This window comes from Loxodonta africana, chromosome 10, assembly GCF_030014295.1.
Source record: "Loxodonta africana isolate mLoxAfr1 chromosome 10, mLoxAfr1.hap2, whole genome shotgun sequence".
In the NCBI taxonomy this organism is placed as follows: domain Eukaryota; kingdom Metazoa; phylum Chordata; class Mammalia; order Proboscidea; family Elephantidae; genus Loxodonta; species Loxodonta africana.
The window spans coordinates 38,046,236-38,190,414 of NC_087351.1; the positions used below are offsets into that span (position 1 = coordinate 38,046,236).

The window sequence follows — 144,179 nt, forward strand, 5'->3', positions numbered from 1 at the left end:
CAGAAATTAGAAAAGAATAAGCGGAGAGAAACAACTCCCACAACAGGAGTAACAGGGGAGGAAAACTGCACCTCCCAAGAAGCACTGATTTTCAGGTAGTTTTCCTTCTTTCTGCTTATTTATTTTCAAAGTAGCTTTTTTCTTTTGATGTGAATGAGAAGGGGGAAGGTGCTCTTTTGTTTTTTTTCTTTCCCTTGTTGAGTTCCATCTTTAAGAATTGGCTTCCTCAACTATATTTCTTCAGAAAAATTGGCCACAAAAGCAAACTGATTCCCAAACCTGAAGGATATTTCCAATCAGCATCTGGATAAGACTATCCATGGGACAAGAAGGGAGATTGTAAAGCTGGAATCTCCCTTTTATGAAGCCATCACTTATAACAAAAATGGAAATTGGATTCTCATTGCTCTCTTCTTCTTAATTACTGGAAAACACTTCGGGCAGGGATTCTTTTCCGCAACTAGATTTTTGCCATGTCAGATAATATTCAGAACAGCCTGTTATCATTTGCTTTGCTTCTGTGTTGCAAAATTACCAACGATAGTCACATCCTTCTAAAGAATTACCAAATATCTCACAGAACGTACAGAATTCTTGGAATGATGTTAAAGTGAACTGTAAACCCAGAAAATGTTCCTAAATTGAATAACACCCCTTCACTCCTGTCAATACCATATACATAATTGGACTTTTCAGTAAACGGGGTGTTTCTTCATAAAGGAAGAAAAGGTATAACCCCTTTTGCAAGTGCGTTCTGCTTGTTCTGAACCCTACAGCATTTCACAGGCTCTCCGAGAAATTCGCATGAACTAAAACCTTTCTTAAGGTACTAAGCACTCCACGTGTGTTTGACCTAGGTATTTACCCGGTACTGATGGGTGATTATCTACAGTTCATTTGTAGCCTCTCTATGGTTAAATTAATACTAACTACAAGTTTGAAATGGTACATTATCTTTTCTCCACCATGTCCTCAATACACTTGGAAATCCCACACACTGGAAAGAATTATATATGAGGTTCAGGAGTATAGCTTCAGAAAAAGTATGCGTTCAATTGTCTGAATTATGCCCCAATTCTCTTTACCTCTCCCTAATGTTCTATAAATACAACATTTCTGTGAAAGCAACTTTGTTTTTAAAATCCAACTAAACGGAGTCACGTGAGGGATGGTTTGGATTTGTGTAGTTAACTACAACATTTCTTCTGAGCGTCCTGCATTCTACCATCACAAGCATTTAATCAAAATAAAAGCTTACATCCAAAGTGTCATCAGTAAAGAAACTACTTTAGACCCAAAAAGTGATTTTTATTACCTGTTTTTTAAAAAAAAAAAAAAAAAAAAACTTTGTGAGGTGATGTGGCACAATGGGTTTCTTTATATGGCCTTTCTGGTTCTGGGTTTGTAATTCTCCCAGAATGATTGGTTGGGCAACAATCTGGCAAGTGATGGGTCAGTTTTCTACCCACCGTATAGTTGGACCTAACCAGGATTGGCTGGGGAACCCCTAGTCCAGTCTGACCTTTACCCAGATTGGTTATGGAGACCCTCCCCCTTGTAATTAACAAGTCCATGGGCTAGCTTTAAAAACCCTAGAACACGAGCCTCAGAGGGGGCTTCCTGATTGACTAGAGCAGGAGAAGAACATGTCCTTTGGACACAGGGCCCTTAGCTATGACCCTCCCAGACCCAGTAAAACTGCAGCTACAACACTGATGGAGGCAGCCGCTGGGATAGTAGCAGAAGAAACAGAGACAACTAGCTGACCGAGATGGTGGTACAGAGTGTAAAGACCAAACCCCAGCTGAGAGGTGAGAAGAGCAACCAACAGCTGAGCCCACCAGGTGACGTCATTGAGTTTCCTGTTAAAACTTTCCTGATGGTTGAAAATGACCATTGGTTTTCAGGAAAGGTAAGTAGGTTCCCTGTGAATTGTAAGTAGGTCCTCTTTTAAACAGTGAATCCCCTGTGTTTTGCATCTTTGTTTCTGTTTATATCCTTTGTTTATATTTTTCTGTTATTAAAGTGGAGCCTTGTGGCCCAGTGCTTAAGAGTTCGGCTATTAACCAAAAGGTCAGCAGTTCAAATCCACCAGCAGCTCTTTTGAAACCCTATGGGGCAGTTCCACTCTGTCCTGTAGGATCACTGTTAGTTGGAATCAACTTGGTGGCAACGGGTTTGGTTTTTTGGCTTTTAAAGTTGTTATTGCAGTTGTTTCCAAGAGTTCTCTGTGACCATTCCAATGAATTAATGAACTTCATAGAGAAAGAGTACTATGGGGAGAATGGCTGGTGTCAGAAATGGTGGAAAAGTTGGAGAACAGGGATTTATATTTGACCTCTGCCTCAGAGAAACCAGCTTGGTGCTGTTCTTATAGTCAGTTATTATTTCAAGTGATAAAAAATTGTATATCAAGGCAGAGGGGCAAATTAGCCTTGATTAGAAAGTAAATAATTCATTATCTCTTAAGATTTGATCTTCCATAAGTAAGCATTGATATATAAGTCAACTTTTCTTTCCTTTGAAACAAATAGGGATATAAAATATCTCCTGCTACAGTTATCTTTTTATCCATTGAGCCTATGTTCCAGACTCTGTGTGAGGTACCAACACCAACCCGTTGCTGTCAAGTCAATTCTGATTCATAGTGACCCTGCAGGACAGAGTAGAACTGCCCCCCTAGGGTTTCCAAGGAATGGCTGGTGGATTCAAACTGCAGACCTTTTGGTTAGCAGCTGAACTCTTAACCACTGAATCACCAGGGTTCTGTGTGAGGGCCAGGGGCTACCAAAAATGAACAAGATCCAACCTTTGCCACTGGTGAGTTTACAGAAGAAAATCAGCATCATTATATGGTTTGAAAGGATCCCTGATGGTGCAATCATTAAGCATTTGGCTGCTAACCAAAAGGTTGGTGGTTCAAACCCACCCAGTGGCTCTGTAGAAGAAAGATGATGGTGAGCTACTCCTATAAAGATTACAGCCTAGAAAACTATATGGAGCAGTTCTACTTTGTCACACAGGGCCACAATGAGTCAAAATGGACTTGACTACACCTAACAACAACAAATTATGCTTTGATTAACTCTATGCTAGGGTTCATAGGGTCGCTATGAGTTGAAATCGACTCTACAGCAAAAGGTTTCATTTGGTTTAGTGGTCATAGAGGAGGTACACTCAGTTCAGCCTCAGGATGGCGTGGGTATTGTTTAGGTCATCTGTTATTTAGCACGTATTGAAGGTTCCCTGAAAATGTATTCCTTGAGCACAGCCCAGTAAGATACATAGTAGTTAACAGTGTAGGAGTATAGAGGTTGCAAAGATATGCAAAGGCATGGAAGGAAGAATAGAGCACATCTGGAATACTCTAAAAAGATTAACTTGGCTTGATGTTAAAGTGCTGAGTATGGGAAGGGTCAGTTTATGAATGGCCTTTTATGCCATCCTAAGGATTTTTAAGATCATCCTGAGGAAGAAGGTCCAGATGTGCCAGTTATCAATCTATTGCAGTTCCCAATGTACCCTTAATCACCCTGCTTGTGATACTGGAGCATTTCTCCACTACAAGTTGGCATGATGGTAGTCTCATCAATAGAAGATGCTGGAGGGATCATAGATGAAGAAAGAGCTTTGCTTCCATCTTTTGGTGTAAATTTTTTTGTGACAGACTTTTGAGCATTTTGGAGAATGGCTTTCCAGAAAGTCCTTCCAGTGTGATACCTCAGGTAACTTCTCTGCCATACAGTGGCCCATGTACATAGCTTCCTCAACAATAATTGGGTATCAGCCATGCTGGTGTCGAGGGGACTCTTACAGATTTGTTCCTTCCTTTAATACTCTGCCTCAGCCCTTAGGGTAGTGGCAGCTCCCTATATCTGCTAGTCCAATATTCTTTAGAGTTTTATCTTCCTCCATAACTCCGATCCCCTGTTAAGAGTTGGTAATTCTTTATACTAAACTTTTTCTGTTCAGATTGCTCTGTTGTCGATGTCTCCTAATTAAATTCTGACTGACTCAGAATTGGTACCAGGAGTGCCCCTAGGAGATAGGCCCACAAAATGACATTTGGGTACTGGTTTAGTCATACTTCAGGGCTTCAACTCAGTACTGAGCTCCTTGCCAATGGGAAATAGGATGCTGGTAATCCATGGCATACGGTGTCATCGCAATTAATCAAGCTATCACCTGTGGTTGATTGATGCACCGCCAACTGAAGCACGGGCCTTGGGAACTCAAGTGGCTGCTACGAAAGACCTTTATGACGGTAATCCAAGTGTGACTAGAAGGACCAGGGTATGGAATGGATTATTCTGAATGCACTGGAGTGCTTACAGAAAGAAAATGATGAGCCCAGGTCATTTAATTCTCAGCTTAAGTCAGGGTTTGAGAATTAGGGTTTCTTATTTCTTGAAGCTATAGGCTGATAGTGCTGAAAATCAAATGTAAGATTTAATTGTGCAATTTTCTGATTTACGACAAGAGTTGAATTCACAATCTCATAAGTTTCTTATGTGAATGTTAGGACATTGATTTGGAAAGAATGGAATCGTGAAACTTTGAATGGGTACATCAGTTAGATTCAGATGAAACCGACGTTTTTGAATCCCAAGTCCTCTGAGATTCCCTTGCTCCCAAAAGTAACTTGCTTGCCAATGTCTGAGGAGGCCAGCCTCCTCCTGCTTGAAAACCCTGTAATAACCTCATCTGGAGACAAAAGGATGCTCATTCCCCTCATGACCCCCCAGACTAAGCCATGTTGCCACTAAACCCATAACTAGAATGAAATCTCAGCATGCTGTAGGGGAAGAGGCACATACTACGACCCAGGAGGAAATAGCTGGCACACCTAAAACTTTGTAAGATTTTGCTTATATATATGGGCAGAAATCTGGGGAATATGTATCAGAGTACACATTCAAGGGGCTTTAGACCGAGAAGGATGGGATCTTAACACTACATCAGGCTGAATTCACTGACATACCTGGATTTACGACAGAGTCTGTATTTAATGTATAACTCATGAAGCTGAAGGTAGTGCTAATAGCTTACTTGGGTGGCTGGCTGAAACCTGGACTCAACAATGACCTGCAGTTAATGAACTTGAGATGTCAGAGCTGCTCTGCCATGATGTAGAGGAAGGAATCCAAAGTGAAAGAGAAAGGAGATAGGAGTGTCGAACTGAATTTATTACATAAGGTCATATATGATCAGCACACTCATCATTCAACTACATTCCATAAGAAGTCTCAGAAGACACTATCTTCACCAAGACATTGAGAAATGCATTAGAGAAGAGAGCACCTGCATCCTTGAAAACTCCGGAGTTGCTCTTTATAGCCAGGTATGACCATAGGGGGGAACCTTGACTAATGCAGCAGGTAGATTGATTAATGTCAAGTAAGGGGAAAATATGTAGGATAGAATATAAATGATATGACTAGAAGGATACCAGATAGCAAATTAGAGCTGTAATGCAGATGAAAATTTATTTAAAAAAAGAAAAAAAACTAACCTAAGGCAGGAAAAAAAAAAAAAAACAGGAGAAGTGAGGATAAAAAAGAAGAAATGGATGCAAAAAAATATTTGGTCAGTAGTCTACATGGGAAGAGTCCTGGTGGCACAGTAGTTAAAGCTCTCAGCTGCTAACTGAAAGGGTCAGTGGTTTGAACCCACTAGCCACGCCATGGAAGAAAGATGTAGCAGTCTGCTTCCGTAAAGATTTATAGCCTTGGAAACCTATGGGACAGCTCTACTCTGCCCTATACGGTTGCTGTGAGTCAAAATCAACTGGACAGCAGTGAGTTTGGTTTTTGGAGACTACGTGGTGCTTAAAGCTCCATCTAACAAAAGGCATGAGGGATAAGAAGGAGTCCAAGCTACTCCCAGTTTTCTAGTTTCCATCAGATGGTGATATGAATCATGGTATGACTGGGAATTTGAAGTACAAGAAGCAGTGTATTCCTAAGACTTTAATAAGTTTGTTTTGGGATATGTTGGATTTAAGAATCCAGGTAGAGGTGGGTAATTATATACATAGATCTGGGCCACAAGAGAGAAACCTGAGCTCAAAATAGAGTTTTCAGTACCCTTAATGTATAAGTGGAAGCCTTGGATATAAATAAGGTGTTTGGAAGATTTTGCAGAAACAAAAAAAAGAGGGCAGAAAATTATCATTTAACGGGTGGTTGGAGGAAGAGAAAACCAAGAAATACAGAGGAGTTGTATGCAAGGCGAGGAACATGAGAGGGCTCAACAATGGAGTAACTAACCATAGAAGTGCTGCAGGGAGTTGAAAAACACAAGCTAAAAAGTGTCAATTGGATTTATCCTTGGAAGAGTATCAATGACCTTAACAGGTCACAGAATAGTGGGAGTTAAAAACAGGTTTCAGTGAAGTGAGAAGTTACTGAGAGGAACAGATGTAGAGATGCTATGGCAAACATTATTCGGCCACATTTAAACAACTCTCAACCCCTTTCTCCTTTGTCCATCTCCACCTGTAAACTAAAATGCCAAATACCCCTTCTCTAAATTGCCTTAGCAAATAGGGATCACAACTTATGGGCAGTAAGCTATAAGCAGAAATCCTCTGGGAAAGATATTTTTTTCTCCACATAAGCATTCAATGGAGGGCAGGAGGCTGGGGGGAGAGCACTGGTCATATTCCTCCTTTCATCTGGATTAAGTCGTGATGCTTGATGCTGCAGCAGCTGTCTTGGCACCATGAGGTGAAAAAACTATGGGTGAAAAACTATCATGTTGAGGATGACAAAACAGTAATATGAAAAATGACTATCGATCCTTAATGACTCCATTGACCAATACCCACAAAACTTATCTTCAGTTTTTTTTTTTTTTTTTTCCACATGTAAGTAAAAGAAACTCCTGTTTGCCTGAGTCTTGATTAGTGAAGGTTTAAGTATCTGCAACATGGAGCATTCTAAGAGACTTTGGCAGGGTAACTAGAACAATAACTAGGATACACAGAGTTTAAATTCATGGGAAGGTGATTTGCTTTTTTGATTAGCTTTGCATAGATGGAAAGAAACTTTCCCTTTTCTAGAGGACAGAGATAAATTTGGAAAGAGAGTTGGACAGAAAGGGAGGAGGGAACTGTCACCTGATTACCCTATAGTGTTCTCCAAGCTAGCCGACCTTGCTCTTCAGTCTTGCTCACCTAGCCTAGGAAGTCCCCTCCTCCCTGCCTTAAATCCAAACCAGTTCCAAAAAAAAAAAAAAAAAACCTGAATCACAATTACTCTAGTGATGGATTAATTTCTCTCCTCTCTCCCCTACCCCTAGGCTACTTTGCATTTTAGTGCAGAATTTATTCAAAGAATAAATCTACTGGTTGAATTTCAGACAGGCCTTGGGAGAGGAATTTCAAGGGCCTTCAAACCATGCCTCTAATAGGCAGTGACCTACTTCCCCTCCAGGTAAGACAGATCCTGCCAACAGAGTCAGCCTGTGTTTCTGTACTGTCCAGGAGTTTAGAAAGGTGATATGAGATCCCTGGGCAAAAGATGCAGCATCAGAACAAGTTTAACTTTCATTATTTGTATCTCTGAATTGATTATCTTTGGCTTCAGTGACTTAGTACTTTAAAATGAAATCTTAGTAGAACTGTATCTTTAAAGAAAAAAAAAAAAAAGAACCTGCCTTTTCTTCACAATGGATGTGGGGGCAAAAGTCACCTCAGTTGAGTCACTAAGTTTGCACACTATCTATTGACCTTGAGGCTTAGCATCTGCAAAGCATGATTTGATCAAAGATGGAACAAAGTGTCTTATATTCTGAACTCCAGTAGTCATTTTGCCTCTTTTAGATTATAGCATCCTAGCATCACACAGCTGGCAAGCTCTCCACGGTAATTCTCAGGGGCAGGTTTAGAAACAATGGAAAGCTTTAAGCCTCCCCTTTTGGCTGAGTGAGGAACTTTTCGGGAATTGGAATCACTGCTGCTATCCCACACTCCTATCACTGGAATTGGCTGCAAAGAGCTCTATAGCCTCATACTAGCAAAAACAAAACCAGTTACTGTGGAGTAGATTCCAGCTCATGGCGGTCCCATGGATGTCAGAGTAGGGTTTTCAATGGCTGTGACCTTTCAGAAGTAGATGCCAGGCCTTTCTTCCAAAGTACCTCTGGATGATTTGAACTGCCAATCTGTCAGTTAGTAGCTGAGCTATGTTTAACTGTTTGCACCATCTAGGGACTCCATAGCCTCATATTAAGTAGGGCTTAATGCATAGCACTTACAAGAGGGTTTACACAATCTTATGAATTATTATGCATGGCCAGGCTTCTTTTAAGCCAACACAAGCTGCACACTGTGCTTTCCAGAGCTAAGTGTTCACGCCTTAAAAAGTCTACCTATTCCATTCAATTCTAAGCATAATTCAGTGCTTATAAAGAGGAAAAAAAGAGTGACCATGGCTCTTCATGGCTTTATTGTAGATACCACAAAATAAGGGAGAGTTTAGGCCCTGCTTTAAGGTGAGGAGGATCTGTCAAGTGCTGATTAGTAAGTGAAATTTCTCAGATATAATGCAGGTCTTACCACAACCCACCCCTTTGCAAAAGGAAGGAGAAAGTCAGAAGGCAAGAAATGTGATATGAGAATGCGTCACTGAAAGGAGATGTACTACTAAGTACTTGTGTTTTTTATCTGATCCCTGTGCTCCTGGAAAACAGTCAAGAACCCTTCCCACGGTTTTGTGTTCCAAGAAATAGCTTACTGAGGAGAACCACTCGTCCCATAGGACATAGATAAGACTCTTGTGGATAACCCCCGTGTTTAAGTATGACAAGGCCAGACACATTCCATTGTTTATCTCATATATAATTAGGTCAACTGTTTGTCTCCAGTGAACAATCTGGACAAAATACCCTCTAATTCAACCTGTTCAAACTTTCGTTCCACTTCTCCCCTTCCCAGAGGACCCTGAACTTTAACCCACACTCAGCTTGAGCCGGTATCAGAATCCAAAACAGCCCCTTTGTAACAACCTCTCCTGACCACAAAGATACTCCCTGCTCAACTGTCCAATCACATCATCTATTCAGCCCACTCCCCTACACCTGGCTCTTTCCAGCCTTATTTGGTGGTGTAGCGGTTAAGAGTTCCACTGCTAACCAAAAGGTCTGCAGTTTGAATCCTTTAGGATCTCCTTGGAAACCCTATGGGGCAGTTCTACTCTGTCCTGTAGGGTCTCTGTGAGTTGGAATCAACTTGGCGGCAATGGGTTTTTGTTTTTTTTTTTAATTAAAGAGAAGTCTGTTTCTGCCTGACTCTGAGATGCTTATGGATTTTAGGATCTAAGCATTCTCCCTGTTGCATTAATCTCCTGCCCCCATTGCAATAGCCCCCTCCCCCTTTTGCAATAATCTTTTAAATTAAATCCTCTCCTTACTAGTCCTAATTTGTTATTATTTTACAGCATCTATTAAGCTGCCACTTACACGTCTTTCTTTGTATAGAGCCGGTTCGTCTGCATCCGTATTGCTATTTTATGCTAAACTGCTGCCCAGAAGGCTAAATAATGGCACCAACCATCATTTGCTTCAAAAGTCAAAGAACGTTCCAGTTCTCACTTAATTTGTGACTAAGTTTGTATTGAAAAAGATAGTGCAATATAGCCTGTGCATGTTAGGAAGCTATCACGTTATATAAGAAATGAGGTATTAAGAGATGGTGTTATAAAATGTGGTACCTTGCAGGGCAATGTGACATAGGGAAAACCATCACTGGCCTGGGGGTCAAGCGCCCCACATTCTATTCCCACATCTACTAAATGACCTTTGGAAGATGACTTATTTTCTCTGGGGCCTCCTGTAATTTTATCTGTAAAATGAGGGCATTCAACTTCATGATCTCTAACCTTCCTTCCAGCTCTAGAAGTCTATGATTCTAAAACAATTTAGATAAATCATAAAGATGGACCTCCAGGCAGTCAGATCACCAAAGGTGACTGCAATGAGGGTTACATGGCATTATGGCCAGGGCCGTAATGAGATTTGTAATTAAATATAATAACATGGGGTCATAATCAGATCTCAGGCTTCAGAAACCACATTAATCATGATAGGGATCAGGTGGGTCACTTGAAAAGGAAATCAAAGAGTCCCTTTCTCACTCCAGTGCTGAGCAGTGTGCTTTAGAGGGGATAGGCCTGGGTCCAGAGACTTGAGCTGTAATCTTATGTTGCACTTTAGTTTCCTTCTCAGGAAAATGAAGATCCATGCTCTCAAACTTTTGCAAAGGATCTTTAAGGTAAAGAGGATAGTCTAGGAAGTTCTAAGTCCCTGAAGGCTACCCACTGTATCTTTCAAGTTTTTATTTTCTTAAAAAATGGATTGGATATGTACTTCTATTCTACATTATATCTTACTGTCTCAATTTTAAAATAGTTAAAATAATTTATCATCTTATAAAACTAATGACCCCTAGAGACTGTAGAGTTTGTCTTGCAACTTGAAGATAGTGCCCTGTGGTGGGTGAGTCGAGCGGTCTACAAAGTATGGATGTAGGTGTACCACGGTTGGACTTTTCCAGAATTTATATTTTGTTGTTCTTACACTTAGAAATATCCTTTCTTCTAGAATAATCCTCTACCACATGGTAAACTCTGGTGTGTGTGTGTGTGCATGTGTGTATGTGTGTGTTGGGATAACAGGTGTTGAAGGTAAGAAAGGGGAGAGAACCTGGAAGAGAGAGTGGTGTAAATAGGGCCTTTATAGTGAAAATTTTGACTCTTAGAAGGAAAAGCAGACAGAATGAAGCCTCAGACTCCTTAGGGCTCAGATCAAATGTTGCTGATCCCCCAAGCCTGAGGCAAGCCCTGAGGCATAGAGACAATAAGATGGCACAGCCTAATAAATGCCTCAAACCCTGCTCTGTCTGATTCAAAACTAGCACTTCATACAATGCGATACCGTCTATATTTAAAATGATGTGTTCTAGCCACAGTTAATTCACACATAACTATACCATACCTACACATACCTATAGGGTCGCTATGAGTTAGAATCCACTCGATGACAACGGGTTTTTTTTTTTTTTTAAATACCATTATCAGGGCTACTTAGAGGGCTCAAAATGAGATGAAGCCAAGGTCTAGACCTACAACTACGTAGTTCTGAATCTATGTATTGAAAGACCCCGGACCTTATTTTGTTGTGGTGGTTAGGTGCCATTAAGCCGATTCCAACTCATAGCAACCTCATGTGACAGAGTAGAACTGCTCCATAGGGTTTTCTTGGGTGCAGTCTTTATGGAAGCAGATTGGCAGGACCCTCACAGAGCCACTGGGTGGGTTTGAACTGCCAAACATTGGTTAGCAGCACTTAACCTTTTGTCCCACCAGGGTTCCTTGGATTTTGTTTACAAAACTCTAATTAATATATTATTGAGCTGACTCTTCAAGGTGTAGCCAACCCTTCCCCTATTAAAAACTGTTATACCTTTGACATCCCAAATCAGAAGTTTACATTTCCCTCTAAACCAGAGATCTCTGTAGAGTTTGTAGTGGGGTGAGACTTGGGGGAAGCATGGCACATGGCAAGATGAAGAACAGACAGTGGAGTTCTACCATTGAATGGAAAGCAGGTCTCAACAACTGACTTGGGCTACCACCAGGTAAAGCTCATTCCCAGTTGATCTGATTTTTCATATAGTCCAAATCTTTTGGAAGGCTGAATTTTCTGAAGCCTAAATAAAAAAAGATCAGAGGGGCAAAAATTAGTCTGTATCCAGTTTTTCTCGACCAGTTTCTGAACAATATTCTACATGTACAAGCAGTAAAAGGATTATTTAAAATATTCAACCAAAGAATAACAAATTAATGGTAGACCTTGGTGCTCCTGAGTATCTCTCGATGATGTCTAGTTGGCAATTCAAAGTAAATTCCAGAGTCATAAGGTGCCAGGGTCATCCCAGGAGCTTCAGGATGAATCTAAATTAGCATCCACTTTCTCAGAGGAGCAGGCATCAAGAAAGATCTTGTTTTTGCTCTATTCTGCTGCAGGGCTGAGGCAAGAGTAAAAGGAGTTTATAAACCTACTGAATTGAATCACATTGTAATCAGCTATTTAACTTTTTTAGTTTACTTCAGGACAGGAACTATGACTTGTTCAACTTGATTTCCCAGTCTTGAGGCAGGCCTTGAGCAGTTGAACTCTTAACCACTATGCCACCAGGGTTTGTAATTTGTTGTAGTTGTCATTAAAAAAACTAATATACTAGGCTACATGAGGAAACTCCGGTGGTGTGGTGGTTAAGAGTTCGGCTGCTAACCAAAAGGTCAGCAGTTCAAATCCACCAGGTGTTCCTTGGAAACCCTTTGGGGCAGTTCTACTCTGTTCTAAAGGGTCTTTATGAGTCAGAATCCACTCCACGGCAATGGGTAACCAAATGAGGCAGCCAACAATAGATCAGACAGGGAATAGGGAGTCATGGAGATGGTCGAAGTAGACCCACAGGTGGTTGGAAAGAGTGCCTGAGAGAGAGGAAAGAGTAAAACCAACAACTAGGAAAAAATCATAGTGAGAGAGACCACAAACCACAATAGCCCCTGAGAGAGAGAAACAGGGAACCACAAAGTAGTCAACCGCAGAACAATGGTTGCAAACAAAACCATTCCAGTATGCAGCTGCCTCTGCAGGCATCATGTAATTCTAAGGTTGGCTAACTGGTGTTCGTAAAAATAACCTCGAGTCATCATGTAAAAGTTAAGCTGCATTCTGAATAGACACAGAAGGAAGGAAATTGTATACCATTTAGAAATATTTTGTCTTAACTGTCAGAGTGAAAAATACCCTCACCTATTTAACCTGTGGTTGCTATTCTCAACTTTTTTTTCTTTCTCATAAACTATTACATGCCTAAAGGCCTCTCATTAACAGTAAGTTATTCTTAATATGGCGAGGTACCAGAAAAAAAAAAATGAATCTGAATCATCATGAAGGTAAGGGCATGTATAATTTGAAAGATATCCCTGTGTTTCCATGACATCACTCTCTGAGTTAGCTCTTTCTCACACTGACCATATTTCATTTTCCTTCCCCAGTTTTACCCTACCCATTACATTTTGGCTCTCCCAGTTTGACTATCTTCATCTTTTTTCCTTATTGCTCTTTCCGTATGGTAGGTGAAATCCACCACCAGGTTGGTGACTTTCCTACCCTGTACATGCTCATGTCCTCAAGCCTTATTCCAAGCCAAGAATTCCCTTCTGAGGTCCTGATCTGTATTTCAATCATTTGAATGACCCCATACTCAAAATGCCACAAAATGAAGCTCATAATCTCTAAACTCCTTTACATAAGAATTCTTTCTAGTCCTTTATTCTTCATTCTCTTGAATGGTAAAATCATTTATTCAGTTATGCAAACCAGAAAGTTGGATGTTGTCCTCTCTCTGAGCTCTGCCATCTTGGCACTGGAATTGTAGGTAGAAGTACTTTCCTAGAACTTACACATATTATATTATGACACCTTTATGGTTATTAGTGCTGTATAACAAACCACCCTCCAACTCAGTGACATAAACCAACAATTTTATTATACTCATTTATTCCGTAGGTCAGGAATTTGGACAAAGGACAATAAAGATGGCTTGTCTTTGCCTCTTGATATGTGTGAGCTCATCTAGGAAGATACAAAGGCTGGGAATAACTGGGTGGCAGGGGCTGGCATCTTCTGTAGGTGTCCTCACTCACATTGTTATGGCTATGTTCGGAATGCATAATCTGCCACAAACATCATGTTATTATGAATTTTTTTCTTTCCATATCTGCCTCATTTATCACATTACAATCACTACAGAAATCTTAAAATATCATTTATGCTCATCACAAATTTAAAAGTATCATAGTTATTATACCCTCTACTAGATCTTCTCATTTAATGCATTAATAAAGAAGCACATATATAACTATACTACAAATTTTTTTTAAAAGTTTGATAAATGTAATTTAATAAGTGTTCATTGTAAACCTATCTATTTTTATTTTAAGCATTAAAAAACATTGTTCTGAGAAAAAAGTTCCCCAGATAGCCAACGGGATTTAGCCACAATTAAAAGTTAAGAACTCCTGCATTACTTGAATGAGTGCATAAATATATAAATGGCAGAGATAAAATACTATTGGCATTTAGAAGAACACGAAGGACCCAAGGTGCTTACGAGCCCAAGAGACAGAAAGGGCCACATGAACCAGAGACTACATCATCCAGAGACCAGAAGAACTAGATGGTGCCCAGCTACAACCGATGACTGCCCTGACAGGGAACACAACAGAGAAACCCTGAGGGAGCAGGCGAGCAGTGGGATGCAGACCCCAAATTCTCATAAGACCAGACTTAATGGTCTGACTGAGACTGGAAGAACCCTGGTGGCCATGGCCCCCAGACCTTCTGTTGCCCTAGGACAGGAACCATTCCCAAAGCCAACTCTTCAGACATGGACTGGACTGGACAGTGGGTTGGAGAGGGATGCTGGTGAGGAGTGAGCTTCTTGGATCAGGTGGACACTTGAGACTATGTTGGCATCTCCTGCCTGGAGGGGAGATGAGAGGGTGGAGGGGGTTAGAAGCTGGCAAGATGGACATGAAAAGAGAGAGTGGAGGAGAGAGCAGACTGTCTCATTAGGGGGAGAGAAATTGGGAGTGTGTAGCCAGGTGTATACGGGTTATTGTGTGAGAGACTGACTTGATTTGTAAACTTTCACTTAAAGCACAATAAAAATTATAAGAAAAAATACTATTGGCATTTAAGTTATAAATTCTAGTTATGTAGGATTTTTTTTTTTTTAATATAGATCTCACTTTCAAATAAAAACTAAACAAATATGGTAATACTTTATTAGGGTAAAATATATATTTTATTTGTTTTGATTCACATTTCATTAGTGTTCAAGAAACCTATAAATGTAGTTATATATAATTAAATAAAAACTAAAACAATATATGTGGCTCCTGTATTATAACACTTCAAGTAGGTCTAGATTGCCATAAAACACAAAAACCAAACCTGTTGCCATCCAGTCAATTCTGACTCATAGTGAGCCTATAGGACAGAATAGAACTGCCCCATAGAGTTTCCAAGGAGCGTCTGGTGGATTTGAACTGCCTACCCTTTGGTTAGCAGCCATAGCACTTAACCAGTACACCACCAGGGTTTCCAGATTGCCATAGATAGAGGAAAAACAAACTAGAGAAGGTTTATGTAGTCCTGCATTTCCCACGAGTTCCACAGAACATCGGTTCTACATGACATTGATAGACGAAACAGACAAAGGAAGAAAGCAAGAGTGAGCGAGAAGGGGAAGGAGGGAGGAAGGGTTGGAAGAAAGGAGAAAATAAAAAAATTCAAGGTGTTCTCTACTCAAATTAGATGAGGAAACTCTTGGTTAAACCAAGTATACAAGGTTTCATTGCAATTGGATATTCAGGTACATGGTGGATATGAGAATGGAGAACAGCGCAGGCACTGTTTTTCAAGCCTAGTTTCTTATGAGCATCACTTTCTGTGGAAAGATTGATCCAGTCCAGTTTCCTCACTATGTATCCATAGAAACCGAGGTCAGTCCAAAGATATAAGTGATGTGCCCAAGGCCAACCAGCTGTTGGGGGGAGCAGGGCCAGAAGTGAAACCAATCTCTCTCGGCTCCCAGTCAAGGCCTGTACCCACTCTTTCGCCATTCCAATTAATTGAGAGTGCAGGTACTTATATATAAGACAGGAATTGTGATAAATGAAAAAATCAGTTACAGACAGTTATAAATTGGACTAAGTGATCTGAGTTGACAAGAGTGAAGAGATAAAAGTAACTTTTTGCAGTCCTTCTGCTTAAATAAAAGTTGCTGACAAATTTTCAGGTATCTAACCTTTCCATAAAGAGCCTCGGTAGTTCAGTGGTTAAGTGTCTGCTAACAAAAGGTCAGTGATTCAAATCTATCAGCTGCTCCATGGGGGAATGGTGTGACAGTCTGCTTCCATAAAGATTACGACCTTGGAAACTATGGGGCAGTTCTACTCTGTCCTATAGTGCCACTACAAGTCAGAATCGACTCGAAGGCAGTGGGTTTGGTTTTGGGTTTTTAACCTCTCTGTGAAGTGCATCTTCTTTTCACTTTCCTCTAAACCAGAGATCTCTGTAGGGTTTGTAGTGGGGAGAGACTTGGGGGAAGCATGGCACGCGACAAGGTGAAGAACAGACAGCTGAGTTCTACCGTTGAGTAGAAGGCAGGTCTCAACAACTGGCTTGGACTACCAGTAGGTAAAGCTCATTCCCAGTAGATGTGATTTTTTTTTTTTTTTTTCCATTCACACCTATGGGTTGGAAAGATTTTTCTCCTCTTTTCCTTCTAAAACAGGTACTTTTAACATAATAAGGTACAGAAAAATCCTACAGGATTGTTAACTTGGTTTTTGAAAGGTCTGAAAATTATAGATGCTACATCCTGAGGGCAGCCCACTGGGAATGCCTCATTTCCCCTTCCCTCCTCTACTTTTTTGTTGTTGTTGTTGTTGTTTCTCTTCTACTCCCAGGATCTGAACCCTGCAAATAGCTAGCAGGAGTTTAAGAACAGACCACTAGCTCAAAAAAAGCTGGGCTCCTTGAGATAGGGTGCGAAAGAGAATCAAAGATTCAGAGGCCATAGGGGAGAGGAAAAGAAATAGGTGATCTAAAGGAGAATGACTTCTCCCTGAGACAGAGGGCAATCCTAAAAACAGACTCTACCCAATGTGTAGAGCCCTGGTGGTGCAGTGGTTAAGAGTTCAGCTGCTAATCAAAAGGTTGGCAGTTTGAACCCACGTGCTGCTCTTTGGAAACTTTATGGGGCAGTTCTACTCTGTCCTATGGTGTCACTATGAGTTGGAATCGACTCATTGGCAATGGGTTTTTTTTTTTTGTTTACCCAGTATGTGAAATGGGGTGGAGTGCCAAGGGAGTATGGGGAAGAAGGTGGTGGAAAAGCAAAGATGTGTTAGACCTCATTTTCAGCTTGGTGTGTGTACCTGAACCACTACCAAAATAGACCTTTGGGGTTATGGACTGCATTGCCTCTTCCTTCCAATTATGGAATATAGTCTTGGGATTATGCTACGAGGTAATAAAGTCAGTAAGGGCTGTTTTCAAATACTGAGTAATTTCATTCAATCTGTTCCAATCTTTGTTTCTATTACCGTCAGTTTTCCACAAAATTAAACAATAAAGTGATGTGTGACTTGAATGCAGTTATAATCATTGGACTCTTAGAAATTCCCCTCAAAAATAATACAAAATATCCTACCATGTCTCAAAAGAAATGCTAGTTTTGAAAGTGGTGTGTGGGGAGGTACTTTGAGAAAAAGCTAAATTAACTAAAAAGCCCCCACCCACAAAGAACAGGGGGAAAAAACAAAAACCTCTCCACATCTAAAAAGAACACACCTCCGAATGTGAAAGCCACCAAGCCACATTACTGAGGTGAAGGGGAAACATACTACAAACATCAACAAAGAAAATGTGTCTGAAATGCCGACTATTCCATAGACTAGGCAAAAGCAGTCCAGCTAATAATTAATTCCCTTGAAAAGGAAACAGCAGCCAAATCCTTATTCAGAGATAAGCCAAGTCTCTCCTTTTACAAAATCCTCTTCTCCCCACCTTTTAAGCTGGGCAAGTTGGAATTATCCTACTGGAGAAACTCAGCAAGCTTTCTCATTTTGTCTTTTTACAAACGAAGACAGCTAAGCTCAGAAACTTCACCCTGCAACTAGCAAGGAGGCAAAGGACTCCCGGCGGGAGGGCTCTGCAGCGGCAAGTGGGTGTGCATTTAGTTTGTCCTTCAAAGTCCGGAGAATGATTATTCCATAATTCTCTCACCTGATTAATTCTTAACTATGAACATAATTACACTCTCCAGAAGGTAAATCGGTCTTATAAATCAGCCGTCGCTGACAGTTCACCCTGCGCAGCACAATCGGCTGAGGGTAGGGGTGGGCGGGTAGGGGGATGTGGTCCCTGAAGCACCACCCAACGCCTCCCTGCCACCCGCTGGCCAGTCCCTTCTCCTAGCGGGGACCGCAGCCCCTGCAGCCCGACAATGGGGCGAGCGGGAGGCAGGGCCCGAGGTTTTCCCAGGCTGAGATTTCCTTGTAAAGGAAGGAGAAAGGAGATGGGGAGAAGTAGGCTTAGAGACTACTGTATTAAAGCTGTGCTGAGCTCTAGCCTTCTGGCAAGCTGCTGCAACCAGCCAATTTGAAGTGTGCGAGCTTTAATCTGCTGCTGGCCTGATGGGCTTCGGTGTCCACCGGGAGCTGGGAGGCATCTATCGCGCCGGACCAAGGAGATGGAGCGTCTAGGAAATATGTTAATATTGGAGCCCTCCCCGCCTGCTGCCCCTGCCCTTGCCTTGTCTGACAGCCTTAGAGAAAGTGAAATTTTAGGAGTGTGTCGCTCCCATTAGGGCTCTCCAAATTCAGCTGTATTCGTTTTATTAAACTTTTTTTTTTTTTTTTTTTGAGGGCCCCCATGAGCAATTCATTTGTTAAATATGAGATTTGGTTTGGTTTGTTTTTTTAAGTCCTAGAGGGTGTTTTTTAGGTGTAGAAAAAAACCCATTTAACTTCTTAAGCAATGTAACCCCTAATGAAAGGTTACTTTAAGAAAATAATAATACATGAAATATTAAAGTAATACATTTAAAACTTTAGTTTTCCTTAAGCGTTTAATCACCTAAAATCTTATTTTATGCAGAAGTATAGCAAATTTAGCTACCACTTTTAAGGCAGACTGTGGCTAATTTTGGGTCCCATTTACAAACAGATTTTTAAACATCTTCAAACATTTTGAACTGGATTTATCAATTGAATATATTCTATTTTCTATTTAAGTTCCTTGTCTGTCTGACAAATTTTCTTAGGTACTTTTAGTATGCTGTTGTTGTAGTTGTGTGCCTACGAGTAGATTCCAACTCACAGAATAGGACTGCCCCATAGAGTTTCCAAGGAGTGGCTGGTGGATTTGAACTGCCAACCTTTTAGTTAGCAGCCTTAACTGCTTCACCACCAGGGCTCCAGTACTTTCGTATAGTAACCCCTATAAATAATACTCAAAAAGATGATGAAACTCAAATTCTCTTAAATGTTCAAAACTGAGTATAGATTATGTAAAATGTAAACTAAGAATTACTAGTATGAATCAATTACATATGTGGAATTGGAATTACAAACTGTCCTGTTACTCGGATAAGCCCAATTGCCTTAAATGTTGTAATACTTCCACATATGCACACATTTCTTAATACTAAAATATTAATATTGTGCATTTGATTTTCTCAAATATTTCTAGACTTATTTTTAAATCTTCCTGAAATTAAGTTTCTTATTCCCTAACATATATAAATAATGTCTTAGATATAGCTTGAGGATTGTTTTTCTAAAACAAGGGACCTCTCAGCTTGCTGAGGTTTCTTAAACAACTAAAGGATAGCATTCAAACTGATCTACAATCCCAATAGGGAGCTGTGTTTAGTAGCTATATCAACAATTCCAGAATCTAAAGAAGAAGCTAACATGTAGTCCATGTCCCTTAGTTTTGAATCATATCATCCAATTTTCAAGTCAGTTTAGAGTTTGCAACCACATCTATATTGACTATAATACTCAAGGGGATTTTTCCATAGCATTGACCCCTAAGATGTACGTGTGTCTTCCTGTCTAAATTTAAACTTTTTAAAAGTCACTAGAATTCTATTTATTTTAATCATGGAGAACCTAGCTAATCCTGTCCCATTCTCACACCTAACCACTTCCCCTCCACCTGTGTTACTGTGAAGCAAATCTTGGACATCATATCCTTTTATCTGTAAATATTTAACTCTAAAAGTTAAGAATTATTCCTTAACACAGTCATGTCATCATTATCACACCTAAGGACATTGACAAAGATTCCTTAATACTAACACTTTTCCAGGGTTTCAATTTCCAGTTCTTTCATAAATATAATAAAGTTTGTTGTACAGCTTGTTTGACTCCAGATGTGAACAAAAAAAAAAAAATCCACACCTTGCTATTGCTTGATGTGTTCCTTAAATTTATTTTAAACTGTAAATTCCTCCTCCAAATTTTTTTTTTCCTTGCAGTTGATTTACTGAAGAAAAGAAGGATTTGTCCCGTAGGGTTTCTCTCATTTTAGATTTTGCTGATTGCATCCCTAGTGTGTAGTTTAGGATGATCTTCCATCTCTATTTCCTATAAATTATAGTTAGACCCAGAGGCATTCTTGTTCTCTCTCTCTCTCAAAGAAAAAAACAACACAGAGATAGACAGAAGGAGTTAAGATATTTAGACATGGTATGTTCATCCAACTGAAAGCACATGTCTGTCTCTCCTAATTTTTTGATGTTAGAAGCCATTAGGGTGATATTAATTAATTAGGGTGATACTTTAATTCTAGCTTTCCTTCTTCATTTACTAGCAGGGGTTCTTCTATGAAAAGAAATAGCATAGCTCCTCGTCTACAACCTACGCTGTCCTAGAGGGTTGCTATGAGTCAGAATCAACTTGACGGCAATGGGTTAGTGGTACAGTTCACATAGGAAAGGCAAGACAAGCTTTTAATTTGCTGCCTTATTTACCAGTTTCCAAAATATTGAGTCCATGCAGTTAGATTCTCCAATGATGATCAATTAACTTTGTTTTTGTTTTTATCATTATGTGCACATGGATTTAAAAATAAGAGGTTACAGATACCTGTTTTCAGGTGGCTTGCTTTCCTGTGAAAAGGCATCACTCCCAGCTAGTGCAACCTACCAGCCCCTGCCTCAGAAACCATAATTTTAGGAAACAGTTAACAGAAAAAGTTTAGGAAACAGATCCTTACCAAACTTTAATATCCTATATTTTAGAAAAGGAAAATAGTCCCTCTTTCAGATTGCTCTGCTGGAATAGAAATAACAATGTTATTGGTAATTTTATGATGTTTGAAGCTTTTAATTGTATTCATACATATTAAATAATTTAATGCTTATATTGGCAATACCATTAGCCCCATTTTTACAGAGGAAGATACTGAAGCACAGAATAGTTAAGTAATGTGGCTACTACCATCATCCAATTAATAGTTAGAGAAGCTGAGATTCAGATTCAGAACCTGGGTCCCTAAAAAAACTTGTTTTTCTGTTGAAACTTACTTCAGCATAGGAATTTCTAAAATGAAGTATTTCTGTAATGTACCACTCTTTTCAATATAAAGGAACTTTAAATCTCTGCGTGGCACCAAGAAAACAAGTAAAGCTATCATACAAACCGAGCCCCAGAGCAATCAAAGTTATTATTTCTGGCAAAGGAAAAGGATGATCCTATTTAGAAATATGGAGTTTTCATTTTAGAGCTTATAGGATTAAAGCTTTCAGAACATTCTTGAATTTAAAAGACAGTTGGAAACCAGTATGGTAGAGTGGAAAGTTTAGTTGGAATCAGATATACCTAGATACAAATCTAGCTTCTACCACTTACTAGCAAATATGTCCTTGGGCAGTTATTAACATCTTTGAAACTTGGTTTCCTTCCCTGAAAAATGAGCCAAATAATACTAATCTCACCACTCATTTAGTGAATTTTTTAAATGGCACCCTATAAGCATTCAATAAATGATGGCTTCTTATCCATTTCTTAAGTATTTTAATATTTTCTCTATTTCATATATCCTTCAGTTAACTGTATGTGTGTGTTTTAATTCTTCCATGGAGAATTAAATAAACTTGAATTTGTCCCTGCATATAAGCTTTGCTCTTCTTAATCAAAGGATAAGTATTTTTGTCACCTTAACTTGGGCCAATTCCTTTTATTTCTGCTGAGTCCTCTAGGAATTGGTAGGGGAAAAATACTGGGCAACATAACTTTCATGATATGACAATGTGTAAGATGACGTGACCCTAGGGAATGTTGAGCAAAGAATGAAAATTGGTTATCTAGAGTGGAAAGTGTAATGCAAAGAGAAGGGACTTGTTTTCCATTCCTATATCAAAACAAAGTAGTGATAGGAGGAGAAACCTCCACACAGCTCAAGACAAAGAGGAAAGAAATGGGCAAAGGACACGAACAGACACTTTACTAAAGAAGATAGTCAGATGGCCAACAAATATATGAAGAGATGCTGGAGAACATTAGCCATTAGAAATGTAAATCAAAACAACAATGAGATATCACCTCACCCCAGCAATAATGGCAATGATCAAAAAAATAGAAAACAGCAAAAGCTGGTGAGGGTATGAGGAGATTGGAACTCACATACAATGAGTGTAAAATGATATAACTACTGTGGAAGACAGTGTGGCCTGTTTTCCTGGAGGACATTATGCTGAGTGACATAAGTCAATCACAAAAGAACAAATATTGTATGACACCACTATTATAAAAAGTCAAGAAAATGTTCACACACAGAAGAAAACATTCTTTGACAGTTACCAGGGATGGGAGGAAGAGGGAGGGGAAATCACTAACTAGATAGCAGACACTTATTAACTTGAGCAAAAAGAAAGACAATGCACAATACAGTAGAGGTCAACACAACATGAGCAAGGCAAAGGAAGACACTGAGAGGTACACAAGAGTAAAATGCAACAATGGCAAATACTACTACATACAAGATCCTGCAATAACAGTAATATCAATAATTTACAAGTGGATACATAGGAAGATATATAAGCTGAACAGGAGTGGGATGGCATATGGGAGTACCTCCATGAGTATATGTACGTTTGGCAGAAGATATTTCTACATACTCATTTGTATGTGTGGCAAATGTATCCATGCATATATAGAGCACACATGGGGCACAGCTATGAAAACTTCGTAGCCATAACCAAACACATCAAGGGACAGAGTCACTGGGCTTGAGAGCTTAAGACCATAGTCTCGGGACATCTAGGTCAATTGGCATAACATACTCCATAAAGACGATGTTCTATATCCTATGTTGGTGAGTAGCAACTGGGGTCTTAAAAGCTTGTGAGCATCCACCTAAGATACAACTATTGGTCTCTTCCTGCCCAGAGCAAAGAAGAGTGAAAAAAAATCGAAGTCTTAAGGTAACAATTAGTCCAAAGGACTAATGAACCATAGCATTCACTAGCCTAAGAACAGAAGAACTAGATGGTGCCTGGCTACCAACACCTACCACTCCAATCAGTATCACAATAGAAAGTCCTGGACAGAGTGGGAGAAAAATGTAGAACAAAATTCATATTCATAAAAAAGACCAGATTTACTTATCTCATAGAGACTGGTGGAACCTTTGAGACTATGGCTCTTAGGTACCCTTCAAACTTGGAACTGAGCTCACTGCCAGAGATCACTTTTCAGCCAAATAGTAGGCAGGCCTATAAAGTGAAAAATAACACCCGTGAGGAACATGGTCCTCAGAACAACCAGCCATACCAGACTAAAAGGGCAGGGAAACAAGGTTTAGAAAGTAGGAAGGGGCAGGAAAGATGGGCAAATGGAAATGGGGAACTCAGGGAGGAAAAGGGTAGAGCGTGGTCACATTGAGGGGGTTGCGACTGATGTCAGGAAACAAAATGTATATAAACTGTTGAATAGGAAGCTAATTTGCTCTGTAAGCTTTCACCCAAACCACAATAAAATGTTCAAAATAAATAAATAAAACAGCATTCTGGCTAAAAAAAAAAGGACAGAAATGGATATAGAAGGGTTGACACAGTCATTAACCCAGGCATCAAATTCATTGGCCAGCGGCACACATATACAACTTAAATAGCACATGCATTGAAACTATTCTTTTATAGTTCCCTATCACCTAAATCATGGTTAGTGTTAAAATATTGACTCTTTGCTCCCTGTGTGGGTCCCATGCACTCGATAAGGCCCACTTCCCATACTAGCACCCTGGACAAGTCCTTAATGGCACTTTCAAGTCAAGCTTCCAGGCTATACCAGCACCTGGGCATGAAATAACAGAGTAAGACCAGACTGGTCTCTGTACCCATTTAAGGTGAACTGGTAAGATGTTGCTCTAAAACCTTCAGGTGCAAGAAATACTATCTCTCTCTCTTTTTTTTTTTAACCAAATTTTGTATGACTCTAGGTCCCCAATTGCAAGATGTCTGACACCTGCCAGAGACCTTGGAGAATGCTTCTGTTCTGAGGTCAATGATTTTTACTGAGATTCCAATTGTTCAGGTCATTAGGGTCAGTTTGAACAAAGGAGGCTTTACTTCCTTTTGGTCTAGATTGGGCAGAGAGAATCTTTCATTATTTACTCCTTTAACAAATATTTATGGATCATATACTATGTGACAAGCACTGCCATAGGCCCTGGAGATAGAGTATTGAATAAAACAGACAGAAATCCCTACTCTCATGGAATTTATTTGTCCTTATTGTCTGTTGACTCCATCTCACCCAGTACAGTTTAAGTAAAGAATAATCAGGCTAAGAAGCAATGCAGCAGGGAAAGGGGATACAGGCAATATAAACAGTCAGAGCAAGGGGTTGACATTTCAGATAGAATGGCCAAGGAAGCCCTCTCAGAGACCCATATCCATTGCTGCCGAGTGGATTCTGACTCATAGCGGCCCTATAGACCTCTCAGAGAAGGTGAGTAAAAACCTGAAGGAAGTAAGGGAATCAGCCATGTGACTCTGGGCAGGAGCAGCCACACAGAGGAGACACAAAGCATGAAGGCCATGAGGTGGGAGCAAGTCTGCCTGGTGAAACTCTTGGAGGTTAGTGTGGCTGAAGTGAAGTGAAAGTGATAGAGATGGGATCAGAGTTAACGGGGATGAGAGAAGGCAGGTCCTTGCATGCCATAGTACTCAAAACCCACTGCCATCGAGTCGATTCTGACTCATAGTGACCCTATAAGGGTATCCTAATACTATGGTATGAAAGTGGCATATGTGTCCCTGTCACCCCACCCAAGCTCCACCTACCACAGTCTTGCCCTTCTAGCAGTTCTGCTCGAAGCTCATCTTCTTTCTGTAGGATCAGCTCCTCTACTCAAAGTGGCCCATCCAGGGCAATCAGCCTAGAAAGACAAAAGAAAAGCTCAGTGAAAAGTGCCAGGCCTCTCTGTTATCCGTCTGAAGGGAAAAGGCTTTTTCCTGAGGCAAGAGACAACAAAACTCAGATGTCAGTGGCTCAGCCTTTGAAACCCAACAGGAAAAGAAGGGAAGTAGAATGTTTTCCTTCTACAGAAGTGAGAAAAGAGAAACCAGCATCTCAGCAAATTATCTTTTTCACCCAAGCTACATGACAAGCTTTGAAGAAAGAGCCAAACATTTAGTGTGGCATTTATCGTGCTCCCTGGTAATTACTGATTTACTCTTTATTTCACCATCTTTAAACTGTGAACTCCACGAGCAAAAGACTGGGCCTTATTTAATTTTGCATCTCCAGCTCCTGTGACATAACTTGTCACAAGGTAGATGCTCACTAAGTGATCGTTGAAAAGTAATACATGTACTCTGGGACAGAACTGGTTGCTCATGAAAGCCAAAGCAAAAGACAGGGCCACATGATATCACATAGACCATCTTGAATAGGTGACTCAAATATATCACAGGGGTGTTTTTTCAGAAACTCCTGGTTGCCCTCTTCCTTCAATTTGGCAGGATTTGTTGAGTGAATTAAAAAGCAGTGTCTACTTCCCCCACTCTTCCTACTATGGGCCCTCTGCTAAAGCCTGTGGATCTGTATTGTTGTAACAAATAAAAAGAGAGGTCATACACAATATGATAAACTCAATCAGTGTAGATAGACAGGATAACTGAGTCTTGTAGAATCCATAGCCTAGATATTCTTTCCAATTTAACCTCTCCTCTGTTGACTCACGGACTCTGCCTTAATTGAGGCCTTTATATTGTTCCTTAGTACTATAAAAATAAATTCACTGCCTTGAATCTCAGCTCTCTGCAAGTAAACCACTGAAAGTCAGAATGACCTTTGTTATTGTTGGTGTTAGGTGCCATTGGGTCAGCTCTGACTCATAGCGACCCTATGCACAACAGAAAGAAACATAGCCTGGTCCTGCGCCAACCTCACAATTGTTGATATGCTTGAGCCCATTGTTGCAGACACTATATCAATCCGTTTCATTGAAGGACTTCCTCTTTTTTGCTGACCCCCTACTTTACCAAGCACAATGTCCTTCTCCAGGGATTGATCCCTTCTGATAGCATGTACAAAGTATGTGAGACATAGTCTTGCGATCCTTGCTTCTAAGGAGCATTCTGGTTGTACTTCTTCCAAGACAGATTTGTTTCTCCTTTTGGCAGTCCACGGTATATTCAGTATTCTTCTCCAATACCACAATTCAAAGGCATCGATTCTTCTTCGGTCTTCCTTATTCATTGCTCAGCTTTCACATACGTATGAGGTGATTGAAACACCACGGCTTGGGTCAGGCGCACCTTAGTCTTCAAGGTGACATTTTTGTTTTTCAACACTTTAAAGAGGTCTTTTGCAGCCAATTCGCCCAATGCAATACATCTTGATTTCTTGACTGCTGCTTCCATGTGTGTTGATTGTGGATCCAAGTAAAATGAAATCCTTGACAACCTCAGTCCTTTCTCTGTTCATCATGATGTTGCTCATTGGTCCAGTTGTAAGGATTTTTGTTTTCTTTATGTTGAGGCACAATCCGTACTGAAGGCTGCGGTCTTTGATCTTTATCAGTAAGTGCTTCAGGTCCTCTTCACTTTCAGCAAGCAAGGTTGTGTCATCTGCATAACACAGGTTGTTAATAAGTCTTCCTCCAATCTTCATATAGTCCAGCTTCTTGGATTATTTGCTCAGCATACAGACTGAATAGGTATGGTGTGGTGAATAGGTATAGTGAAAGGATACAACCCTGATGCACACCTTTCCTGACTTGCAGTAACACCTTGTTTTGTTCAAATGACTGCCTCTTGATCCATGTACAGATTCCTCATGAGCACAATTAAGTGTTTTGGAATTCCCATTCTCCACAAAGTTATCCATAATTTGTTACTATCCACACAGTCGAATGCCTTAGCATAGTCAGTAAAACACAGGTAAACATCTTTCTGGTATTCTCTGCTTTCAGTCAGGATCCATCTGACATCAGCAACGATTTCCCTGGTTCCACTTTCTCTTCTAAATCCAGCTTGAATTCCTGGCAGTTCCTTATCAACATACTGTTGCAGCCATTTTTGAATGATCTTCAGCAAAATTTTGCTTGCATGTGATATTAATGATATTGTTCAATAATTTCCACATTCAGTTGGATCACCTTTCTTGGGAATAAGCATAAATATGGATCTCTTTCAGTCAGTTAGCCAGGTAGCTATCTTCCAAATTTCTTGGCATAGATCAACGAGCACTTCCAGCACTGCATCCATTTATTGAGACATCTCAATTGGTATTCTGACAAATCCTGGACTCTGGTGGTATAGTGGTAAACAGCTATCGCTGCTAGCCAAAAGGCTAGCAGTTTGAATCCACCCAGTGCTCCTTGGAAATCATATGGGGAGTTCGACTGTGCCCTATAGGGTTGCTATGAGTAAGAATTGACCATATGTTGCCTCTTGAAATGGTTGAACATCAACCAATTCTTTTTGGTACAGTGACTCTGTGTATTCTTTCTCATCTTCCTGAGTTGGTTAATATTTTCCCCATAAAATCCTTCAGTATTGCAACTTCCTGAGTTGCTTAATATTTTCCCCAGAGAATCCTTCAATATTGCAACTGGAGACTTTAATTTTCTCTTCAGTTCTTTCAGCTTGAGAAATCTGAGCGTGGTCTTCCCTTTTGGTTTTCTATCTCCAGGTCTTTGCACATGTCATCATAATACTTTACTTTGCCTTCTCGAGCCACTCTTTGAAATCTTCTGTTCAACTCTTTTACTGCATCATTTTTTCCTTTTGCTTTAGCTATTTGACATTCAAGAGCAAGTTTCAGAGTCTCTTCTGACATCTATTTAAGTCTTTTCTTTCCTGTCTTTTTAATGACCTCTTGTTTTCTTCATGTATGATTTCCTTAATGTCATCCACAACTCATCTAGCCTTCAGTCATTAGTGTTCAAAGCATCAAATCTATTCTTGAGATGGTCTCTAAATTCAGGTGGGACATACTCAAGGTCATACTTTGGCTCTTATCAACATGTTCTAATTTTCTTCAGTTTCAACTTGAACTTGTGTATGAGTAATTGATTGTCTGATCTGCAGTTGGCCCTTGGCCTTGTTCTAACTGATGATGTTGAGCTTTCCATCGTTTATATCACCAAGGCCACATTTTCCAATTACTAATCCTTCTTTGTTTCCAACTTTCAAATTCCAGTGCATCCTGATTGCGTGGTCTATCAGTTTCAGGCTGCAGAATTTGGTAAAAATCTTCAATTTCATCATCTTTGGCCTTAGTGGTTGGTGTGTAAATCTGAAAAATAGCCATATTAACTGGTTTTCCTTGGAGGCATATGGATATTATCCTGTCACTGACAGCATTGTGCATCAGGATAGATCTTGAAATGTTCTTTTTGACAATGAGTGCAATGCCATTCCTCTTCAAGGTGTCATTCGTAGCATAGTAGACCATATGATTGTCCAATTCAAAATGATCAATACCAATCCATTTCAGCAAATCAGCAGACGAAGGACTTGAAAGCTTGACGCCATCTACATCGTTAAGGTCAACTCCACTTTGAGGAAGCAGCTCTTCACCAGCCATATTTTGAGTGCCTTCTAACCTGAGGGGCTCATCTTCCAGCACTATGTCAGACAATGTTCTGTTGTTATTCATAAGGTTTTCACTGGCTAATTCTTTTCAGAAGTAGACCTCCAGGTCCTTCTTCCTAGTCTGTCTTAGTCTTCAAGCTCAGCTGAAACCTGTCCAGTATGGGTGACCCTGCTGGTATTTGAATACCAGTGGCATAGCTTCTAGCATCACAGCAACATAGATACTCCCACAGTACAACAAACTGACAGATGAGTGGGGGAAATGATTTTTAGAAAGCGGAAACCTGACTATGTCACTAAGCTCCTGAAATATACTTTAAAGATCCCTAATATCTTCAAAATATGATTACAAATAAATCCAAAAATGGAAGTATTTGTGTGATCTGGCCTCTGCCTTCATTGCAGCTTATCTTCTCTCATTGTCCCTTCATCTTCTACCTCACCTAACTAATTCATAAATTCCACGTACTCCTTGTCATCTTCATGTCTTTATGTGGGCTCTCACTGTCTTTAGCAGCATTTCTCCTAATAGGTGTTATGGAAATTTTCTATTCTTTCCCTTTACTGTTTTCTCCGATTTCCCCCAGGATCATTCTTTTACCATATTCCCAGAGCTTCCTCTAGATAACTCTATAATGGTATCTAGATTTAAAACTGCACTATTTGTGTGTGTATATGCTCCACTTCACTAGATTTTTACGTGCCCTTGAAGGCAGGTTCCATGTATCTAACAAAGTATTAGGCACACAGTAGCTACTTAGCAAATGTTAGGCAAATAAATGACTCCTGATCATAAAACTCCCTCCCCTTGTCAAAAATATCTCCTTTTTTTTTTTTTTTTTTTTTTTTTACATTACTACTTTTGGCTTAAAGTGGAAAATTAATTCAATTTTCCCTTTTCACTCAAGTCTGCAAATAAAGTTAGGACACTTCTGGACAGGACGGAAGGTATCTACAAAGGGCCCCTGCCAACACTGATCCACTTAAGCAACCAAGAAGGGTCCTTGCTAGCAAGCAGAGCCATTGCCTTTCCTATTAGAGAAATCAGAAGCAGAACAGAAGGCTGTATACAAGCTCAGAATTCTTACTAATGACTGTTAATAGCACAGTAGAGAAATACAGGCAAAGTTGTCATAGTTACAGGCAAAATAACAAGTTTAATTGCCAAAATTAAACTTCTAATAGCCAAAGCTATATCAAGGTGGCTGAACTCCTGTTAGAGTCAAAGTGACTTGGATAATAGGCACCGCATTTGATGTATTTTAAGGTCTTTCGTTACCATATGTGCTCCACTCACAGTGACAGATGGGTATTGATATTTTTTTCTCAACTGCACAAAAGCTAGCTGAAGCATATGCAAAACTCTTAATGGCATTAAAGTTTTGCCAATTAAAAACATGTTCAAGCATTTGATACAGTACTTGATAACATGTTTCACAAGTTGCATTCTGAAATTTAAATCATGATTTTATTACACTGTTTGTCAAGCTAGTGTGACTTAAACAATTATCACATGGGTCATATTTTCAGCTCCTTTTATCATTTTGACACATATCAAATTTAATGATGAAAAAGTAGCTGAATTATTAGACAGTTATAGATAAAATCTACTTACAAATAGTGTACATGAAAACAGATCAAGTTTTATGTTTGCATTGCATCTCATACATTACTGAAGATGAACAGATTTTGGAGGATAAAAGTAAATTATTAGTAGAAAGGTAACCTCACAACTGATTATTCAAAGGAATTTATTTCTTTTAACTAGTAATGAAGTTTATGGAGTCTCTGTGTGGTACAAATCTTTAACTCATTCAACAGCAAACCAAAACATTGGAGGTTCAAGTCCACCCAGAAATGTCTTAGAAGAAAGGCCTGGCAACCCACTTCTGAAAAATCAGCCATAGAAAACCCTATGGAACACAATTCTACTTTGATACGCACTGGTCACCATGAATAGACATCAACTGGAAGGCAATTAAACAAAACAAAAAAAGCAAAACAACCCATTGCCATTGAGTGGATTCCAACTCATAGCAACTAGTTACTGATTAACCATAAAGTTTAAAGCAATTCCCTTCGAGTGGGATGATTTTAGGAGATAAAATTTTCTTAATTGGCTTAGCTGACCAATTTTTGTTTTACATGTTTTCTTTATATCACTATTTTTGAGGGACTTTTAATTTGCCCCCTGCCCCCTGGGCTGGGCTATAGACCAGGTTGTCCCTCTGGGAGTATGACTGAGATCTTGGGGAAAGCATTTTGCCTTTTGATCATCCTATTTCCCCATTTCCTATGCACATGAATTTAAATGCTAGTGAAAAAAAAACTTTCTCCTAAAAATGATGTCAATTTTCAAATGGGCTCACCTTCATACTTTCATGTGTTTGCTTGTTTTGTGTTAACTACTTTCAGAAACTTCCCTTTACCAAACCACTCCCTCTTTTGCAATGATCTCAAGAAGATATTATGGGAAAGGGGCAGAAAGGAGAGAAGAAATTAAAAAAAAAAATTTCAAAAATGTATTAGCATCTGATTATTTTTAAACTTTCCTGGAGTCAATCACACAAATTTATGAGAGTGATTTTAAAAGCCAATTTAGGTGAGGAAACTTGATACCCAGAGTGGTGAAAACAATTGCCTTGGAATCATTGACAGACCTCCTGGATTAGAGTTCCTATCTCCTGACTCCTACAGTAGAAATGGTTCCCTGTTCACCACACTACAGGGAGCCCTCATGGATCACTGGTTAAGTGATAACGACTGTTAACCAAAAAGTTGGTAATTCAAATCCACCAGCTGCTCCTTGGAAACCTCATGGGGCAGTTCTCCTCTGTCCTATAAGGTCACTATGGATTCAAATGGGTATTCATTACACTACAGCCTGACAGATAATGCTGTCCTGCCTTCTAAGTCTGTATACACTGCCTTTCCAATCCTTAGGTAAGGATAATCCTTGTGATGGGAACCAAAGACACATATAAGGCTAAGAAGATCAACAATAAAAACTATAAGAAAGAACCATGAATATCTCAGTTTAGTAAAGAGATTGAACTTTTTATGACTGAGATGTTATGCTATTCTCTGAAGGGGTACAGTAACGCTTAACATTTATTAGAGGTGGTCAAGTGATTGTCCTCCAAAATCTTTATTTACGGCAATGATTAGACAAGAGCAGTGACAATTCTCTTTAAAGGACAAGCGAGTGGAAAGAAAGAAAGGTCAAGTGTTCTCCAGCCTGGAGACCAGTTCTGCAGACAGCATAGTCTCTGCAGTCTGCTCTCTGCTCCACAATGTGCATCACTAAGTGGGTAAGCTTGTGTTTTCATAGAGACCAACAGAAATTTTCATTCCAGTCTAGCTGTGGAAAAGCCGCCAGAATGTGAAAGCCTGAACTCTGCAGGGGTGAGAATTCTAGGAACGGGAGAACAGTTGTCTCTTGCATCTGAAATAGGTTCTGGCAATGGCAACATATGTAGCTAGGTCATATTTTGCAAAATAGAAGCCATTATCTTTGGCATGTCAACCAGACGAAACTATGTTGTAATTATATGGAGACATCCAAAAGCAAGCTATTTTGTCTTCAGTTAAATTCAAAGACTTGTAATCGAGATTACCAATTTGAAAAGAAGTTTAGACCAGCAATAAATGTGGCTAGAAGAAACATGGATTTAAAAATTTTAAAACCCCCAGTCTGCATTTTAATGACTGGTAAAAAGTATTTCAGAAACCTCAGGTGGAGCCAAGATGGCGGAATAGACAGACACTTCCTGCAAGCCCTCTTACAACAAAGACCCCCCAAAAAACAAGTGAAACAAGTATATTTGTGACAAGCTAGGAGCCCTGAGCATCAAATGCAAGCTTAGAAAATGAACAGAGGGGCAGGGGGAGGAAGAGACAGTTCAGAAGCAGAGAGGAGTTACTGGATCTGAATCGCTGGGAGCCCTCAGGCACCAGTCCCAGAGGAGTGGGGGTGGGCTGGTACTAGTGTTTGGCTGCAGTTTACTCAGGGAGAAGCAGCCAGCCACAGAGCCTACTCACACCTCCAGAACCAGAGAAACGGTGCTCTCAGCAAAAGCTAAGTACTTGCACATATTTTACCTTGCCCCACACCACCAAGCCGGCTTCAGCGGCTGAATTCCGTGGGCCTGAGATAGGCACTATTGAGCACCTAGAGCCATCCTCCCAGCCTTGGAGAAGGAAAAAATTTGCAGTTGGGGGAAAAGATAATTTGCCAGCTCCACTCACCAGGTGAGCTCAGGACAGAAGCGGCTCCTGTCCAGGCATAATCAATCCACAGATTTTAAGCAATTTTCCCTTCTGCATGGACCTGTGTGGGCCTATTTTGGGAGAATAGGCCCTTGTTGGCAGACTCCAACCATTTCAGCTGTGCGGTGGAGAGGTGGGTGTTTGATGTTGGACATTGCTTTGCCTATTAAACAGGGTCCTCACCTACCCACATCAGGGGCCTAAGGACTGGTAACTCCACTCAGGTCACCCAGCCACCCGTAACAGGGATCCAAAGATAACTGGTACTTCCCAGTCCTTATGACCAAAAACATTGGGTGTCCATGGTCCATCTGCAGGACCCACCCACCAGCACGCTCTATGGAATGGGGATACACTTTCCTCAGAGACATTCGGAGGTCAGTTCTCAGCCCCCTTCCTTGTTCAGAGTGTGACCCCCTGCTGCAATCAGATACCGGTATATACACCAATCACCCCTGCCCCTCTAAGACTGTAGGACAGAGCCTGTACCACACACTTGATGATCAGTTACCTAGACACCTGAGCTGAATGGAGCTGAAAAAAAAAAAAAAGTGAATGCACTCCTAGACTGATACACCTGATAACAGCTCTAGCCACCTGGGGACAGGACTTCAGAGCTCCAAAGGTGAAAATGATCAAGCTAGCTCACTCAAACACCCCATTTGGGCATATCAAAACAAAACCAAGCAAGAAGCTACGACACAGTAAGCAAGCATAAACTAATACAATAACTTATAGACGGCTCAGAGACAACAGTCAATATCAAGTCACATAAAGAAACAGACCATGATCACCTCAACAAGCTCTCAAAACAAAGAATCCAGGGATCTTCTAGATGAAAGTGCATTCCTGGAATTAATAGAGGCAGAATACAAAAGATTAATATACAGAACCCTTCAAGACATCAGGGAGGAAATGAGGCAATACGCAGAACAAGCCAAGCAACACACAGATAAAGCAATTGAAGAAATTAAAAAGATTAATCAGGAACATAATGAAAAATTTAATAAGCTGGAAACATCCATAGACAGGCAACAATCAGAAATTCAGAACATTAACAATAAAACTACAGAATTAGACAACTCAATAGAAAGTCAGAGGAGGAGAATTGAGCAAGTAGAAGCCAGAATTTCTGAACTTGAAGTTAAATCACTTGGCACTAACATATTTGAAGAAAAATCAGATAAAAGAATTTCAAAACTGAAGAAACCTTATAAAATATTTATGCACCCAATGACAGGGCTGCAAGATACATAAAACAAACTCTATCAGCATTCAAAAGTGAGATAGACAGCTCCAAAATAATAGTAGGAGACTTCAACACACCACTTTTGGTGAAGGACAGGACATCCAGAAAGAAGCTCAATAAAGACATGGAAGATCTAAATGCCACAATCAACCAAATTGACCTCGTAGACATATACAGAACATTCCACCCAACAGCAACCAAGTATACTTTCTTTTCTAGTGCACATGGAACACTCTCTAGAATAGACCACATATTAGGTCATAAAGCAAGCCTTAACAGAATCCAAAACATTGAAATATTACAAAGCATCTTCTCTGACCATAAGGCCATAAAAGTGGAAATCAATAACACAAAAAGCAGGGAAAAGAAATCAAACACTTGGAAACTGAACAATACCCTGCTCACAAAAGACTGGATTCTAGAAAACATTAAGGATGGAATAAAGAAATTCATAGACTCCAATGAGAATGAAAACACTTCTTATCAGAACATTTGGGATATAGTGAAAGCAGTGCTCAGAGGTCAATTTATATCAATAAATGCACACATACAAAAAGAAGAAAGGGCCAAAATCAAAGAATTATCCCTACAACTTGAACAATAGAAGGCAACAAAAGAAACCCACAGGCACCAGAAGAAAACAATAAAAATTAAAGCAGAATTAAATGAAATAGAAAACAGAAAAACAATCGAAAGAATTAACAAGACCAAAAGCTGGTTCTTTGAAAAAATCAACAAAATTGAGAAACCACCGACCGAATTTACAAAAGAAAAACAGTAGAGGAAGCAAATAACCCAAATAAGGAATGAGATAGGCAATACTACAACAGACCCAACTGAAATTAAAAGAATTGTACCAGATTACCACGAAAATTTGTGCTCTAACCAATTTGAAAACCTAGAAGAAATGGATGAACTCCTAGAAACACACTACCTACCTAAACTAACACAATCACAGGCAGAACAATTATACAGACCCATAAAAAAAGAAGAGATCGAAAAGGTATTCAAAAAACTCCCCGCCCAAAAAAACACCTGGTCTGGAAAGCTTCACTGCAGAGTTCTACCAAACTTTCAGAGTAAACACCACTACTAACCCAACACCCAGTGCCATCAAGTCAACTACTAAAGGTATTTCAGAGCATAGAAAAGGATGGAATACTACTAAACTCTTTCTATGAAGCCACCATATCCCTGATACCAAAACCAGGTAAAGACACCACAAAAAAAGAAAATTACAGATCTATATCCCTCATGAACTTAGATGAAAATATCCTCAACAAAATTCAAGCCAATAGAATTCAACAATATATCAAAAAAATAATCCACCATGACCAAGCGAGATTCATACATGGTATTCAGGGATGGTTCAACATTAGAAAAACAATTAATGTGATCCATCACATAAATAAAACAAAAGACAAGAATCACGTGATTTTATCAATTGATGCAGAAAAGGCATTTGACAAAGTTCAACACTCATTCATGATAAAAACTCTCAGCAAAATAGGAATAGAAGGAAAATTCCTCAACATAATAGAGGGTATTTATACAAAGACAACAGCCAACATCATTCTAAATGGAGAGAGCCTGAAAACATTCCCCTTGAGATAGGGATCCAGACAAGGATGCCCTTTATCACCACTCTTATTCAACATTGTGCTGGAAGTCCTAGCCAGAGCAATTAGGCTAGATAAAGAAATAAAGGACATCCAGATTGGCAAGGAAGAAATAAAATTATCTCTATTTGCAGATGACATGATCCTGTACACAGAAAACCCTAAGGAATCCTCCAGAAAACTACTGAAACTAATAGAAGAGTTCAGCAGAGTATCGGGATACAAGATAAACACACAAAAATCAGTTGGATTCCTCTACACCAACAAAAAGAACATCGAAGAGGAATTCACCAAATCAATGTAATTTACATTAGTACCCAAGGAGATAAAATACTTAGGAATAAATCTTACCAGACATGTAAAAGAATTATACAAAGAAAACTACAATACATATCTGCAAGAAACCAAAACAGGCCTACATAAGTGGAAAAACATACGTTGGTCATGGATAGGAAGACTTAACATTATAAAAATGTCTATTTCACCAAAAGCAATCTATACATTTAATGCAATTCCGATCCAAATTCCAATGACATTCTTTAATGAGATGGAGAAACAAATCACTCACTTCATATGGAAGGGAAAGAGGCCTCGGATAAGTAAAGCATTACTGAAAAAGAAGAACAAAGTGGGAGGCCTTACTCCACCTGATTTTAGAATCTATTGTACCACCACAGCAGTCAAAACAGCCTGGTACTGGTACAACAGATACATAGACCAATGGAACAGAATTGAGAATCCAGACATAAATCCATCCACATATGAGCAGTTGATATCTGACAAAGGCCTCAAAACAGTTAAATGGGGAAAAGACAGTCTTTTTAACAAATGGTGCTGGCATAACTGGATATCCATCTGCAAAAAAATGAAACAAGACCCATATGTCACTCCACTCACAAAAACGAGCTCAAAATGGATCAAAGACCTAAATATAAAATCTAAAACGATAAAGATCATGGCAGAAAAAAATAGGGGCAAGGTTAGGAGTCCTAATGCATGGTATAAACACTATATAATACATTACCAACAATGTAGAAGAAAAACTAGATAGCTGGGAGCTCCTAAAAATCAAACACCTATGCTCATCCAAAGAAGACTTCACCAAAAGAGTAAAAATATTACCTACAGACTGGGAAAAAATTTTTAGCTATAACATTTCCGATCGGCACCTGATCTCTAAAACCTACACGATACTGCAAAAACTCAACTACAAAAAGACAAATAACCCGATTATGAAATGGGCAAAAGATATGAACAGACATTTCACCAAAGAAGACATTCAGGTAGCTAACAGATACATGAGGAAATGTTCATGACTATTAGCCATTAGAGAAATGCAAATCAAAACTACAATGAGATTTCATCTCATCCAACAAGGCTAGAATTAATCCAAGAAAAAACAAAACAATAAATATTGGAGATGCTGTGGAGAGATTGGAACACTTCTACACTGCTGGTGGGAATGTAAAATGGTACAACCACTTTGGAAATCTATTTGGTGCTTCCTTGCTGTTGTTGTTAGGTACACTCGAGTCAGCTCTGACTCATGGCGACCCTATGCACAACAGAATGAAACACTGCCTGGTCCTGAGCCATCCTTACAATCCTTGTTATGCTTGAGCTCATTGTTGCAACCACTGTGTCAATCCACCTCGTTGAGGGTCTTCCTCTTTTCCACTGACCCTGTACTCTGCCAAGCATGATGTCCTTCTCCAGGGACTGACCCTTCTTGACAACACGTCCAAAGTATGTAAGACGCAGTCTCACCATCCTTGCCTCTAAGGAGCACTCTGGCCTCACTTCTTCCGAGACAGACTTGTTCGTTCTTTTGGCAGTTCATGGTATATTCAATATGTTTTGCCATCACCACAATTCAAAGGCGTCAACTTTTCTTCCGTCTTCCTTATTCACTGTCCAGCTTTCACATGCATATGATGCAATTGAAAATACCATGGCTTGGGTCAGGCACACCTTAGTCTTCAGGGTGACATTTTGCTCTTCAACACTTTCAAGAGGTCCTTTGCAGCAGATTTACCCAATGCAATGCGTCTTTTGATTTCTTGACTGCTGCTTCCATGGCTGTTGATTGTGGATCCAAGTAAAATGAAATCCTTGACAACTTCAATCTTTTCTCCATTTATCGTGATGTTGCTCATTGGTCCAGCTGTGAGGAATTTTGCTTTCTTGAGGTTGCGGTGCAGTCCATACTGAAGGCTGTGGTCTTTGACCTTCATCAGTAAGTGCTTCAAGTCCTCTTCACCTTCAGCAAGCAAGGTTGTGTCATCTGCATAACTCAGGTTGTTAATGAATCTTCCTCCAATCCTGATGCCCCGTTCTTCTTCATCTAGTCCACCTTCTCATATTATTTGTTCAGCATACAGATTAAATATGTATGGTGAAAGAATACAACCCTGACGCACACTTTTCCTGACCTTAGACCAATCAGTATCCCCTTGTTCTGTCTGAACAGCTACCTCTTGATTTATGTAAAGGTTCCTCATGAGCACAATTAAGTGTTCTGGAATTCCCATTCTTCGCAGTGTTATCCATAGTTTGTTATGATCCACACAGTCGAATGCCTTTGCATAGTCAATAAAACACAGGTAAACATCCTTCTGGTATTCTCTGCTTTCAGCCAGGATCCATCTGACATCAGCAATGATATCTCTGGTTCCACATCCTCTTCTGAAACCGGCCTGAATTTCTGGCAGTTCCCTGTCGATACACTGCTGCAGCCGTTTTTGAATGATCTTCAGCAAAATTTTGCTTGCGTGTGATATTAATGACATTGTTCTATAATTTCCACATTTGGTTGGATCACCTTTTTGGGAATAGGTATAAATATGGATCTCTTCCAGTCATTTTCTCAGCAAGCTGTCTTCTATATTTCTTGGCATACATGAGTGAGCACCTCCAGTGCTGCATCTGTTTGTTGAGACATCTCAATTGATATTCCATCAATTCCTGGAACCTTGTTTTTCACCAATGCCTTCAGAGCAACTTGAACTTCTTCCTTCAGTACCATCGGTCCCTGATCATTTGCCACCTCTTGAAATGGTTGAATATTGACGAATTCTTTTTGGTATAATGACTCTGTGTATTCCTTAAAATGCTAGAAATAGAACTACCATACCATCCAGCAATCCCACTCCTCAGAATATATCCTAGAGAAATATGAGCCTTTACACGAACAGATATATGCACACCCATGTTTATTGCAGCACTGTTTACAATAGCAAAAAGATGGAAGCAACCAAGATGCCCATCAACAGATGAATGGATAAATAAATTATGGCATGTTCTACTACACATTGATAAAGAATAGTGATGAATCTCTGAAACATTTCATAACATGGAGAAACGTGGAAGGCATTATGCTGAGTGAAAGTCAGTTACAAAAGGACAAATATTGTATAAGATCACTATAAGGACTCAAGGAATAGTTTAAACAGATAAGAAAATATTCTTTGATAGTTACAAGAGGGGGGAGGGAGGGAGGGTAGGAGAGGTGTTCACTAATTAGATAGCAGATGAGAACTACTTTAGGTGAAGGGAAAGATAACACACAATACAGGTGAGGTCAGCACAACTGGACTAACCAAAAGCAAAGCAGTTTCCTGAATAAACTGAATGCTTTGAAGGCCAGTGTAGCAGGAGCGGGGGTTTTGGGACCATGGTTCCAGGGGACATTTAAGTCAATTGGCATAATAAAATCTATTAAGAAAACATTCTGCATCCCACCTTGGAGAGAGGTGTCTAGGGTCTTAAATGGTAGCATGCAGCCATCTAACATGCATCAATTGGTCTCAACCTACCTGCATCAAGGGAAAATGAAGAACACCAAGGACACAAGGTAATTATGAGCCCAAGAGTCAGAAAGGGCCACATAAACCGGAGACTAACTACATCAGCCTGAAACCAGAAGAGCTAGATGGTGCCCGTCTACAACCAATGACTGCCCTGACGGGAAACACAATGGAGAACCCCTGAGGGAGCAGGAGAGCAGTGGGATGCAGACCCCAAATTCTCATGAGACCAGACTTAATGGTCTGACTGAGACTGGAAGGATCCCAGTGGTCATGGTCCCCAGACCTTCTGTTGGCCCAGGACAGGAACCATTCCTAAAACCAACTCTTCAGACATGGATTGGACTGGACAATGGGATGGAGAGGGGTGCTGGTGAGGAGTGAGCTTCATAGATCAGGTGGATGCTTGAGACTATGTCGGCATCTCCTGCCTGGACGGGAGATGAGAGGGTAGAGGGGGTTAGATACTGGCAAAATGGACACGAAAAGAGAGAGTAGAGGGAGGGAGCAGGCTGTCTCCTTAGGGGGAGAGCATATGGGAGTATGTAGCAAGGTATATATAAGTTTTTGTGTGAGAGACTGACTTGATTTGTAAACTTTCACTTAAAGCACCATAAAATTTTTTTTTTTTTTTTCAGAAACCCAAGTAATGTGCTTTATTGAATTTTTCCAGCTCTACATTATGGGAAAGAATTGGGGGATTTTCTGCAAGTTTCACTGATTTAGTAACCAAATTCTTTGATGAACACAGATTTTCATTAGCTTTTTAAAAACTAAGTATGAACGTACTCTAACAGAGTAAAATGTTGTAGGGCACTCACACACTGTTAGAAAATTGCTTACCCCAACAAATAGATTAACGGTATTTCACTCTGCAGTCTCCTTATTTAATATGAGTGTTGGGCATCTGCTGTGGGAGAAAAATATTTTTAGAATACATAAAAATCAGGTCAGTCACTGTAGAGACCTTGAAAGAATAACTTGTATCTATTTAAGATGTTCAAGGGAAAAGGTGAAGAAAATGTCATCCATCAAGCATTTTCCCAATAATCGAATTGTTCCCAAAGGGGATTTATGTGATTTTCTATTTTATGACCACTGTATTAGATTCTAATCAAAGGCATTATCAGCAGTTAACTTTACAAAACTTAGTCTAAAATTTTGACCTACCCAACTTGAAAGTGAACTGCAAATGAGTTTTTTTTTTTTTTTAATTCCACCTCATTCAGCAACCTCTGATGAAGTGGCCATACTGGCCAAGCTAAGGGGGGAATCAGCAATTCCCCTTCAGTTCAGCCCTTTGTCCTCTTTCAGCTCTGAAGATGAACAACCTGGCTCCTTCCCAAGTTGTGTTTCCACAGTGGAATATGATGGCAAAGGCATTATTCTCTTAAAGCTCTCTGAAGTCCTGTTAAGTATGTGTCACCTATATATGTACGTACCTAAGGTAGTCAGGAGACTGAAAAGAATTAAATAACATCTCGAAAACAAAAAAAAAACTTTTTAAATCAGATAACATGAAAAAATACAAAAGGACTTTTAAGTATTGTGTTATTTACTTTACTAACCTTGTCTGTCAGTCTGTCAGTTTGTTGTACTGTGGCAGCTTACATGTTGCTGTGATGTTGGAAGCTATGCCACCAATATTTCAAATACAAGCAGGGTCACATTTGGTGGACAGGTTTCAGTAGAGCTTCCAGACTAAGATAGACTAGGAAAAAGGAACTGGTGGTCTACTTCTGGAAAAAAAAAAAAAAAATTGGCCAGTGAAAACCTTATGATTAGCTCAGGAACATTGTCTGGTATAGTGCTGGAAGATGAGCCCCTCAAGTTGGAAGACACTCAAAATATGACTTGGGAAGAACTGTCACTCTTAACGATGGTGCCATCAGGTATCCCTTCAAAGTAGAAAAAAAAAATTTTTTTTTTCTTTTTTTTTTTGCATAGTGAACTGAACTGGTGTTGGCCATTTTGAATCAGACAATCATATGGCCTACTATGCCAGGAATGACAAATCGAGGAGTAATAGCATCACACTCATTGTCTAAAAGAACATTTCAAGGTCTGTCCTGAAGTACAAAGCTGTCACTGATAATACCATACACCTACAAGGAAGACCAGTTAATATGACAATTTTTCAGATTTATGCACCAATCACTAATGGCAAAGATGAAGATTTTTACCAACTTCTGCAGTCTGAAATTAATCCAACACACAATTAAGATGCACTGATAATTACTGGTGATTGGAATGCAAAAGTCAGAAATAAAGAAGGATCAGTACTTGAAAAATATGGCCTTGGTGATAGAAATGCAGCCAGAGATTGCATGATAGAATTTTGCAAGACCAACAACTTATTCATTGCAAATACCTCTTTCCAACAATATAAATGAGAACTATACGTGTGGTCCTCACCTGAAGGAGAATACGGGGTTCAAATCGACTACATCTGTGGAAAAAGACAACGGAAAACCTCAATATTATCAGCCAGAACAACAGGGGCTGACTGTGGAACAGACCATCAATTGCTCACATGTAAGTTCAAGTTGAAACTGAAGAAATTAAAACAAGTCCACAAGAGCCAAATGACGACTTTGAGTATACCTGTTGCCATCAAGTTGATTCTACTCATAGTGACCCTATCCCTTTCACCTGAATTTAGAGACCATCTCAGAACAGATTTGATGCATTGAATACTAGTGACCCAACACCAGACAAGTTGTGAGATGACATCAAGAACATCATACATAAAGAAAGAAAAAGGTCATTAAAAAGACAGGAAAGAAAGAAAACACTAAAATGAATGACAGAAAAACTCTGAAACTTGCTCTTGCACAGAGAGTAGCTAAAGTAAATGGAAGAAATAATGACATAAATGAGCTGAACAGATTTCCAAGGGCAGCTCAAGAAGACAAAGTAAAGTATTACAATGAAATGTGCAAAGACCTGGAGTTAGAAAACCAAAAGTGAAGAATATGCTCAGCATTTCTCAGTCTGAATGAACTGAAGAAAAAAATTCAAGCCTCGAGCTGCAATTTTGAAGGATTCTACGGAAAATATTGAAAGACTCAGGAAGCATCAAAAGAAGATGGAAGGAATACACAGAATCACTGTACCAAAAAAGAACTGGTCATCATTCAACTATTTCAGGAGGTAGCACATGAACAAATACCAGTGGTATTGAAACAGGAAGCCCAAGCTACACTGAAGACATTGGCGAAAAACAAGGGTCCAGGAACTGACAGAAGGCCAATTGAGATGTTTCAACAAATGGATGCAGCACTGGAAGTGACCAGTCATCTATCCCAAGAAATCTGGAAGACAGCTACCTGGCCAACCAACTGAAAGAGATCCATATTTGTTGCCCATTCCAAAGAAAGGTTATCCAACAGAATGAGGGAATTATTGAACAACATCATTAATATCACACTGTCATAAATTGAATTATATTCCCCCAAAAATGTGTGTATTAACTTGGTTAGGCCATGATTCTCAGTATTCTGTTGTTGTCTTCCATTTTATGATTGTGATTTTATGCTAAAGAGGATTAGGGTGGGATCGTAACACCCTTACCAGGTCACATCCCTGATCCAATGTAAAGGGAGTTTCCTTGGGGTGGGGCCTGCACCATCTTTTATCTCTCAGGAGATAAAAAAGAAAGGGAAGCAAGCAGAGAGTTGAGGACCTCATACCACCAAGGAAGCAGCACCAGGAACGGGGCACGTCCCTTGGACCTGGGGACCCTGCACCTGAGAAGTTCCTTGAACAGGGGAAGATCGATGACAAGGAATCTTCCTCCAGAGCCGACAGAGAGAGAAAGCCGTCCACTGGAGCTGACACTCTGAATTTGGACTTGTAAACTGCTAGACTGTGAGAGAATAAATTTCTCTTTATTAAAGCCATGCACTTGTGGTATCTCTGTTACAGCAGCACTAGATGACTAAGACACACATGCAAGTAAAATTTTGCTGAAGATCATTCAAAAGCAGTTGCAGCAGTACGTTGACAGAATTACCAGAAACTCAAACCAGATTCAGAAGAGGACGTGGAATGAGGGATATCATTGCTGATGTCAGATGGATCTCAGTGAAAGCTGAGAATACCAGAAAGATGTTTGTCTGCATTTTATTGACTATGCAAAGGCATTTGACTGTGTGGATCATAACAAATTACGGATAGCATTGGGAAGAATGGTAATTCCAGAACACTTAATTGTGCTTATGATGAACCTGTACATAGATCAAGAGGCAGTCATTCGAACATAACAAGGGGATGCTGCATTTAAAATCAGAAAAGATGTGTGCCAGGGCTGTATCCTTTCACCATACCTGTTCAATCTGTATGCTGAGCAAATAATTCGAAAAACTGGACTGTATGAAGAAGAACATGGCATCAAGATTGGAGGAAGCCTCGTTAACAACCTGCGTTTTGCATATGATACCACCTTGCCTGCAGAAGGTGAAGAGGACTTGAAGCACTTACTGATGAAGATCAATTGCACCTCAACCTAAAGAAAACAAAAATCCTCACTACTGGACCAATAAGCTACATCAGGATAAATGGAAAAAATATTGAAGTTGTCAAGGATTTCATTTTACTTGGGTCTACAGTCAACACCCATGGAAGCAGCAGTCAAGAAATCAAACAACATATTGCACTGGGCAATCTGTCGCAAAAGATCTCTTTAAAGTGTTTAAAAGCAAAAATGTCACTTTGAGGACTGTCTTAGTTACCTAGTGCTGCTGTAACAGAAATATTACAAGTGGATGGCTTTAAGAAAGAGAAATTTATTCTGTCACAGTCTAGTAGGTTAGAAGTCCAAATTCCAGTGGAAGGCTTTCTTTCTCTGTCAGCTCGAGGGGAAAGACCTTGTCATCAATCTTCCCATGGTCTAGGAGCTTCTCTGCACAGGAATCTCGGGTCCAAAGGATGTGCTTTGCTCCCGGAGCTGCTCTCCTGGTTGCACTTTGCTCCCCTCACTCTCTGCTTGCTTCCTTTCCCCACACCCTGGGGAAACTCCCTTTACATTGGATCAGAGATGTGACCTGAGCAAGGGTTTTACATCCCACCCTACTCCTCTTCATCATGATCCAAACTTGCCTTATTAACCACAGGCAGAGATTAGGATTTACAACATATAGGAAAATTGTATCAATCACAAAATGGAGGACAACCACACAATACTGTGAATTCTGGCCTGACCAAGTTGACATGTATTTTTTGGGGACAGAATTCAATCCATGTCAAGGACTAAGGTCTGCCTGACCCAGTCTATGATATTTTCAATTGCCTCATATGCATGTGAAAGCTAGACAAAGAATAAGGAAAACAGAAGAAGAATTGATGCCTTTGAATTATGGTGATGGCGAAGATGGTGAAGAATATTAAATATATCGTCGACTGCCAGAAGAACAAACAAATCTGCCTTGGAAGAAGTATAGCCAGACTGTTCCTTGCTAGCGAGGATGGCAAAATTTTATCTCACATACTTGGGACATATTATCAGAGACCAGTCCCTATAGAAGGCCATCAAGCTTGGTAAGGTAGTGGGTCATCTAAAAAGAGGAAGGCGTTCACTAAGATGGATTGACACAGTGGCTGCAACAGTGGGCTCAAACTCATAGCAATGATCTTGAGAATGGTGCAGGACCCGGCAGTGTTTCGTTCTGTTGTACATAGGGTTGTTATGAGTCGGAACCAACTCAATAGCACCTAACAACAATAATTTACTTTATGGCTAATGCTAACTTTATATCCACAAGAAGTTGGGGTTTAAACATTTTCATACATAGTTATTTTGGTTTAAATGTCACAAATAAGACAATGGAAAGAATATATTTATTAAACTTGTACTGACAAGTTTTTGCCTAAATCAGGTGTTTTTCAGCACATTCCTTCATTAGTAGTGTCTACCCTTTTTAAAAAAAAAAAAATTTTTTTTTTTTTACCCTTAACATTGAAAAGTGTTTTTGTTTCAATTATACAAACAAGGAATTTAAATATATTATAGGGTCGCTATGAGTCGGAATCAACTTGACGGCCGTGGGTTTGGTTTTGTTTTTTTGTTATCACCTTTAAAAGCCTTCAAAACCAAAGATCAATGTCCCCATTTCTGCCACTTAGGCCACACACAAATATGTACCTGATGATCTCGGCACTGTTTGCATAAATAACTCCAACCTCCCCTTGACAGACGTTTCATAACCCATGTCTTCACCTCTCCAACAATGCATTCCTCAGTTCCCATCTGCCCTCCATAGCAAAACCAAGTTACTTAATGTGGCTAGAAGGCCCTCCATTCATCACCTCTACCAGGTCAGTGCAACAGTCTATGAGAGGGTAACAGTCTATAATGGTCCTTATAAATAAACAGAAAGCTCACATTTCAAAGAGTTAATGCAGCTGCCAAAGTTAGCCACTGCCAAAACAATAAGTAGTGTAGTCAGTAGGAGAAACCTGGATTCAAGAGCAACTTCTAGGTGCAAAGTTTCCTACAGGTACCAGAAAGAAAGAAAATATAATGTATCCACATCAGTTTGCTCAAAAAATCAAAGCCTTGCTGAAAATAAACCAAGCATGTGACTAAAAGCAGCTGGCTTTTTTTTTTTTTTTTTAAAGCCCATCGAATAGCTTAGCTAACAAATGCACCAACTTGTTCTCTGGCCGGAATTTGAGTTACACTTGGCCTTGACAAATACTGTCCAGATGTTGGCTAAATTGTGTCTGCTTTCAACAGAAGGTCAATAAACTGAGAAAACTGGCTTTGTGTTCCCTACAAATTCATTGATCCAAATCCTAGAAATAAAATTAAACCACAGTAGGGATAACTGGAGCTTGAGATGAGGGAAAAGAGCCAAATGTTTCTCTCTTGCCTTCTCCAAGCATAACCATAATTTCTCCACAAATTAATTCACATTATGGAGTGGGCCTGCAGTTAAAGGAGAGGGTAGTGATGGTGGGGACATTATAGACATAAGAGAACAAAAGGAGGAGAGGGTAGAAGGAAAGTTATACATGCTAAATAATGAGTAGCTACATCTACCCTCAAAATAATAGACAGAGAATCCACTCCTTCTCCCTCTCCTGCTTAGCCCATGTACACACTCCTTAAATTGTGGGGCTACACTGATAAAAGTAAAGACCTGTGTGAATGTCCGTGTCCCATTGTCTTAATCCTTAGAGCAATAATCAGATTCTTTTCCAACTTAAGAACCTAGTGCTTAGGAATCTAAAACCAGGTCAATGAACCAGAGACACGCACTATCACAAGACATCTCTTGGAATCGTGAAGTCATCTCTAAAATGTTCTTAATTCTTTAGGATCACGAGGGAGTTATTCAATATAAGCCACCTTCTTATGTCAAATGGCATCATTCAAAGAAAGAAAAATGTACCATGATAGAATAGAATAACTAGTACACCAAGGACATCTGATTTGGCCAGGATTTGGTTTTTAAGAAATTATAAAATATTTATAAAATGAACAAGTATTCAAATTATAATGGTCTTCTTAATGCAAAATATATATTATATAAATTGCATCAGTCTTAAAGAGATGGTATGTGGGGATAAGAAAATAAAAGAATCATCTTATTTTATGTTTTATTTATTAGAAGACAAGTATTCCACGAATTTAATTATCCAGAAACTCAAACCAGATACACATGAATAAAATCTTTCAGCTGGAGTAAAAGAGCCATAAAATGCAAGATTTTACTTATAAGAAAGTCTTGAAGCCAAGGGATTGCATTCGTTTAGAACACTTAGAATGACCTGAAACACATGGCAGCCAATTAGAAGCAGGAAAAAAAAAAAAAAAAGCCAACACACTGACAGCAATGAGAAATGGCTGTTGAAACAAAAGACTGCGAAAAAAGAAAAAGAATAAATATCCCCTGATGTCTTCTTAAAACCAAACAATACTTTAGCTTAACTAGTAAAAAATGTCTGCCTTGATCACTGGGGCTCTTTTAAGAACTATCTCTAAATGATCAAAGTCACAACAGGAACTCATATTAGACAGAAACCTTAGAGGGCAGTGAGTTTATGTTAATGCAGGAGGAAAACCTCAGAAAAGGAGGATGAGAATGGTTGCACAACTCGAAGAATGTAATCAATGTCACTACAATGTACATGAAGAAACTGTTGAATTGGTGTATGTTTTGCTGTGTATATCCTCAACAACAACGAAATAAAAATTAAAAAAATACAAAGAATGAAACTATACTCTGGGGTCCTTGGAGTAGACGGCAATAACCCTAACGGCCTTAACATTTTCTGAAGGCCTTGCCTTGTTGTTTGTTCTTGTTGTTGTTAGGTGCCATCCAGTGAGTTCCCACTCATAGTGATCTTATGTACAACAGAACAAAACAGTGCCCGGCTGTGTGCCGTCCTCACAATAGTTGTTATGCCTGAACTCACTGTTGCGGCCACTGTGTCAATCCATCTCATTTGAGGGTTTTTCTTTTTTTTGCTGACCCTCCACTTTACCAAGCATGATATCCTTCTCCAGGGACTGATCCCACCTGATAACATGTCCAGAGCATATGAGGAGTAGTCTTGCCATCCTTGCTTCTAAGGAGCATTCTGCCTTATTATAAGTAAACAAAACACTTTAGTACATTTTGACAATATTGAAGGATAAAGAAAATGTAACATATTTTTAAAAAAACATTCGTCAAAAACCATTAAAATATACTGTTGGGACATAAATGGATAAAATAGTGAGATAATATGAATGGGTATAAATGAAAAATAGAGGAATAAAAAGAGAAATCACCCAGATGTTATAGGATTATGGAGCACCTGATTAGTTCAGTAAATCCATGAATACTGATATATTTCCTCATTTCTTTTACTGGGGACAGAATATTTTGATGGAGGCAATGTTGGGTACAATGTTATTGTGTGTATGTGTGTATAAGGCATTCATTTAATCCATGGGCAAAGATCTATAGAAGGAAGGTGGATATAGAATGCAACTTTATTCTGATAAGGACAAATTATTGTCCCCTTCACAATAGAAAGGACCTAATATAGTTGGTCCCCCTCACTCTCTGGTTGGGAAAAAGATCAGGCCAATTTGGCTGAGCAGAGAGAAGAATGCAAAGAGAGGTGTGAAATGAAGCTAAAGAGGTAAGTGGAGACAAGACCCTGGGATATCTTGCAGGCATATTAAAGACTTTTAGTCTTGATCTTATAAGCCAAAGGAACCCATCGAAGTGTTTTAAACAGGCAAATGACCTGAATAAATTTATGTTTCAAAAAGGTCACTCTGGCTGGGTGGAATTAGAAGAGATGTAACATTCTGGGGGAAGTCCAGGAAAGAGCCGATGATTGTAGTGGTAGTAATGGTAGTAATATAGGAAGTAGAAGTGAAGGATTAGGGATTAAGGTGGTAAATGATTGCAGACATTAAGATTGTGAACATGGACATGAAATGGAGATCATGAGTTTAGTTTTGGACATGATGAGTTTAAGGAGGCTTTTTAAGACATGCATAAACTAACATAGGCAGCTGGACATAAAAGTCTAAAGCTTAGAGGATGAGCAGCAGGCTAGATATATAAATGTGTTTCAGATTCAGAACCACAGAAATACTGTTTATGGTTTTATTTAAGATGGCTGTTTCCCTTTTACACCATAATTTAAGTATACCCGAATAAGGATTGTGATATTTTAGCAACCTACTTAGAGCTAATGCCAGCTAGTATACAAAACAATGAGAAAATCTTCTAAACTGACATAAGAAGCCCCTGATGAAGCTTTAGGTGAAATTGTAATTGGGCAGGTTTCAGCTTGTGAGTGAATTTGCTTGTAACTTCATAAGGGTCTTCAGCATCTGTTTGCGCACAGTTCGTACACAGCCATCTGTGACAGAAACTGTTGGTTACTAATTCAGCCATCTGCGACAGAAACTGTTGGTTACTGATTCAGCCATTCCTTATTTCTTTGATGGAATAAGCTTCCCCACATGATTCAGAAGACTTCCTTCTCAATTCTTGCTTCTCAATTCTAAGCCAGTGATTGGTTTAAAAGTGTTTCGGGGATGTTTGTTTGTTTCATTTTATGTCTCAATTTTTGCCTCTCAATTCTAAGCCAGTGATTGGTTTAAAAGTGTTTTTTGTTTGTTTCATTTTATCTAGATAAGATTTTTCCACCACAAATAATGAAAAATAAAAATCAGCCAATAATCTTAGCTGTGGTTAGTTGCCGTAGAGTTGATTCTGACTCATGGTGACCCCATGTGTCCAGAGTAGAATTGCTCCATAGGGTTTTCAAGGCTGTGACCTTTCAGAAGATCACTAGACCTGTCTTCCAAGGTGCCCCTGGGTGGGTTTGAACTGCCCTCCTCTCAGTTAGTAGTTCCTTGCTTAACCATTTGCTTCATCCAGTGACTCTTAATAACTCATATTTAATACATATTAATGCCAGAGACTCTATAATCTCAGAGAATAGTATTTGTACTTTGTTCCTATTGTGGAATAAGCGGACAATAAATTTCAAGAGGGGGTAGTACTGGTTAAGTGGTAGAATTCTCTCTTTCCCTGAGGAACACCCAGGTTTGATTTCCAGTCAGTGCACCTTGCGTAGCCACCACCACTCTGTCAGTGGAGGCTTGTGCGCTGCTATGATGTTGGACAGATTTCAGCCTAGCTTCTAGAGTAAGATGGACTAGGCCTAGTGATCTGCTTCCAAAAATCAGCCAATGAAAGCAGTAAGAATCACAATGGTCCAGCTCACGACTGATCATAGGAATGATGCAGGACCAGGCAGCATTTATTTCTGTTGCACATGAGGTCACCATGAGTTGGGAGAACTTGAAAGCAGCTAACAGCAACAGCAACAGCAACCTGCATGAGACCAGGAATGTGCTTGTCTTGGTCAGTGGCACCCAATTGGCACTCAATAATCGCTGCCTGAAAAGATGATGGCTGAGTAGGATTTTCTCCATAAGGCAGGTGGAGCTTGTCATTAACTTCCCAAAGCCATCTGAAAGCTTCTGGAAAATATTTCCTTTCCCTTGAGGAGATTTATCAGTAAAGATTATCTGTTTTTTTTTTTTTTTTTTTGATCTCTGAACAATCCTGTTTACGTGCCACCAAAAACTGCTACATCTACCTACAGGCTGAGATGAAAATGACACGAGAAGGAGGGCAGAGTTGAGAGAACCTCAGAGACTCAGAGCTAGAGTCCCAGCTTGGGGCCCCCACCTAACATTCACAAGTGAGACAGTAAATTTCATGATTGTTTAGGCCAAGTTAATGCATTCTGTTGTTTGTAGCCTTAGGCAACCTAATTAAAAAAAAAAATACCTCTTCCGTAGGCATAGCTAACTTTTTGTATATGTCAGATAACTTCTACTTTATGCAATTTATTCCTAGTTTCCAGAGATAATACCCCAATATACTTCGAACTATTAGAACTAAACTAGCAAGGTATCAGGACTCTGTGTTTTGTCAGAATTATCTTTCATCATTTTTATATATATGAAGACATATGAGGGAACTTTCAATTTTCTGTCCTCTGGGGATTACTGTCACTAGCATCATTATTATAGTAAAACTGTATCATGTACATTAGTAGAGTGAGGTGATCAAGGTCCCTATAAATTAAATTGTGTTGCAGATCCCATTATAGAGTTGACTTCTCCCTGAATAGGACAGTAATGGTATTCATCTGCCCTGCCAAGTGAAGGCAAACTTTTAAGATTGATGGATACAAACAAAAGTCTGTTGGTGAAATCAATAACTAAGTCCCAAACCGAAACAAAAACAAACCTATTGCCGTGAAGTCTACTCCGACTCATACCGACCCTATACAACAGAGTAGAACTGCTCCATAGGGTTTTCAAGGAGTGGCTTGTGGATTTGAAGTGGGGACCTTTTGGTTAGCAGCCGAGTTCTTAACCACTGCACCACCAGGGTTCCAATTCTGTACCAAGTGCCACGATTTTTATTACAGACAGTCCCCGGGTTATGAACATCTAATTTAGGGACAGCTCGTACTTCCCCTTTAATGTTATGTAAAATTTGCCCTCACTTTCAAATGATTGAACCAACCTGTACTCACAACAAATTCTTCATCACAATCACCTTCATTTGCTGCATGTGCAACTTTTATATCATTTGAAACTTTCTTGTACTAAACCAAAAACCAAACCTAGTGCTGTCCAGTCACTTCTGACTCATAGCGACCCTATAGGACAGAGTAGAGCTGTCCCACAGGTTTTCCAGGGAACGACGGGCAGATTCCAATAGCCGGCCTTTTGGTTAGCAGCCATAGCTCTTAGCCACTGCACCATCAGGACTCCTTTCTTGCACCAAAGTAAGGCTAAATAAGAACTGTATGCCTCTGTTCCAACTTACCTACAAATTTGACTTAAAGACTTAAAAGCACACTTAGGAACAGATCTTGTTCGTAACCCAGGGACTCCCTGTAATTTGGAAGTGAAAAAAAAAAATTACTTCTAAAAGAAGAGAAGAATTAAAGTCAACACCCTGATAATTATGTAGTAATCCATGGCTATACCTAGGTACCATCAATCTTTCTATATTGGCCAATATGAAGAATTAAATGGGAAGGTGATAGAAATCACCGTGTATAAAAATTGGTTGTTTTAATGGTCTCGATTCTACACCACTCTGTGTAGTCACACTCTTTGCCATAAAACCAAAAAAACCAAACCCATCCCCATTGAGTTGATTCTGATTCATGGCAACCCTAATAGGCAGAGTAGACTTGCCGCATATGGTTTCCAAGAAGGGGCTGGTAGATTTGAACTGCCAAGCTTTTCATCAGCAGCCAAAAGCTTAACCATTGTGCCACTAAGCCTCCACTCTTTGCCATACGACTTTATAATTCTTACTAAAGAGATATAGTCTATTTTTCTACCCTTTAAATCTAGGATGTTCTTGTGACTTGCTTTGGCTGATAGAATGCAATAGAAGTGATGATGCGCCAGCTTTGAGTGTAGGTCTCAAGACACCTTGTATGTTTCTGCTTGCATGCTCTTTTGGTCCTCTCCAGGAGAACATGCCTGGGCTAGCATACTGGGGGATGAGACATGTGGAGCAGAGCTGAGTGGCACCAGTTATCTCATCCTAGACATCTGAGATCAGTAAACGGTCATGTGCCACCAGATATGTGAGCAAACGTAATCCAAATTAGCAGAGCCATCTAGCTGATGCATAGCTGACCATAAGTGCAGGAGCAATCCCTGCCAAATCAGCTGAGCCCAATCCAGATCAGCTGAGCCATACAGATTTCTGACCTAAGTAAATGATTATTGTTACCTTATATTGAGATTATTGTGGTTATCTATTATCAGCATTATTTAATCAAAGTTTAACTGTTCCACTCTGCCTTTATTTCTCAGGTCTTTTATGTTAGCAGTTAATTTCTACAACTTCCCATTGTTAAACACTTTTTTTTTTTTTTTTAATGTATGGTAGTGTTCTATTAGGAATGGAGATCTCAGACAGCTTTCATTTGAATCTTCTTATCATAATAGCCTTTATCTAAGTGGTTAAGAAGGAGCCCTGGGAACTCAGTGCTTAAGTGCTTGGCTCCTAACTGAAAGGTCAGCTGTTCGAACCCAGCAACCGCTCCATGGAAGAAAGATGTGGTAATCTACTTCCGTAAAGATTACAGCCTTGGAAATCCTATGGGGCAGTTCTACTTTCTCCTATAAGGCCACTCACTATGAGTCGAAATCAAGTGGTTTCATGCTCAGCTGCTAACCCAAATGTCGATGGTTCGAACCCACTGGCCACTCCATGGGAGAAAGATCTGCTTCTGTAAAGATTTATGGCCTTGGAAACGCTATTTGGCAGTTCTACCGTGTCCTACATGGTCACCACAAGTTGTAATTGACTCAACGGCAGTGGGTTTGGTTTTCAACAGGACAGGGAGTCGATGAGGGTTGGGAGGATTCTGGCAGTTGCTATCAACTTCTCCTAAAGTGTAGACCACATAGGTCTACTGCATCCTGGATGTGGTAAAGGCATCTCAAATCAGTATTTGTATAACTAAATTCATAATTTTTCCAGTAACCATGTTTCCTATCCATTATTCCCTGTCTCAGCAAATAGTACTACCAACCTCACACTTGCTCAAGCCCCAAAGTGAGAGTCATCCTGAGTGCTTTCCTCTCCCTTTACCTCCAAATCTAACCGACCACAAAATGGTGTAAATAATACCCTTAAAAACATGAAGAATCTATTATCTTCTTTCTACATTGAGTGCACTCATCTGGTCCGAATAAACTTATTTCACTTGAGCTACACTAACAACCTCCTAACTCACTGATTTAAGCAAATAGATAATTCATTTGAAGGATATGGCATTCCTCCCAAAACCAATGGAAAAAAACTTCAGATACTGGTTCAGAAATGACAAGCCCCGGAGCAGCTCTGGAGATTCGGGCATTGAGCACTAGTGAATAATCTGTGGTTTTGGATCAATTACTTCAATCCTTTTTTTGCCACCTGTCAACTATTCAAAACAGAGAGTATGATTTCCTAAAAGGAAATCAAGAGGCCATTAACAAGAGATCAAGAGACTGAAGGCTGCACAACAAAAACAACAGTGTTGCCAATTCCTTTGGCATATCTGATTCTTCTCAAACCTTTCTATTTTAATTATCAGAATCTCTGTTAATCTGTGTCTATACCTTCGTCATAGAAAACTGGCATTGCTGAGAAACAAATTGGTGTTGCAATTTGACATCTTCCAAGATCATTTTCTGACCTTATCTTTAAGCAGCCTCAGTGTGTTGGCCTCAGAAAGAAGTCTTTCTCCAATAAAGTTACATAATGACTTTATTTCCTTACCCACATCAAACCAGGCATTCTAGAACTAAAATTTCATCATCCCTTCCCTGCTCCCCATACGTTGCTTACTGACCTGCCTTGCCTCTGTATATGAGGGATTGTTGGCTTCCCCTCCTGGAATATGGATAGGGTGTTTCACTGTTCATGGAAACCTGATAATCAGTTCTGATCATCCCCAATGCAGTCTATGGTTTCTGTTATAGGCAAAGAAAATACGTTGGAAGAAATGAAGATGCAATTCAAAACTAGCTCAAGTGAAAATGTAGCAGATGTGTGTGGATGTAGGTGTTAGAGGAAAGGAAATTATTGTAGAGACAGATACAAGATTTCTCATGGATGCTGACTAAACAAATTTCAGAAAGGAAGGTTCAAGGCAGCCCAGTGGCCCCAGCAAGCAGGGAGAATTCATAGACTTTCACTCTTGAACTTCACTATTAATTTATCTCAGAGGCTCCACTTGTATCCTCTAATTTCACCTGCTGCCAAATGAGACAATTCTTGAGTTCCATATAAAGTTCTTGATTAGTCCAGGGTTTTTTGTTTGCCCACACCCCTCTTCTCAGGGTGATGGAAAACCTACTGTACAAATAAATGATTTCAGGTCAGGAGGCTTTATCTGGTTTAGTCAGCAGGGTAGGGGCTGGGGACACAGTCCCTGCATAGAGTTTTGGGTAGGTCCAGCTATAGAATACATTGTTGATTGCCTTCTCAACAGCCCTTATCTTCATTTTATTGCTATCAGGACCCTTATATGTTCATGTATCCAATTGCCATCTGGCCCAGACGGTCAATTTTGATTGAACTAGGTCAATCATGGTGTCTTAATTACCTAGTGTTGCTATAACAGAAATACCACAAGTGGCTGGCTTTAACAAAGAGAAATTAATTTTCTTAGTCTGGTAGACTAGAAGCCCAAATTCAGGGCATCAGCTCCAGGAGCTTTCTCTCTCTTTCAGGTCTGGAGGAAGGTCTTTCTCATCAACCTTCACCTGGAATAAGAGCTTCTCCATGCGGGAACCCTGGGCCCAAAGGACACGCTGTGCTCCCGGTGCTTCTTTCTTCGTGGTGTGAGGTCCCCAATTCTCTGCTTGCTTCCCTTTCCTCTTATCTCTTGTAAAGTAAAAGGTGGCAAACACCACACTCCAGGGAAACTCCCTTTACATTGGATCAGGAATGTGACCTGAGCAAGGGTGTTACATCCCACCCTAACCCTCTTTAACCACAGGTAGATATTATGATTTAAAACCAAAGGAAAATCACAAAATGGAGGGCAACCACACATGACCTAACCAAGCTGACACATATTTTGGGGGGACACAATTCAATCCATTACACATGGTATACTTTGTGAGTAACCAGCTTGGGTATGTATTCTATTCTGCCAAATGAGATATAAGAGACTTTCTGCAGAAAGAATTTTGGGGGATATTTTCTTCTGTGATACAAAAAGAACCTAAGAAAAAAATTATTCCTCTAAATATTTACTAAATATTATCTGGAATTGGCCATCTATCCTATGACCATACAAGGATAATTCTCAGTACTAAATGACAATCTGATTATGTTGGAGAGAGTCTGCGCACCTGGTTAATTGTTGATTTACTGACCTAGTATGGAAATATTCAACCTGTAGACTTGTTAGTATATGAGATAATAGTCTCTACATTAAGCTACATTTAATTGAATATTTTATTACTTATAGTTGAAATATTCTGCTACAGCAGGATTTCATTTTCTGGAAGCATGGTAAGATAGGGTTTAGATGTATATCTACCTATTTATAACTATCTCTATATCTTTGGAGAGGTCTGCATGCCCAGATCTTGGATTCTTTAATAAAAGCATGTAATGAATTGAATTGTGTTCCCCCCAAATATGGGTCAACTTGGCTAGGTGATGATTCCCAGTATTGTGTAATTGTCCCCCATTTTGTCATCTGATGTGATATCCCTGTGTGTTGTAAAACCTATCTCTATGATGTTAATGATTAAAGGCAGTTATGTTACTGAGGCAGGACTCAAGCTACAAAATTAGGTTGTATCTTAAGTCAATCTCTTTTGAGATATAAAAAAGAGCAGTGAGTAGAGACACAAGGGGACCTCTTACCACCAAGAAACAAGAGCAGGGAGAATAGTGTATCCTTTGGTCCTGGGGTCCCTGTACTGAGAAGCTCCTAGACCAGGAAAGATTGATCACAAGGACCTTCCCCAAAAGCCAACAGAGAGAGAAATCCTTCACCTGGAGGTGGCACCCTGAATTCAAACTTCCAACCTTTCCAGACTATGAGAGAATAAATTTCTTTTTCTTAAAATCATCTACTTGTGGCACTTCTGTTATAGCAGCACTAGGTAACTAAGTCAGAGCACCAGAGTGGTTAAACCCTTATTTAGGGTGGCAGTTTTCAAGAAAACAGATGTGATTATTAATGTCTTCTACAAATCTGGTCCTTAACCTTTAACTGCATTTTCTAACTCTTGTCCCTCATAAATTTAAATGCAGGATGTGTACTGCTTGTGAGATTCTATAAACTCTGAGCCTGAGGAAATACTGGATAAATTCCGGTATGGAATATCTTATTTTCTCCAATGACTTTTCAGGTCATCTATGTTCTTTATTCATATTCTGGGTTCCGGGGAGAATCAAAACCACTGTTTTAGCTGAGCATTTTCGCTTATGGAAATATGGGGAAGCTATTTTATCACGTCCTCCTCAAAATGGTCACTTTCATTAAGACACCATATTTATACTGAAGTTGTTATAAAACTTTAAAATTATATAAAAAAATTAAACTATGAAAATAAGAAAACATTTATCATTTTTCCTATTTTGTAGGTGGAAAAAACGACACTGAAAAAATGACTTTCCTAAACTCACCCAAGTTAATGCAATTTCTAGAATCTATCTTTTAATGTTTTTCAGAGAATACTTTCTTAACTCATAATATAATTGTAGATAATAGCAGATAAATCTCATGGTTTTTATTATTCAACACTTTTATTAGGATTAGTGGGATTCCAAAAACAAATTTGAATGTCTAATTTTTATGTGTCTATTTTCTGTGCTAATTTGTTCACTCCCCTTCCTTCTTTTCCCAGGCCTACATACTTCTACTTCGCCAGAGAGATATCTTTTATCTTCTTAACTTACATGAATTCAACTGTGAAAAGCAATTTTTTCAACTAAACGTCTTCTGCTGAGACAGAGGTGTCACCATCACTTAGATGTCTTGTTTATTAAGAATCAAATAGATATATCAAAAGAATCGGTAAAAACAAGTTTCTTGAAATAAAACCTTACTTTTGTAATTTGACTCCATTTTTACTAATTTCGATGACCCCTTCCCTCCACAAATAAGTAGAAATGCTGGTTATAATACAGTACAAAAAAAGTTTACTTGTTTGTTTGTTTCAATAGCCAAACAAAACAAATAAACAGGCAAAACTCAAAGACAGGCAGGGCTATAATTGAATCTCTTGTGCATAAAACAAAGTGTTAAAGGATGACTGTGCCTATGGAAAAAGGAGTTATAAAATCCCCACTCAGTAGCCTGAGGCACCCCAGGTAAGCTTGCAAATTGACTAGAATCATGATGGGGAAAATATCACTTATTTAAAAAAAAAATTAAAACTACAGACCGGCACTACACAAAAGTGTTAGGTCCAAGTTCACTATAGCTTCACTATCTGGTTTCACAGAGACTACTAGGTGTCTGGAGCCCTGGTGGTGCCATTGTTAAAAGACTGGCTGATAACCTAAAGATCAGCAGTTTGAATCCACCAGCTGCTCCTTAGAAACCCTATGGAGCAGTTCTGCTGTGTCCTATAGAGTTGCTATAGTCAGAATCAACTTGACGGCAAAAGGTTTTTTTTTTTTTTAAATAAATGTCTCTCCAATCTCCATTCTCCCCTTCTAATAAAAAAAAAAAAAATAGAACTCCTATATTATTGCAAATGGGAATGTGTCCAGTTAAAACACTACATTTTTCAATTACATTCCAGCTAGGTGTGATGACTTGATAAGTTCTGGCTAAGTATCTATAGTCAGATGACTTGGAAGGCTCCTTAAAAGGCAGATGAGTACAACTTTTTATTCCTTTCCACTTTTTCTAGCTCACTGTCTTGAGAAGGAATGTGTTAGTTTGATAGTTAACATTCCAACAGCGAAAGGATGTAAGCCATGTATTAAAGTTGATGAAGAAGAAAGAAAATTAGTCTGTATCCCTCAGAATTTCATCAAGATGCGTATATAGCAACCATGGACTGTCTACTTGCAAACTAATTTTATACAATAAAGAAATCTTTATGTCTAGGGTCTCTATTAACAGCAGGAAAATCAGCTGACATCTATCTATACTGGATTGCTAAACTGGGAAATTTACATAAAAATAGTTCTAAAATGTTTGACAAAAGCAAAATATAACTGCTTTATAGAGAAGCATACACTATTCTAGACAAGACGAATTGGCACAAAACAAAAAATAGCGCCACCTGAAGATGGTCTCAAAAAACAAACAAAAAGTCATACACGACAGATAAATGAATAATTTCTTTTACAAGAATCAGCACAAAGCTGGTCTTTATGAGGCAGAGTTTAAAGATGTCCCAGATGTCCAACTTTTCTAAATCGCTGTTCCATTCCATCATCTCTAACATCAACTATTCTTTTTCCCATCGGTCCTCTCCCTCTTACCTTTGGGTTCCATAATTTGCTGCAGTGTCTCACAGAGCTCACCAACCATATCAAGGAAATGGCTCACACAATTGTGGAGGCTCCAAGTCCCATATCCACGGGTCAGGGATAGGCTTCTCCTGGCTTATGTGGACCAGGCCAAAAAACCTGAATCAGCGGGCCAAACAACAGGTTGCTTGCTTACAAGGCTGTGGAAGCTGGTGAATCAGATCAGACAATAGGCTGCTAGCCCACGGGTCTGCAGAAGTTGGCAAATCCCCAAATCTACAGGTCAGCTGACAGGCCGCTGGCTCAAGTCCCAAGAACTGGGGGTCAGTCAGTGATGAGCTGGATGCAGGATCCAGAAACAGAGAAAGAGAGCCCTGCCAGAGCACCTGCATATATACATTGGGTGTAGACCACACCCCAGGGAAAGGCATGTCTTGAGTAAGGGTGAGATTTGAGTCATGCCCTCCTTAAAGACTGTGAGTCAAAATACATCCCACAATAACCCTGCCTCATTAACATATAGAGGTGAGTATTTACAACATATAAAATGGAGGATAACTAGAATAATTACATCAGATCACAAAATGGAAGACAGCCACACAACACTGGGAATCATGGCCCAGCCAAGCTGACACACACCACCAACCAATACTCTTCATTAGGATTCCATACACCTTATTTTCATGGTCCCACCCAATCCTTGTGTGGGAGTCCCAAATACTATGGTTAGAAGGGCCATATTAAGTAATTCACTGAATTGCAACAGATAAAAAAAAAAGGAAAAAAAAAAAAAGTCCACTAGCATAGAGGGTGTGGTAGTTAATGTTATGTGGCTAGGCCATGATTCTCAGTATTATGTAATTATCCTCCATTTTGTGATCTGATGTAATTATCTTCCATTTTGTGATATAATGTAATCACCTCCATGATGTGATCTGATCTGATCAGCCACTCATTTGTAAGGGGAATTTTCCAGGAAGTGTGGCCTGAGCCCAATATACTTATGGATGTTCTGGTAAAACTTACTTGCTTGCTCTGGATCCTGTTTCCAGCTCGTCATCATCTGACTTCCGGTTCGTGGAACTTGAACCAGCAGCCTCTGGCCTGACCTGCCAACATTGTGACTCTTCAGCTTCTGCAGCTCTGTGAGCCAGCAGCCTGCTGTCTGACCTGCCAATTCTGGGTTCATCAGGCTCTGCAGCCATGCAAGTCAGGAAAAGGCTCCAACTGATGCCTGACTCATGAACTTTGGGAATTGCTAGCCTCCAAAACAGAGTGAGCCATTTCCTTGAGGTAAATCTCTCTCTTTCTCTCTCTATATACATACACTTCATTGGTTTTACTTCTCCAGAGAACCCAGCCTAAGACAGAGGGTCAGCAGGCAAAATAAGCAGGAGATTTAAGACTCAGAGATCTGAAATCTATATAGCAATAAAAATAACCTACCCAAGAAAACCCAGTGCCTTCGAGTCGATTCCGACTCATAGCGACCCTACAGGACATCGTATAACTGCCCCATAGAGTTTCCAAAATAACCTACAAAATAAAAAAGTTTAAATTATTACTCAGGTTAAAGACAGATTCAAAGTCACAATGGATGAAAATAAAAACAATATACTTTTTTAAATATGGAAGAGTTAAAACCCACGCAAGAACCTTGAAATGAAAAATCTAGTTGTTAAAAGAAACACACACGTACATACACAAGAGGGGTAAAACAACAAATCAGACAAAGCTAAAGCTAGATCTAGGAAATTATTTGGCATGTAGGGTTGGGAGCACAAAGAGATAAAGAAATGGAAAATGTGAAATAACTGTTAGGAGAAATGGAGGATAGAATAAGAAAGTCCTACTTATTACTTGAATTATCAAAAAAGAATGAGTTTTGAAGAGGTAACATTTAAGAAATAACTGTCAAAAATTTTCTAGAATTAAAGCAAGACCTCAGTGCTCAGTAAAAGAAATAACATGAGTGGAAAGAAAGAAAAGTGAAACAAATCTTATCTAGATAGAGTGTTGTGAAATAGCAGAACTTCAAACACAATTATAAAAACCTTAAAAGAAAACCAGAGGAAATACAGAATACCTAAATAAATTATTAGAAAACCCTGGAATAATATCTTCAAAGTGCTGAGGAAAATAACTGTCAGTGTTGAATCAATTATTTACTTAAACAACTATTCCAAAGGACAGGAAAATAAAACATATTCAAATACAAAGGGAGAGAATATACTACTTAAAAACCCTTGCTAAAATAAAAACTTTAGAAAGGAAAGAATAGAAACTACAAGGATGAATGAGTTCAAGAAACAGTGGTGAGCAAGAACTGACAAACATGTTGGTATATCTAAACAGTCATTGAATAGAAACAGTAACAATGACTGTGACCAATTTGGTAAAATAGAGTAGAATATGAGGGCAGGAGATCAGAGATGAAGCTAAGCATTTTCAATGGCATGGGAGAGGTGCAAAAATAAGATCTTAAAAAAATTTTAAGTATGATTATATGAATTTTTTTTTTCATCTATCAGTTTGTCATACTGTGGTGCTTTGCATGTTGCTGCGATGTTGAAAGCTATGCCACAGATATTTCAAATACCCGCAGGGACACCCATGGTAGACAGGTTTCAGTAGAGCTTCCAGACTAAGACAGGCTAGGAGGAGAGACCTGGTGGTCTACTTCTGAAAAAAAATGACGAGGGAATACCTTATGAATAGCCGCAGAACATTGTCTGGTGCTGGAAAATGAGTCTCTCAGGTTGGAAGGAACTCTAAAACTGGGCTACGTTTCATTCTGTTATACGTAGGGTCGCTATGAGTTGGAACCGACTCAAGGCACCTAACAAGAACAACATATAAACTTAAGGGAAATCTCAACAAAAATCAAAAATAACATTTAGCTTTTAAAACAATAAAGGAATAAATCAAGACATAAAGTAATTTAATCCAACAGAAGGCAGGAAAGAAAGATAAAAGAAACAGAAAACAAAAGCATGACAATATGAAAAATCTTAAGATAAAATGGTAAAAATATTTCAAATGTATCAGTAAGCATAATAAATACTAATGGATTAAGCTTGTCAGTTAACAGATTCTCACTTGAATAAAAATAGTATTAATATTAATCTGTATTAATGTTATAATAGACATATAAATGAGAGAAAGATTGACAGTAAAGAGCAAGAAAAGAGATATACCAGGGGAATACTATTCAGAAGAAAGGTGATGTGGAACTATTAATACTGGAGAAAAATAGGCTTTAACATAAAAAGAAATTCTTGGTTATGAAGGTGTCATTATTTAATTCTAAAAGGAACAATTCACCAGGAACTTATATCAATTCTGAACTGTATGTGACTTATACCATAACTGTAAAATACATAAAATAAATAAAGCATTGACAGAATTCTAAAAATAGACTACTATGGTTTGAAATATTATCACACTCTCAGAAACCAAGAGATTAGGCAACAAAAAGAAATATCAAGGATAAAGAAAATTTGAATGAAATAATTAGCAGTCTTTTTCTAATAAATAGGATTTTTTTTTCAAGTGCATAAGGATTAAGGAACATTTATAAATATGGGATAGACAATTTCTATCTTATATAAAATGTTAAAAGAATATAGAAACAAACAAAAAAAGCTTCTTTCTATATTAACTAGCAAAATCTTGAAATTAAAACCAGAAAAACAATACAAGAAAGAAAATTTATATCCCAATCTCACCTATAAACATTATTAGCAAACGAAAATATGCAGTAAAAAAAAAAATAAGCAAACAAATCATATTCTATGATCAAGCATATTTTTCTCCAGGAAAGAAATAATGGCTTAACATTAGAAAATGTATTAACACAATTTACTAAGTTAGCGGATAAAAGCAGAAAAATCAAGTGACCATCTCAATATAGGCAGAAAAGGAATTTGAAAAAAAATTGTTAAGAAAATAACACAACGACAGCAATAGCAACAAAAATCCCTTGTAGCAAAGTAGCATTAAAACATAATTGTCTTAATCTGACAATTAAATGGGAAACATCAAAAACATTCTCCTTAAATTCGGGAGAAAAGCGAGGTCACTTATCCTTTCTAGGTCCTGGGTTACACAAACAGTTTGCCCTCAATGGCCTAAACGTTGGCCATTCGAGCTCACCCAACAGTGCCACAGAAGAAAGGCCTGGTGATCTGCTTTCATAAAGATTACATCCAAGAAAAACCTATGGAGCAGCTCTATTCTGTAACACATGAGGTTTCCATGAGAGGAGTCAGAATCCATGACGATGGGCTTCCCTCCCGCCATGGTTGCTGCAGAGTCCCTGGGTGGTACAGACAGTTAAGGCACTCAGCTGCTAACTGAAAGGTTGGAGGTTTGAGTCCACACAGAGACACCTTGAAAGAAAGGCCTGGTGGTTTGTTTCTGAAAAAAATCAGTCATTGAAAACCCATAGAAGTTTCCTAGACATATCCAAACATCTTGATGGTCTGAGTTACTGGTACTGAGGGCTTGGGACCGTGGCCTCAGGTGTCATCTAGGCCAATTGGCATAACATAGTTCATAAAGAAAGTGCTCTACATCCTGCTTTGATGAGTAGTGTCTGGGGTCTTGAAAGCTTGAGAGCGGCCATTTAAGATACATGTATTGGTCCCATCACATTCAGAGCAAGAGAGAATGAAAAAAACCAAAGACGCAAGGAAAATATCAGCCCAAAGGACTAATGGACCACATGAACCACAGCCTCTATCAGCCTGAGCTCAGAAGAACTAGATGGTACCCAGTTATCACCACCGACTCTTCTGACAGGGATCACAAAAGAAGGTTCCAGACAGAGTGAGAGACAAACTTTGCACAAAATTCAAATTCAGAAAAAAAGATCAGACTTCCTGGTTTGACAGAGACTGGAGGAACCCCTGAGACTATGGCCCCTCGACTTCTTGCTACCTCAGAACTGCAGCCACTCCCAAAGTCCACCTTTCAGCTAAAGATTAGACAGGCCTATAAAACAAACAATAGCACACGTGAGGAACGTGATTCCTAGCTCAATCAAGTATACAAGACCCAATGTGCAACACCTGCCCAAAAACAAAGACAAGAAGGCGGGAAAGGACAGGAAACCTGGAACAATGGACACTGGGAATCCTGGGTGTAAAGGAAAGGAGGAAGAGTGCTGACACATTGCAGGGATTGCAACCAACGTCATAAAACAATTTATGTTTAAATTTTTGAATGAGAAACCAATCTGTGTTGTAAACTTTCACCTAAAACACAATTAAAATAAATAAATAAATGAAGAAAAGAAACCCTATGGAGCACAGCTCTACTCTGACACAAATCCACTGCACAGCAGCTGGCTTTTTTGTTTTGTTTTGTTTTTAAGTAACTGCTGAATTCTGCAAGTGTTCTCTGTAGGATTGTTGCTGTTGTTGTTAGCTGCTATAGAATTGATTCCAACTCATGGCAACCCCATGTGTGCAGAGTAGAACTGCTCCTTAGGGTTTTCAAGGCTGTGACCTTTTGGAAGCAGATCGCCAGGCCTGTCTTCTGATGCACCCCTGGGTGGGTTGGAATTCCCAACATTTCAGCTGCTAGTTGCACACTTAACTTTTTGCACCAACTTTGGGTAAATGGAGCTGCCGAACCTGAGGTGTCTGGAGCAATCACTGTCTGTTCAAAACTCCCACTCCCTTCCTTCAAAGCAGACAGGGTGTGCTTTGCAATCGCTGTTCCAGAGTTCCTTGAGGTTACCCTTCATCTGCAAGTACAGTGCTGTTGAGCCTCTCCCTCTCCTGTGTTCTGTTTTCCTTACTCTCTTACAGGTTTGTTCTGACTGTGTACCCTTAATGAATCCCTTGATCAAGTATCCTCTTTTCAGTCTTTGCTTTTCGGGAACCTGATCCAAGAGAACAATTAAGAAAGCCTAGTTTGGTGCCGGAAACCATACATCGTCTGTGTGAGAGTAAATTTGTTGACAACACTTTTTGAAGGTCAATTTACCAATATCTAGGAAAATTGAAGTGCACATAGCCTATAACCTGACAACCCATTTTTAGGTATATGCCTAAGAGAATTCTCAGACATGAGCCTACAGAGATGTGTGTGAGAATAATTATTTATTCCTTGATCTTTATCTTTTTTCATCTCCCCTTCCCTTCCTTCCATCTTTTCTGTCCCCTCCCACTTCCTTTTCCCAGAGGAATTACTGTAATCTAAACTCCTAATATTTTTCTAATTATTTTTCTCACTCCTAGTGTTGCCAGATAAAATACAAGGTACCCAGTTAAATTTTGAATTAGCAAAAAGCAACAAGTAATTGGGCCGTAGTTACGCTCATATTTGGGACATATTTTATACTAAAAAATAATCCATTGTTTATCTGAAATTCAAATTTAATTGGGCATCTTATATTTTTATTTTCTAAATCTGGCAACTCTACTAACTTCAATTGTTCACAGCTAAAATTTATTTACAGAGATCATCTATCTTAACCTACATAAAATCATTCACACATATTTCCTTTAATTCTCAAATACGCATACAGAACAGGTCTGATTTAAAAAACCTTTCCATCTTACAGCTGATGAACAGGACTATCAAGAATAGATGCTATCTATCTATCAATCAATCTATCAATGATACTAGTATCCTAGAATTAATTCTAATATCAAGTATACTGTCTCACTAGTTCAGACACAAAATACTTGAATCTTAAATACAAGATTCCCAAAGGCACAAGCTAATTTCAGACTCCGATGCTTTTGTTTGAAGCAACATCTAAAGACACCCTAAATTGTACTTTTTGGTTTCTAGAAATGAATAAACTATTTGGATTTCTCCATCTCTGGGCTTCAAATTTCCTTGAAGGGAATAATTGTTTTCCCTCATATGCCAGATTTGCTTTGTTTTGTTTCTCGCTCTGAGGAAAAAAACCCACCACCTCCCAGATTTTCTTTATAAAGCACCTTTTGATGCAATTGCTGTTTTCTAGGATATACCTCAAAAGTCCCTCCTCAGTCCCTATCTTCCTAGCATCTATCTCCCTAACCTATTTCTTTCTTAACTAATTTTGAGCTTCTCAACCACTAAACACAGTGGAGCAGAAATAACCCAGGGACGATCTCAATAAGATCAACATAGTAGGGTGGGTGGAGTAGGAGTTCTTTACTAGTTGATTAAATGAACGAAGGAAAGAATGATACAAAAATCAGGCATAGTAATTGTCTGTTGAAGCATCGAACATTTGCAAAGAAAATGGCAGCAGTTGTTTAAATGGTTAAAGAGGTAATAATTGGCCTCGGGGCTCTGTATCTCCCTTTTCCAATGGTTCTGCTCACAGTCTTTCTCTAGCAGTGCTCTGAAATGTACCTTTCCATAGAGCACCTTTGTCGTTAGTTGCCATCAAGTTGATTCTGGCTTATGGCATACGACCCCATGTGTGCAAGCAGAAGCGCTACATAGGGTTTTCAAGGCTGTGACTTTTCAGAAGCATATTGACAGGCCTATCTCCCAAGGTCCCTCTAGGTAGGTTTGAATAACCAGCCTTCGGGCTAGTAGTCAAGCACTTAACCGTTTGCCCCCGCCAGGGAATCCTTGCACATGTGAAATACTTCCTGTGAAGCCACCAACTCCTCTAATCTCCAAAATCATTTTCCTGGTTTTACAGATGAGAAACTGAGGCTAAGACAAGTTAGGTAGGTACCGAATACTGAGAAAGAAACCATGCTTGAGTCTGACCTCAAAGCCCAGGTTATGAACATCGTAAAATAGCATTTCACTGGGGATGTGGTGGTATCAGCACAGCCAGCAACCAAGGACCCATCTGCAAGTAGAAATGGTCTTTGGGATAACTATGTAGGCTTATTGGAGTCCCTGGGTAGCCCCAGTGGTTAAGTGCTTGACTACTAAAATCAAAACACATTGCTGTCAAGTTGACCCTGACTCATGTCGACCCTACAGGACAGTGTAGAACTGCCCCATAGAGTTTCCAAGAAGCAGCTGGTAGATTCGAACTGCCGACCTTTTGGTTAGCAGCCGAGCTCTCAACCACTGCTCCACCAGAGCTCGACTACTAGCACATAAAATCAAGGCCAAGCTTCTTGTGTGGGACTAGAAGCTCTAACAGTCTGGCTTTATCCACCATTGCACTTCTTACCCAAGGTTAGGCACCGGACACTCTGAGCTTATACCACTGGTAGCGCTTCCTGGACGAACACTGTCCTCTCTGGTAACTGTGACTTTGGAAAATGTTCTTATCCTCGTATTTACCTTAGCCTCATCTTTATTTCTTGTGTGATCATCCTTCACACTTCAGTTTTGTTATGCCATCTTCACGAAGCCTTCCCTTAGGAGTCAGTAGGGTGTAATGTATAAGAGAACGGCTTAAAGTCAGAAAAATGTTGTAGAAGTGTGTTGTTACTTAATCCCACCAAACCCAATTTCTTCATTTAAAAAAAAAAATGATCTAACCATAGTACTTACATGTTGTCATTTTTGTTAGTTGCTGTCAGTTGATTCTGAGTTACGGTGACCCCATGGGTGCATACTATAACTGCTCCATAGGGTTTTCAAGGCTGTGGTCTTTCAGAAGCAGATTGCCAGGCCTGTCTTCTCACGAGCCTCTGGGTAGGTGGGTTCAAATCAGCAACCTTTAGGTTAGTAGTCGAGCACTTAAGGGTTTGCAACACCCTGGAATTTCTACAGAATACTTCCAGTTGCTTTAAAATTGCCTACGATCTGAGAAAACTAAATATCATGACAGTATTGTACTGGTGGTTTCATGCATGTCTCTTCTCCCTCTGAATATATTTCCTTTTTGCAATAAGAAATTAAATAAAAAGACAATTTTGAAATCAATCTTTTATTTTCAAATTGCTTTTTGTTTGTGTAGACTAAACAGTCTAAAATAAGTACCATATGGAATTTATTATTTCCTATTTCTTTTCCTAGTGCCTTAAACATTTTAGAATCTTATCAAATATATTCATAAACAAAAGAAAGAAAATTTAAAAAGTAAACTATATACATAATTTTTATGCATGTATTGTATAAGTGGAAACCCTGGTGGCATAGTGGTTAAGTGCTAAGGCTCTTAAAAAAGAGGTCGGCAGTTCGAATCCACCAGGCGCTCCTTGGAAACTCTATGGCACAGTTCTACTCTGTCTTACAGGGTCGCTATGAGTCGGAATCGACTAGACGGCAGTGGGTGGGATTGTATAAGTATATAATAAAACTATAAATCACATATATATGTGATTTATACTTTTATTGTATGACTATGTTATAATATTTTTATATGTATACATATATATACATATACATATATATACTTATTTGTTGCTGTTAGTTGCCATGGAGTTGATTCCAACTCACCACAACCCCATGTGTGCAGAATAGAGCTGACCCATAGGGTTTTCAAGGCTGTGACCTATTGGAAGCAGACTGCCAGACCTGTCTTCTGAGGTACCTCAAGGTAGGTTCAAACAGCAAATCTTTCAAATAATAGTAGAGCACTTAACCATTTGCATCACCTGGGGACTCATAAACACACACACACGCACACACACGTGCACATACACACACAATCACACACACTGCTTTGGGTTTTTTTCTTAATATAGAAAACATTTTCCCTTCCCATTAAATATTCCATCACATTTTTCAGCGGTTTCCTAGTTGCATATCATCTTTTAAAAATGAAAGCTTGATTTTTTTTTTTTTTGAAAAACTTCCATCCTTTGCAAAACTCTGAGCTTTTATCTATAAAATAGAATTTGTGGAAAGAGAGAGGCAACGAAGGCTGAACCATGATGGAGTGCCTATGAAAAAGGGTATGTTCCTGTCAGTGTAACTAATTCTACCGAGGACTGGAGGACGGTCGCAATGTGAAGCTACGTTTTACAACTCCAGGGATAAAAATCAGTGAAAGGAAAGGTGAAAAGGATGAAAGTCAATGTGGTGACACTGTTAAAGATTTACCTCAATGTGCCTTTGTTGGTTAGAACTTACTGTGCTGCTTGCAGGATGAAAAAGAAAAAAAAAAAAAAAAAAAAGATGACTCACTTTATTGCACTCATCTGTCATAGATAATACCCTGTACAAAAAGGTGGCGGGAAACGGTGAACTTATAATCAGTCTGTATACGGATACAATAGGAAGGCAGTCTGGAAACCCAGCAGGCCTAGGAAGTGAGTGGTTGTCATAAAGAGGACAGTGACACTCAACTGAGATCAGTGAGCTCGAAGCTCCAAAAAGAGGGGAAGCTAACTTGATCTTTCTTTGTGAGCAGACTGTTGGGTGTCCTGCATGCACCCACAGACTTGGTGGGGAGTCACCATTAATTGCTAGACAAACTCAACCCACTCTGCCACCAATAGGAGGAAGTGAACTTGTTGTAGCCCTTCAAAGAACTCCACAGAGAATACATTCTTTCTGTAATAGTGATGGATGGAGCTGCCTCTGTCTGACCAACAGGGTATGTCCCAGAGCTACTGAGATCAATACCTATGTGTCAGCCTCAACTGTTAGAAGCAAAATTTCTAGCAATTTGTGAAAGAGATAATTTATTTAGGGAATGTCTGTATCTTTCTAGCTATCTCCACAATAAAGAAAGCAGAATGTTTTTTCTTATGAATTTCCTCCCTTATTTTGTCATTTTCTGGAGAATGTCTATTATGCAAAAAGTGATGACAGTCATTTTCTCCCTCCTGCCTCTGTAGATTACATGTGCATTTACTTTTTTACAAAAATATTATGTTAAGAAGTTAACTCTAACAATGCCAATGCACTCTCTGCTAAATGAAGTAGTGTCAAATTCTCAGGCTTTGAATAGTGTCCTTCCCTCTGGATGGCCAACTTTTCAGCCTGACCTCTAGTACTCATGCTCCTCTCACTCAGTAGAAGCCCTGGTGTGCAGTAGTTAGATGTTCAGCTGCTAACCAAAAGGTCAGCAGTTTGAATCCACCAGCTGCTCTTTGGAAAACCAATGCGGCAGTTCTACTCTATCCTCTAGGGTCCCTATGAGTAGGAATCAACTCATTGGCAATGAGTTGTTACTGAGTCACCTCACTCCCTGAATTTCTACCTACATGCCCCACTGGAAGGCTCCACTTGCCACCATTCTGGAACCCTTGGGCAGCATGATATCTTCTGTAGAGCTTTCATATATGTCCCGGTTCTTTTCTGATTCCTTGTAAGTACACAGTGCAAAAGATGGATTCCTGAAGTATTTTGTAAAAAAGGAATGGTGACCACCCTTTTTAAATGACTGTCATCCTTCCCACCACAGGAGTCCTTGGGTAGTAAGCACGATTAATGCACTGAGCTGCTAATGGATAGGTTGGAGGTTCAAGTTCACCAAGAGGTACCTTGAGAGAATGGCCTCAGTGACCTACTTCCAAGAATTCAGTCATTGAAAATCCTACGGAGCACAGTTCTGCTCTGACACACAAAGGATCATCATAAGTCAGTATTGACTTGAAGGCAACTGATTTTGGTTTGCCCACGACAACATCTTCTTGCTCTCTTCCATGACTTTTTGATGAGTAGAGATTCACTCCAACTCTTCCTTAGAGGCTGCCCCAATGAAACTATAAATCCCTGCCTGTGATGGGCCATCATCAGTGACACACCACAGCTAAGGTGTCAGCTTGTCGTGTCACAGTTATTGACAGGGGAATTACCTGATTTTTGAGAACCATGCACGTTATTCCTTTTACAATTCATTTCTAAATGTTTCAGCCTGTATTTCACCAGAGGAATTGACCCTTGAATGTCCTGAATATTTCTTGACCTTCATATAGTACAAAGTAGCCAAAGAGTGCTTGAATTTACAATCACACAAACAAGATGATAAATCAGACATAATTTTCCTCTCTTTCTGTTTTTGAAGAAAATGTTTAAAATTCTAAGAGAAAAAATGCTTAGGGAATGCCCCTGTCAGAGAAGCTGCAGAAGATGCATTTATCCGACCTGTCATCAGGTACGTTCTCCTTAGAGGAGCTGGCGTGGAGTCAAGGTTTTGAAAAGGGAATACATGTGGCTTTGTAGACAAGGATTAGAAAGCTATTCTGAGCCTAAAGTAGAGGCATTTTTGGCAGGAATGAGAGAAAAGAAATAAAAAGGTGGTTAGGGTGAATGGTTTCTCTTTACCCCTTGGAACTCTCATTGTCCATCTGACAAATCATATCTATCCCATTTTCCAAAGCTCTCTCTCCTCAAGGCTTAGGAAAACAACTGAAATCAACTCACATTTTTGTCTCCGTCACAGAATGAGCCTCCCCTTTTTCCTGAGGTTGTGCCTTATCCCTTAAGCAAAAGTTAAAGTATGAACTGACTGGTTGGAGAACACGTATGCTTCATATTTCATGGAACGTGTATCACACCGGTGAGCTCACTTGATGGTAAGGCACGCTCATGCGTAGGCTCCATGAAAGCCAGGCCTTGTGGAATCCAACACACCAAAGTTGTACAACTCACTGCAGTTAGAATTTCACTGCTGACATTTTTTGATGACGTGAATTTTGGCAAGTTGCTTGTTCTCACTAAGTCTTAGTTTTCTCATGTGTAAAATGAAGGTCATTATACCTACATTAAGAATATTGTAACGATTAAATGAGGTTAAGGTAGTGCGGCCTTTAGCACAGTGTTTGGCATATAGTTAGCTATCAATAGGTGCTATCTTATTACTGTCATTTTTTCTAATTAATAGGACAACTCTCTAAAGGAAACTTTTGAGTCTAGGGAATGTAATGGTGAGTTCATATTTTGAACACCCATTGCCTATGATTGCAAAAGCTACTAAAATCTGTTTCTTGCTGGAGAAGGGAGATAGTCAGAACACATAGTCTGAATGTATGGAAACCTACCAATTTTCTGAAATTTATTAATGTGTTCCTTAATATGTTTTTCTTTATTAGAAATTCAGTATTAGGACTGAGCACTTAGTAGGTACCCACTAAATAATAGTACTTCTGCTTCAAAGAACAGAGTTCTGAAAAGTTGTTTTGATTTAATGAATTGAACTCTACTCCCTTTTCCAGATTCATTCCACAGGATCTTATTTCCCACTTGCTTTGGGATCAGCCCTGGACCAGGAAAGAGTTATTGCTACTCAGTGAAGTTTGATATGGGAAAACTATTTGGACAGTTTGTGCTTCATTAATATAAGTTTGGTTTATTAAATCCCCAAGTATTGCTTTACAAGGCTTCAGATTAAAAATTAATTACAATAATTATCAACAAATATAAAAAGTCAAGAAAATAATGAAAGCCCATCTGTCTGTTTGGCTTTGGAAAGCATAGCTCAGTGGCAACAGCTGAAAACTACCATCTTTTACAAAAGCAATCTATCATGTATAATAATTCTTACTTATTTGATGCAAAATATCTACATTTTTCATAAAACAAATGAAGTTATTCACACAATGCAGTCTTATCTGTTAAGCAGAAACTGTGCATAGAAATTTTCAGAATGGTTGACCATTGTTCAGTCCCTATCTGGAGATACCTTTTTCAGGAAGACAAGTGAAAGCCTTCTAAATGGTTTCTTCTACTATGATTAAACTTTTAGATTATTTTAATGGTATGTAAAGCATTATGTATATGTGTTTACGAGAGGAGGGAACTTGCTGCATTAAATTAGCATAAGATTACATAAGATTGATTGCAATTATATTTAAAATGGTCATTTGTTGACATAAAGTAATAATATTTTCTATAAACAACCATTGTTTTCAAACATTTTATCTCTGGGTGTCATATTCATGCATTCATTATACATATAAAATCTATGAATATTTGATTTGGCTTTAAATAAAACTAAACAATGAATACACTATAAAGATACAACTGAAAAGTAACCTTTTATAGTCACAGAGAAAAATAAAATTTTGCAAATCAGTAGTTAAATGGATTTTGTGTTTATTCCCAAGTTATTCTGTTCCCCCAAAAGGAATCTTGTGAATAATAAAGAGATGTAATTAATGAAAAGGGCAAGTGATAAATATGTCAGAAACAATTTACTATTGGTTTGTATGTATTCCAAATGCCTCTACTGGAATGCAAATGAACCTTCAAAATCAGGTTGTTAAGCTCACAAAAAAGGCTTTCTTCACAGTTATGGGAAAAAAAAATTATTGGTTGCTAGTACTTACAATTCTAATCGTTTTTTTGGAGGGAAAATGGTTTGATTTTTAAAGAAACTTAAATATTGATCTGTGTAACATCCCATTGGCTAAACATGGTGTAATTTTACTTACATATTTTATTACATAAAGGCTCTTTATCTCATAATTAATTCACAAGGAATGTTACTTATGTTGAAGTGTTGAAAATTAAATAGCAAAATTTTAAAGAACTAGTAGAGAAACAAAGGAATGGTCAGAAGGTACATTAGTTATCCTGAAGACTCCACTTGCTGAAATGTAACTAGAGTCTGGACAAATTATAACAAATACAGTTTTAAATGAATTGCTAAGTTTGCTAAATATAAAGAAAATTTCTAAAAGGAAAGAAAGTAGTTGACTGAAACTAGAGCAGAAAGCAGTAAAGAGTTACACGGAGTAGAGAATTTAAGGGAAATTCACCATGAGGCAGATGATTTCATCAGCACTGCCATCCAGGGACTATGCCTGAGGCCCTGGCAAGATGGAGGCAGAACCTGAAACTCCTGTGTTAATCACAAAACCATTAAAGAGAGCTAAAGTGGCCCCAAGTCAGTACCACCCTGGGTATTGACAGGACTCAAAACTTCTGTAGAATAAAAATCTCCCATTTATGCCCTCAGAAATACTGGAGATTTTGTTTAATAAAATATGAAACCACAATGAAATTCAATAAACAAACACAAAAATATGCAAACATATAAATGAGGGCCAGCAGAAATGATGACAAATATAGTCAAGTAGCCAATTATTTCCAATACCAGAATTATCAGATATGGAATATAACTTTTTTATGTGAGAAATACTTAAATAAAATATGGAATTCAAAAAACAGAGAATATTAAATACAGTTAAAAAATCTAAAAATAGAAATTTTAGAAATGACAAATATAATATTTTATATTAAAACTTCCTGCATGGACTACATAACAGATCAGACAAAACTAAAGACATAATTAATAAACTGGCAGATAGAGTTATTGAAATTACACACAATGAAGGACATGAAGAGAAATAAGAGAAACAGGTTAAAAGGCACAAAGGGCAGTATAAAAAGGTCCAAATTACACATAATCAGATTCCCAGATGAGGAGATTTAAGTCTCTGCATGAGAAGCAATGACTAGGAATTTTTAGGGTTTATCAGAGACAAATACTACATACACAGAAAACAGAGCATATGCCAAGCAGGACAATTTAAAAAAGAAATCCACACATTACAGTGAAACTGAAGACACAGAGATTTTAAAACAAGTAACAGATAAATGATAGATCTCCTACCAAATAATGACAATTAGATTAATAACAGACATTTCAAAAGCAACCATAGAAGCCAAAAGACAGTGTAATAATATTGTCAAAATTCTCAAAGTAAATTGTCACACTAGAATTGTATTTTCAAAAAATTGTCTTTCAGTTATGAAACTAGAATTACATTTTCAAAAAATCATCTTTTAGTTGTGAGTCTGAAATATAGACATTTTCAGATTTTAAAAACTGAAAGATTAACAACAAACCTTCCCTAAGGGAGTTTCTGAAGATTGAAAACAATGTGGTAGAGAAGATCTATGATGCAAGAAGTAATTGTGAGCAAAGAAATAGAAATATGTGGGCAAATGTAAATAAACATTTCATACATAAACAATGTTTAATCTGAGTAGTTAGAATTGGAATGGAATTAAAATTTACTAAAATTATCTCAAGAAGAAATGGAAAGTTTGAATAGTCCTAGCATCATTAAAGAAATTTATCCATTAGGTAAAAATTCTGCCACACATAAAATCCCATGTTACTAGTGTTTTGCAAGTGAGTTCTGCCAAATCTTCAAAGAACAGCTACAGTTTTACATATTTTCTGAAAAAAACAAAAATTAAGGGGCCACTCCCAACTTGTCTGTGATACTAAAAGAACATAAAGAATAATATGAAAGCAAAAAAGACATCATTCTCATTCATGAACATAAATTAATTTTTTTTTAGTTAGCAAACAAACCTTCACAGTATATTAAACTAACTTTGGCTTATACCAGGATGATTTAGTGTGATAAAATATATAATCTACCAAGTTGACACATTAGAGGAAAAAAAATTCATAAGATCATCTAAATAGCCACAGGAAAAAAACATTTAAAGAACGTGAACACACCTTCCTATACAGAGATAAGTTATAAAACATGAAACGAAGAGAGAACATTCTTAATCTGTTAAAGGGTATCTAAAATCCTATAGTAAACATGGTTCTTAATGGAGAAATTTCAAAGAAATTCTGTTACTATCAGAAACAAGACAAAAATGCACCTTCTGATCGCTTATATCCAATATTATAAAAGAGGCCTTAGGCAGTGAAGTGAGACAAAGAAAAGAAGAATAAAAGAAAAAAAAAAAAAACCTAGAAAGAAACTTTTCTTATTCATGAATTATATCCTTGCTTATGATTGCCTGCATAGCAAATCCAGAATAATCTACAGACAGATTGATAGAATTAATGCATTTAAGTGAGTTTAAACCAAGGTAATCGAATAAAACAAATTGTGATCTCAATGTATCAATACACAACAACAAAACAGAAAATTTCTTCACCTTCTTCAGGAATTTACTCAAGAATCTCCTTGTCAAAAAATAAAGTCTCCTTCACAGCTGGGGCTACTCTGGCTACCTTATTTAAAATTACAACCCAGTACCACAACCACTATCACTGCTAATCCCACTCCCTGCTTTACTTTTTCCATAGCAATTTTCACTATTTTACTTATTTTATTTATTGTCAATCTCCCTCAATTAGAAAGTAAGATCTACGAGGAAAGAAATTTTTTCCTTTGTCTTGTTTCTCACTTTTTTTTAACCTCTTTTTTTTATTTTTTCAATCCCCTAGCACCTAGAACAACACTTGACAAGTAGAAGGGACTCAGTAATAATTTGTTGAATAAATGTGCAAAAGTTTTAAATACACTACTTATAATGCTGACAAAATATAAAGTCTCAGGGAATCTGTCTAAGAAAAGATGCAAGAACTTTCTCAGAAGAATTTATACAATTTCAAAAAGAGACATATAAATGTTGAGATATGTCAAGTTTATAGATATCTCAATATTGAAAGATGTTGATTATCTACAAATGAATCTTATAGATTCAGTGCAATTTTAACTAAATCCCAACAGCATTTACAAGAATTTTTTCAATCTAATTTGAACATGTCTATGGAAAGACAAAGATCCATGAATAGCCAGTCTCCTTCTGAGAAAAAGTAAAAAAAGAATCTAAATATTAAGATTTATAGTAAATAATATTTTGCTACAAGCATAGAAAAATCAAGGAGCCCTGATGGCACAACAGTCAAATGCTAGGCTGCTAACTGAAAGGCTGGAAGTCCAAACCCACCCTGTGGTTCTGTAGCAGAAAAAAGATCTGGCAATCTGCCCCTGTAAAGATTACAGCTTAGGCAAAGAATATGAGGAGGCACTTCGCCAAAGAAGGCATTCAGGTGGCTAAAAGATACATGAGGAAATGCTCATGACCATTAGCCATTAGGGAAATGCATATTAAAACTACAGTGAGATACCATCTTACCCTAACAAGGCTGGCATTAACCCAAAGAACAGAAAATAATAAATGTTGGAGAGGTTGTGGAGAGACTGGAACACTTATACACTCCTGGTAGGAATGTAAAATGGTACAACCACTTTGGAAATTGATTTGGCATTCCCTTAAAAAGCTAGAAACAGAACTACCATACAATCCAGCAATCCCACTCCTTGGAATATATCCTAGAGAAATAAGAGCCTTTACACGACAGCAACCCTATAGGACAGAGTAGAACTGCCACATAGAATTCCCAAGGGGCGCCTGATGGATTCGAACTGCTGACCTTTTGGTTAGCAGCCGTAGCACTCAACCACTATGCCACCAGGGTTTCCCCTGGAAGGCATTACACTGAGTGAAGTTAGTCAGCTGCAACAGGACAAATATGGCCACATAAACCAGAGAGTCCATCAGCCTGAGACTGGAAGAACTAGATGGCCCCCGGCTACCACCGACGACTGACCTGACAGTGAACACAATAGAGAATCCCTGATGGAGCAGGAGAACAGTGGGACGCAGACCTCAAATTGTCATAAAAAGACCAGACTTAATGGTGTGACTAAGACTAGAGGGCCCCCGGAGGTCATTGTCCCTGGACCCTCTGTTAGCCCAAGACTGGAACCATTCCCAAAGCCAACTCTTCAGACAGGGATTGGCCTGGGCTATAAGACAGAAAATGATACTGGTGAGGAGTGAGCTTCTTGGCTCAAGTAGACACTTGAGACTATGTGGGCAGCTCCTGTCTGGGGGTAAAATGAGAAGTCAGAGGGGGACAGGAGCTCGTTGAATGGACACCGGGAATACAGGGTGGAGAGGAGGAGTGTGCTGTCTCCTTAGGGGAAGAGCAGCTAGGAGTACATAGCAAGGTGTGCATAAGTTTTTGTATGAGAGACTGACTTGATATGTAAACTTTCACTTAAGCACACACATACACACACACAAAGATTATAGCCTGAGAAACCCTGTGGGAAAGTTCTACTCTGTCACTATGACTCCTATAGGGTTTCTCTGAGTCATAATTGACTAGATGGCACACAACAACAAAAACAAAAAAGTTAACTAATAAAGTAGTATAGAGAGTTTGAAAATAGCTCATCATATACATGGATACGTAAAATATAACAGATGTGATGTTGGAGATCACTGCAGAAAAGAGGGACTATTTGATAAGTGGTGCTGGGACATCATTTTTCCAAAATGAAAAACAAAATTAAATTGGATTTTTGCGCTCACATTATATATGAAAATTAATTCCTCAAGAATTATAGACATCGGTGTGAATGGCACATTTTAAATGGTGTGGAATAATACACAAGAACATATTTTGGACCTTTATATATGTAGAATTTCTTAAACAAGACACAAAAAGCTCTGATCATAAAAACATTAATAACTGAACTATAAAATCAATAACTTCTGTTTATCAAAAGACAACATAAATAAAGTGGATGTTCAACCCACAAATTAAGAGAATAAATTTAGTAACCTGAATATATGAAGAACTATGAAACATTATGACAATGCAACAGGGGGAAAAAAGAACAAAAGAATTAAAACCCATATGTTAGTAAAACAAATATTAATGGCAAATAATCAAATAAAAACATGCTAGAATAAGGAAAACATAAATTAAAATGAAAAACAGGTAATATTATATTCATTAAAATGACAAAAATGAATACGTCAAATAATACCAAGTGTTGGTAAGGATATGGAGCAGTGAACACACTCATACACTATGGTTACTGTGTAAGTTGGTTTAATTTTGAAAAACAGTACTAACTTGTAAATTTGGCCATATGCATACTCTACCCATTGCTGTCAAGTTGATTCCAACTCATAGTGACCCTATAGGACAAAGCAGAACTGTACCATAGGGTTTCCAAGGAGCAACTGGTGGATTTCAACTGCCAACCTTGGGGTTAGCATCCATAGCTCTTAACCAGTGTGCCACCATGCGCATATGCTAGTTCCCAGAAATTCCACTCCTAGACGTGTGGTTCAGAAATCACTTGACATGTACCACTTGACATGTGCAAAATTCTTCACAGAAGCAACCCAAAATTCCTTGGACAAGAGACAATAAATAAACTGTGGTTTATTTAGCTAAGGAAATAGTATAAAGCAATTAAAGAAGAAATGCAGATACAAACAATAATATGGATAAATCTTAGTAACATAGTGATGAGTGAAAAAGCAAGCTCCAGTGGACTACATACAATATAATCCATTATAAAATTTTGACCAAAGCAAACATAATTAAACAATATAGCAACCTCTTACCCAATAGCTTGGGAAAGCCCTTTAAAGTGAAAAGTAAGGGAAGGATGAGCACAAATTTTAGGCTAACAGTTAATTAGAATATGGGAGAAGGGGATGGAATAGAATCTAGAACATAGATTGAGGAAGGAGCACACAGATGACTCAATGGTATTAGTGCTGCTCAGATCTTAAGTTGGTTGATGAATTAGTGTATGTACCTCTTGATACTATGTTAAATTATTGTCAATGTATATAAAAAAACCAAACCAAAACCCAGTGCTGCCGAGTTGATTCTGACTCATAATACTATATAATAAAAAACTTAAAAAATAAATAAAATCCAGTAAAATATATATATAGAGAGAGAGAGCCCTGGTGGTGCAGCTTTTAAGAGTATAGCTGCTAACCAAAACGTTGGAGGTTTGAATTCACCAGCCATTCCTTGAACACCTCTTGGGGCAGTTCTACTCTGTCCTAGAGCATTACCATGAGTCGGAATTGACTCAACAGCAACTAGTTTGGTACATAAACATGTGTAGTATTTTTCCTAGTATTACCAGTGTTTGGAAAATTAAATAAATTTCTTTATTAACATTTTCTAGAAGACACCACTGTTCAAGTTTTGAGAAAGCCACTTCACTTTAGAAAATATAAACTATGTAATAAGATAAAAGCTGATATTATTCCTTTACTAAAAAGCCTTTATTAAAGGAATTATAAATAATTTATTGACTATAAAAAATCCTGAAGTAGATGATTTTATCATCAATTTTTCACCTTATGAGTTATGAAACATCCTAGGTAAGACTACTGTCATGGATTGAATTGTATCCCCCCAAAAATATGTGTCAACTTGGTTAGGCCATGATTCCCAGTATTGAGTGGTTGGCCTCCATTTTGTGATTGTAATTTTATGTTGAGAGGATTAGGGTAGGATTCTAACACCACCCTTGATCAGGTCACCTTCCTGATCCAAGGTAAAGGGAGTTTCCCTGGGACCTGTACCCCCTTTTAACTCTCAAGAGATAAAAGGAAAGGGAAGCAAGCAGACAGCAAGGTACCTCATGTTGTTGTTGTTGTCGTTAGGTGCCGTCGAGTCGGTTCTGACTCATAGAGACCCTATGCACAACGGAACGAAACACTGCCCGGTCCTTAGCCACCCTCACAATCGTTGTTATGCTTGAGCTCATTGTTGCAGACACTGTGTCAATCCACCTCGTTGAGTGTCTTCCTCTTTTCCACTGACCCTGTACTCTGCCAAGGAGGACGTCCTTCTACAGGGGCTGATCCCTCTTGACAACATGTCCAAAGTATGTAAGATGCAGTCTTGCCATCCTTGCCTCTAAGGAGCTTTCTGGCCGCACTTCTTCCAAGACAGACTTGTTCGTTCTTTTGGCACTCCATGGTATATTCAATAATCTTCACAAACATCACAATTCAAAGGCGTCAAATCTTCTTCGGTCTTCCTTGTTCGTTGTTCAGCTTTCACATTCATATGATGCGATTGAAAATACCATGGCTTGGGTCAGGCACACCTTAGTCTTCAGGGTGACATCTTTGCTCTACAACACTTTGAAGAAGTCCTTTGCAGCAGATTTGCCCAATGCAATGTGTCTTTTGATTTCTTGACTGCTGCTTCCATGGCTGTTGATTGTGGATCCAAGTAAAATGAAATCCTTGACAACTTCAATCTTTTCTCCATTTATCATGATGTTGCTCATTGGTCTAGTTGTGAGGATTTTTGTTTTCTTTATGTTGAGGTGCAATCCATACTGAAGGCTGTGGTCTTTGATCTTCATTAGTAAGTGCTTCAAGTCCTCTTCACTTTCAGCAAGCAAGGTTGTGTCATCTGCATAACTCAGGCTGTTAATGAGTCTTCCTCCAATCCTGATGCCCTGTTCTTCTTCATGTAGTCCAGCTTCTTGTATTATTTGTTCAGCATACAGATTAAATAGGTATGGTGAAAGAATACAACCCTGACACATACCTTTCCTGACTTTAAACCAATCAGCATCCCCTTGATCTATGTAAAGGTTCCTCATGAGCACAATTAAGTGTTCTGGAATTCCCATTCTTTGCAGTGTTATCCATAGTTTGTTATGATCCACACAGTTGAATGCCTTTGCATGGTCAATAAAACACAGGTAAACATCCTTCTTGTATTCTCTGCTTTCATCCAGGATCCATCTGACATCAACAATGATACCCCTGGTTCCACGTCCTCTTCTGAATTCAGCCTTAATTTCTGGCAGTTGCCTGTCGATATACTGCTGCAGCCATTTTTGAATGATCTTCAGCAAAATTTTGCTTGCGTGTGATATTAATGATATTGTTCTATAATTTCCACACTCGGTACCTCATACCACCACGAAAGAACCACCAGGAGCAGAGAGCATCCTTTAGACCAGGAGTTCCTGTGCAGAGAAGCTCCTAGTCCAGGGGAAGACTGACAAGAAAGACCTTCATCCAGAGCCAACAGGAAGAGAACCTTCCTCTGGAGCTGACGCCCTGAATTTGGACTTCTAGCCTACTAAAAAAAAAAAGCCTACTAGGCTGTGAGAAAATAGATTTCTCTTTGTTAAAGCCATCCACTTGTGGTATTTCTGTTATAGCAGCACTAGATGACTAAGACAACTACTGACTTTAAGATAGTGATACATGTATTTTGATAGAAAAATGAAATAGCACAGGAAGTCAAAATTAAAAAGTAATTTGGGGATTTTTTTTTTTTAAGCAACATCTCGCCCTTTAGAAAGTGTGAGAGCATTCCATGAAATATTTCTATTATTACTAGTTGCTGGTTTGTGAGAAGACCCCATTTTAATACAAATTTCATAAAATTTTGGAAAACGCAAAGTTACTTGGAAGTATTTTTGAGTACAATACACAAAATTTTCTTTGATGACAAGCTTTTCATAGGATACAAGTTATCTCAGAAGAGGTATATAGTAAAAACAATAGAAAAACAGAATCAAATAAGGCTTAAGCAAGAAAAATATTCTAATTCAAAATGTAATAAAAGAAAGTATTTACATGTTCTACAGTTTTTTTGGTGTTTTTAAATTTTCAGTGTGCTTTAAAGCACATCATCTTATCTGTTGAGGGGTGGTTGGAAAAAAAACACAAGATTCTTCCCAGATACATTTTAGATGAAGTAATATAAGGGCAGTCTGTCTTTGAGGGAAATGGACATACTAAAACCCAACTATTTAAATGTTCAGAGACTTACTCTTTTTTGCAGGAAGAAAGAAGAATGAATGGTAATTGTATTTTTATTGCCAAGAAAAGTGTAAGACAGAGAAAGCACAAGAGAAGATTGATTTGGGAGAGAAAGGACAAGATGAACTATTGCGGGATGGGAAATTGAAAGCTACTCCCTCCCAATGTCTTGGTTGAAGGAAGGCCAGAAAGAACAGCTTCACAACAGGTATCACCAACCCTTCCTAACCCTGGCTCTATGGGCTTCTGTAAAAATGGCTATGTGTCAAACAGTCAAGAAACAGAATCATTATTTTTAGAAATTTTGAGACATTTTCCATTTTCTAGCTGACTATCATAATTTATTTCCCACAGGGTTGTTCATCATCCATAAAAATTGTGTAGGCAACAGACAACTCCTGAGGGAGCAGGAGACCAATGGGATACAGACCCCAAATTCTCAATAAAAGACCACACCTAACACACCTAATGGTATGATTGCGACTAGAGGAATCCCAGAGACAATGCTCCCCAGAACTTCTGATGGCACAGGACAGGAACCATCCCCGAAGACAAATCATCAGGCATGAAAAGGACTGGTCAGTGGGGGGGAGAGAGATACTGATGAAGAGTGAGCTAATTAAATCAGGTGGACACGGGAGAGTGTGTTGGCAACTCTTGACTGGAGGGGGGATGGGAAGATAGAGAGCGAGGGAAGATGGTAAAATTGGCACGAAACGAGAGACTGTAGGGGCTGACTCAATAGGGGGAGAGCAAGTGGGAGAAGGGAGTAAGATGTATGTAAACCTACATGTGACAGACTGATTGGAATGGTAAATGTTCACTTGAAGCTTAATAAAAATTAAAAAAAAAAAAATTGTGTAGGATTTGTGAAGCAATCTGGAGTTTCTACCCTCTGGGATATTTTAGTGTAGAACCAGAAGAAACCCACAGTGATTTTATTTATTTATTTTTTCATTCAACCCGAGAAGAGAAAAAAAAAAACCTTTCTGTTGACAAACTGTATTGAAAGCTCTTAGAACAGTGTCACAATTGCAAAAGGGAAATACTTTATTTCATAACTCCTGAAAGTTTAAAACTCTGGAGGTCATTGGATAGTTTAGGTGCTATGCAATTCATCTGTGGTGCTTAAGAAAAGACTGCCAGACACAGCAGGAGAATGGGAAAAAGAGGGTGGCAGTTGCCTGGAAGAATACAGGTGAGAGTAGATTTTGTTGTTGCTGCATCTTGCTGAGTACTTCATCAGAAATACTCCCTTAGAATTCTGCCTGCATAAAGGCTCAAACAGCCATGGATTGGAGATTAGAAATCAACTGCCATTGCTGCTGAGGCTTGAGTTTGGATATTTACACTTGGGAGAAGTCCTTCAGTCTTTGTGTGAAAGGTTGAGCCTGAGAAAGTAGGTTATCACAGGTTTTTCTCCACTTCTCTTAAACTATAGAACCATAAATAATTTGCATCTGAAAAATGAGGCCACATCTACACATTATCAGAATGTAGTCATTTTTAACTAAATTGCTCTTTTTTAACACAATTGACAAAATACTTTTTATCTGATGAAAATTGTATAAAAACAAATTAAAAGAAAAACTAAACAATGGCAATAGAGCCCTCCGAATATTTCCTTATTTTTTCCATGCTATTTTTTTTTTTTTTTTCCCTCAGAACTAAGACTTTGGGTTAAATAATATTGATGCAGGCAGATTCTTGCAATTTCTCAATGTGTATGTAGATTCAAGTATAAAGATATTTCTTTACCAAAGATGGTGGTACGTTGTATTTAGTAGACCCTCACTCCATGTATTCCCACAGAACGTTAGTGCAAGAGAAAGAGAATAGAACAGTCAACCCTGGGTTTGAACCTCTCTGCCTCTGTCTCTTATTAGCTGGGATATCTTGGATAACTTACTTCTCTGAGCCTCAGTTTTCTTATTTGTTACATAGGATAGTAATTAATATAGACAGGATATTTAACACTGTACTTGGCATATGTTTTACACTAAAACTTGGTATATACAATGTTTCTTAAATTTTGCTTAAAATCAGCCATATTATATTTCCTATAAAAAAGATGTACAATACTTTCTTAAAATTATAAATATTCTTCCAGGAGTTAAATGGGTTAAAAAGAGAGTAGGGTAAAGACAAGACTAAGATGTGTATTGCTGTTGAGGGGGTATATAGCTAGGGTATATAGCTAAAGGTCATAATCTGGTTAGTTCAGTATCAACTGCACAGCCATAACAGCTAAAATTATTATACACTTAGTCTTTTAAACACTTGACTTAAATTTAATTCAAAAACCCTCAAAATAACCCTAGGAGATAAGCACCATTAGTAACTTCCTTTTGCAGATGAGGAAACGAAGGCTCCAAAAGGTAAGTGACAGAGCTGGGATTCCAACCCAGGCAAGCTGGCACCAGTCTCTTAACCATGCTCCTGAATTGCCTTTTCATATGTTTTCCCAGCACATGTTGGATACAAATGGATGTTACATAGGTTGAACAATCACACTTTTCTAGTTAGAGTGAGGATTACGGTTAGATCTAAAATAAAGTCTTTTCCTTATATTGTGTTATGCTATGACACAGTCTATCGTAAGCCAGCTACATTAAAGTACTTTTCATGTTATAAAAAATGCCACTTTTTAATAAGTTTGGAGAATATATCACATTCCTGCCTGCATATGAAACCAGGAAATTGCCTAGAAAACTAAATATGAGGGATGAAACAGTGACCTAAATCCTTAATCATGGGAACAGATGTTTTGGAGGGTAGTAAAAATATAACTGCTTCATTAAGTCTTCATGAGATGTATAAAATTCCCAGGAGGCCCTGAAAAAAGATGGCTCCACGTTTGAATTAAAAGTCTATGAAGAAAGTTTTTTATCCCTGAAGAAAACACCAGTAGATCCATCTACAGACTTTGAGGTTTTGAACAGAGATCATGTAGGTCATGAGTATAAATAAGTGGCATGGATTGAAATGTGCCCCCCGCAAAACACCTGTGGTAATCCTAACCCGTATAAGTGTGCATCAAATCCTACTTGGAAATAGGAATTTCTTTGTTATGTCAACAAGACCATACCAGTGTAGGATGTGTCCTAAACCTAAATCACTTCTGAATTGCAGCATTATTCTCAATAGCCAAAAGGTAGAAACAACCTAAATATTCATCAATGGGTAATAAATGGATAAACAACATGTGATACATATATGCAGTGGAATACTATGCAGCCAGAAAGAATAATGATGAGTTCTCAAAACTCTCCTAACATGGATAGTCCTGATACATGCTACAACATGGATAGACATTGAAAGCATTATATGCTGAATGAAATAAGTCGATCATAAAAGGACAAATACTATATGACCTCGCTTATATAAAATGATAAGAATAGGCAAATATATGGAGGCCAAAGTTTCTTGGTAGTTACCAGGGACAGGAGGTATGGGGGGAGAAAAGGAGACATTGTTTGGGATGCAATGAGTTTCTGTTTGTGGTGATGGGAAACTTGACACAGATTAAAAGGTAAGGGTTGCACAACCTATAAGTGTAATTGATATTTCTAAACTGTACATCTGAAAAAGTGTTGAATTGACGAACATTGCATAATACACATTTAAAAAAAAAAAAAAAAAAGCAGCTGCTGATGCTGCTCATGTACAACCAAACACTTCACAGCATTTGTTTTCTTGGTTTGGAGGTAGGGTCATGTTCACATGAGATACCTCAGTCGATTGGCCTAATACTGTTTTTTCAGTGTTTCTGTTGCACCTCCTAGTTCATTTCTTAGTGCTGAGGCCTTAAAAGGTTGCAAGCTGCCATCCTAGCTACAACAATAGGTCTCCATTCGCCTGGAGCAGCAAAGGAAGAAGAGTCAGGAATCAGCAGAGGAAATGTTGCCACTATGAACATCCACCTTCTGTGCCATGAGACCAGAAGGACTAGATGGTACCCAACTACTATTACTGAATGTTGTGTTCTTAGATTCTGTAGAAGAATCCTGATCAAAGCAGGGGGGAATGGAACAGAATTAAAAATTCTCAGTGGAACTCAAAGAATTTCTGGAGCCATTGAAGCTGGGCGAACAACCAAAACTATTTCCTCGAGGTAATCTCTAAGCCTTAAACCTCAAACTAAAACTTTCCCTGGAAGTCTACTTTGGGCCAGACAACACTCTAGCTTAATTAGTAAAGCATGTCTGTCTTGAGCATTGTGCTTCTTCAAAGATTTATCTGTGTGGGATCAAATTAACAACAGCAACTCAAAAGTTTAGATGAAGTTTAGGGGGCAGGAAGTTTATGTTAATGGAAACGAAATAAGTTGATAAAGGATTGTGAGAATGATTACATATGTTGAAGAATGTGAATAGTGTCACTGAATTGTACCTGTGGAATTTCTTGAAATAGTGTATCCTTTACTGTGTATATTTTCACCAATAATAATAATAAATATATATATATATTTTTTAAAAGAGCAAATTATAGACAGAAACAAACACAGATTGGAAGAGATAGACGCCAGGTGAAGATAGCCAAGGAACTGAGGAACACTGGGGTTGCAGAAGCCGGTGCCCTGGATCCCAAATTCTAGCTTCCTAAATTATGAGAAAATAAATGTATTTATTAAAGCTGCCTATGTGTGGTATAAAAAATTTTTTTTCATGCATGGTATTTCTGTTACAGTAGTACTAGATAACTGAGAAAATATTGCATTGAGCAAAGCTGATGCAAAGGACCTCTTCAAAGTGTTATAAAGCAAAGATATCATTTTGAGGACTAAGGTGGGACTGACCCAAGTTATGGTATTTTTAATCATTTCATATGCACGCAAAATCTGGACAATATATAACGAAGAGTGAAGAACTGATCCTTTTGAATTATGGTGTTGGTGAAGAATATTGACTATACCATGGACTGTCAGAGAAATGAACAAATATGTCTTGGAAGAAGTACACCCAGAATGCTCCTTAGAAGTAAGGATGGCGAGACTGCCTCACATACTTTGGTCGTGTTATCAGGAGGCATCAGTCCCTGGAGAAGGACATCATGCTTGGTAAAGTAGAAAAAAAAAAAAAAAAGTAGAGGGTCACTGAACTAGAGGAAGACCTTCAAGTAGATGGATTGACACAGTGGCTGTAACAAGGGGCTTAAGCATAACGATTGTGAGGATGGTGCAGGACTGGGCAGTGTTTCGTTCTATTGTACACAGGGTCACTATGAGTCAGAACTGACTGGACAACACCTAACAACAGCAACAACATGTTTGGTATTCCTGTTATAGCAACTCTAGATAACAGAGGAAATTGATTCCCCCCTAAATACCAATTGGTAGTGAATGAATAGGAGGTTGTGCTGAGAAGTAAGCTTGAGCTGTATTTGACTCACTGGGAAGGAATGCAATGCTCCCTTAGCGACCCATGTCTTATGTGGAAAATTAGGGAACAACAGCACAGATGCCCTATTTCTGCCATCCCTAGTATATTCAACTTCTTTTCTTAAATACTTCTGCTCCTCTCTATCCCAGCCACCCTCTCCTAACAAATAGAAACACACACACACAGAGAACTTACCACCACCAGAAGAAAAGTCTTCAAATAAATCCCTGAGCTGGATTTCAGAGCCTAACTTCTGTGCTTCACTTATTTTCTGGCATGGGCTCAGCTAATGTTTAATAGCCACCCTTATCAATCTGTAAGAAGTGGTAGTGATACTGAGCCAAGAAGAAAGGAAAACTATTTTTTTCCTTGTATTTAAAAGCTTGCAATCAACTCATTGACTTTGAAGTCCTTTGGGGATGAATAACACCTCCCTGAGCTTAAGTGAAAAACATGCTAAATTTGCATGAATGGTATCAGGTAATACTGGTAAAAGAGGTGGTGGGGAGAGCATGAATAAAAGAGTAGGGGGAAAGGTGGGGAGGAAAAAGATTTGAAGAAGACTTGGGACAGTGAGACAGAATACTCAGAGCGGGACACCCATAGGATAAAATCCAGGAAGATGTGTGGAAAAGTAATATGCTGGGACAGAGTTAGTGCCTAGCACTGTTTTTTCACAAGGACTGCTCTATCCTGTATGTAGAGTCCTGGTGGTTCAGTGGTTAAGAGCTCTGCTGCTATCCAAAAGGTCAGCAGTTCAAATCCATCAGCCACTCCTTAGAAACCCTTTGGGACAGTTCTACTCTGTCCCATAGGATCACTATGAGTTGAATCAACCTGTAGGCAATGTTTTCTTTCTTTCTTTTTAAATCCTGTATGTAACTGTGTACAGTGTATATAGTCTATACTCAAAGTTCAATGGGACACTCCCATCCCCAACATGCCATTAGAGAGAGCCCACTTTTTGAGAGAACCTAGATCAGTTTTTCCTCATTTTTTTTTTTTTTGAGAACATCAATTTTTGCAAGGCAAGCCATTTGTTTCTCTTATCTCTTCTGGCTTTTTAAGAAAGAGGAAAATTACTTAACAGCCCCCTTCAGCGTGAACTCCCCAAAGGGAGTGTAAAATCGCTTTTATTAAAGCCAACTTTTGAGTGGGCATCTCAAGAGGCGTGCGATAAAATTTCTGAATGGTCTTTAAGTCACCATTCTTAAATGAAAAACAACACTCTGATAGTATTTTCTACGGTTTAGTGGCATCATTAAAAATTGGGGAGATTTGTTTTAGCAAATGCCCATGGGTTGAGAGAGAAGTCTTAAAACATCCGTGGTTTCAGTATCTAATGATGCAAAACCAAAGTTAAATAATTAATGCTACATTAGTATGACTACGTTCTTGCTCTTAAAACAGAGCTATTCGATGGCCTGGAGAGAACAGCAACTATGTTTTAGAAACCCAGGTAGTACCTTTTTTGTATGTCCTATTTTTCATTTCAAACTTTTTTCCTTTTTTTTAATTCACAGTTGGGTTATAGTATGATGCTAAGATTTCAACAGAAGCTACAAGTCTTCGAATAGGCTAATTTGGTTCATAGTAAGTGGAAATGAAACAAAACAAAAACACCTTGACATAAACCAATAGGACATTGTGACCTTTGACAAATCAGCCTAGTAATAGCATGATGATAATCCTAAAAAGCAGGGGCCAGTTATTAGCTGTAGTTAGTCCTGTTAGTCTTGTTTATTCTAAGCTCTGTTTATAGGATACGAAAAACAGGGAGGATTGGACAATTATCAACCTGATTTGATCAGTGTAGGCAGTCAAAACCAGATCATTCAGCAGGGAGATACAGCCCTGACTAACTATGCTGATCAAGAGAGTAACTGCCAGATAGCCCCTTTACTTTATGCTGAGTATATACTGCCTTGGGGACTGGCTTAGATTCAAAGGCTCTAACTGTTTGAAGTCCCCCAAAAGTCTGTTAATTGGAGCTCTTTGGATGCTTTGGACTGTTAATATTGCATAGCCTGGGTTGGTTGGCTAATCAGTTCTCAGACATCATAAATTCAGTCACCTTAAAATAATGAGGGGAAAAAAACTCTCATAATAATAACAATAAAAAAAACATAATAGCCTTATTTTGCTGAAAAAAAGAAAGTAAAAGAAGCTTGCATTCGGGATAGTCAGCTAGTCTTTCATTTGGTAAAACAGCCAGGAAATAGGTGAATTTCTTAGCCCAGAACAGTCTTTGAAGTCTGAGTCCTATAAGAACAGGATTGCATGATAATTCCCTTACTCAGCATCAAGGTTTCTTAATGTCAACAATTAACAGAAGATTAAGCAATAGTTTGGGTGCTATATTCTAAGTTTATTCCTGAAAAACTAGCCTGGTAAGTTTTTCAGGGACATATCAGTTATTTATTTTTTTTCTCTCTCTCTAAAAAACTGTCTCCTTTACAAAATAAAGAGAGGCTAAAGTGAACTGCAGTGCTGGCTGGGCCTCAACACAGTTAAAAGGATAGAGGGTTTTCATGGCTTATGAAACTAACAGAATCCAATCCAGGGGGGTTGTCTTAGTCATCTAGTCTTGCTATAACAGAAATACTACAAGTGGATGGCTTTAACAAAGAGAAGTTTATTCTCTCACAGCCCAGTAGGCTATAAGCCCGAATTCAAGGCACCAGCTCCAGGAGAAGGCTTTCTCTCTCTGTTGGCTCTGGGGGAAAGTCCTTGTCATCAGCCTTCCCTTGGTCTGGGAGCATCTCAGGGCAGGAACCTCAGGCCCAAAGGACACACTTTGCTCCGGGGGCTGCTTTCTTGGTGGTATGAGGTCCCTCTGTCTCTCTGCTCACTTTTCTCTTTTATATCTCAAAGAGATTGGCTTAGGACACTATCTAATCTTGTATATCTCATCAATATAACTGCCACTAATCCATCTCATTTCATTATAGTGATAGAATTTACAACACGTAGGGAAATCACATAAAATGGTGGACAACCAAACAATACTGAGACTCTTGGCCCAGCTAAACTGACAGATATTTTTTGGGGACACAATTCAATTCATGACAGAGGTGAAGGACTACATGCCTTAGTTTATTATCAAGAATGGTCCTTTCTAGTCCAAAACACAAATCCAAGTCAAGATTGATTAGAATCTTCTGTTATAAATAAGAGATGGCTATGTCAAATCACGCATACGTACAATCTTTTGTGCCTATTTTTTATGTCTCGCTTCCCTCACCCTGAGTTATATTAGCCCATAAAAATAAATAAATATAATAGTTCTTTGAATAAACTCTAGAAATCTTCATGCCCACAAGATTCGTGGGACAGAGAGGAATGGGTAATTTTGACCTAATCCTTCCTCGGTGATTGCCAATGGAGATAGTAACCCTGAGGAAAAACGAACCAATTCATTCTTTATTCCAACTGTAAAGGTTTAGTCAGAACTGAATCAGCTGCTATAAAACAGCAAAGTCAACCAACCAGGAGTGTTTATTAATTTGCAGTCCAGCAGCTCATATTCTAGAAAGCATGTGATCAAATCAGCTTTATGAAGAATCTGAAAAAATTTAGAGTTCTTTCTAGAGTTCCTCAGGGTTGAAGGGAATTGGAAAAAGAATCAAGAAGAAAATAGAAGGAATTTTGACAGAGAGAAAAAAAGAGAGACAGAAAAAGAGAGAGAGGAGAAAACTTTAACAAAGATTACTTCCCAGAAGTGAATTACAAGGAGTTTATGGCCAAATACAAGGTTAGAAGGCAAAATCCCCAATACTTCCTTCACTTCTGACGTACCCTGCATGTTCAAGGGGTTCTAAAAACCACCTCCTACCAATTTGATAATTCTCTAGAAAGACTCACAGAACTCACTGAAAGCTGTTATACTACTCATGGTTATGGATTATTACAGGGAAAGGATACATGTTAAGATCAGCTACAGGAAGAGACACGTAAGACATACAGTCCAGGAAAGCTCCAAACCTAACACTTCCATTGTCCTCTCTCCAAGGAGTCAGGACATATTATTTTCCTTGTACTGATATGTGGCAATATATACAATGTATTGCCAATTAGGAAAGCTCACCTGAGCCTTGGTGTTCAGAATTTTACTTGGAATGACTGATTGATTACTCAAATGCTTGATTTCATCTCTAATTCATCTGATACACTTTACCCAAAACCCTCATTCCAAACACCAAAGGTCTGTCATTCTGGCACAGCCAGTCTCCAGTTTAAGACATTTGGGAGTAGCCAACCCTACCCTAAGGTTCTTTGTTGTCTGCTCCCACCCTAAATACACTCTTATCAGGTATGACATAGATTACAACCCAGAAGTTGAAGACAAAGGCTAAACTTCCCTTTGGGCAAGGCCAACTTCTTTCCTAAACATGAATAAATTAACCAGTCATTTCACCAAACGTTTATTGAATATCCATCAAAACCCAGTATTATTTTAAGCACAGAAGAATGAAAAAAAAAAGAATAACTTATTATACTATGTACTGCTTAATAGCTGACTTCATTTGTTTAACACAACAATTCAGTGAAATTATTATTATTATCATCTATTATTATCATCACCATTTCATAGATGAGAAAGTTGCTGCTCAGAATTAATTAAGCAACTTGAATAAAGCTGCTGCACTAGTTGAATGTAGCCTAACTTCAAGGAGCACTCACAAAGAATTACATCTAGTGAAAATATACCACCAGGAAACCTGCCACTATGCATGAGTAGTGTGAACTTAACAGCAATGAGATTTCAGAGGCAGAAGACATCAAGAGATATTTATGGAAAAGGTGATACTTGAGGACAACCTTGAAGAATAGCTAGGAATTGGATAAGCAGATAAGCAGAAAGGAACATTTCTGTTAAGGGAAATAGTGTAAGCAGAGGTGCTAACTGGTTCAGAATTGATAACGTTGGAGGAGAATGTGCAGAAGTAATCTGGGAGCAGACTGTAAAAGGAATAATGGGTTACAGAGTTTATGCTTCATCCTCTAGGTGATGGGTAGGCATTAAATGGCCTGAGTAGGGAATAGGCATGACAAAAATAGAGTTTGGAGGACAGTTGATTTGGCAACAGTCTGGAGGATGTATTAGGCAGGGAAGAGATGAGAGGCAAAGACAGCTGTTAGGGCACTACTGGGGTATGTTTCTCTAAAATACTGGAGATTGCCCTATAAGCTTCCTCAACAGAGGCTGCAGTGAGTAGGGGGCAGATAATTCAAGACGGGCAATAGAAGAGGAATTATACAACTAGGAGTCTATTTCGTGAGAATATTCTATTTATTAGATAAGAGTTCATATAAGAAACACTGGATTTATAAGGGCTCTAAGAATTCTTAAGTATTATGAAAGAAAGCAGCTCTCATTATTAAAGAGTATAGAAGAACTGATGGATAAAAGGAAAGAATAAAAAACTGAAAACACACGTAACAGCATAGTGGTGACTGAGAAAAGTGTGACAAGAGCTTAAAAGTACAAAGCTCACAGAAGAGGTGAAATCATTTAGCCAGAAGAAGAAGACTAATAGAAGAAAATAAAAGAAGCAAGACACAGGGACCACAGGGAATATACCCTGACAGACAGAGCTATTGGGTCATGGGGTAGGCTCCTAAGGGAAGCTGTGGAAATTTCATCAGTCAGGACTTTTAAGGTGAGTTTTTTTTTTTTTTTTTTTTAACAAAGCAATAAAACCTCTGCTGTGGGAGCAGTTTTGCATCTGCATGAAATGATAGCATGGTCAACTGGATCATTTCCCCTTCTAATATATACGACTCCACACTAAGTTAAATCAAAAATCAAAATGACACTTGCCTCAGTGACAGCATTTTTTACACCTTCCAGCAGGCAGAGTGATCTCAGACACACATACACCTTTTGGCAATCAATATGGTTGTTGTTTAAATTCTTAACACCCTCACAGAGTCCCAAGCGCTGAGCCTACCAACCTTTCACTCTCGACAGTTAACCTTGCCTCCTCTTTCACAGAGATAATAAAGACCCTCTCTCTCACTCTCATGCACACACACACATTCTTTTATTCCCTCTTTGTGGTGGACACTATTGGTTAATTACCCAATTACCAGCCTCCCCCTTTTCCTTATATAACCCGGCTTTTTGTCAGTGTTGGGTAGTCTTGTGCTTGGAGGGAGCGAAGGGACACATTCTGCAGCCTCAGTGAGTATATGCCACGATCACTCGAATTCTTTCCAGTGATAGGTTTAATAACGAATATGGCTCACAATTTTGGCCAAAGACACAATTAGAAGTCTGTTAGGAAGCATATGGAAATTTTTCCTCATTCACCCAAAAGATACAACATATTACTTACATTATGTACTCACATTAAGCTATTCGTATTACGGTCATCAAAATCTACCTGAAAAATACGTTGACCACTTTTCAGTTCTTGTACAAGTTGACATCTCCTCGGCTCGCACTCTCTTGCTTACTCCCTCTTTGAATATTACTTGTTATTCATTATCTTTCTTTCCTGGTTCTGTACCTCACAGTCTTTCATGACTTCCTCCCCCCTTTTTACCTCTTCATGTCATTGTTTACTAGATTCCATGCTTTCTTTTCATTCCCTTATTTTCACTTCAGTACTCTTCTAAGGCGAGTGCCTACATTCCCCTGGGTTTAACAGTGATTACATTATCATCAGTTCTTTCATGAGCTCTGGATCTATATTTCCTGCTATTTACTAGACATCTCCATGTGGATTTCATGGAAGTCACACAGTCAAACCATTTAAAACAAGTGTAACAAATTCCCATTGAAACTGGATCTTATTATTGAAATCTCTGTGTAAGACAACTTCACAACATTCACAAGTTGGAAACCCTGTATTAACTTTAGGCTTTTCCCTGTCTTTCAACTCACCACTTCTAATCAGTCATCAAATTCCATGAATTCTAGTACCAAATGTCTACTGAAGCTCTGTATTTTCTACTCGGGCTGCTGCTACTTTAGCTGGAAGCTTTATCCTGAATATTAAAAACTGTGCCCTAAAAATAATAGATGCAGGTTATTCCAGGTACTGATGATGTTGCTGAGACACAGCACCATGGGAAACCTAAAAGAATCATATGTTGTTGTTGTTGTTAGTTGCCATCGAGTCACTTCCAACTCACAGCGACCCTGTGCACAACAGAATGAAACACTGCCCGGTCCTGAGCCATCCTTACAATCATTGTTATGCTTGAGCTCTTTGTTGCAGCCACTGTGTCAATCCACCTCTTTGAAGGTCTTCCTCTTTTCCGCTGACCCTGTACTCTGCCAAGCAAGATGTCCTTCTCCAGGGACTGATCCCTCCTGACTACATGTTCAAAGTATGTAAGACGCAGTCTCGCCATCCTTGCTTCTAAGGAGCATTCTGGCTACACTTCTTCCAAGACAGATTTGTTCATTCTTTTGGCAGTCCATGGTATATTCAACATTCTTTGCCAACGCCACAATTTGAAGGTGTCAACTCTTCTTCGGTCTTCCTTTTTCATTGTCTTATAGCCCAGACATTATCAGAGTCACGATCATTTCATTCATGGTAAAACCTTGAGTGACTACCTTTTACATCAAGAGCCAGAAGTCTTCAGAGTGATCAAGGAGGATCTTTTATTTGATAGCTATTACTTCACACAGCACTCTGAAATAAACATAATCACAATTTTCACTATTTCATTCCAGAATTAATCAAGATCAGAAAGCATATGTTAATCAGCAGCTGTTTTTTTTTTTTTTCGTGACTAAAGCAACAAAGCACTTTTATTCATACAACATCCTCCCTTCCTGCTGGTGTATCTTTTCTAAATTACAGTCCACAAAATAATCTGCAAATATATAAAAATATCTTTTCTTGTGTAAGCAGAAGAAGAAGTCATTGGTCACATCTTCCTCTTATATGTCAGACACACATACCAAGAAAGAAATAATTTTCAATTCTAAATATTGGCTGTGTCATCTAACAAATAAATTCACAGGCCTGGAAGGGTAGACTGCTTTATAGAGAATGTTCAGGAGACATTTAAGTCAAATTTTGCTCAATGAGGAGAAAAACATTCTATGCAGAGTGAATAAAAAGGGCATAGGCCCTGAGGTCTGTTCAAATAACAACGAGGAGGTTGATGTGGCTAAATAGTATACAATAGAGAAAAGGGTAGAAAAATGTTTGGCGAGGAAGACAAGGCTGGCTCCTGTAGGGTCTTTTGGCAAAAGAAAGGAGATGGCATTTTCATTTTAAGCATGAGGGTGGTGTGGTGCAATCTGTATTTTAAAAGGATCACTCTAGTGACTTTTTAGAGAATAGACTGTTAGAAAGCAGCAGAGAGACAAGTAGGAAGTAATAACATAGAAGGCAGATTATAATAGCTCAGATTAAGGTCAAGCCAACAGAGGGAGTAGGAAGGGATTGGATTTAGGAAATACTTTTTTTAAGTTTTTTTTTTTTTAAGTTAGAGATACATTTAATAAACTGTGCAGTTTGGGGAAGGAGATATATAAAGGATATTTCCTAGATTTTAAAACCATAATTCAAATTTTACTTGAATTTCTCCCAAAAATCTCAATTTCAAAGTCTGAACTCCAGTTCATTATCTTCTTTCCCAAACCAGCTACTCCTCCTGCATTATCACTCTCAGGAATTGGCTTCTTTATGGATTCATTTACTCATGCTGGAAACCAGAGGTTATCCTTGACACATCTATTATCCCTGACATGTCTTTTGCCATTACCCCCTAAGTTTAATCACTTATCAAGCTTTGTCAATCCAGCTTCTAAAATATCTTGAACCTGTCCACTTATTACTGTTATTAGAGTGCCCTTATCCAAACCATAATTATCTCTGGAAAATTACAAAAACCAATTTACCTATATCTGCATATATTCCTCATAAAGCACCGAGAATGATCTCATTAAAAATAAAACTAAGGCCAAATATCTTCAAAAACTCTTTGATGGCATCCATTTGTTCTTGAGATGAAGTTCAAAATCTTAACCACCAACAAAGTTCTGCAAAACCTAAACCCTACTCACTTTTCTAACACTACCTCTTACCGTTCTCCTTCCCCGCCTCAATTTTCCAGTCACAGGGACCTTACTTCAGTGGTTCGAAAGCCCCATAATCCTTCCTGCCTTGGGGCATTTATACATACAGTTCTATCTGCCTGCACGCTATACCCTTAACACTTCACTATTCACATCCTTCCTTCCCCTGAACACTTCTTTTGTCACACTATTAACAGTGACAATTTATAATCTTTATGAATATCTGTTGAATGACTGTGTCTCCCAGTAGACTATAAATCACCTGAGGGGAAAAAAAAGTATCCCTTTTTTTAATTCAGTTATTCCCTCCTTTCCCTCTCTGAAACTTTTCCTATCAATTATATATGAATACTCTATTTTAAATAAAATAAAAGTCTTTGACTATTTTTAATAAGGGAATAATCTGATCTACTTTGTGATTAGGAAAAAAAACTCTTCAATTGCTTTATGGAGAATAAACACGTAAGCGAGAGAAAGTGTGGCAATGAGAAAGTTAGAAATAAGTAAGGAGGAAGCAAAGAAGGAATTTATAATGAATACGAGTGGACATAAGTACATACAGAAGGAGTAAAAGGGGGACATAGGTGGTAGTGAGAAGAGATGGTTGTACAAGATTTCTTCATGATGACCTCATTTTTCCCATTCAATTTGGTCATGAAGGTAAGTAGAGAAATGAGGCAGTAGTTCAAAGTGGATGTGATATCAAGGGAATTTATAAAGATGTAAGATGTTAGATCATGTATTCTTTTTTTTAAGGAATAATCTATAAGGAGGGAAAGGTTGATGATGTAGGAGTCTAGGAGTATAACTTAAAAGCAAAATCCTTAAGTAGGTGAGACAGGATAGGACCCAGGGCACAAGGAGAGAAAATAGTCTTCATCAGTGTGGGTGGGGTAAATTACCCTGTAACTGAAGGGAAGGAGAAAGTGATTGAAAACCCAAGATATGTTTGGTGATAGGGAAACAGAAGCATTTGCATCTAAGGACTTCTAATTTCTCAGTTAAATATAATGTGAAGTCATCAGGTGAGAAGGTAAACGGTATGGGAGCTTTGAGGAGAGAAGAAAATATATAAAATAGTTATTTCCAAAAGTAGGAAAGTAAACCTACTAGAGAAATATAGTGGGAATTTCAGGCAGTGTTGAAACTGTCTGAGGACAGTGGACATGAATTTAGAGTGAAACCTATGAACAATTTTTTCCCCCCAGCGAAATTCCCTGCTTAGGAACAAGAGTAGAGAAGAAGATAAGTGCATTCAAGGTGGTAGGATAGAAGGTTAGTACAATGGGAAGAGAGGATGACAGAGTTGAGAGCCTCTATGAGGAAGTCTTTATAATGATGATAGTAGAAAGGAAATAAAAGCAAAATGATGCTGGCAGGGACAATGGGTTAGAAGTCTGGATGAGATCAAAGAATTGTTATATAATGAAGGAACTTGAGAACGTGAGCTGGAAGTCTCAGGTGGTAGTGTCAGATTTGGATGTTTAATATTGAAATTTAGAGACAATTCAATTTCTCTTGATGACAAGATTCCAGGCATGACATGGAAGAGGGTGGCTGTATTGGAGGGGACGAAGATAAATTGGAAATGTGGAGAGGACAGGATGTTGGATAGGTCATCCACTTGAATGTTAGAATATGAGACCAATGGCAAGAGTTGGAGGCATGAGAATGATGGTGAGCCATGGTCAAAGTTTCAAGGTAATGAGGAAAAGTCCCAAGTCTGATACAACAAAGGAAAAGAAGGGAAGAGAGTATACCCAGACAGCATAAAGAAGCAGGGTTGTTTTATCTTGTTTTGCCTTTTTACTAGAGAGTAGGGAAGAAATAGTCTGGAATTAAAGAACAACATGCAAACAGAACAGACATAGACCTTGCCTTCATGGAGCTTACAGTCTAGTGAGGAAAAAAGATATTAGCCAAGTAATTAAGTGTGTGTATATATATATATATGTGTGTATATATATATATATATATATATATATATATACACACACATATATATATGTTGTTATGCTCTGTCTAGTCATTTCCAACTCACAGCAACCCTGTAGGACAGAGTAGAACTGTCCCATGGGGTTTCCAATTATATGTATAATTATAAACTCTGACAAGTACTATGAATAAGCAGTACAGGCCACTGTGAGAGCAAAAATACAGTGACCCAGCTGCCATGTGAAGGGATGGTTGGCATTCTTAAGGATATGATATTTGAGCAGAGAACTGAAGAGTGAGTGGCAGTTAATGTTAATGAGGCAACCATAGTTGTCGGGAAAAGTGACAACACAGAAATGGAATTTTTTATCGTAAGTGTGACAGGACAATCAAAGGTCAGGAGAACTAAGGTAAATTTTCAGAGTGTTGGAAATGACAGGCATGATGGACCAAGGATTCTAGCCCAGCTGAGGAGAAAGTGAACAACAGAGAGCTGACATATCAAGAGAAAATTAGCCTGAGGACTAGGAATGTTGCTGAATTTAAAGAAAAGACATATAAAAAGTAAGCAACCGAGCTTTCTGCTTGTGGACGCCGCCGAGGAAACATCGTTAAGTAACCTCTTCTCACTACCGTCATGTCTAAGTCAGAGTACCCTATAAGAGCCCGAACAGCTGCGGAAACTCTTCTTCGGAGGTGTGAGCTTTGAAACAACGGATGAGAGCTTGAGGAACCATTTTGAGCAATGGGGGACGCTCACGGACTGTGTGGTAATGAGAGAACCAAACACTAAGTCCTCCAGAGGCTTTGGTTTGTTACTTACTCTACTGTGGAGGAGGTGGATGCAGCCATGAATGCAAAGTCACACAAAGTAGATGGAAGAGTTGTGGAACCAAAGAGGGCTGTCTCACGAGAAGACGCTCAAAGATCAGGTGCCTACTTAACTGTGAAAAAGATCTTTGTTGGTGGCATTAAAGAAGACACTGAAGAACATCACCTAAGAGATTATTTTGAGCAGTATGGGAAAATTGAAGTGATTGAAATCATGATTGACCGAGGCAGTGGCAAGAAGAAGGGCTTTGCTTTTGTTAGTTTTGATGACCACGACTCCGTAGATAAGATTGTCATTCAGAAATACCATACTGTGAATGGACACAACTGTGAAGTAAGGAAAGCCCTGTCAAAGCAAGAGATGGCCAGTGCTTCATCCAGCCAAAGAGGTCGAAGTGGTTCTGGAAACTTTGGTGGTGGCCATGGAGGTGGTTTTGGTGGAAATGACAACTTTGGTCGTGGAGGAAACTTCAGTGGGCGTGGTGGCTTTGGTGGCAGCCGTGGCGGTGGTGGATATGGAGGCAGTGGGGACAGTTATAACAGATTTGGTAATGATGGAAGCAATTTTGAAGGTGGCGGAAGCTACAATGATTTGGGCAGTTACAACAATCAGTCTTCAAATTTTGGACCCATGAAGGAAGGAAACTTTGGAGGCAGAAGCTCTGGCCCTTATGGTGGTGGAGGTCAATACTTTGCCAAACCATGAAACCAAGGTGGCTATGGCGGTTCAGGCAGCAGCAGTAGCTATGGCAGAGGCAGAAGGCTTTCATGACTGCCAGGAAACAAAGCTTAGCAGGAGAGGAGAGCCAGAGAAGTGACAGGGAAGCTACAGGTTACAACAGATTTGTGAACTCAGCCAAGCACAGTGGTGGCAGGGCCCAGCTGCTACAAAGAAGACATGTTTTAGACAATACTCATGTGTATGGGCAAAACACTCGAGGAAAGTATTTGTGACTAATTGTATAACAGGTTATTTTAGTTTCTGTTCTGTGGAAAGTGTAAAGCGTTCCAACAAAGTGTTTTAATGTAGCTTTTTTTTTTCACCCATACTGTTGATTGCTAAATGTGGAAGTCTGATCATGACACTGAATAAATGTGTCTTTTTTTAAGTGTGCTGTGTTAAAAAAAAAAAAAAGTAAGCAACCGAGATAGCCATTGGAGTGGAGGTTGTAGTCAGAGACTGGGAGTGTATCTTTCAGAAGTGTGAAGGGAAAGGTTTTCATAGGGTCAAAAATGTGGTCTTGAAGACAACTCATCAGACATGAAAGGGACTGGACAGTGGGTAGGAGAGAGATGCTGATGAAGAGTGAGCTATTTGTATCAGGTGGACACTTGAGACTGTGTTGGAATCTCCTGTCTGCAGGGGGGATGAGAGGATAGAGAGAGTTGGAAGCTGGCAAAATTCACACGAAAGGAGAGACTGGAAGGGCTGACTCATTAGGGGGAGAGCAAGCGGGAGCACGGAGTAAGGTGTATATAAACTTATATGTGACAGTTTGACTTGATTTGTAAACGTTCACTTGAAGCTCAATAAAAGTTAATAAAAAAAAATGTGGTCTTGAAGTGGAATGTGCAAAAGAAGTTGGATGGCAGTCTACTAATTGTTTGGTTAAACTGTTAGACATAAAAATAATATCATAATCCAGATGCCAAAGTCCTTCATACATTTAGATGAGTTAGTGGTTGCAGAGAAAAGGAGGGATTGATATAAGTGTTTTTATGAGGGTGAAGGAATATATTCTGAATGAATCGTGTAAATTGCTTCAGCTCTGAGTCTCAGCTTCACTGCATGTAAAATGGAAATAATAACCCCTATCTTGAAAAGCTAGCTATAATATGAAACATCTAGTAGGGTACCCAGCATATAGTAGGAGATTAAAGACAGTTATACCAATTACTATATTAGTATTTATTATTAGTAATACTTGCTAAATACATTACTGATTACTTAAAGATGATGTCTATTTTACTCAGCAGCCAAACAGGGTAGTAATGGTACTTGTGTTTGTATATAAAGAAAGGGAGCAACATTAGCTACATTTTGTATATGGGAGAAAGTGACATACGGGTGTTAACTTCAAATTCCAGCCCTGTCACTAACTCTCTGGCGTTTGGCAAACAGTGGGACTTCTTTAAGCCTGAGAATTCAATGTGATACTAAACCACATGGAAGAATGTCTAGAATGTAGATACCTAATAAATTTTAAAGACATGTTTAAAGTTATGGAAGCAGCCCTGATACTGAGATAGGGGTGGGATGGGGCTCCTGGTTCTTTCTGCGACAGCACCCCTCTAAAAGGTACAGTCCTAGCAGGCTCATCAATCAGCAAGTGTTACCATTTCCAGCCAAGGGCACTAAAGCACAAAAAGGCTTTGCACAAAGTCACAGAACAACTGAACAGCAAAGACCAGACCAGAGACCCATGGTCTTTGACTTCTACTATACTGCTTTATCCACTGGACCACACTGTCACTGTTATATGTGCTTAATCTTTGGATACGATATCTCCTACCTCCTTATTTGAATGGTTTAGATGGATGTTCCTGGGTTCAGAGGTCTAGCAAACACCACACGTTATGACACTCTTTCCTGGAAAACCCACTATGTTATGAGATGAGTGCACGGGTGGCCAGACTTTGACATGAAGGCAAATAAATAACACTCCAGAGAGGTTACTGATGCATCAAGCCCCCATATTTTCCTCATCTCTGACTTTGCCAACTCTTGGGGCCCCATAGTTGCTGCTAGTCAGGTAGTCATGGCTACAAGCCCTTGCCCTTACCTGGACTGCTAGAAGCCTGAGCTGGGTGGGCAGCTGTAATTCTCAAGCCTTGTGAGGTAGCACTCTCCTTCTCGATTTGGAAGCCCACTTAAGGCTGAGAGTAGTGGTGCTCCAAAGACAGTATGGGCTCCTCCTGTCTGTAATATCCTTAGCTATTATCACAATGAGTATAGCACTTTAGGGGGTAACCCACAGATACAGTCGAGCTTGACTCTAAAATGTACAGTAATGAACGGCAGAAGCTGTAGTGCTCTAAATCAAAGATTCCTAGAGCTGGTGAGGGAATGGGAAGGATAGTGCCTCCTCTCTGTAAGTAGATCCTTTGCCAGGCAGCCTGCCTGCTACCTCAAAAGTAAAATCCTATTATACCTGTGAAACCCCACAGCGAGGGGCAGAATTAGACAACCATCATGAAGCAACTTGGGCAAATTCCTGGGATGCTGGGCCACCAGGCAGAGATTTCGAGGGCAATAATTATCGCATCTGCTGAATCTCTTGAAAAGCACTGAAAAGTGCAGGTTGTGGCATAAGCCCTAGACAGACACCATCGCTCTCTTGGACAATCCCCAAGGGCCCAGTCAGAACAACAAAGCCATGCTCTTTGACAAAGTGTCTGCCTTTCTTAGTCTAGCTAAAGAAATACATAGACTGGAAAACAAAAACAATTTTCAGGAGACCCAAGCAGAAAACTTTAGACAACTGCTTGTGGTTCCTACTAAGTTTACAAGACAATCCCTATGCAGTAATGAACACAGAGATTTGGAGCCTGTAGAAAGTAGAGAAAGTAAAATCCATTATAGTCACGCTGGGAGCCCTGACTATATTAATGAAAATTCATTTTGGAGGTTGTTAAATTATTTACATAGTTGTGGGACTTGTAAACTTCCCTGTCCTCTCAAAAGCATTTCTTCCTTAGGGTTCCCTGAAAATTAAAGAAGTAGTAAATGCAAAGAGAATTAGGTTGGAGCTTCTTTCCTTTAGCTGGCTATCAGTTGTTCATCCTCGAGTCGACCGGGTAGAAGGAGGACACATCTGATGCGGGTGATAGGAGGAGCCGGGAGGGTTATAATCCTCATTCTGTCTCTTCTACGCCTTCCCTTTGAAGTAGTCCAGGCCACAGTAAGGAGGTGTGCTATATAGCATGACTGTCTTTGTTATCTAGTGCTGCTATAACAGAAATATCACAAGTGGATGGCTTTAACAAAGAGATATTTATTCTCTCACACTCTAGGCGGCTAGAAGTCTGAATTCAGGGCACCAGATCCAGGGGAAGGCTTTCTCCCTCTGTTGGTTCTGGAGGAAGGTGCTTGTCATTAGTCTCCCCCTGGTCCAGGAGCTTCTCAGTGAAGGGACACTGGATCTAAAGGACATATTATTCTCCTGGCTCTTGTTTCTTGGTGGTATGAGGTCCCCCTGTCTCTGTATTCTCTTCTCATTTTTATACCCCAAAAGAAATTGATTCAAGATACAACCTAATCTTATAGATCGAGTCCTGCCTCATTAACATAACTGCTGCTAATCCTGTCTATTAACGTCATAAAGGTAGGATTTATAACACACAGGAAAATCACATCTGATGACAAAATGGTGGACAATCACACAATGCTGAGAATTATGGCCTAGCCAAGTTGACACAATTTGGCGGGGGGCGGGGGGGGGCACAATTCAATCCATAGCAAGGACCAAGCTGAAGATATCAGACCTCTCTCTTCAAGGACTCCGAAAACTGGCAAGGTGAAAGTACAGAAAGAAGGGAATGAAAAATTTCTCCAAGCAGTACTCTTCCCTGGAGAATGTTGTTAGTTGCCATGGAGTCAATTTCAGTTAATGGAAGGGCCTTTAAATCACCATCACACAGAAACGCATTTTTTTTAAATACTCTGTTCCTCTCTTCTTTTTTTCAGTTTGACTTCTTCTTCTCTTTTTTACTTTTTAATTTTTTTTGTGCTTTAAGTGAAAGTTCACAAATCAAGTCGGTCTCTCACACAAAAGATTTATACACACTTTGGTTTTTTTGTTGCTATATACTCCTAATTGCTTCTTCCCTCCACTCTCTATTTTCATTCCCTTTCAGCCAGCTTCCGACCCCCTCTGCCCTCTCACCTCCCCTCCAGATAGGAGATGCCAACATAATCTCATGTGTCTACCTGATCCAAGAAGTTCACTCTTCACCAGTATCATTTTCTAACTCATTTTCCAGTCCAATCCCTGTCTGAAGAGTTGGCTTTGGGAATGGTTCCTGTCTTGGGCTAACAGAAGGTCTCGGGACCATGACCACTGGTGTCATTCTAGTCTCAGTCAGACCATTAAGTCTGGCCTTTTTACAATAATTTGGGGTCTGCATCCCACTGCTCTCCTGCTCCCTCAGGGGTTCTCTGTTGTGTTCCCTGTCAGAGCAGTCACCGGTTGTAGCCAGGGACAATCTAGTTCTTCCGGTCTCAGGCTGATGTAGTCTCTGGTTTATGTGGCCCTTTCTGTCTCTTGGGCTCATAATTACCTTGTGTCTTCGGTGTTCTTCATTCTCCTTTGCTCCAGGTGGGTTGAGACAAATTGAGGCATCCTAGATGGCAACTTGCTAGCATTTAAGATCCCACACACCACTCTCCAAAGTGGGGTGCCGAATGTTGTCTTAATAGATTTTGTTATGCCAGTTGACTTAGATATTGTTCTTTAGTGAAGTGCCTATTCGTATCCTTTGCCCATTTTTTAATTGGGTTATTTGCCTTTTTGTAGTTGAGTTTTTGTAGTATCCTGTAGATTTTAGAGATCAGGCGCTGATCAGAAATGTCATAGCTAAAAACTTTTTCCCAGTCTGTAGGTAATCTTTTTACTCTTTTGGCGAAGTCTTTGGATGAGCATAGGTGTTTGATTTTTAGGAGCTCCCAGTTATCTAGTTTTTCTTCTGCATTGTTAGTAATGTTTTGTATGCTGTTTATGCCATACATTAGGGCTCCTAACATTGTCCGTATTTTTTCTTCCATGCTCTTTATTGTTTTAGATTTTAATTTTAGTTCTTTGATCCATTTAGAGTTCGTTTTTGTGCATGGTGTGAGGTATGGGTCTTGTTTCATTTTTTTTGCAGATGGATATCCAGTTATGCCAGCACCATTTGTTAAAGAGACTGTCTTGTCCCCATTTAACTGACTTTGCGGCCTTTGTCAAATATCAGCTGTTCATATGTGCATGGATTTATGTTTGGATTCTCAATTCTGTTCCACTAGTCTATGTATCTTATGTTGTACTAGTACCAGGCTGTTTTGACTACTGTGGCGTATAATAGTTTCTAAAATCAGATAGAGTGGTGCCTCCCACTTTTTTCTTTTTCAGTAATGCTTTACTTATTCGTGGCCTCTTTCCCTTCCATATGAAGTGGGTGATTTGTTTCTCCATCTTTGGAATTTGGATCAGAATTGCATTGTACGTATAGATCACTTTTGGTAGAATAGACATTTTTACAACATTAAGTCTTCCTATCCATGAGCAAGGTATGTTTTTCCACTTATGTAGGTCTCTTTTGGTTTCTTGCAGTAGTGTCTTGTAGTTTTTCTTTGTATAGGTCATTTACATCTCTGGGAAGATTTATTCCTAAGTGTTTTATTTTCTTGGGGGCTACTGTAAATAGCATTGATTTGGTGAATTCCTCTTCGATGTTCTTTTTGTTGGTGTAGAGGAATCCAACTGATTTTTATATGTTTATCTTGTATCCTGATATTCTGCTGAATTCTTCTATTAGTTTCATTTAGTTTTCTCGAGGATTCTTTACGGTTTTCTGTGTATAAGATACTATCATTTACAAATAGAAATAGCTTTACTTCTTCCTCACCATTCTGGATGCGCTTTATTTCTTTATCTAGCCTAATTGCTCTGGTTTGGACCTCCAGCACAATGTTGAATAAGAGTGGTGATAAAGGGCATCCTTGTCTGGTTCCTGATCTCAAGGGGAATGCTTTCAGACTCTCTCCATTTAGGATGATGTTGGCTGTTGGCTTTGTATAAATGCCTTTATTATGTTAAGGAATTTTACTTCTATTCCTATTTTGCTGTGAGTTTTTATCATGAATGGGAGTTGAACTTTGTCAGATGCCTTTTCTGCAGCAATTAATAAAATCATGTGGTTCTTGTCTTTTGTTTTATTTATATGATGGATTATATTAATTGTTTTTCTAATGTTGAACCAACCCTACATAGCTGGTATGAATCCCATTTGGTCATGGTGAATTATTTTTTTGATATGTTGTTGAGTTTTATTGGTTAGAATTTTGTTGAGGATTTTTGCATCTACATTCATGAGAGATATAGGTCTCTAATTTTCTTTTTTTGTTATGTCTTTACCTGGTTTTGGTATCAGGGATATGCTGGCTTCATGGAATTATTTAAGGAGTATTCCATACTTGTCTATGCTCTGAAATACCTTTAGTGGTAGTGCTGTTAACTCTTCTCTGAAATTTTTGTAGAACTCTGCAGTGAAGCCGTCTGGGCCAGGGCTTTGTTTTTTGTTCAGAGTTTTTTGATTACCTTTTCAATCTCTGGTTATGGGTTCATTTCGTTGTTCTACCTCTGTTTATGTTAGTTTAGGTAGGTCGTGTGTTTCTAGGAATTCATCCATTGCTTCTAGGTTTGCAAATTTGTTAGAGTTCAATTTTTGTAATAATCTGCTATGATTCTTTTAATTTCAGTTGGGTCTGTTGTATTATTGCCCATCTCATTTCTTATTTGGGTTATTTGCTTCCTCTCCTGTTTTTCTTCTGTCAGTTTAGCCGATGGTTTATCAATTTTGTTATTCAAAGAACCAGCTTTTGGTCTTGTTAACTCTTTCAGTTGTTTTTCTGTTTTCTTTCTTTCTGCTCTCTTTCTATTTGTTCAAGTTGTAGGGATAATTCTTTGATTTTGGCCCTTTCTTCTTTTTGTATGTGTTCATTTATTGATATAAATTGACGTCTGAGCACTGTTTTCACTGTGTCCCAAAGGTTCTGATAGGAAGTGTTTTCATTCTTATTGGAGTCTATGAATTTCTTTATTCTATCCTTAATGTCTTCTATAACCCAGTCTTTTTTGAGCAGGGTAGTGTTCAGTTTCCAGTGTTTGATTTCTTTTCCCTGCTTTTTCTGTTATTGATTTCCACTTTTATGGCCTTATGTTCAGAGAAGATGCTTTGTAGTATTTTGATGTTTTGGATTCTGCTAAGGCTTGCTTCATGACCTAATATGTGGTCTATTCTAGAGAATGTTCCATGTGCACTGGAAAAGAAAGTATACTTGGTTGTTGTTGGGTGGAGTGTTCTGTATATGTCTATAAGGCCAAGTTGGTTGATTGTGGCATTTAGATCTTCTGTGTCTTTATTGAGCTTCTTTCTGCAGGTCCTGCCCTTCACCAAAAGTGGTGTGTTGAAGCCTCTACTATTATTGTGGAACCGTCTCTCTCATTTTTCAATGTATTACAGTTTGTTTTATGTATCTTGCAGCCCTGTCATTGGGTACATAAATGTTTAATATGGTTATAGCCTCCTGGTGTTTTGTCCCTTTAATCTTTATACAGTGTCCTCCCTCATCCTTTGTGGTGGATTTAACTTTAAAGTTTATTTTGTCAGAAATTAATATTGCTACTCCTGCTCTTTTTTGATTGTTGTTTGCTTGATATGTTTTTTCCATCATTTGAGTTTTAGTTTGTATCCCTAAATCTAAGGTGTGTCTCTTGTAGGCAGCATATAGATGGATCATCTTTTTTTATCCATTCTGCCACTTTCTGTCTCTTTATTGGTGCATTTAGTCCATTTACATTCAGCGTTATTATGGATAGGTATGAATTTAGTGCTATCATTTTGATGTCTTTTTCTGTGTGTTGTTGACAGTTTCTTTTTCCCACTTAATTTTTTGTGTTGATTATTTTATCTTTATATATTGTCTTTTCCTCTTATTCTTTTTTGTTGGTTTTGTTTCTACTGAGTCTCTATTTTTTTCTTGTATATTATTTTGATGAGTAGGATAGTTAGTCTCCTTTGTGGTTACCTTATTATTTACCCCTTTTTTTCTAAATTTAAACCTAACTTTTATTTCTTTATATCACTTTGTCTTCCTCTCCATTCTAAAGATCTATGAGTACATTTCTTAGTCCCTCTTTATTCTTTTAATGTTTTCTTCTTTTACATAATGACATCGCTGTTTCCCTGTTTTCAGTGTTTTTTATCTTGATTTATTTTTGTGATTTCCCTGTCTGGGTTGACCTCTGATTGTTCTGTCCAGTGTTATACTCTTGGGTTGATACCTGATATTATTGATTTTCTAAGCAAAGAACTCCCTTTAGTATTTCTTGTAGTTTTGGTTTGGTTTTTATGAATTCTCTAAGCTTCATATTTGAGAGAGAGTTTTGTGGATATATGATTCTTGGCTGGCAATTTTTTTCCTTCAGTGCATTGTATAAGTCATCCCATTGCCTTCTTGCCTGCATGGTTTCTGCCAAGTAGTCCAAGCTTATTCTTATTGACTCTCCTTTGTAGGTGACTTTTCATTTATTCCTAGCTGCTCTTAAAATCCTCTCTTTGTCTTTGGTTTTGGCAAGTTTGATTGTAATATGTCTTGGTGACTTTCTTTTAAAATCTACCTTATGTGGAGTTCGATGAGCATCTTGGATAGGTATCCTCTCATCTTTTGCGATACCAGGGAAGTGTTCTGCCAATGAATCTTCAACAATTCTCTCCGTATTTTCTGTTATCCCTCCCTGTTTTGGTACTCCAATCACTCGTAGGTTATTTCTCTTGATAGAGTCCCACATGATTCTTAAGGTTTCTTCATTTTTTTTTTAATTCTTTTATCTGATTTTTCTTCAAATGCATATATTGGTGCCAAGTGCTTTATCTTAAAGCTCACCATTTCTGCCTTCCGTTGCTCAATTCTGCTTCTCTGAGTTTCTATTGAGTTGCCTAATTCTGTAATTTTATTGTTAATCTTCTGAATTTCTGACTGGTGTCTCCATGGATTCTTGCAGCTTATTAAATTTTTCATTATGTTCTTGAATAACTTTTTTTTTAATTTCTTCAACTGTTATATCTGTGCGTTCCTTGGCTTGTTCTGTGCATTTTCTGTTCTCCTTCCAGATGTCTTGAAGGGTTCTGTATATTAATCTTCTGTATTCTGCATCTGGTAGTTCCAGGAAGGCACTTTCATCTAGGAGATCCCTTGATGCTTTGTTTTGGGAGCTTGTTGAAGTGATCATGATCTGTTTCTTTATGTGATTTGATATTGACTGTTGTCTCCAAGCCATCTATAAGTTATTGTATTAGTTTGTTTTATGTTTGTTTACTGTATCCTAGCTTCTTGCTTTGCTTTGTTTTGATATGCCGAAATGGGTTGCTTGAGTGAGCTAGCTTGATTATTTCTGCCTTTGAAGTTCTGACTTCCTGTCTCGAGGTGGTTAGAGCTGTTATCATGCGTATCAGTCTAGGAGTCCATTCACTTTTCTTGTATGGGTTCAGCCTAGGCATCCAGTTAACTTGTCATCAAGTGCGTGGTACAGACTCTGTCCTACAGTCTCAGAGGGGCACAGGTGATTGGTGTAGGTATCAGTATCTGATTGCAGCATGGGGTCATGCTGTAAACAAGGCAGGGGCTGAGAATCATCCCCCAAGTGACTCTGAGGAAAGTGCATCCCTCTTCCCTAGAGTGTACAGGTGGGCGGGTTCTACAGACGGACCTTGGGCACCTAAAGCTTTTGATTGTAAGGACTGGGAGGTACCGGTTTTCTTTGAACCCCTGTCACAGGTGACTGGGTGACCTGAGTGGAGCCAGCAGCCCTTAGGTCCCTGATGTAGGTAGGTGAGGATCCTGTTTAACAGGCAATGTGATGTCAATCATCAAACACTCATCTCTCCACTGCACAGCTGAAACAGTTGGTCTGCCAATGAGGACCTAGTCTCATGAAATAGGCCCACACAGGTCCATGCAGCGGGGAATGGTATTCAAAGACCGTGAACCATGTATTCCTGGGCAGGAGCTGCTTCTGTCTGGAGTTCGCCACAGCCGCTCCCAGGAATGGTGCCTGAGGGATCCCCGTGATTCAGGTCCAGCAACTCCTCTCCGCTTCTGAATCGACTCTCCCACCCTCTGTCGTTCAGTCCATTTTCTAACTTTGCCTTTGATGTTCAGGGCTCCTAGGTTGTCATAATCATTTCACTTGTTCTTTCAGGTCTTTGTTGTAACAGGGATCACCAGAAGAGTCTGGCTGTTCTGGCATCTTGGCACTGCCCTCCTGTTCCTCTCTTCTTTCACAAGCTTCTCATCTCAAGATTATTATTCTCTCCCTCTGTCCTCTTTCAATGTTAATACTGATATGCTAATAACCTGTCAGCATATATCCAACTAATGCTCAGCATAAAAAGCAAATTATTACTATTTACACTTTTCCTAAAATTTTCAAAAATTTACACAGGAAGGTCAACCCTTATGCCTAAATATTTCAGATTACTAATTGATTGCCCATTGCTGATCTGCTGCAGCTCTTTCCTTTTTTGTCCCCAGTGTGTATGTTGATCCAGATGGTTTTTCCTAATTTCTAGTGATTAAACATCTCAGGTTACATTGTCCAATCCCAAAGCAGGATTACCTAGATTTCACAGGGAATCATCCTGAATTTTTCTTCAAGTAAATTTAGTTGTCTTTCTGGCCTCATCCGTGACTCCATCATCTCCTGGCACTCAAGGTGCTTTTTGTACCACTTTCTGCCTGAGCATGTAGCATTGGTTAATAGTGCACAGTTTTTAAGAGCTTGGCTGCTAACCAAAAGGTCAGCAGTTCAAATCCACCAGCCACTCCTTGGAAACCCTATGAGGCTGTTCTACTCTGTCCTATAGGGTTGCTATGAGTTGGAATTAACTCAAAGGCAATAGGTTTGTTTTTTTGGTTTTGTTAATCCTTTTAGTTGTTTTTTAGGATATCTTGTCATTTCATTTATATCACAGTGTAATATGGCTTATGTACATTAGATTGTTTTGGGAGGCATCAAAGAGTTAACTTCATTTCCCATCCCCAGTTTAAGAGAGCTATCATGACATGCTTCTACCAAGCTTAGATTTTTAAATTTCCCATGTTGTTCATCCTTTGCATGTTGACTACAGTGTAATGATGCTTTTTTTTTTTTTTGTATAACTCTAGAAGGATAACTTTGAAAATTCATATTCTGTTCTTTCATTTATATTGAAGTTGAATAGTTCTCAAGATGACTAAAATGAGAAAGGCTAATTTTCTCCATGAGCGATGGACTGCAAAACAGCATTTTTATAAACCACTATCTTGGATATAGAATACGATGAGTTTTAAAAAAATCAGTCTTTATTGCTGGAAAAAGTAGGTCATCATTCTTTCTCTTATTTCAAACATATCATACGTATCCCTGAAAGTGTTATCCAGTAGAGTTCGTATGCCCTTAGCTTGGTAACTAGAGATATGGCGCCTGCCCTTTTGGAGCTTGTGATGGGCTAAAGATGCACAAAGATGATGAGGCATGAATTCCAAAATTTAGTTAAATTATTCAGGAACACTCTGGTGCATCTAGGAGAGCATGTCCTGACCAAAAGGAAACTCCAGGTTTTCTCGAACCTGGTTATACTGTCAGATAGCAAACAAAATTCAGATGAAAATGAAGGTCTTGACTTCTTTTAACAATTAAATAAAAAATGTTTGGATAGCTAATACACTGACATGGTTAAAAAACTAAAATTATTTAAAATGATATAAACCGAAATTCTTATTCCCACTCCTGTCCCTATCCACTCCTTTCTCCCTGCCCTATTCTCTACTGGTTAATATTCTTAGTTTCTCACATATTCTTCCAGTGTTTTCTTATTTAAAAAAAAAAACAAAAACATTGCTGTCGAGTCAATTCCAAATCATAGTGAACCCTATAGGACAGAATAGAACTGCTCCATAGGGTTTCCAAGGAATGCCTGGTGAATTTGAACTGCTGACCTTTTGATTAGCAGCTGTAGCTCTTAACCACTACACCATCACAGTTTAAAATATAAGCAAATATAAATATTTCATCTTTTCTTACACACATAAAAAGTAGCAGGCTATGGAAAAAAATTTGCACTTTGCTGTTGACACTTGATAACGTATCCTGAAGTTCTTTCAGGCAGGATATAGAGATTTTTTTTAATTCTTTTCAAGCTGTATACTAATCCATTGGTGGTTCGTCCAACGTGTGGATGCACTATATATATAGTTTATTTCACCAAGATCCAATCTAGATTCTAAATTATAGTTAGGAATGTAATCTTAATTCTTGTTAGCTAAGGCATTTACAGAGTTAATTCACCCAGAGAAGACACATCATTCTAGGCATAAAAACTAGAAAAGTGATTCTGAGAAACTGATATTTTAGGGACAAGAAATTTTTACTTTTCCCTGGGCTCACTCAAAGGTCAGGCTTCAGAAAGATAATCTAGACATCTCAACAAGGTGACAGATGTTGGGTCCTTGGGTTACGTCTATAGGAGACTAGGTTTTCTCTAATCTGGTTTAATCTTGGTGAGTTGGGTATGTGCACACAAAGACACAACACAGGTACTTTTCCTAGTCTTTAATTCACACATATTAAGGGGAACAGGTGATGGGTGATTGGTGATGTAAGTGGTGACAGTCCCTAGAAGACTCAAGGATACCACAGTTCTTTATTTCTCCCCAAAGCAGCTGGCATGTTGAAGTTATCAGACCATATCAGGCTTAAGGGACATTAAATGTCAGGAGAGCAGACCTGCTATAGAAAGCTGATGGGAGCAGCGGGAACCTTTAGTATCAAATGTTCTTCTGTATAATAATAGGCAGCATCATCAATCTTAGAAATATTGCTACAAATGTCAAAGAAAACCTTCCCCGTATATAGATTAAACTTGCAGATAAAAACAGAGGGCCAAATCAAAGTCCCAGTGTTGCTTTTTTGAAACCACTCTGCCAAAAATGCAATTTCTGAGTTATCAAAAAATAGAATCTCTCAAACAGCATTCATAAAGTTTCACATTTTGGTGTTATCACAGAGGCTTATGTTGAGAAAATGCTATTTCTTCTGTCCCTCCCTCTTCAAGGCTGAAGCAGCATCCTATCTTTTCTTGCTAACAAACACTGTTTACTTCAGAGCCGCAAGATCGGAGACAAACAGCACTGTGTTCTGCTGAGCCAGAAAGCCACACGCTTAAGCGTGTTTGCCATTTTCTAGGAAACCCCCCTTTTCAAAAGGAACTCGGAAATCAACTTTTTAAAACGACCTTATGATGCCAACATCCATGACCCTTGGATAAAATTTCATCAGGTGGAGAAATTTAAACAGCATAAATCCAATGAAGTGTCAGTTGAGAAATCTCAGCGTAAAGGCATAAATCAACAACAGAGATGGATTTATAAGGCCTGCTTTGGATGTGACAATTCAGACATTAGGCATTAAGAGTTAGATCCATCAAAGAGAAGGTTAGGCTGGGAGATTTTTTTTTCTCTCCCTCTTTCTCTGGATGGAAGAGGCAGTAAGGTAAAAAGACATTTTTCATCGCTTTGGTTAAGGTACACACACACACACACACACACACACACTTACACCTCCACACATGCCTAAATAAAGAAGCTGTTGCCCCAGGAGGATACCTCTTGGAATTAATTTATCAACTTGCCTCAGATTCTAGAACAGAGACTATATGGGAAACAGAGTCAGCAAATCCATTCCTTCTACCATGTGCCTATGAAAAATGACCCTAATGCTTTTTCCCTGAACAGTTGTGTTCAGCATAATGTCATTTCACCTGACATCATCCTCAGGAATGTCTTGCTCATTGACACTCCTACAAGGACCTAGTTATGGAAAGGTCTCCAGACATTGTTTGTTTTTAAATCTGTGTGTTTATCGTAAAAAAAAAAAAAATGTAGTTATTTAAGTTCTTAGACTAGTGAAGCAGTCATGGTTAGAGCTTTGATTTTGTTATATTTTCCCAAGCTATGCTACTGATTTCCTAGGAGATTCTGGGAATCTCATAAGTATTCAGGTGACTCAGTTTCCCCTCTGAACACGGTTCGTGGAAGTAAGTTTTTGGAGGTAAAGATTCTTGGTATTATCACTAAAGTCAGTGTGGTTTCAAAGTCTCTCTTTTAATTTCTGATAAATGATCAATAAGGGCTACTACTTGTGAAGGATATCTTTGTTAAATCTTTTCTTCCAAGTTACCTGCAACTTGGATAATTGTTCTTAGGGCTATTAGGGTTGTGGAGCTGTAATGGCCTTTGCTACTTCAGACATCAACCTTAGAACATGGTCCAGTTGATTTTTTTTTTAAATAAATGTCATTTTTAAAAATAAAATTACATTTTACCTATCATGTTAAGTGGAATTGCTATGATAAGCAAGATATATTAAAAAAATCTAACACCTAGGGACAGAATGGTTCTTTTTAAAAATCAGTAGCTTCCAAACAGTACCTAGCTGGACTTATTTCCCATTTTCCCTATCTTCTGTACAACGTCACTTTGTTCAGTTCTCTACATCCAATCGTATTTTCAGGCAATTTCAAACTATATCAATTAAAATTAAGTAGTTCTGTTAATTTAGCCCCTAAACTTCACTTGTACAGAAGTGGTCCCAAATTTATATCACCAGTTTATAGTTTCAAGGTAAGAACCTAGAAAAAAAGATGCTTGGGCTTATAGCTTCCTCTTATACAGCTGTTCTTCTAATGTTTCCTCTTCTAGGTAAAAAAAAAAAAAAAAAAAAAAATCTTTTCAATGGGAAGCATACTACGGTTCTTACTCATCTTCCAATCCAGGCAAAACTTCGTGGGTGATAATATATTTTAAAATACTTCCCTTCATCCATCCAATCTTTTTCTTTTTCCTCACTAGAATAGAAGCTTCATGAGGACAGAAATCTGGGTCTTTTTTTTTTTTTCCCAAAGATGTATTACAAGCAATTAGAGCAGTATCTGGCACATATAAAATATATAAATAAATAAATACTCAGCATTTATAAGTAATATCCAGCAAGTAATATCAGTAAGTAATAAAAAACAATAGCACGTTTAAATCAATGAGACTTCCTCCTTCATAATTGTTAGTGAATTTCCTTCATTTAAGCTACCAAGTTTTTAAAGCTTTGGTTTCAAATCATTTATTCATGCACTTGTGCATGAGTATTTACTGACAGTCTGATGTGTGCCAGGCATAGTGTGAGAACAAAGGCCTTGGTGAGGTTAGTTGAATGTTCATGGAAATTCAGTTCTGGTGGGGCAGCAGGCCAAGAACAAGAAAGCAAAAAAACATCAGATAAACATTTCAGTGTACGATTGGCATGATAAGAAAATAAATGGGTGCTCTGAAAGAAAATAATGGGAGAACTTCATCTCAAACTTTAGACATACCATTCTTTCTCTCTCATTTCTTTTTTTTTTAATTAACTTTTATTGAGCTTCAAGTGAACATTTACAAATCAAGTCAGACTGTCACATATAAGTTTATATACACCTTACTCCATACTCCCACTTGCTCTCCCCCTAATGAGTCAGCCCTTTCAGTCTCTCCTTTCGTAACAATTTTGCCAGCTTCCAACTCTCTCTATCCTCCCATCCCACCTCCAAACAGGAGATGCCAACACAGTCTCAAGTGTCCACCTGATATAATTAGCTCACTCTTCATCAGCATCTCTCTCCTACCCACTGTCCAGTCCCTTCCATGTCTGATGAGTTGTCTTCGGGAATGGTTTCTGTCCTGGGCCAACAGAAGGTTTGGGGACCATGACCGCCGGGATTCCTCTAGTCTCAGTCAGACCATTAAGTATGGTCTTTTTGTGAGAATTTGGGGTCTGCATCCCACTGGTCTCCTGCTCCCTCAGGGGTTCTCTGTTGTGCTCCCTGTCAGGGCAGTCATCAATTGTGGCCGGGCACCAACTAGTTCTTCTTGTCTCAGGATGATGTAGGTCTCTGGTTCATGTGGCCCTTTCTGTCTCTTGGGCTCTTAGTTATCGTGTGACCTTGGTGTTCTTCATTCTCCTTTGATCCAGGTGGGTTGAGACCAATTGATGCATCTTAGATGGCCGCTTGTTAGCATTTAAGACCCCAGACTCCACATTTCAAAGTGGGATGCAGAATGTTTTCATAATAGAATTATTTTGCCAATTGACTTAGAAGTCCCCTTAAACCATGTTCCCCAAACCCCCGCCCTTGCTCCGCTGACCTCTGAAGCATTCATTTTATCCCGGAAACTGCTTTTTGTCCACTCCAGTTGAGCTGAGCTTCCAGGTATTGAGTATTGTCCCTCCCTTCACCTAAAGTGCTAGAAAAAAAAGTATACTTTGCAGCAGTTGGGTGGAGAGTTCTGTATAAGTCAATGAGGTCAAATTGGTTGCTTGTTGTAATTAGGTCTTCCGTGCCTCTATTGAGCTTCTTACTGGATGTCCTGTCCTTCTCCGAAAGTGGTGTGTTGAAGTCTCCTACTATAATTGTGGAGGTGTCTATATCACTTTTCAGTTCTGTTAAAATTTAATTTATGTATCTTGCAGCCCTGTCATTGGGTGCATAAATATTTAATATGGTTATATCTTCCTGGTCAATTGTCCCTTTTATCATTATGTAGTGTCCTTCTTTATCCATTGTGGTGGATTTAGGTCTAAAGTCTATTTTGTCAGAAATTAATATTGCTACTCCTCTTCTTTTTTGCTTATTGTTTGCTTGATATATTTTTTTCCATCCTTTGAGTTTTAGTTTGTTTGTGTCTCTAAGTCTAAGGTGTGTCTCTTGTAGGCAGCATATAGGTGGATCGTGTTTCTTTATCCAGTCTGAGACTCTCTGTCTCTTTATTGGTGCATTTAGTCCATTTATATTCAGCGTAATTATAGATAAGTAAGTATTTAGTGTTGTCATTTTGATGCCTTTTTATATGTGTTGTGGACAATTTCATTTTTCCACTTACTTTTTTGTGCTGAGATGTTTTTCTTTGTAAATTGTGAGATCCTCATTTTCATAGTATTTGACTTTATGTTTGCTGAGTCGTTACGTTTTTCTTGGTTTTTATTTTGAGTTATGGAGTTGTTATACGTCTTTGTGGTTATCTTAACATTTACCCCTATTTTTCTAAGTAAAAACCTAACTTGTATTGTCCTATATTGCCTTGTATCCCTCTCCGTATGGCAGTTCTATGCCACCTGTATTTAGTCCCTCTTTTTGATTATTGTGATCTTTTACATATTGACTTCAATGATTTCCTGTTTTGAGCATTTTTTTTTTTAATTAATCTTTATTTGTTTTTACGATTTCCCTATTTGAGTTGATATCAGGATGTTCTGTTCTGTGACCTTGTGTTGTGCTGGTATCTGATATTATTGGTTTTCTGACCAAACAATTTCCTTTAGTATTTCTTGTAGCTTTGGTTTGGTTTTTGCAAATTCTGTAAGCTTGTGTTTATCTGTAAATATCTTAATTTCGCCTTCATATTTCAGAGAGAGTTTTGCTGGATATATGATCCTTGGCTGGCAGTTTTTCTCCTTCAGTGCTCTGTATATGTCATCCCATTGCCTTCTTGCCTGCATGGTTTCTGCTGAGTAGTCTGAACTTATTCTTATTGATTCTCCCTTGAAGGAGATCTTTCTTTTATCCCTGGCTGCTTTTAAAATTTTCTGTTTATCTTTGGTTTTGGCAAGTTTGATGATAATATGTCTTGATGTTTTTCTTTTTGGATCAATCTTAAATGGGGTTCGATGAGCATCTTGGATAGATATTCTTTCGTCTTTCATGATGTCAGGGAAGTTTTCTGTCAGCAGATCTTCAACTATTCTCTCTGTGTTTTGTGTCCTCCCTCCCTGTTCTGGGACTCCAATCACACGCAAGTTATCCTTCTTGATAGAGTCCCACATGATTCTTAGGGTTTCTTCATTTTTTTTAATTCTTTTATCTGATTTTTTTTCAGCTATGTTGGTGTTAATACCCTGGTCCTCCAGATTTCCCAGTCTGCATTCTAATTGCTCGAGTCTGCTCCTCTGACTTCCTATTGTGTTGTCTAATTCTGTAATTTTATTGTTAATCTTTTGGATTTCTGCATGTTGTCTCTCTATGGATTCTTGCAACTTATTAATTTTTCCACTATGTTCTTGAATAATCTTTTTGAGTTCTTCAACTGTTTTATCAGTGTGTTCCTTGGCTTTTTCTGCAGTTTGCCTTATTTCGTTTCTGAGGTCATCCCTGATATGTTGAAGCATTCTGTAAATTAGTTTTTTATGTTCTGTATCTGATAATTCCAGGATTGTATCTTCATTTGGGAAAGATTTTGATTCTTTTGTTTGGGGAGTTGTAGAAGCTGTCATGGTCTGCTTCTTTATGTGGTTTGATATCGACTGCTGTCTCCGAGCCATCTCTAAGATATTGTAGTGATTTATTCTATAATTGCTCCCTGAGTCTTATCTTGTTTTGTTTTCTTTCAATATACGTGGATGGGCTACTAGATTGTGCTGTCTTGATTGTTGTAGCCCTTGACTTACTTATGACCTATTACCAGCTGGTTTGGGCTGTTGCCAGATATATATGCCTGCATCTATTCACTATTCTTGAGTAGAATCTGATTTTGGGTCATCAAGTGTGTGCTGCACCCTAACACCTATCCACCTCGAGAAGTAGTGGTGATAGTTCTGTGCACCAGATTCTATTAGCAGCTGGGGTTCACACTCCAGGGGAGGCAGGATGCTGACAGTCTTCCCCCAAGTGTCAGTGAGGTAGGTGTGTCTCTATTCCTAAAGCACCTTGGTGGGAGGGCTCTGCAGCTGTACCTTAGGCCCCCAATGCAAGTACCTCTACAGATTGGTAGGTGTCACCCTATTTAGACCCCTAAGGCAAGAGGCTCGGTGGTCCGGGGGGAGCTTTAGCCCTCAGTTCCCTGTTGTGAGTCAATTAGGGCTCTGTTGAATAAGCAGAGATATCCGACCTGGGAAACTTGTTTTTCCAGTAAATCCGCTAAAAAAAAATGCGGTCAGATCCCTATCAGAAATGCCTTTGCATTATGATAGCCACCTTGTTCCCTGTAGGGATGAAAGCCCGAGATATGGATCATATATGCTTGGCTGGAGCTGGTTCTGTGTTTTTAGTCCAATTAGGGAAGGATTTTTGGTCCCTGGGTTTTTTGTGGTTGCTTCTCTCAGGCCGGAAGAATGGGTTAGGAAAAGACCAAAAAAAAAAAAGGGGGGGGGAAGAAAAGCCGCGGAGCCGGAGCCGTTCTCCCTCTGGCTCAGGAAATTCCAATGTTAATGAAGCCGCCTGGGAAGGGGAGGGGAGGGTTCAGAAAAACAGGAGAGGGTAGCACCCCGGAATATAGCCAAAGTTGCTTATCTTGCTTGGGATGACTATTTTATCTGAGATTCCCATGGGGCGTGTAGCCTATGTGTGCTGGCTGGGTAGAGATTGCCCCCAAGGGTCTGGCCCGCAGAAGCCGTGGTCAGTTCCTCTGCTGCCAATCCAAAGCCCAGCGTCAAGGTTCCCCTGCTGGGACGCTGCACTCCCAGCTCCAAAATCAGTCACTGCCTCCCGGCGACTTCTCCTCCCGCCCCCTCGCGGACCAGCTGGGCACCCTCCCGGGGTCAGTTCAGGGGGGTAGGGCTGTGCCCCGTGTTTGCACCATCACAGGATGCTGTGTTCAGCTCCCCTGCGCCCAGTCCTAAGCCTGGCGCCAAGGTTACCTGACTGGGACGCTGGCTCCAGGCTCCAAAAAGAGTCGCTGCTTCCCCGTAGTTGTTCGTTCTCCGTCTCTGTCACTCAGGTCAACTCTTTAAATCTGTGTTTGTTGTTCAGGGTTCGTAGATTGTCATGTATGTGATCGATTCACTTGTTTTTCCGAGTCTTTGTTGCAAGAGGGATCTGAGGTAGCGTCTACCTAGTCAGCCATCTTGGCCCCCTCCTCCTCTCATTTCTTTTTGAGGCTGGAGTAGTAAATAGAATTTTCCTGAATCTTCTAAACAAAAGTGAAAATTTCCAACAAAGTTATAGTTTTTACGAATTATCCTTTACAAATTCATCCTTAACTGTCCTTACTTTAAATGTAGGTTCCTTTAAAATTTTTGTCTTTAACTACCTCCCTTCACTTCCTGTTCCTCTGAATGATCCAATCAACGCCCTTCCAACATCAAAAACAAAACAAACAAACAAAAAAAACCTTGCCATTGAGTTCATTATGGGTCAGAGTAGAGTGCCCCATAGGGTCTCCAAGGAGCACCTGGTGGATTTGAACTGCCAATCTTTTGGTTAGCAGTCATAGCCCTTAACCACTAGGCCATCAGGGTTTCCTTCCAACATCAAGTATAACTTAATCTATGTACTGAGTCTTCATTTTATTTATAATTGTAAACTTCTTTATTTCTTCCTGATACATATCTCCTCAGGAAGCTTAACTCAACACATTCAAATTTTAACACATTATCTTCTGCCACAAAGCTGTTCCTTTTCTCCCAGAAACTTCTGGGAAGATGAGAGAACATGACGGTAAATATAAAGATTTCCTGATGTTTAACTAGTTTTCCCTTAAGATTACAGTGTCTGACAACAATCTATTAAGTATTATAAATATTGTGCTGCTTTCCCTGAATATCAAGTATTATGAATCCAAACACAAAAGTATAAAACTTGTTTAAAAGTAACGTTCTGACTTGTACTTTCATCTTCCTTGTATTTCCATAAACTATGTGTGTGTGTGTGTGTGTGTGTGTGTGTGTACTTTAGGTGAAAGTTTACAGCTCAAGTTAGTTTCTCCTTCAAAAATGTATACACGTATTGTTTTGTGAAGTTGGCTGCAACCCCCACAATGTGACAGCACTCTCCCTTTTTCCGCCCTGGTTCTCTGGGTCCATTTGTCCAGTTTTCCTGTCCGTTCCTGCCTTCTCATCTTGCTTTAGGGCAGGATTGTTCATTTGGTCTTGCATATTTGATTGAACAAACATTTCTCACATGTGTTATTGCTTGTTTTATAAGCCTGTCTAATATTTGTCTGAAAAGTGGCCTTCGGGAGTGGTTTCAGTTCTGAGTTAGCACTGTGTCCAAGGGCCATAGTCTCAGAGATTCCTCCAGTCTCTGTCAGACTGAATTTTTTTGTGAATTTGAATTTTGTTCTACATTCTTCTCGCACTCTGTCCAGGATCCTCTATTGTGATCCCTGTCAGAGTCCTCGGTGGTGGTAGCCAGTAATCATCTAGTTCTTCTGGGCTCATGCTGGTGGAGGCTGTGGTTCACGTGGTCCATAGTCCTTAGGGCTGATATTTTCCTTGTGTCTTTGGTTTTCTTCATTCTTCTTTGCTCCAGATGGGATGGGACAAATAGATATGTCTTAGATGGCCACTCATGACCTTTTAAGATCCCAGACGCTACTCACCAAAGTAGGATGTAGAAGATTTCCTTTATGAGCTGTGTTATGCCAATTGATCTAGATGTCCCCCGAGACTATAGTAGCCAGCCCTCAGCCCCAGCAACTTGGTCCCTCAAGGTATTTGGATGCGTCTAGGAAACTTCTATAACTTTGCCTTAATCAAGTTGTGCTGACATCCCCTATATTGCACACTGTCTTTCCCTTCACGACAGTTGACACTTGTCTACTGATTAGTGATTTCCCCTCCCTAACCCTCCCCACCCTTGTAACCATCAAAGAGTGTTGTTTTCTGTATGTAAACCTTTTCTTGAGTTCTTATAATGCTGGTCTCATACAATATTTGTCCTTTTGTGATTGATGTATTTCACTCAGCATAATGCCCTCCAGATTCATCCACGTTGCGAGATGTTTAGTGGATTCATCACTGTGTAGCATTCCACTGTGTGTATGTACCACAGTTTGTTTACCCATTCATCTGTTGATGAGCACTTATGTTGTTTCCATCTTTTTCTATTGTGAATGGTGCTGCAAAGAACATTGGTAGGCATATGTCTATTCTTGTGACAGCTCTTATTTCTCTAGGATATATTCCTAGGAGTGGCACTGCTAGATTGTATGGTATTTCCATTTCTAGCTTTTTAAGGAATTGCCATATCATTTTCCAAAATGGTTGTACCATTTTACAGTCCCATCGGCAGTACATAAACTTTTTAATTAAACAATTATAACATAAAGTACACAAGTCTAAGGGTACAATTCAGTAATATTTTAGAGAAAATGCATTCGTGTAAACACCACCTAAATCAGCAAGTAGAACATCTCTAGCATCATAGAAACCTCCCACAAGTTTTCTCTCAATTGCTGCCATTCCTCAAAGTAGTCACTGTTCTGAATTTATCAACTTGGTTTTGTTTTGCATGCTTTTGAACTTTATATAAATTGAAGTGTATAGTATATACTCTTATGTCTGACTTATTTTAATCTATATTACCTCTGTGAGGTATATATGTTTTCATGTAGCAGTAGGTTTTTTTTTCTTTCACATAGCTGTATACTATTTTAATTTATGAATGTCCCTATATTTACCCATTCTACTGTCGATGGTTTTTTTCCACTCAACTTTAGAGATACTACAAATAATGCTGCTATGAAAGCTTTGTACATGTATTTTTGCATGCATGTATACATTTCTGTTGGGTGTATACCTAGGAGTAAAATTATTGGGTCATAGGGTATATGTTTTTCAGGTTAATAAACATGGTTGTATCAATTAACACTCCCATCATCACTGTCTGAGACTTCTAGTTTCTTCACATCCTGCCAATACTTGGCAGTTCTTGTCTTCTTAAATTTACCTATTCTGGAGAGTATAAAATGGTATCTCATTGGGGTTTTCAGTTGTATAGTCTTTAATGACTATTAACTTGAAAACTTTTATGTATATTAGCCATTTGGAATCCTTTCTTGTGAACTTTCTGTTCAAATCTTTTGCCCATTTTTCTATGAGTTGTCTTTTTCTTACTGATTGGAGAAGTTATATATTCTAGATATGAATTCCTTGTTGAATATTTGAATTACTGATGTCTTCTATTCTCTGCTTAACCTTTTACTCTCTTAATAATGATTTCTTTTTGTTTTTATTTTTAAATAACTATAGATTAATAGGAAATTGCAAAAATAGTTCAGAGAGATCCCAGGTGCTCTCCACCTTGGCTTCCCCAAAATATCTTGCATAAATAGAGTGCGATATCAAAACCAGGAGACTGACATTGGTACAAACATTGGCATAGACCTTATTAATATTTCACCAGTTTTACATTCATGAATTCATGTGTGCAGGTGTGTATGAGTAGTTCTATAGAATTTTATCCCAAGTGCAGATTCATGTTACCATTACCACGCCAAGATGTAGAACTCTTCCATTAGCACAAAGATCTCATGGTGCTACCTTTTACAGTCACCCCCACCTCCTGGCCCCCACCTCTGTTACTAATCCTAGGCAACTACTAATCTGTTCTCTACTTCTATAATGTTGTCATTTCAACAATGGTATATAAATAAAATCACACAGTATGTAATCTTTTGATATTTTCTTTTTCTCCTCAGCATAATGTCCTTGCAACCCATTCAAGTTGTGTCTATCAATAGCTTGTTCTTTTTAGTGTTGAATAATATTCTGTGGTATGGATGTACCACAGTTTGTTTAACCATTCACCCATTGATTAACATTTAGGCTGTTCCCAGTTTGAGGCCATTACAAATAAAGTTGTATGTGGTTTTGTTTTTGTTTTTGTTGTTGTTCTTTTGCTTATGGATGTTCAATTGCTCCAGGACCATTTGTTGAAAAGACTCTTTCCTCCATTTGCATCCTTGTTTAATTTTTTTTTTTTAATGACCATACTTGTGGTGGTCCATTTCTGAGTTTTTCATTCTGTTACAAGGATCTGTGTGTCTATATCAATACCACACAATCTTGATTACTATAGTAAAATACTAAGTCTTAAAATTGGGTAGAGTGATTTCTCCCACTTTATTACCCTTTTCCAAAATTGTTTTAGCTATTCTATTTCCTTTGACTTCTCAGATAAATTTTAGAATGAGATTGCCTACATCCACTACAATCTTCTGAGATTCTGATAGAAATTGCATTAAACATATAGATCAATTCAAGGAGAATTAACATTTTTATCAAATTTTCCAAGCCATTAACATGGTATTTCTCTCCATCTATTTAGATGTTTAAAAATTGTAGTTTTAAACACACAAGTCCCATGCGTGGTTTATCAGCTTTATGTCTAAATATTTCATTTTCAGAGCAATTATAAATTGTATTTTTAATTTCTATTGCCATATGTTAATTGCTGGTGCATACAAATACAATTGATTTTTGTATGTTGATCTTATACCCTGCAACCTTGCTAAACTCACTTATCAGTACCTGGATTTTTTGTTGTTGTTTTATTCTTATTTTGTTGTTATTGTTGTGATCCTTGGAGCTTTACAAAATCTGCATATAGAGATAACTTTATTTCTTCTTTTCAAATCCTTTGCAATTTATTTCCTTTTCTTGTTTTATCATGCTGGCTAAGACTTCCAGTACTATGATGAATAACAGTGGTGAGAGCAGATGTCTTTCCTTTCCTTGTTCTAGATCTTTGGAAGAAAGTATTTAGTCTTTCGTCATTAATCATGACATTAGCTGCGGGATTTAATTTGTTTATTTGTTGTAATAGATAGCCCCCTAGCAGGTTTAAGAAGTTATTTTCCATTCCTAGTTTGCCGAAGGAAATGCTGGTGGCGTAGTGGTTAAGCACTATGGCTGCTAACCAAAGGGTCAGCAGTTTGAATCCACCAGTCGTTCCTTGGAAACTCTATGGGGCAGTTCTACTCTGTCCTATAGGGTCGCTATGAGTCGGAATCGACTCGACAGCACTGGGTTTGGTTTGGTTTTGGTTAGTTTACTGAAAGTTTTTTTGTTTTTTTAAATCATGAATCGATGTTGAATTTTGTCACATCTTTTCTGCATCAATTGATACGATCATGTGATTTTTCTCCTTTAGGCTTCAAATATGGTGGATTACACTGACTGATTTTTTGGATATTGAACTAGCTTTGCACTTGGTTGTGGTGTGTATTTTTGAATATCGATGGACTTGGTTCGCTAATGTTTTGTTGAGTAATTTTGTGTCTATGTTCTGAGGGCGAGTTTAAAGCTATGAACTCAATTTCTTTAACAGGTATAGAACTATTCAAATTATTTCATAGCAAGTGACTTTTTTCTTTGTATTTTATCCACCACTTATAGTTGTTTAGGTAGAAGAATTAGTTTGATACCTACTCCTTCTCCACATCTACAAACAGATATCCATTTTATTTTTAAGATTATATAGGTCTCACCAGGTATTAGGTACTTGGGGACCTGCTTAGCTCATTTATGAACCCTGGTGACACAGTGGTTAAGATCTTGGCTAAAAGCCAAAGGGTTGGCAGTTCAGATCCACCAGCCACTTCTTGGAAACCCAGTGGGTCATGAAAATCTCATAGATCCAATGTAAAAATGTTTAATCACTACTATTCTTACACTCTTAAGTGAAAACAAAATTTCTTGATAAGTATGGATGTGCTTTTAGACTAAAATGCATCTGATTGGGCTATTGTTGCTGATTAGCTAAAATTCTGCAAATAGCAAATTGCTTAGAAAGGGCCCAGATTTACATAAACATTTGAAAATAATCAAAGATCAGAGTCAGCTCAAATATTAAACTCAGGCAAATGTCAATTCCCCTCTTCTTTGCTTCAACTGAAAATTGAAAAGACCTAATTTTACTAATATCAAAACATTCTTTTCCTTAATAACCTCCTGTGACTGAGGCCAAATCCAATGTAATATTTGCTTTTACATCAAAAACAACGTGAACTTTCATAAATCAGATTTTCCGCAGTCTATAGTGTAAAGAACCAATGAGAGATTTATCTCAAAATCCATAAATCGAACACAAACTTGCAAAATAAATTAAATCAAGTATGAAAGAAAATCAACATCTAGGTTTAAATGGAACAATAAATATGTAAATGGGCTGAAAACTAATACAACAGGGCAATCGAAACCTCAAGCGAAAAAGGTGGCAAAGGATAGGGCTTGCAAAAAAAAAAAAGAGAGAGAGAGAGAGGAATGAAAAAGAATAGTATTAAAAGAATTTTCACATAGAAATCAGAACGCAGTGTGGTGTGTCTTGTGATATTGCAGCAGAGGTAGAATTGATCTTGTTTCCATCTCTCTAAGGAGGGAGCTTTTACTTGTCCTCTGGAAATGAAGCTTGTCAGGAAATGATTTTAGAACTGCTGCTTTCAAAAACATGTTTTGCAAAAATACTAAAGTTGAAGAAAGTGGCGCTTTTCCAAAAGGAAAGTGACAGCTACTATTAGCTGGCTGCATAATAGAGAAATTAAGAATTATCAGGCTACTGCTCTGGCACACTCAGCCAAGGTGAATAACCAATCAGAGTCTGTAAAGAAAATGTCACGACATCCTGAGAGCTTGTGTCTTTAAGGTAACACACATTTGTGGACACGTCTGCAGCAGAGGGGTGCAGAGGAAACTGGTGGTACGTAAGACAAAGGAAAAATATGGTGTATGTATTTGGGGGAGGGGTGAGAAGGAAAAGAAAAATAGGGAAGAGAAGAGAGAATAAAGGAAAAATTGTCTTTGACACCAATTTCCTGTGACGATTGATATCTATAATATTCAGATGGCACTTCCATGACAACCTTAGCACAGGAGTAATGATGACAGCTAACGGTTATTGAGCACATATTACATGACAGGGTGTGTCCAAGCATTTTAAAAACATTACATCTAATTCTCAAGACAATCATACAAGGTATGGTCTTCGTTTTATAGACGATGAAACTGAAGTCTTAAAGAGGTATTAGAAGAACTTAATTGCCAAAGGTCACAGAACTAGTAAATTGTTGTTGTTGTTGTTGTTGTTAGATGCCATGGAGTCAGTTCTTACTCATGGCAACCCTATAGGACTGAATAGAACTGCCCCACAGAGTTTCTGAGGAGCAGCTGGTGGATTTGAACTGCCGACCTTTTGGTTAGCACCCAAGCTCTTAACTACTATGCCACCAATGTTCCAAGCTAGTAAATAAAAAAAAAAGTAAAATTCGAAAGTGCTCATTTTTAACCACTGTACTATATTAGCCTAATTTTTTAAATAATATTTCATAAAAACAAGTCTTTTTACCCATGTAGATCATGAACTTTGTTTCATTACACTACATTAACTATATTTCCTCATTTTAAAGAAAGGTTATAATTTCAGGCTCTACCACTTTGTCTAGACTTCTGCTTTGTAAAACCTTCAGCACCTAGAAAATGTCCGTTAACATAATAGGTGCTCAATAGCATATTCAAAAAGACTTGTTTAATTAATGAATAAAGCCTCCATTTAATGGAAAAAATGTTATGACATCAACTAACCATTGGAGTCTCTATTTTGCTGAAGTAACTCCAAATATTTAAAGAATTCAATTGTTTTACACTTCATTAATGAATGACTCTAGAATATTTTATCAGATGCCTTCTGCCATTCCTTTTAACTACAGTATTTCTTAGTTTACCTAAATCTAGTTTTCTTCTTACAGTCTAACTAACAACCTCACCTAACATTCCTGTCCCCACCTAATATTTTGGGAAAAGGCAATGGCTCTCAGTGATGAATGCATTTCAAATTATACTTATTTTTTCATGATCATTATATTTTGAATCATAAAACATTGACACAATGAGATATCATTCCAAAATGATCCCAAATGACAATGTAAAAAATTCCAATTTATTCTCTGTTGTGCTAGTATGTTACATTTCAGCATATTATCAAACTTTTTTTAAAATCACACATTATTTTTCTGAAAAAATTTAGGTGTGACTCAGCTTTTGAAGCATTTTAGCCAATACTCTGTAATGAGAAGTCCCCACGTATATTCTATCTTTTGCTGTTAGAGAAAAAATAAATCTAAAACTTTCAAAAGATTTTAAATAAATTAAATAAATTATTTAAAACCTCTGGCCACTTCTTTAGGTTAAAGAAGTATGTAGAAAATTCAATACCGTACAATTTTCATTGTGCCATAACACAATCCAAAGATAGAGATGGGTGGAGAGTTAGATAAGGATAGAAAGAGATCCTAGGTGGCTGAAAACACGGTACTGATTATGATGTTATTTTGCAAAAAGAATAAAGATTTAGGACCAAGTTCTTAGAAAAATATTAGCACCGATAATCAGCTATATCTATAACCATATGGATGGACTGGCATCTTCGTACACTTACTATTGTAGAGAAACAATCTTAGGTATCCAGGTAAATATGAACCATGAAAATTTATAGAAGTTGAGCTAAGATCACCAGTTAATACCATCTTTCAAAATGAGTTAAAAGCTTTACCGAAAAATTTGTTCAGGCCTAAAAAATAACAATGAACATACCCACATGCACACACATTTATGTATACACTTATATATATATTCATGTATATACATATACATATTTTTAGTCTTATTTATATTTGCATGTATATACACAGTGCAATGCAGTGAATTCCTTAATATGGCCCCTCTAATTATAATCTTTATAACTCCCACCAAATGCTGGGGTGGGGCTATGCAAATGCGGTGTTGTGGCCCACCAAGGGGATTGGATAGCTTGCTAAGAATGTAAATAAGGCCCATGGCACCCTTGTGGGGTTGGAACTATGCAAATAAACTGAATGCCTTCAGGCACAGGCTTACTGGCAGAGTGGGGGTGCCTCTGGGCACTTCTCAGCAGAGCTAAAATAGCTTTGTAACACTTACCCCAATAGGGCAGAGGCCTAGCCAAGGAGCCAAGAGGCCAAGGTGCCAGAGAGAAGTATGCCTATGGGCAAGGCTGAGAAGAGGCTGTTCTGATAGAACTGTATCCTGAGCATTCCTGATCCTGAATTGTAACCTGTTACTTCGCTAATAAACCCCATAATCATGAGTATTGTCGGTGAGCTCTGTGTGACCATTGCAACAGGGTAGAGAGTGCCGTGCGAAAAACAGCTGGTGTCAGAAATGGTAAAAAATGTTGGAGGGTGGAGGCATGTCTGACCTCTACCCCTGTTAGGATTGAATTGCGTCCCCCCCCAAAATGTGTATCAACTTGGCTAGTCCATGATTCCCAGTATTGTGTGGTTGTCCACCATTTTGTCATCTGATATGATTTTCTTATGTATTGTAAATCCCACCTCTGTGATGTTAATGAGGTGGGATTAGGGGCAGTTATCTTAATGAGGCAGGACTCAGTCTACAAGATTGGGTTGTGTCTTAAGCCAATCTCTTTTGAGATATAAAAGAGAGAAGTAAGCAGAGAGACATGGGGATCTCATACCACCAAGAAAGCAGAGCCAGGAGAACAGCATGTCCTTTGGACCCGGGGTCCCTGTGCTGAGAAGCTCCTAGTCCAGGGGAAGATTGATGATAAGGGCCCTCTTCCAGAGCTGACAGAGAGAGAAAGACTTCCTCTGGAGCAGATGCCCTGAATTTGGTCTTCTAGCCTACTAGACTGTGAAAGAATAAACTTCTGTTTGTTGAAGGCAGCCACTTGTGATATTTCTGTTATAGCAGCACTAGATAATTAAGACATCCCCATAGAAACCAGCCTTGGGCTATTGATAATGGTTCTCTCTTCCCCTTGTGAAATTAGAGAAGGTCAGACACCTCCACCATGCAATTTTTACACACAGACGCAAATACATTTTATCATTTGTGAGATGACATCTACCTCTTTTCTTAAATTCTTGATGCTATGGTTATAGCTACTGAGGAATTTTTAACAAAATAAGATATTTTCCACTAAATATTTAAATCTAGCAGGTATAAACCAAAGCCCACTGCCATAGAGTCAATTCTGACTCACAGCTACCCTGTGGGACAGAGTAGAACTTCTCCATAGGGTTTTAAGGCTGTAATATTTATGGAAGCAGACTGCCACATCTTTCTCCCACAGAGTAGCTAGTAGGTAAAGGCAGTAAACACTCCACAACAGTCCATGATGAAGTAGAGGAGTATGATCCCGCGATGAAGTTGATCATTCCATCATCATAAAATATCACAAATAACACAAAACTCTGAAGAGGACATTGAGGGCAAGAAAGAAGTTCCAAGTTAGGAAGTGGTAAAAGAAAGCAGAATGTTGGGTCCTGTGGTGTTTTATATCTGGAGAAACCAGTGAAGTATATCTGGAGAAGAAAGGCAGCAAAGCAACAGAAGTTTTATAGTTGTGGGTAGCAGTAGACTACTGCCTTGCCAAGATTGATGATTTAAGCAAAAGCATGTTACCAGAGGATTAACCCAGACACACAGAGAATTATATTACTGTTCCAAAAAGTGGTACCACATAAACCACTCCAAAAGAAACAATGTTGACCCTAAGATTTCAAAGCCAGAAGACTTTCAGGGATATCATACTTAGTAATCAAGAACTGCAACCACTTCACATACTGAAGATATTGGATATTAATTCTTTCCTACACTTATCGATGAAGATCAAAGACAACAGCCTTCAGTATGCATTACACCTCAACATAAAGACATGAAAGTCTTCAAAACTGGGTCAATAAGCAACATCACGATTAACAAAGAAAAGATTGAAGTTGTCAAGAATTTCATTTTACTTGGATCCACAATCAACACCCACGGAAGCAGCAGTTAAGAAATCAAAAGACACATTGCATTAGGCAAATCTGCTGCAAAAGACCTCTTTAAAGTGTTAAAAAGCAAAGGTGTCACCTTGAAGACTAAGGTGTGCCTGACGGAAGCCACAGTGAAGTTGAGCCATCCAAATCAAATCAGCAGACGTAGGCGCTCAAAAGGAAATCTACTGAGAACTGATATAGGAAATAATATACATATATATATATATATATAAAGAGGATAATAAAGATAAAATAAATTTGAGAATAAAGGCAGAAAAGTGGAATATGAAAAATAAAACCTTAATTAAACTCATTGTCTTAGTTATCTACTGCTGCTATAACAGAAATACCACAAGTGGGTGGCTTTAAGAAACAGAAATTTATTTGAAAATTGTTGTCTTCAGTTTAGGAGGCTAGAAGTCTGAGTTCAGGGCGTTGGCTTTAAGGGAGGGCTTTCTGTCTCTGTCATCTCTGGGAAAAGTCCTTGTTCCTTGATTCCTTGGTGATTTTCATATGGCGTGGCATCTGTCTTTCCCTGTCTCTGCTCACTTGCTTGTTTAATCTATTTTCTATCTCAAAAGACATTGACTTATGACACACCCTACACTAACATAGTCTCACTGACCGAACAAAGAAAACCCATTCCCAAGTGGAATTATAACCACAGATATAGGGGTTAGGAATAACAATATACATTTTAGGGGGACACATACCAATTCATTACACTCATATTCCAGAATAATTCTGATACTTTCACAAGAATGAAAAAAACAAAACAAAATTAAAAAAAAAAAAAAAAAGTTGCTATTGAGGAGACTTCAACTCATGGCAAGCCCGTATGTGTCAGAGTAGGACTGTACTCCACAGGGTTTTCAGTGGCTGATGTTTGGAGATAAATCATAAGGCCTTTCTCTTGAGGTACCCCTGTGTGGACTTTAACTACCAAACTTTCCGTTAGCCACCAATGTGTTAGCCATTTACACCATTCAGGGTCTCCTAATTAAACTCACATTCCAAATGAATTCTAATAATTTCACAGAAATGAAGAAAGCGTTTACTGTTATGATGTTAGAAAGTAGTAGGCCAAGGATTCAGTACCTATTTCAAGATTTTCAGCCAGGTCTGGGAGTAATTCCTTGTCACATTTATACTGAACCATTTCATTTCTTGAGACCTGTGCTCTGGGGAGCCCACATCCCAAGCTATTTCCTTAGAAGTAGGCCTATATTCTGAAAGGAAATTTTCTAGAAGGAGAGCTAAGAAAATAGAAAAGAAAGCAGTAATCAGAAAGCAAGAGAAGGCATAAGAAAATAAAAGAATAAAAACAGAATCAGATAAACAAAACAGTTAAAGTCTAGACATCAAGAAAACTCAAGCTGAAAGAAAACCTCTTCACCAACTCAAAGTAAAACTCCCAAGGCTTATTCCAAGATTCAGACATAAGTATTACATCTGTAGCAAGAAGCAGAACCTTATTAAAGTTTTAATATTCTAACACAATTTCACTCTTCTTCCAGAATACCTAATTCCCATTTCCCTTATTACCTGTGTTTGAGAAATACATTAATTTTTTTCTGAGTCAATTTACATTTTTATAAAATGATATAAAATATCTCTCCTTAAATATTTATTAGCAAAAAGTTTCAGAGAAGTGGAGTTTTTGAGGACAGCCAACTGTTTTTATAACCACGCAAAAATGCCCTTTTCAAATGAATAGATGAGACATGTTATTATGTTTATCAGTTATCATATCAGAATGCTGAAAAATGGCAAGGACGCTGTGGAGAAAGGCGGGGTAGCTTGCTTTGCCATTTAGTAGCTTTCGGACCCCAGGTCTTTCTAATGTTTTAGTTTGCTTTTTTGTAAAATTAGAATGATAATAATATAGGGTCATTTTCAAGTTTAAGTGAGGTAATAACGCATGATGCCTGGTAGGCAATAAGTGCTGATAGTTAGTATAACTATTACTTTTATTTTTATTGTTAGTATTATTGATATCATCAAAAATGATGTTTTTCTTAGAGAAAAGGGGTGATAAGCACGTAGTTCATTTTGATTCCTCATATTCTTCACCAGTTCACCATTGACTCCCAATTTCAGAGACCATAGTGAGAAAGACAAAAGAACCCATAATTGGATTAACAAGAATAACAAAGTTTGCCCAGCATCTACATTTACTAATTCAATAGTTCCCCATTTAGTTATGTTATACAGGTAGGGTGAAGCTGTTGAAACACAGTAAGGTTTTGTTTTTGTTTTTCATGTATCAACTAAAGCTGCACTAATATTTAAGTTCTTTGAGAACCTGTGTGTCCCATGAGACTAACCCAAACATAAAATGATTGATTATTCCCCCAAATTCAAATGACTCTTAACACTTTGGCAATATCAAATTGAAAGGAAAAATCTAATCCTATCATTAAATTTTTATTAGACCTAAGATATTCTTTATTAGAGACTTTTACCTGGTAAAGGACGAAGTACTACATCAGTCTCCAAATGAATCGCTGTTTTTTTAAATGAAATTGGTGTATTTAATTTTTGAAACTTTTATTTCCTGATGGTTTCTGCCTTAACTATTTTCTTAAAAGCTGTCTGGAATTTCAAAAGAAAATCTATTGAGATGTGAAACAGGAAAATAAAATATATAGAGAGAGGATAATAAAGATAAAATACATTTGAGAATAAAGGCAGAAAAGTACAATATGATAAATAAAACAGTCAGGATGGCAAGGAAGCCCAAGGCATAAGGATAAAAAAACATTTTGTTCCACATTGAATCCACATTATATAAGCTGGCAGTAAAATTCTAAGGCTATCTGTAGGTATATCACAGACATAACAAAGGATATTGAAGATTTTTAATCAATTCTAATATGCATCAAGCTCTATGCTCAAGTTCAGATGCAAGATATGTTTCCAACAAGGTCTCTCACACGAAGCAAAACATCTTGTAAGAATTCTCCATTTTTTGACACCATCCTTTAACAATTTCTATCATTTTCTGGAAAAAAAAATGCATAAACAGAGAACAGAGTTGGATGATAAGAGCTGAATAAATTCAGCTGTTTCTGCATTGCTCCTCCATTCCCTCATTCCTCTCCCGGAAGTAGTTCCTAATGCTACATAGAGTAAGAGAGAAAAAGAAATAGTAAACAAAAGAAAGAATAAGAAATGTGCAATAAACCAAGGTCTCTGTCTTAGGCTGGGCTCTCTAGAGAAGCAAAACCAGTGAAGTGTATGTGTGTGTGAGTGTGTGTGTGTGTGTGTATGTATGTATGTATATATATATGTACACAGACATACACACACACTGAGACAGACAGACAGAGAGAGGTTTATCTCAAGGAAACGGCTCATAAGGTTGTAGAAGCTGGCAAGTCCCAAATTCCTGGGTCAGGTGTCAGGCTGGAAGATTCTCCTGACTAACAGAGCTGTAGGAGATGACAAATCCAAGATCGGCAGGTCAGATGGCAAGCTACTGGCTCACAGGCTGTGGAGGCCAGTGAACCCCAAGATCAGCCATCAATATGGCAGAGTGCTGGCTTAAGTACCAAAACTGGAGGTCAGATGATGACAAGCCAGATGCAAGATCCAGAGTGAACAAAAGCCAGTGAGATTTGCCAGAACGTACATATATAGTGGATGCAGGCCACACTCCCAAAGAAATTCCTCTTACAGTTGATTGACTGGCTATATCAAATCACATCATGGAGATATTTACATCACAAAATGGAAGATAACTACATCATTATATAACTGCCAAACTATATCATTACTTAACTGCCAAACTGCTGAGAATCATGGCCCAGCCTAGTTGACATACAACCTGAACCATCACAGTCCACTCCTTATCAACTTGGCACCTGTACACATCTCCTTAAATCATACACAGTCTATAAATAAAGGTAACTTTAAAGTCATACTTGCACCTAACATGATACAGCTAACATGTGTATGACTAAAAATCAACTAGCCTCATTTAATCTTGTATTTTATAAGAAATGAAAAAAAATATATTTTATGCACACATACAAGGAAGGAATACTCACAACAATTACAGTCCTCGTTTCTGCAACTGATCAATTGGTCATAACTGGTATTTAGAACTACCTTCTTCCACCAATGATTCTGTAATCCTCTTGCCCTCGGCAAGCATCTCAGCTGGCCATGGTTCTTTGCCTGGTGGGGTGGCCTAAACCCTTCATTCCTGAAGGGTCTGGGCCATTAGTAGTCATGTCAGAATTGGGCTGCTGTAGATAGATAATGTGACAGGGATGAAATAGGACAGTGAGATGTAATGCTGGCCTTCCCAGCTGAAGACAAACTATTTCTGGTGTTCCTTCAAAACCAGAATCAAGGACAAGGTATTGGTCAGCTCAATAGCTGCATACCAAGTACCAGGAGATGCATTAATTTGCTCAAGCAATGAAACCACATCTAGAACAGCAGTCATAATTGGAGTCACAACCTCACTGAGTTTATGATAATCCACTGTCATTCCTCAAGATCCATCTATTTTTGCAGAGGCCAAATAGGTGAGTTGAAGGAGGATGTGGTGGGAATCGCCACCCCTGCATTCTTCAAGTCCTTGATGGTGACGCTAATCTCTGCAATCCCTCCAGGAATGTAGTATTGTTTTAGTTTACTACATTCCTAGGTAGGGACAGTTCTAATGGCTTCCACTTGGCTCCTCCTACCAGAATAGCCCTTACTCCACTTGTCAGGGATCCAATGTGGGGGTTCTGCCAGTTGGTGAGTATATCTATTCCAATTACACATTCTGGAACTGTGGAAATCACTACAGGATGGGTTCAAGAATCCTCTGTGAAGTGAAATTGAGATAAGACTCCATTAATAACCTGACCTCCATATGCCCCCACTCAGACTGGTGAGCTACAGTGATATTTGGGGTCTCCTGGAATTAGTGTCAGTTCAGAGCCAGTATCCAATAATCCCCCCAAAATTCTGATTATTTCCCTTTCCCCAATGAGCAGTGGCTCTCTTAAAAGGTAGTAGATCCCTTTGAGGAAGGCTGGGAGAAAGAGTAACAGTATAAATTTTTGGCAGCATAGCAAGGTTTTTCCTCAAGGGGACTCAGCCTTCCTTATATTCAAGGGGTTGTGATTCTGTAAACTCACTCAAGTCTGAGAATTGATTAAGGGGCCATGATTCTGTTCTGGTAATCCAAGTTAGACTGCTGTTCACTTGACCTAGTATTCTTCCACTGTACAGTCCAAGTAAATATTTATTATTCCTATCTATTTCACTCCCAGGGATGCCATGACTAGGTAGCCAATGTCATAAGTCCGTATGAGTCAGACTATTCTTATTACTGCTTTGACTCCAGTATCTATTACCATTATGGTAAACACGCCCACCTTGTCTTTGTTGGTTGTCACTACTTGGCTCCTACCACTACAGGGTCCAATCAGCCCCACTGTAGTTAGGTGTCTTAATTCAGCAGTATTTAAGGATGACAGGGCTCCCGTCACAAATTTGTTCTTCACTATTGTGGTGTAAGGTGTATTCTCTGAGCATTCTATATATGGGTCTGTGGGTCTAACCTGATAAATCCACTCTAACATACTAATTTCCCTATGCCTTTGGATACTTTCTTCCACTGTATACCAAGAAAGGTCTGGTACTTCAGTTTGATTTAGTGTAGGCCACTGCGTAAACCATGCTTCAGTGAACCAACCAAATAAACTATTAAATCTTTTTCTAATCTATCAAGCTGAAACATTGAATGACAAATCTGTGCTTAGTGGCCCCGTTTGAATAAACTCAGACTGATCCATCTTTATGTTCCTTGTACCATTATCCCACATCCTTAATAGTCATTCACAACACATATTTCCCAGATTTGTATTTGTACATATTAGAAAAGACAAGCAGTTCTTTTGAACTGTAGCATACCTTCTCCTGGGTCACACATTGTACTTCACCTTTTTGGGCTCGCTGGAACTTAAGTCTAGTTACAGGTCTAGAAGCAAAAATGGGTGGTAAGAATGTATTCCAAAAACATGCAACAATGTCTTATAAGGCATTTACTTCAGCTGATGCCCCAGACAATGACTCAGATGCCATCACAGGCAATATTTCAGTAAAAGGCTCTTCAGGCACAGCTGGGTTAATCTCAGTAGATGGGAGTCAAGGGGCTAATGGTTTTAATGGAGAAGGTGGCTTAGCAGACAAAGATGGAGTAATCTCTTCAGATGGGAGTAAGAGGGCTGGTTCTGTTGGCAGGAATGATTCAACAGAATTTATGGGCTCAGTGTCCCCAGATTCCTGGTTATCTGCCCATATGTCCCTATACCAAGTTTCAGGATTCTTTTTCTTCCAAACCAATGCACTCACTTGAACTTCAGACAGCATTTGAGGTTGGGGATTCCATTGCCATTGTAATTCAACAACTCTTACTATAAGACTCTGGGTTTTGTTTCTAGCAATATCAGTTCTGTTACCACAAGAAATAAGGCCTCTTTTCAGGGCACAAGTGGCAAATTTGAAGTTGTTTATGCTGTGCTTGAGCTGTGACTCTGAAGCCCTGAGCTCATCTCTTTCTTTCACTACTTTCTCTAGTGAAAGTAGGACCATCCAACCAGCTTCCTTAAACTTCTCATTCTGACAAAATTGTAGAAAAGTATCAAATATGTGATCACCCAGTGCCTCACCTCTCACCTTTTGATCTATGGTGGTGATATTTGTGTATTTCTGTAGCCGCCTCACACCATGGATTAGCAGTTCCCTCTTTACTACTGGAGACAAAGCCATTAATATCTTTAAGAGTAACCAGACTTGAGAACTAATTTAGAAACTCTTCCTTATATTTTGTTTCTCTAGAACCACTCTTGGTACTAAATACCTTATGCTGGGAAATGGTTTATGTGGTTGTAGAGACTGGCATGGTAAAGTCCATGGGTCAGAAGTCTGGCTGAAGGCTTCACCTGACTCCTGTAACTGTAGAGGCTGATGAACCCAAGATCAGCAGGTCAGGTGGCATGCTGTTGGCTCATGGGCTGCAGAGACTGAAGAATCCAACATCAGCAGGTGAGATGGTAGGCTGCTGGCTTAAGCTTTCTAACCTTTTCAAAATTGCTATTTATACATAAAGAGCATCTGAAATATGCCTATATCACCAGTAGGACAAATAGAAAGGTTGGAATTTATAGATTAGGAAAAGGGTGCAATTGCTAAGGACCTTTTGCCAAGTCACTGACATATGGGAACAGATACTCAAATGATGATTGTCAAGGCCATGGCTAAATTCCTCACTATTGCTACAGCAGTTTTACTCAAGATGGTAAATGTCAGTGCAGACAGTACTTAATTTTTCCAGGGACAAATGATAGTGCATAGGTTATCCAACTTTTTCATTTTTTCCAATTTCTGTTTTTTATTAACATGCTTCTCAGAAACTGTGAAGGAAAATTGAAAGAAAAATGAATTTGATAAAAAGTTTGATGGGGGAATGATCTAAGAAAAAAATATCTATCTTTCCTTCCTTGCATTCCACCTTGGCAGAGTTGGGCGCTCTCTTCTTGTTTTTGCTATTATGGCACTTAGAGTATTGTATTTTGTTGTGGAGTGAATTGTGTCCCCCAAAAATACGTGTCAACTTGGTTAGATCAGATTCTCAGTATTGTGTTGTTGTCCTCCATTTTGGGCTTGATATAATTTTCCTATGTGTTATAAATCCTAATCTCTTCCTGTGGTTTTTGAGGCAAGATTAGATTATGCTAAAGAGGATTAGGATGAGATATAACACCCTTACTCACATCACTTCCCTGATCCAATGTAAAAGGAGTTTTCCTGCGGTGTGGCCTGTACTACCTTTTATCTCTGAAGAGATGAAAGGGAAGCAAGCAGTGAGTGAGGGACCTCATACCACCTAGAAAGCAGTGCCAGGAGCAGAGTGTGTCTTTGGACTCAAGGTTCCTGCTTGGAGAAGCTCCTAGTCCAGGGGAAGACTGATGACAAGGACCTTCCTACAGAGCTGACAGAGAAAGCCTTCCCCTGGAGCTGACACCCTGAATTTGGACTTCTAGCCTACTAGACTGTAACAGAATCAACTTCTGTTTGTTAAAGCCATCCGCTTGTGCTATTTCTGTTATAGAAGTACTAGATGACTAAGACACAGAGTTTAAGTGACTTCTCAAGATTACATTACCATATTTTTAGGCAAATAATGTGTGCCTTCTATGTTTGTTTGCCAACTGTGCCCCCTCCCCACAAGGTATTAATTGTAAGTGCCGTTAAGCCAATTTTTTTTTACATGTTGCTGTAAAAATAATTAGCATGATGCCCTTAAGAAAATACCTCCCGGGGAAGGGAATGGTGCAGATGGCAAACAAACATGGAAAGCACACATTATTTGTATAAAATATGGTAGTTTTGGAGTTTGAAGGGATCTGACAGGTCACACTCTTCTTTTCCTTACTGAGTTCTGAAACATTAAAGGAGACAAAGGAATCTGAAAATACAGACAGATTACCACCTTTATTATTAAGACTAAAAAATATAACAAGAACTTCCTAATACAGAGCTCTAAAGTTAGCGAGACATTCCTACTCAGTCACAGAGAGCTGGAGTAGCTGGAGGCCTCATCATGTAAAACATATAGCATGAAGGGACAAAACTCAGAAAGACACCTTCCTTGACAGCAGGCTTCCTTAAGAAGGGAGAAAAGGGAAGACACTTTGATAGTCATGAGTAAGATAAGCCATTCCACCTGTCCTAGAGAGAAGTTGGGAGGAGTTGATTTAGTGGAGTACTCTACTCAGGGAAGGAAATACCATAGTGGGGAGCAAATGTTCCCCAGCTTTGTCCCTTCTAACTTGTATTTTATGTCAAAGAATCAGACTCATATATTCTGACACCAAAATTTTCTCACAATTTTTGCCTTCTCATAATGACTTAGAGGAGTTGAGGATAAAAAGAAACTCAGCCTAACTCTTTCTAGAAAGAGTCGAATTGTGGCTAAGTAGCCATTAGTCTTTAGCAAACTTTTCTGTAGCCCTAGCATGTTGTTATTACTTGCTGTTGAGTCGACCTGACTCATGTATAACAGAAGATGGTTCTGTCCTGATACACAGCTATAGTGCAGTGAGTGCCTTCCAATCTAGGAGGCTCACATTGCAGCAATATATGGGATACTATTCTCTTGTGATTCTTAGGGTTTTCATTGGCTAATTTTCTGAAGTAGATCACCAAGTGTTTCTTCCTAGTCTGTCTTAGTCTGGAGGTTCTGCTCAAATCTGTCCACCACGTATGGTGACCCTGCTATTATTTGAAATACTAATGGCATAGCTTTCAGCATCATAGTAACGCACAAGTCACCACATTGCGACAAACTGACAGATGGGTAGTAATATAAACCTCCACATTAGACACATAGTAGAAACCAAATAAATAGCGTAATGATCATTAAGTGAAAGAGGTAAAAAAAAAAAAAAAAAACCTTGATCATGGAAGCTCCGTAGACACATCCAAACTCGCTGAGGGACTGAATTGCTGGGTTGAGGGCTGTTAGGACCATAGTCTCAGGGAACATCTAGCTTAATTGGCATAATATAGTTTATAAAGAAAATGCTCTACATTCTACTTTGATGAGTAGGATCTGGGGTCTTAAAAGCCTGGGTGGGGCAACCTAAGATACTCCAATGGTCTCACCCCTTCAGAAGCAAGGGAGAATGAAGAAAAATGAAGATACAAGGAAAAGATTAGTCCAAAGGCCTGATGGACCACAACTACCACAGCCTCCGCCAGACTGAGTCCAGCACATCTAGATGGTGCCTGGCTTCCACCACTCACTGCTCTGACAGGTATCACAATAGAGGGTTCCAGACAGAGCTGGAGAAAAATGTATAACAAAATGCTAACTCACAAAAAAGAGACCAGACTTACTGGCCTGACAGAGACTGGAGAAACCCTGAGAGTATAGTCCCCGGACATCCTCTTTTAATGAAGTCACTCCTGAGGTTCACCCTTCAGCCAAAGATTAGACAGGCCCATAAAACAAAACGAGACTAAAGGGACACACCACCCTAGAGGCAAGGACTAGAAGGCAGAAGTGGACAAGAAAGCTGGTAATAAGGAACCCAAGGTCGAAAAGGGAGAGTGTGGACATGTCATGGCATTGTTAACCAATGTCACAAAACAATATGTGTACTAACTGTTTAATGAGAAACTAATTTGTTCTGTAAAGCTTCATCTAAAGTACAATAAAATAAATAAAAACAACCTTAAAGCATCTGACCTGGCACAGATTTGAAAGGAAAGGGATTTGAAAATGAGGGCTAGGAATGGGGCAGGAGAGAAGGTTTGGGGAAAGAGTTTTTCTCCTGAGAGCTTTTCATCTGTATGTGTTCAGCTTCTTGCTGTTTTCACAAATGAAGAGCAAGAAGATCTGTAATTTGGGTTATCAATTAACCCTGAGTGCAACAGTAAGGAACTATTGCCTACCACAAATGGCTCTCAGGGTAGGACAGACCTTGATGGGCAGCATTTACTAATTTCTCTTGTATAAATACTCCAACATAGCCCATTTCAAACTCCAACAAGACAACAACTAGATCACTAAATTCCTGAAAATGCAACTAACAGCTATCATGAGGCAGTGTAAGCCTGGTGCAGAACACAACTGCCAACAAACAGAGATGCCAGAGAAAGAAAGTGCCATTGGAAAGGGACAGATGGCCACGTGAGGGTCTCAGCCCTGCAATGGGCCAGGTCAAAGGAGGTTCATGGGTGCCCATAGAGTTATCGAGAAAACATATAGGTCTCACGCTTGTTCTAGAGATGGAATGAGTCTAGGCTCCAGTGGAGGGATGAGGGTGGGTGGTATCTCACAGTTCTTCCATCATTTCCTCTTTCCAGACATTTGAAATAGGAAATGATAAAAAGGTACAAGGAGCTGTACCTTTTTATCATTTCCTCTCTCTCTCTGTGCCTCTCTCTCTCTCTGTGCCTCTCTCTCCCTCTGTGCCTCTCTCTCCCTCTGTGCCTCTCTCTCCCTCTGTGCCTCTCTCTCCCTCTGTGCCTCTCTCTCCCTCTGTGCCTCTCTCTCCCTCTGTTCCTCTCTCTCTCTCTGCCTCTCTCTGTAGCAGTTCTGATCCAAGTTTAGTAAGACTTTAAGGAGCCCTGACAGTGCGAAAGTTAAGAGCTCTGTTGTTAACAGAAGGTTTGGCAGTTCAAACCCACCCAGCTGCTCCACGGGAGGAAGACCTGATGATCTGCTTCCATAACATACAGCCAAGAAAAAACTCTACGGGCCAGCTCTACTCTGTCACATGGGGTAACTATAAGTAGGAATCGACTTGCTGGCACCTGGCAATAACAGTAGGACATTAGTTATTACTCACCAACAACCTCTATGCTTGCTGGATGCTAAGGAGAGTTTGACATGGATAACGACATACCAGGGTAATTGGTACAAATAATACACTGAACATTTCCACTGACCACATGGTGAGAATGATAAACGTATAATTTATATTAGTGTGCACAAAATGACTAAATGCAAGCATTTTCCATATCTAAAAGGCTTATATATGCAGAGACGCACAGGATAAAACTTTAATTTTAATAGTGCTTTTTGGGGTTCTAATTAAGCCAATGGTAGATCTCTTTGTGAGTGCACAGTAATTCTCCTCAGGTAGTTAATTAGAGACTGCCAATTCATACCTGTGTCTGACTGAGCGCAATGGAGAGGAGTAAGACAAATTAAGATTGGAAAAGCCTCAGATGACAGAGAGATTGCAAATGCTATTAAAGATTTAAGCAGCAAAAGGGGGTGGTGGAATGCTAACTTTATGGAGTTCTTGGATACTGGCATACTAGATTACTATTGCTGTACTTGGAAATCTGTGAAGAATGTAAAAATCAGGTGAGGAGAGAATTTTTGCCTCTTTATAATTTGATAATAGTATGCTGTCTTTCCTAAGTAATGGACCACTCTCCTTTCTTTGTCTCTGTGTGTCTTTCTCTCTCTGTACCTCTCCCTCTCCGTGCCTCTCTCTGTGTGTGCCTCTCTCTCTCTCTCTCTGTGTCCCTCTCTCTGTCTCTCTGTCTCTCTCTCTCTCTGTGCCCCTCTCTCTCTCTCTGTGCCCCCCTCTCTCTCTCTGTGCCCCCCTCTCTCTCTCTCTGTGGCCCTCTCTCCCTCTCTCTGCCTCTCTCTCTCTGTGCCTCTCTCTCTCTCTGTGCCTCTCTCTCTGTGTGTGTGCCTCTCTCTCTCTGCCTCTCTCTCTCTCTCTGCCTCTCCCTCTCTCTCTCTCTGCCTCTCCCTCTCTTTCTCTCTGCCTCTCCCTCTCTCTCTCTCTGCCTCTCCCTCTCTCTCTCTCTGCCTCTCCCTCTCTCTCTCTGCCTCTCCCTCTCTCTCTCTCTGCCTCTCACTCTGTCTCTCTGCATCTCCCTCTCTCTCTCTCTGTCTCTCACTCTCTCTCTCTGCATCTCCCTCTCTCTCTCTGCCTCTCCCTCTCTCTCTCTGCCTCTCCCTCTCTCTCTCTCTCTGTGCCTCCCTCTCTCTCTCTGTGCCTCTCTCTCTCTCTGCCTCGCCCTCTCTCTCTCTGCCTCTCCCTCTCTCTCTCTCTCTGTGCCTCTCTCTCTCTCTGTGCCTCCCTCTCTCTCTGTGCCTCCCTCTCTCTCTCTGTGCCTCCCTCTCTCTCTCTGTGCCTCTCTCTCTGCCTCTCCCTCTCTCTCTCTGTCTCTCCCTCTCTCTCTCTGCCTCTCCCTCTCTCTCTCTCTGCCTCTCCCTCTCTCTCTGCTTCTCTCTCTCTCTCTGCCTCTCTCTCTCTCTCTGCCTCTCTCTCTCTCTCTGCCTCTCTCTCTCTCTCTCTCTGCCTCTCCCTTTCTCTCTCTCTCTCTGCCTGTCTATCTCTCTCTGCTTCTCTCTCTCTCTCTGCCTCTCCCTTTCTCTCTCTCTCTCTGCCTGTCTATCTCTCTCTGCTTCTCTCTGCCTCTCTCTCTCTCTGCCCCCTCTCTGTCTCTCTCTGTCTCTCTGTGTGTCTCTCTGTCTCTCTCTCTCACTTTCTCTCTGTCTCTCACTTTGTCTCACTTTGTCTCTCTCTCACTTCGTCTCTCTTTCACTTTCCCCTCTCCTTTCATTATCTTACATAGAATATAATCAATAATGGTCTCTTAATTTGGGGGAATCCTCAGATTTTGGCTTTCTGACACTTAGTCTTATGGGATCATGCCACTCTGGAAAAGCCCACCTTCCACCTCTTGCATGTGTGCCTTTTAAATTTGAA

The 144,179-nt window shown here is 38.8% G+C and overlaps 1 protein-coding gene across 1 annotated transcript; it reads left to right on the forward strand.

Annotated features, from left to right (window-relative positions):
- The first annotated feature begins 1,771 nt into the window (after nt 1–1,771).
- Nucleotides 1,772–100,579, forward strand: LOC100660090 (heterogeneous nuclear ribonucleoprotein A1). The gene is given in 4 exon segments (XM_023546062.2): nt 1,772–1,912; nt 98,012–98,078; nt 99,402–99,545; nt 99,548–100,579. Coding segments are annotated over 4 exon segments (1,146 nt in total). The 3' UTR covers nt 100,342–100,579.
- Nucleotides 100,580–144,179: the final 43,600 nt, after the last annotated feature.